Source organism: Salmo salar, chromosome ssa03 (assembly GCF_905237065.1).
Source record: "Salmo salar chromosome ssa03, Ssal_v3.1, whole genome shotgun sequence".
Taxonomy (NCBI): Eukaryota; Metazoa; Chordata; class Actinopteri; order Salmoniformes; family Salmonidae; genus Salmo; species Salmo salar.
The window spans coordinates 43,239,887-43,384,065 of record NC_059444.1 but is presented as its reverse complement, the minus strand read 5'-3'; the positions used below and the strand labels follow the sequence as shown (position 1 = coordinate 43,384,065).

The 144,179-nt window shown below is 42.3% G+C and overlaps 1 protein-coding gene across 21 annotated transcripts; it reads right to left on the bottom strand.

Annotated features, from left to right (window-relative positions):
• Positions 1 to 23,430: 23,430 nt before the first annotated feature.
• mbnl1 (muscleblind-like splicing regulator 1) lies at positions 23,431 to 116,933 on the bottom strand. 21 transcript variants are annotated; one of them, XM_014192071.2, is made up of 14 exons: positions 116,699 to 116,933; positions 116,379 to 116,529; positions 89,673 to 90,526; positions 40,433 to 40,603; positions 40,124 to 40,174; positions 39,677 to 39,889; positions 38,940 to 39,179; positions 37,644 to 37,697; positions 36,477 to 36,630; positions 35,528 to 35,563; positions 33,996 to 34,081; positions 32,122 to 32,166; positions 27,981 to 28,052; positions 23,431 to 27,322 (listed from the first exon to the last, which is right to left on the bottom strand). In XM_014192071.2, exons 3-13 carry the CDS (start codon positions 89,847 to 89,849, stop codon positions 27,996 to 27,998), a joined length of 1,284 nt encoding a protein of 427 aa, XP_014047546.1. In that variant the 5' UTR covers positions 89,850 to 90,526; positions 116,379 to 116,529; positions 116,699 to 116,933; the 3' UTR covers positions 23,431 to 27,322; positions 27,981 to 27,995. The 21 variants fall into 21 exon arrangements, with proteins under 21 accessions (XP_014047546.1, XP_014047548.1, XP_014047545.1 ...); XM_014192073.2 differs by lacking the exons at positions 116,379 to 116,529; positions 116,699 to 116,933 and adding an exon at positions 115,571 to 115,844; XM_014192070.2 differs by lacking the exons at positions 116,379 to 116,529; positions 116,699 to 116,933 and adding an exon at positions 105,976 to 106,484.
• Positions 116,934 to 144,179: the final 27,246 nt, after the last annotated feature.

The following is a 144,179-nucleotide window of genomic DNA, read 5'->3' as shown; positions in this document are numbered from 1 at the left end:
TGCCTAAACACTCCCTAGGTGCCTTCCCCTTCCCCCCTGGGAACAAATGAAACAGAATAACACAAATGTAAGTCAATAATCAAAACACTGCATCCTATTGACACACACAACCAATCAGCTCCCTCAGCAACAACGGACACAGTACATACCAAAATTCTTGGAAACAACCAACATGCTATAACCCTCAGCCATTAGCCTTGTCTCTCAGCAATCATCTCCCTTCTGAGCAACAGAACTGGGGCTTATATAGCTTCAGAAGAAGTTAGTAATTGGAGACAGCTGCGTCCTGATGAGGGGGCGGGGTCAGCTCTCCAAACAATCAATGTTGATTGCCCAATCAGCTGCTCGTTGAGAACTTCAGGAATCCATCTCCTGAAATACATACATGATAATACACAAACCACAACAGAAACTGGGGAACGTAACACGCCCAACACAAAAAATGCAAACATACAGTTTGCAATAACAAAAATCAACGCTTCCCCAGTTACTAAACCCGTGATAGAGCGTCGGCAACCACATTTGCCGAGCCCTTCACATAGGCTATCTGTACATTATATCCTTGTACAATCAGAGCCCACCGCATAAGGCGGCGGTTCTGATTGTACATTTGCTTTAAGAACACCAAAGGATTATGGTCCGTGAAGACCATTACAGGCAAGGCACTGGAACCCACATATACCTCAAAGAACTGTAATGCTAGCAATAAAGCCAGCGTTTCCTGTTCAATTGTGGAGTACCTTGACTGACACGAGTTGAACTTACGGGAGAAGAAACTGACGGGTCGATCCACTCCATCTTCATCTTCCTGCAAGAGAACCGCACCCACCCCCACTATACTAGCGTCTACCTCCAACTTAAAAGGTTTGTCAAAGTTGGGGCGGCAAGCACTGGGGCACTACAAAGTAGCGCTTTAGCGGACTCAAAAGCATAGTTACAGTCCTGGGACCACTTAAATGGTACCTTCGGACTAAGCAGAGATGAAAGGGGAGCTACTACCGTCGAGAAATTCTTACAGAAAGTACGATAGTAACCTACCATCCCCAGGAATCTGCGCAACTGGCGGCGAGTCGTGGGAGCAGGAAAAGCAACAATTGCTTCCACTTTGCCAGTTACTGGGCGCACTTGACCTCGTCCCACTTGTTTCCCTAAGTAAGTCACTGTAGCCTTCCCAAACTCACACTTGGCCAAATTGAGGGTTAAAGAAGCATTCGCCAACCGCTGAAACACACTTTTCAAGGTGGCGAAATGATCAGACCAAGTAGACGAATGTATTACCACATCGTCAAGATAAGCAGTACAATTTGGTACATCGGCAAAAACAATGTTAACTAACCGCTGAAAAGTAGCAGGTGCATTACACATTCCAAAGGGCATCACAGAATATTGTACGAAGTTATCTGGCGTAACGAAAGCCGAGATGTCAGAAGCTCGAGAGGTCAAAGGCACCTGCCAATAACCTTTTAGCAAATCTAATTTACTAACGTAAGCAGCAGAGCCAATTCTATCAATGCAGTCATCTAAGCGAGGTAGAGGAAAAGAATCAGTCTTTGTAACGGCATTTACTCGACGATAGTCCGTACATAAGCGAGACGTACCGTCAGGCTTAGGAACAAGAATACACGGGGAACTCCAGGAGCTGTTACTGGGTTTTGCCATGTCATTCTGTAATAAATAAGCTACCTCACTTTTCATTACCTCCCTTTTCTTTGCATTAACCCGGTACGGATGCTGACTTATAGGAACAGCGTCCCCCACATCCACGTCATGTTCCAAGATGGACGTGCGACTTGGAACATCCTGAAACACAGTGAGAAAACTGTTTATCAATAAGACAAGATCCTTAGTTTGGTCTTTATCCAAATGTTCCATTTGAGATGGTAACTTTTTCAGCATCTCTGAATTACATAAGCGTTCACACTGCTGTAACGTATGGCGTAACTCCAACCCATCCTCCTTATCCTCCTCTAGATACCAGCCAGGCTTCAGCACCACCGCAGCCACACTGGAAATGGCGGGCTGGACAGGCTTTCTTGAGGAGCTGTTGGGAGAATCACGCATATAATATGCTTTCAGCATGTTAACATGACACATTCGGGAAGAACGCCTCCGATCTGGGGTCTTTATCACATAATTGGTGTCACTGAGTTTCTTTTCCACAAGATATGGTCCAGAAAAACGTGCTGACAGAGATGAGCCAGGGATTGGCAACAAAACTAAAACTTGATCACCTGGTGCAAAAGAACGGCCAACAGCCTTTTTGTCATAATGCAACTTCATGCGTTTTTGAGTAGAGGAGAGAGACTTTTGGGCTAATGCACCTGCAGCGTGCAGTCTCTCCCGCATCTTACTGACATAATCCAACACATTTTTAGGGGCGCTACTGGGTGTAGGAGATAAGATATGCTCCTTCAAAACCTTTAGCGGACCCCGTGGGGTGTGTCCAAACACAAGGTCAGCAGGGCTGAACCCTAAGGACTCTTGTATTGTTTCCCTAATAGCAAATAAGACAAAGGGCACCCCCTCATCCCAATCAGTACTGGTATCCATGCAATACTTGCGTAGCATTGCCTTCAGCGTCTGATGCCAGCGTTCGAGAGCCCCTTGACTCTCTGGATGATACGGACTGGAGACCTGATGGGAAATACACAGCGTCTTTAACACACTAGAGAACAGCTTTGACATAAAGTTGGATCCCTGGTCAGTTTGGATTACTTTAGGGAGTCCAAACGTAGAGAAGAACTTCACTAATGCCTTCACCACAGTCTTAGCCGTTATTGTCCGTAGAGGAATAGCCTCTGGGTATCGAGTAGCACTACACATTATTGTTAGTAAGAACTGGTTACCTGACCTGGTTTTCGGCAATGGACCTACACAATCAATTATCACTTTTTCAAACGGTTCCCCCACCACAGGAATCGGGCAGAGCGGCGCACGTGGAACTGTTTGATTCGCTTTCCCAGTGAGTTGACATACGTGGCATGTCTTACAGAATTGGACAACGTCAGACTTCAAACCTGGCCAAAAAAATGTCGAAGGACTCGGTTATAAGTCTTCGTGATCCCTAAGTGTCCGGACCACGCCTGGTCATGGGCGAGTGACAGCACCTGCTGTCGGAATGGTGTAGGAACAACCACTTGACACACTTCACTCCAGTCACTAACGGTGTCATGAGCTGCCCATTTACGCATCAAAACTCCTGCTTCCATAAAGTAGGCAGTCTCTTTAGTTTTAGCTTCCTCAATGGAAGTTACTGAAGCAAAACACTTGCGAAGACTGATGTCTCCCTTTTGACATTCAATCACCTTCTCGGGGTGACAGTCAAAAGAATGTCATGTAATTGGGGCGCGATTTCACTTCCCCTGGGCTGTTTGTCAGAGGTGATCAGCTTCTTAGAGGTAGTACACAACCCATCCTCTTGATCAACTTCTTTAAACAAAACAGTTTTTGACAAATCTATCACGTCACCCATTTGTCTTGCCTGAGCACGAGTGACAGCACAAGCGGGGAACACATGGGGATAACTCTGTGCCAACTCATTGGAGAGAGAGTGGTCACTTTTATCCAACACTTCCAATACGGGTACTACCTTTCCTCCAGCAATATCGTTACCCATTATAAAGGTCACACCTTTTACTGGCAACTTAGGACGTACCCCTACTCTGAATATTCCACTGATTAACTCAGAGTGTACATTCACAAAGTGCAACGGCACTGGGACAAAACCCATTTCAATACCCTGAACTAACACACTGGAACCACAGTATGTATTGTCGGATAAGGGCAACACATCAACCAATATAAATGACTGCGCCGCCCCTGTATCTCTAAGGATTTTAACAGGACGCTGAGATGCTTCGTCATTCGCTATGGACACAAACCCCTCAAAAATGAACGGTTCGTAACTGCGGTCGGGTACTGAGACTTTCAAACTACATTTACTCTGAGGCACCTGTTTTGTTTCAGACCTCACAACAGTACGAATTAGCCCAACACCTGTTGGCGGCTTGGCACGAAAAGGCATCCCTTGTTTGCGTTTTAGTAGGAAGCAATCATTAATCACATGTCCCACTTTATGACAATAGAAACAGGGACGCTCATTTTTCTGGCGTGCTTGATATACTGTGGGCCGACTGGGACTAAAAGTAGGCAACTCAGTAGCTCTACTCTCAGTATGAGCCGAAAACACACTCTTGTGCGTCAACACAAACTCGTCTGCCAACACAGACGCTTCTGACAGGGAGGATACTTTCTGTTCATTTAGGTATACTACAATGCGTTCGGGTAAGCAATTTTTAAACTCTTCCAACAAAATTAACTCCCGGAGAGAGTTGAAATCAGTTACCTTACTAGCAGCATGCCATTTATCAAACAGATTTCCCTTGTCTCTAGCAAATTCCACATAAGTCTTACTAGGAGACTTTCTATGAGACCTAAATCTCTGTCGGTATGCCTCAGGCACAAGCTCATAAGCACGAAGAACGGTAGCTTTGACCACTTCATAGTTCAAACTATCTTCCAAAGGTAGCGCTGATAAAACCTCTTGGGCTTTTCCAGTTAATTTACACTGAAGTAATAAGCACCATACTTCTTCAGGCCATTTCAAGGCTACGGCTATACGTTCAAACACACAAAAATAGGAGTCAACCTCTGATTCTCTAAACAAAGGTACTAAGGCAATCTGCCTACTAATGTCAAACGTGTTGGAAACTCCAGCTGGTGAGGACGACTCACTAACAGGCACAGTAGGAACAAAGGCTAGCCTCGCTGTCTCTGCCTCCAATTCCATTTGGCGCATTTTGAAATCCATCTGCCGCTGTTCTCTTTCTTTTTCAGCCTCTATTTTACAGATTTCCAACTGCCGCTGTTCTCTTTCTTTTTCAGCCTCTATTTTACAGATTTCTAACTGGAGATTTTCTCGCCTAATTTGGGCTCTCTCTTCCGCTTCCAGTTGAAACTGTATAGAACGGACATCCCTTCTGGCATCACCAGTTGACAGTGGGGAGAGCGGATCAAAACGGGGCAATGTGGCTGGAGCTTTAGCCTCGCCTTCGGTCTCAGAAACCGACGGGCTTACAGGAGCAGCAACATCCCCTACAGGGGTAGTAGGTTCAGGCAGCGGTAACACAAGCACCTCCTCTTCTAACAATACATTTAACACTAGTTTCTTAACCTCCGCCTTAACTAAATTGTGCGAAATAGACAATGAATAATGGTCAGCCAAGGTCATTAAATCACTTTTACGACACTTATTATACACCTCCCACGACGGGTTATCCAAAAAGGATTGTACATCAAAAGTAGCCATTGTAAACTACTACACCAAACACAAGAGCCAACAAATAGCTAATGCTATGACGCTCAACACTGAACTAACCACAAACTAAACTAGTCACCCTTTACTCACAAATCACAGAAAGCTCAGTGCAGCAGGGTCCGGGGGGGTTTAATGGGATCCCGGATGAGCCCCCATTATGTTACGCACGCCTCTAGAAAGAGGGAACGCAACACCCTGCTACAACTCAACTCTCCTTGTTGTGAATAAGGTAGGGAAGTGTAGGTGTGAACAAGTATGACAAATAGGCAGAGAATACCGTTAACAGGGAATTTATTCCTTCACGTGGTAAGGTTTGGAAAAAAGGGGCTGGACGGAACCAAAGCAAAGAAAGTAAATATCAAAGCCCCCTCTCCTACCTTACCTGACTACCCACTACTTACCTATCTAGCACCACCTGGTGCACTAACCAAAATACAGGGGATGGTCCGCCCAGGTCTTTCCTAGTGTGCATAGACAGCAAACTACTACGGGTATATGTATGCCCGCGGGCCTCTTGCCTAAACACTCCCTAGGTGCCTTCCCCTTCCCCCCTGGGAACAAATGAAACAGAATAACACAAATGTAAGTCAATAATCAAAACACTGCATCCTATTGACACACACAACCAATCAGCTCCCTCAGCAACAACGGACACAGTACATACCAAAATTCTTGGAAACAACCAACATGCTATAACCCTCAGCCATTAGCCTTGTCTCTCAGCAATCATCTCCCTTCTGAGCAACAGAACTGGGGCTTATATAGCTTCAGAAGAAGTTAGTAATTGGAGACAGCTGCGTCCTGATGAGGGGGCGGGGTCAGCTCTCCAAACAATCAATGTTGATTGCCCAATCAGCTGCTCGTTGAGAACTTCAGGAATCCATCTCCTGAAATACATACATGATAATACACAAACCACAACAGAAACTGGGGAACGTAACAATCACCCTTCCGGATACGCACCAGGTTGTAAGCACTCCTGAGATCCAATTTGGTGAAGAAGTGCACCCCATGCAATGACTCAGTCACACTGGCTATAAGAGGCAGAGGGTAACTATACTTCACAGTGATCTGATTTAAACCTCAATAGTCAATGCACGGGCGCAAACCTCAATCTTTTTTCTTCACAAAAAAGAAACTCGAGGAGGCAGGTGAAATGGAAGGCCGAATGTATCCCTGTCCCAGAGATTCGGTGACATTTGTTTCCATAGCCGCCGTCTCCTCCTATGACAGAGGACACACGTGACTCCTGGGAAGTGTAGTGTCTGCCAAGAGATTTATCGCACAGTCCCCCCGTCGATGGGGTGGTAATTGAGTCGCCTTCTTTTTACAGAAGGCGAGAGCCAAATCGGCATATTCAGAGGGGATGTGCATGGTGGAGACCTGGTTTGGACTCTCCACCGTAGTTGCACCTATGGAAACACCTATACACCTCCCTGAACACTGATGTGACCATCCCTTAAGAGCCTTCTGTTGCCACGAAATAGTGGGGTCATGATAAGCCAACCAGGGAAACCCCAATACCACTGGAAACGCAGGAGAATCAATCAGGAAAATACTAATTCTCTCATGACCCCCCTGCGTTCTCATGCATAGTGGAACGGTGACCTCCCTTATAAGACCCGATCCTAAAGGACGACTATCTAAAGAATGTCCAGGGAAGGGCACATCAACAGGAACAATAGGAAGCCCTAAACTACGAGCAAACACACAATCAATGAAGTTCCCAGCTGCGCCTGAATCTACTAGTGCCTTATGCTGAGAATTTGGGGAAAACTCAGGGAACTCTATAGATATATACATGTGCGCAACAGGAAGCTCTGGGTGAGTTGGGTGCCTACTCACCTGGGATGATCCACCAGTGCCCTGCCTGCTGCCTCAATTTCCTGGGGTACCTCTCCAGCACCGACCAGCAGTGTGACCTCTGCGGCCACAGGTAGTGCAGGAAATAGCTCCCCCTCCGGCCCCCCTTAGAGCAGCACCCCCGAGCTCCATGGGTGTAGAATTGGAGGTACTGGGGGATGGAACGGACGGACCCCGATCTGGACATCCGCGGGTAGCCAACAGGTTATCCAGCCAGATGGATAAATCCACCAGCTGGTTGAGGGTAAGAGTGGTGTCCCTACACGCCAGCTCCCGACGGACGTCCTCTCGTAGACAACATTGGTAATGCTCGATCAGAGCCCTCTCATTCCATCCCGCGCTGGCAGCCAGGGTCCTAAAGTCCAGTGCGAACTCTTGAGCACTCCTCATCCCCTGTCTGAGATGGAATAACCGTTCACCCGCCGCTCTCCCCTCTGGTGGATGATCGAAGACAGCCTGAAAGCGACAAGTGAAATTCCCATAGAGGACCAACGTTGCGTCTATACTCCCCCATTCCGCGTTGGCCCACACAAGGGCTTTCCCAGACAGACAGGAGATGAGGGCAGACACGCTCTCGTATCCCGAGGGCACTGGGTGAACGGTAGCCAGGTATAGTTCCATCTGGAGCAGGAAACCCTTACACCCTGCAGCAGTTCCATCATAAGCCCCTGAAGCGAGAGCCTAATCCCATTGGGTCCAATTGACGGAGGGGTGGGCAGCGGTGGTGTTGGTTGAGGTGATGTGGATGAAGTTGTAGGAAAAAAAAACTTTTCCCAATGCTCCATGGTGAGCAGCACGCGATCCATGGCTGTGCCAAGATGTTGTAGCATTGTCGTGTGCTGCTGGACTTGTTCCTCTACTGGTACCGGAGGAACTGATGCGCCTGCTGACTCCATAATATGGTGCTGTCATGGCTGTTCGAAGGAGCAGACCAAAATGCAGCGTGTTCGTAGTTCCACATATTTATTAAACGTGAAACTTAATGCAATACACTTAAATACTTGAAAACACAAAAACAACAAACCGTGACGCAGAGAGGAAAACACACTACTCAAAAAATAATCACCCACAAAAACAGGTGGGACAAACATCAACTTAAATAGGACCTCCAATTAGAGATAACGACAACCGGCTGCCTCTAATTGGAGGTCATGCCAAACAAAAACCAACAGAAATACAAAACTAGAAACTGAACATAGAAATAGAAAAACAGACAAACACCCCCTGTCACGCCCTGACCTACTCTACCATAGAAAATAACAACTTACTATGGTCAGGACGTAACAGGTACGTTATTCTGTCAGTGTCAGTATAGTGGAGGTGAGGAATAGAGTCAAGCGCAGGACACCGAACTGAGTAAAATAACGTAATTTACTCTAGAAAGACTCATCAGTCAAAATCCACGCAGGGATAAACACTATAGACAAAACACAACTAACACGTCAACAGGAAAACAATAACGCACAAAACATCATTAGAACCAGAGGGTTTAAATAGGGAAATAATCATAACGAGATGAGAACCAGGTGTGAACAATCAAGACATAACAAATGGACAAAGAAACATGGATCGGTGGTAGCTAGAAAGCCGGTGACGATGACCACCGAACGCCGCCCAAACAAGGAGAGGCACCAACTTCGACGGAAGTCGTGACAGTGATCTACTTTTTCATTTGCCAGCCTGATGAGATCTACCAGACTCTAAATCTAAACCAACCAACAAATTGTATGAAATGCAACACACCACTGAGTATGGACCTGCCGCTATGATACCTATTTGATACCGAAATATAATGTGGACCAATAACATGTTTTCCACAAATAAGTGCAACTAATTTCATTTCCTACTTTAGTGTGACTTTTGGCATTGGATGGAGGCAAGTCGTTTTTATTAGTCAGGGTTGTTACAGCTTGTTGCAAGTCTCATGCAGGCCACAAGGTGGTCATCAGCCATAGTAGATCTGTACTTGGACTTTATTATCTTCATGTGAGAAAATGCAGACTCACAGAGGTAGGTTGATCCAAAAAGGGCTGAGAAGTTGAGAGCTTCTTATGTTGGGATACTTCTCTTCTAGCATTAGCTCCCAGAACTCGTCCTTCATCTCAGTGGTTGCCCTGGATTTCAGCTGAATATCATTTTGAAGGTTGACAATTTCAGTTTCTACTATAGTTGTGTCCAAATAAAAAAGTGATCCCATTTTGGAGGCAATGACTTCCACATTTATGTCTGTGCCAAACGGAAAGCACATATAAGTGGCAATAGGCTCAAGTGATGCAAACAACAGTCAAATTCAGATAAGATGCTCTGGACTTGCTCCACGTAACGTGCACTGTCAAGCTGTGCGGTATCCTCCATAAAAATGTACCTCAGCTCAGCCACAGCACATCCGTGTGCAGCAGCAGGTCTGTATGCTCCGCTTCAAGTCTCTTCTAAGTGAGCACGAAATAGCCTCAGCTGTAGGCTTCTTGCTCGAATAGAACACACAATCTTCAACACAACATCCATCACCTCTTTCATGTTTCACATCTTCCCACACAAAGCTTGCTGATGAATTACACAGGGATAACTAAGAAATTCTGGGGAAAATGATCTTGTTTGCACAATGCAATGAACCCACTAATGCGGCCTACCATATCGGGTGCCCCATCGGTAGTAATGGAGACAAGCTTACAAAAGGGCAGTTGGAATTTGTTAGCAAACTCTATAAAAGCTTGAAAAATATCTTCGGCCCTTGTATGTCCTTTTAGTTGCAAAATGGCATGTGGTTCCTCCTTCGTACTCATGTTGTCAAATACCATTCTGATGAAAATGCATAACTGTGCCACATCTACTGTATCTGTGGACTCGTCAAACTGGAGGGAATAACACTCTCAGTTGCCAATATCCTTCTTCAGTTGATCCTCGAGGTCCTCAGCTATTCCCTCACATCTTCTTGTCACCGTATTTCTGGACAACTGAATGTCATTGATGGCAGCCATAATTTCAGTCTTGTTCTTAAAATCCCCAAACAGCGAGTCTGCAGCCTCAGTAAATGCTTCCTTGATCATCTCCCCATCTTTGAACTACTTTTTATGCTTAGCAAGAACATGACTCACACGATAAGATGCGATGGTTGCCGCCTCCCTTTGGTCACGGGCCTTGTAAAAATTGACTGCTGTGCAGCCAGTTGATTTTTTGTTCTTGTTCGTAATTCAGTCTTTGCTGGAAAATCTCTTTCCTGGATGTCACGTTCTGACCAGTAAAGGGGTTATTTGTTATTGTAGTTTGGTCAGGACGTTGCAGTGGGGTATTTGTTTTATGTGGTTTGGGGTGTATTAGAGTATGTGTTTATGTAGAGGGGTGTTTGTTTAGGTTATTCCGGGGTTTTAGTTATGTTCTATGTTGTGTATTTCTATGTTAGATCTAGGGTGTTTAGTTCTATGTTTAGTTTATTGGGATTGGGCCTTCAATTGGAGGCAGCTGTTCCTCGTTGCCTCTGATTGAAGGTCCTATGTATAGGGGTGTGTTTGTTGTGGGAATTGTGGGAGGTTGTTTTTGCATTGTTATGTTTAGCCTGCAAGACTGTCTAGCTGTCGTTCGTTTTTCATTTTGTTGTTTTTGTGTAATGTTCGTCATAAAATAAATATGAACATTCACGTACCCGCTGCATTTTGGTCCACTTCCTACGACGGCCGTTACAGAACCTCCCACCACCAACGGACCAAGCAGCGGAGTAAGGAGCATGAAAGGAATTATTTTGAGTCGTGGACTTGGGAGGAGATATTAGCCGGAAAGGGACCATGGAGGAAGGCTGGAGAAAACCGGGACTGTTACAGGGGTACACGGTTGGCATTTAAGCCTGAGAGGCAGCCCCAATAAAAAAAATTGGGGGGGGGCACACGGGTAGTTTGGCTGGGCCAGGGTTAAGCCCCAAGCCAATTCCCCGTGCTTATCGGAAGCAGCCTGTTATTGGTCAGGTCCTGTGCTATGGAGTGATGCGCACGGCGTCGAGGCCAAGCATTCACAGGCCGGTGTGCGCGGTGACAGCGCCCCGCATTTGCCAGGGGGAAGCGGGCATCCAGCCAGTAAGGGTGGTGCCAGTACTGCGCTCGAGACCACCAGTGCGCCTTCACGGCCCAGTGTATCCTGTTCCCGCTCCTCGCACTAGCCCTGAGGTGCGTGTTTCCAGTCTGGCACATCCTAAGCCAGCACCACGCACCAGGCTTCCAGTGCGTCAGCCCAGTCCAACTCGTCCTGTTCCTGCTCCCCGCACTAGCCCTGAGGTGCGTGTCTCCAGTCTGGTACCTCCAGTACCAGCCCCACGCACCAGGCTTCCAGTGCGTCAGCCCAGTCCAACTCATCCTGTTCCTGCTCCTCGCACTAGCCTTGGGGTGCGTGTCTCCAGTCTGGTACCTCCACTACCAGCACCACGCACCAGGCTTCCAGTGCGTCAGCCCAGTCCAACTCGTCCTGTTCCTGCTCCCCGCACTAGCCCTGAGGTGCGTGTCTCCAGTCTGGTACCTCCAGTACCAGCCCCACGCACCAGGCTTCCAGTGCGTCAGCCCAGTCCAACTCGTCCTGTTCCTGCTCTTCGCACTAGCCTTGGGGTGCGTGTCTCCAGTCTGGTACCTCCACTACCAGCCCCACGCATCAGGCTTCCAGTGCGTCAGCCCAGTCCCGAGCTTCCGACAACAGTACCTCGTCCAGAGCTTCCGGCAACAGTGCCCCATCCAGAGCTTCCGGCAACAGTGCCCCGTCCAGAGCTTCCTGCAACAGTACCCCGTCCAGAGTGTCCTGCGACAGTGCCCCGTCTAGAGATGGCCCACAGTCCGGAACCGAGTGAGACGGCCTACAGTCCGGAACCAAGTGAGACGGCCTACTGTCCGGAACCCCCAGAGTTGACCTACAGTCCGGAGCTCCCAGAGTCACTCTTCTGCCCGAGGTCTACAGCGAAGCGCTTCAGCCCGAGGTCTACAGCGATGCGCTTCAGCCAGAGGCATTCAGCGGGGGTGGACAGGTTAGGTGGGGACTAAGGCCAGAGCCTGAGCCACCTCCACAGAAGGAGGATTGGGGAGGGGGGGGGGTGTAGCATGGGAACCGTTGTTGACAGTAGCCACCCTCCCTTCACTCCCTTTAGTTTGGGGGGTTTATTTTGGGGTTTATTTTTTTGTGTGAGGTGCATCTGGGGTCTGCACCTTTGGTCAGGACGTGGCAGTGGGGTATTTGTTTTATGTGGTTCGGGGTGTGTTAGAGTATGTGTTAATGTAGAGGGGTGTTTGTTTAGGTTATTCCGGGGTTTTGGTTATGTTCTATGTTGTGTATTTCTATGTTAGATCTAGGGTGTTTAGTTCTATGTTTAGTTTATTGGGATTGGGCCTTCAATTGGAGGCAGCTGTTCCTCGTTGCCTCTGATTGAAGGTCCTATGTATAGAGGTGTGTTTGTTGTGGGAATTGTGGGAGGTTGTTTTTGCATTGTTATGTTTAGCCTGCAAGACTGTCTAGCTGTCGTTCGTTTTTTCGTTTTGTTGTTTTTGTGTAATGTTCGTCATAAAATAAATATGAGCATTCACGTACCCGCTGCATTTTGGTCCACTTCCTACGACGGCCGTTACACTGGAATTGTGTGTGGATTTAAAATGTTGTTCTAAGTCTTTGGGATAGCGATGCTATTATGGCAGATGAGGCACACACATTTTGAGTTTGACATGACGAAAAAATGATCCTCCTCCCATTCCTTGTGGAAATGATACGTTTTCTGTTTTTTGTATCCTTCCCTTCACTCATTATTGCTGCTGTCGACCACACAACTTAAGAACGAATCTGGCTACACAGTTAGCTAGCTAGCTACCTACCTGGCATCACCGTGACCTGACTTGGAGTTAGCGCGGTCAGATGCCGTCCGCCAACTCGGCATATATCAGTAAGTGGGCAGGGACTGGTCATATTTTATGTAAATCACGTGACTTTTCAGACATTGCTGTGAATGGAGGACTGTCGAACATTAAAACAGAAAGAGATTATAGGCATTGATTTGTGTGGCTGAAATTTTGTAGATGTAAAATCATCTCACGATCGAATGGCAAGCACTCCGCGATCGACTGTTTGGGCACACCCGACTTATGTAAGTAAGGTAATTCTGTTTGTTAGTTTGAATAAATTGGCAAAAATGTCTCCACCTGTTTTCGCTTTGTCATTAAGGGGTATTGTGTATAGATGAGTATTCTTTTTGATTTAATTCATTTTAGAATAAGGCTGTAACTAGTGATGCACCAATATGACATGACATTTTTGGCCGATAGCGATATTTTCCTTGCCAAAAAAAAAGCGATACCGATAACCGGTATAAAAGAAAATTGCAGCCTTTTAAGCATTCTAGTACAGTTAAATAGTTAACACACACAGATGGACGCAGCGGTATAAGGCACTGCATCTCAGTGCATTTCATATGTCACAACGATTCATCGACACGTATGCTATGATGCTGGTAAAGTTTTGTCTCGTGCACCTACAGTGCTGGTCATAAAAAAAGCAAGCTAGCTCATGGATGCAAACAATGTTCTTCCCCAAAAACATAGCAAAACGACATCTGTTTCAGTAGCTAAAGCTAGCTAGCTAACTATATAGCTAGGTGTCATCAGAAATAACCCTAATTTATAAGACAGTTCTTATTTGATTAATGGTGGTCGGACCCATGTATGTGATGCTAGACACACTAAGGATTTGCCACAATAGTGGACTTTGCCGTTGGCCTTCAAAATAAAAGTATGTAATTGACAGTGATGCAAATGAATACAAATAGTAGAATTATGCCATAATTGAATAGATCATGCTAATCGAGGTCGGAATGTTGTTCTAGAAAATCAACAAAAGACAATAATTTGTTAATTTGACAAAAATCTGTTGAAATCACACTGGATGTATTATACTTTAGAATTGCATTGGGGGCATACTTATTTCACTGTACAGCCTTACCTATGGATTGTGGATCAATGACATGGGGTATTAGTCTACTCAGTGACACCCAGAGAGCATTGGCGTCATAGCTCTTATTGCGGGACTCTGAAACAACTGTGAATTGAGCCACATTTATTGTCAACCCTTGTGTATTGAACACTATTCCTGAGGAAAAACAATACTGCGTGCATGTTTTGGAGTCTGAGAACTCTGAGGAGGACGTTGGGGAAAAAATATCTTGGGTATTGAGTAGACTGATTTCATTGATCCCCAATCCTTAGGTAAATCTGTACAGTGCAATATGAATGTCAATACACACAATAAGCTGACTGGGGAGGTGATTTCACACACAGTCCCACGATAGGAGCTACAGCGCTAATATTTGCGTAAACTCTTCACAGTTGTGTTCTGTGGGTGTCACCCAGTAGACTGATACCCCATTTCATTGCTTCACATTTCAACCTTGTTTAACATTATCTAGTCTAAATATGGCATGATTACACCAATTGTAACCTTCTGCATCGCTTTCAAAGAGATACTTTCATTTTGAAGGCAAACCGCAAATTCCACTACTGTGCCTAATCCTTAATGTGGCTAGCTTCACAACACATAACCCAGTCCGGTCGAGCATCATTAGCCAGATGAAGCTAGCTGGCTGCTTATAATGTTATCTTTGGGCAACAGGGTTAAGTAGCTGGCTAGCTATTTATTTTCATGAACTGAAGTTCAATTTCAATAGGCGAACAACAAGTGGCTACCTAGCTAATACTTAATCACAAGGATTCCTAAATCATTGCTAAGAATAATGAAAATGACTGCAGTTTCTCCTGGTCATTGATTTCAGGCTTGTTGTATTGGTGCTAGCTAGGTACCAAGCTAAAGCTAGCTAGCTACCCCAGAAGTTGCGGTCGAACAAATAATGCTTTATTACCAACGCTGTATTGGAAACACATCTTTCATGGCAGGTGTTTGCTTGTTTGCACACTTGTTTGTACAGCTTTGACAGTGCTACTGATAGTAATGGTGGTGCTTGGCTTGCACGTGCAAATTCAGAACACACAACATTCTATTATAGATCTGTGTTATTTGACATGTCAAATTAAAAGCTTATTTAATGCGTCAAATAGTTTTATTTGACGTATATCTTTTTTGACACTCAAAGACCCAAACAGCATTCCATAGTATGTCGTGAAGCTAATAGTAGTGACGCTATTACGGTGTAACATCGGTAGGGCAATATGTGTACCGGTGCTCGACCAGTCGGCGAAAGCCAACATCACCCATGACAGAGAACGGTTGATTGTCAAGGGCAATGAATTCCATTATCTTGGTGTTAATGGATTTCGCCTTTAAGTTGTCTCGCTGAAATGTTCTTATTCTTTCAAATGACTGCTCGACTTGTTGACTGCTCGATCCACACAGCAGACATTGTGGGCTAGGTTAGGAATTCTGTGTTGCACGTGTAGCGCCAAATTTTACGTGGCGTCATCACATATATAGGTCAGATTTGACATCGGTTTTGCACATCATCGTTAAACTAGACATCGGGTCGATACCGATGTTGGCATTTTTAGCTAATATCGGCCGATTCTGATATGTTCACCGATATATCATGCATCCCTAGCTGTAACGCAACAAAATGTGGAAAAAGTCAAGAGGTCTGAATACTTTCCAGAATGCACTGTATGTTGCTAGTGGGCTAAGATGTAGCATTAGCAATGTCTTTCAAAAGGAGACAACTCACAAATGTGGAAATTCTGGAGATTTTTTTCAATTCTGACAATGAGTCTGAGTATGAAAATGAGGAATTGGATTCTGACAGTGACAATGATGAGCTGCTTGCCAACTTTGTGGCTATTGAGAACCCTGAATCTGAGGACCCCTTGCCCACCGACAAAGTCCCAGGTCACTCTGAAGATGCTGGTGGTGATGGTGGCAGACCAACTGTGGGTGAAGTATGAGAGGTCTGCGGTAGCTGGAAGTCTGGCAGCCATTTCACCCTTCCAGCCTATGCTGTTGGCTTTGATGAGTCCCAGTCTGGAGTGCTTCAAACGGTTTCTGACAGAGGAGCTGTTGGTAGACATAGTGAAGTGGACCAATTGCTATACTTTGGAGCTACAGGAGAAGAGAGAGCCAGGAGTGATGGAGAAGCTTGCTAAATGAGTGACAACCACAATTAGTGAAATGTATACCTTCCTGGTGATAGTCCTTCTCATGGAATAGTGAAGAAGAACTCCCTAAGGGAATACTGGAGGACAGATCCCATGTTTGCAATTCTCTTCTTTGCCACTCTCTTTTCCCAAGAACGCTTCCTAGTTCTGCTGCGATGCCTGCATTTCGTCAACAATGCTACTGCCATCCTAAATGACCCCTTACACAAAATAAGAAATGTTCTTACCAGGCTGACATCAGCATTTGGTCTGGTCTTTGTGCCATAAAAGGACCTATGCATTGACGAGTCCCTGATGTTATGGAAGGGTAGGCTGGCGTTCCGTCAATACATTCCCTCCAAAAGGCACAGGTTTGGGGTCAAGTTCTTTATTTTGTGCAACGTTTTATGTTACTCATTGTGTATTCCTTGTGTTATTATATACAGTGTGTATATATATATATATATATATATATGTATGTATGTATGTATGTATGTGTATATGTATGTATGTATGTATGTATGTGTGTGTGTGTATGTATGTATGTATGTATGTATGTATATATATGTATGATATATATATATGTATGTATATATATATGTATATATATGTATATGTGTTTTTCTCTCTGCATTGTTGTGAAGTAAGCATTTCACTGTTAGTCTACTCCTATCTTCACCGGTTGTTTATGAAGCATGTGACAAATAGAATTTGATTTGTGAAGACAGGATTTGTCCAGGACATTATAATCTGCAGAGGGTCCACCACTGACATCCAACATTATGAGGGGTTTGTTGTGTCTGGGTCCATGGTGATTACCATGCTGGCTCTTCATCTCGGGAATGGCCACACTTTGTATGTGGACAATTGGGGCAGTAGTCACACACTTTTCCAGCATCTTCTCTCCAACAGCACAGGTGCTTAGGGCACAGTCCGGTTGAACAGGAAGGGGATGCCAACATTTGGAAGATGCAGAGAGGGGAAGGTGGAGTTCAAGGAGAAAGATCAAAATCGCCTCAAGATGAATACGTGATATTCAATATCAGTAAGTTAGACTAAATATTACCGCTTTATATACTTGGGGGTAATTACATTCAATTTGGATAAGTAGACAAAACAAATCATAAGGCTAGATAAATGTATTACGAAACAAGCAACACTCAAACATGATGGAGAGTAAATGTGGAGAATCAATATCGAAAAGGAAACGCGACTCCTCCACAGATACAAACGATTTATGCATTTCACCACTGGGACTGGTAATTGTGGAAAGCGATCTGTTAAAGTTGACACATGACGAACTGGGCCTACTTGAATTAGTCAGTAAGGATATAAAGGAGTTGAAGGCGAGCCTTGAAATGAGTGACGAAAGAGCTGCAATAATGAAGAAAGAAACAAACAAGCTAAAAGGGATAGTCAATAAGATAGAAACGGACGTTAATGAACTTAAAAAGGAGAACATCTTTATGAGAGAAGCCTTACTAGACATACAGACTAGATCTATGAGAGAAAATCTAGTAGTTATGGGTATCAAAGAAAGAGAAGGAGAGGTTCCCGAAAACGTAGTGAAGGAATTCTTTCTTACAGCGCTTCAAATCCCACTCTCGTTATCGATTAAGTGTTTATTGATAACCAAATGTTCAGAGACACAAAGACTACTCCATGGCTATTCTAAATATTACAACGTTCCCATAGATTTGAATAATGGAACACCGAATACTAGCCAGGGTAGGGATTTTGTTAATTTTTTTTTTTTATTGAATCTTTATTTAACTAGGCAAGTCAGTTAAGAACAAATTCTTATTTACAATGACGGCCTTGGAACAGTGGGTTAACTGCCTTGTTCAGGGACAGAACAACAGATTTGTACCTTGTCACAGGGGCGAAAATGTGATATCAACTTTGGAGGGGACAATTACATTAAATTTTCTCAAGAGCAATTCCTGAGGGGGACACCAAAAGTAGTGCTGTAACACATAGCCTACATTGTAATATGGTAAATGTATATTGAGGAACCAAAGAAATAAGGTGTTTGCCGTACTCCTAACTACCGGTACCCAAAACTACACAACTAATCACAACAGCAATACCATTGCCTTTAACAAATCTTAGTTCAGTCACCAGTTTAAGTTGAGAGTGGGGGTATCCATGGCATTTTCCAATTATGTTCCTATTTTACAAGTAAAAAAATTGAGAACCTTTCATAATGTTGCCAAACAAAGACTCAACAAACTTAGACTCCCTGTCTCTGCCAGTCTGTCCCTGCATATCTGTCCCCAACTCTGCTGTCTGTGTGCCATCTGTTGCCTGCTCTGCCTAATGACATCATTGTGAAACATTTCCATTAGAATTTCATTTCTTTCTTATGAACATTTTATCAACTAGTCTTTGAGATATTAGGCTACTAGGGTTCCTACTTTGCGTTTTGGTGTACTGAAAAATACTCTGATGTCCGTCTTTTATTTTTCTGCCATTTTTCTACCTGGCTGGCTGGCTACACACACACATTATTTACAGTAGGAGATGGGCTTCAATCATCTTATCTTTTATCATTCTATTTGGGCTTCGATCTAAAAGGTAGCTAGCAAATGGAAACGGATTAAAATGACAAGAGTTGACAGCTGTATGAGTTCACCATTTACACAACATATGCTGCAACCTTTTGTAATTGTAATAGTTTGTTTCATATTGGCTGGCTTCCAACAATAGCTGAATTTGCAAAGCTAGCGAGCACCAATTCCGTTTCAGTGGTGTTTGCTATAATCTTTGCTACCCGGGTTAAATAAAGGTGAAATAAAATAAATGAATAAACGTTCCCTTGCGACAATTTAGCTTTTGCAACGAGACCATTAAATATATTTAAGACAATGGTAGAAGAGAGTGTAGTTCAGTTTGGTCTCCAGTTTATCGCTAACCTTATCACAGGGACTTTGAAGCACTAACTTACATCATCTGCATGCTGATCTTGGAATAAATTGACGATAGCAAAGATTCCATCTTTGACGAGGCCACATAAATGGAATAGGTACTAGCTAGCTTAATAGTTAATATTTGCGCACTAGCTCTGCATATTCAGCTAGTGTGTGTGTGCGATTGACTGGATTAACCTCACGTCAGTTACGTTCATTGAGTGCCTTTCAGACAGTGGATACGACCCCTCTGTTACATTGCCAACTAAGGAACTGGCAGTGGATCAAACTATTGTGAGGCAAAGGGTGGGGGGGGTCGCAATCTTTTGAAACTTAAGAACGCGCTATTAAGTGTCTATAATCAGCACAATTGGTTTCATTGCGTATTATTAATATTATTGAAATTACATAGTTATGTTTCAGTGATATATTGGGGGGGACAAATCATATTTTTCGCAGGATGGGGGGGTCGTGTCCCCCCCGGGATTTCCGCCCCTGCCTTGTCAGCTCGGGGATTTGATCCAACAACCTTTCGGTTACTGGCCCAACGCTCTAACCACTAGGATTGTAATAATACAAGAAAATAGATAGAATCTTCAAATATAACTAATTGGAACACAAAAGTACTATTTCAACATGGTGGAGATAGAAATACAGCAAACAGAAGACATAGAAGGCACAGTATGTGGGTATGTGGGGCTGTATTGTGATGGAAGGTGAGGTGTGTGTTTTTGGTGTTTGGAAAAGTGTGGCGTTAAGTGAGTGAGAAAGGAAATGGTTGCATATCCCAGAACCAATGTGTGCCTGTGAGCAGGGGTTGTGATGAAACGGTCCACAACCTTATACACTAGACACCCACCTGAACGACCCATACACTAAAGAGAAGTCCCTATCTGTTTTATGGGCCTGCTGTAAGCGGCCTGTATGCAGCCATAATGCGTTCAGAGACCTAGAGCAGCACCGCCCCCTCAAGATTCTGAGCCTGCTTGGCAGGGTTGGTCCTACAAAGCCAGAGCCCCCTGATGGGGGAGCATAATATACAAGGAAATTCTCAAAGCTGCTAATGAGAACCTTGACGACCTTGTACCTAGCCGGTGGGGATTCCGGTGGGGTCCTGCCACCCAGGTAGTGGCAGTGTTGGCAACACTGGCTGCAGTAACCCATGGGGAAGGGGTCACACTCGGACATTCAGAGAGGGGGCATATTACTGTGGCCCTGGTGGCACAACATAATCAAAGGTCTGACTGCACAGAGATGCTTGGGAAAATGGTCACAATGGAGGACCAGTGTGTGTATGTGTTTCAGGGGAACGGGGTGGATCTGATCTCCTTCACCTAGGACTTGACAATGGTTAATCAAATCTCCCCATTTTTGCCAATTTTTGCTCTACCTTGCATGCTTTCTCAAACAGCTGTAACTGTATATGCATTCATAAATCAGGTCCTTTCTTGAGTTGGGCTCTGGGATGTAACAACCTTTGAGCATCTGAGCTTATGGTTGCGTGTGGGGGAAAGGGGTTGAGTGTGTAAGAGTGAGTGTGTGTGTGTGTGTGTGTATGTATCCCACATCTGTTGCAAGGGGCTAAGGATGTTAGGGACAATATAGGATGAATCACAATAATTGTTTGCGAAAATAATAAATGCTTGACAAAAATGTAATGCAATGGTAATCCTGGTTATAGGTAACAATCCTTTTCACAAACTGTCAACATTATTTTGCATATTAATTTTAAATGATGGAAATTAAGATACGTAGGATATTTGAATATAGTGTTTTTTAATAGCAATATATAAAGCAAATTGAGGTGCGCTTGAATATAACTTCCAAATGGGGGCTGTGGATAAGGCAGACATGATAAACAGCTTCGTGGAATGCACTCTGAAAACCACCCAGTGGCACAAGAAAATATTTTTCCACCTGATCGACACTGCTGTCCTCAATGGCCACATAGTTCACCGCCAGGTGAGATGATTACTGAACAAGTATTTTTTTTTTGTAATTGGACATACAAATGACTACAGTTCCATTATGCAATTATATTGACAATATCTCACCCACCTCCCCACTCTCTCATCATCTTCTCCACTTCCTCATCCTGCCCACTCCCTCTCCCCCATAGGTGAGGTGATTACCTACCAAAAGTACCCAGAGAACTTCCTGAAAGTGCTGCTGGAAGAGCACCACACCACCCGGCGTCCATCCACTGGGGGCCGTCCTCCTGCAGACAATCCCTTACGCCTCACGGCACAACATTTTGCCTCCAAAGTCCCTCAAACTGCTGTTCAAGGCAGTTGCACACAGAGACACTGTAGTCTGCCTGTCCAGCACCAGGAGAAGGAAGGTTGACAAAGTACATGTGTTTAGCTTGTGACACACCCCTGCGTCTTGCACCATGCTTTGGGGAGTATCATATGCTTAAGCACTATTGAGCACATCTGCAGCAATTACTGACTGACAGCCTTGACAGGTGACCTGCCATAATACTATGCCTTTAGGGGTGGGGAGGGGGGTGCCATTTTTGTTGTTCGGTCACTACATTAATATTGAAATATGGGTTATGCATATTTATAATTAAATGACAGTCAGTTTTTTTCCTTCTAATAAAACTCGTTTTTGTTTTTGTTGTTCAAACACAACTACTACTTCAATAGAATAGACAAATATAGGCCTTTGTCTGTTATTGCTGTTTTTTTCCTCTAGTTAAACTGTAAAAGGAGTGTACGTTCATACAGTATGTTGCTAGCATACAAAAGCTGGCCTCAATCTTCGGCAAGAAAGATGTCCAGCTCCAGTTACGTTGGCAAATAATGTTCAGTACTGTTTGTGTGGTTTCTGAAAGTACAGAATAAAGAGGAATTAGTAGTAATTATACCGAACAAAAATAATTTCAAAGATTTCACTGCGTTACAGTTCATATAAGGAAATGAGTCAATTTAAATAAATTCATTAGGCTCTAATCTATGGATTTCACAGGACTGTGCAGGGGCCAGCCATAGGTGGTCCTGGGAGAGAATAGACCCACCAACTTGGGGAGCCAGGCCCAGCCAATCAGAATGAGTGTTCCCCCAGAAAAGGGCTTTATTACAGACATAAATACTTCTCAGTTTCATCAGCTGTCTGGGTGACTGGTCTCGACGATCCCATAGGTGGCTGGCGTGGTTACACGCTGTCTGTGGTTGTAAGGCCAGTTGGAAGTACTGCCAAATTCTCTAAAATGACGTTGGAGGCGGTTTATGGTAGAGAAATGAACATTGAATTCTCTGGCATCAGCTCTGGTGGACATTCCTGCAGTCAGCATGCCAATTGCACGCTCAATCAAAACTTGAGACATCAGTAGCATTATGTTGTGTGACAAAACTGCACATTTTCGATTGCCATTTATTGTCATGCTGTTTAATCAGCTTCTTGATATGCCACACCTGTCAGGTGGATGGATTATCTTGGCAAAGGAGAAGTGCTCACTAACAGGAATGTAAACAAATTTGTGCACAAAATTTGAGAGAAATATGCTTTTTGTGCATATGGAACATTTCTGGAATCTTTTATTTCAGCTAATGAAAGATGGGACCAACATTTTACAGGTTGCGTTTATATTTTGTTCGTTATAAGTTGTGGCATATGTTTATTATAAGCATATTTTCTCTATCAAATTCATGACTGTAATTTACTTTCCACAAACATGACCGTGAACGAGGGCTATACTCTAGGAAGCAAAGGAACAGAAAACTATAATCTCCTCGGAAAGGTGTCTTGTCATCTATTTAAAGGCCCAGTGCAGTCAAATACGTGATTTTCCTGTGTTTTATATATATTTCCACACTATGAGGTTGGAATAATAATAATGAAAATTATGATAATGCCCTTTTAGAGTAAGAGATGCTTCAAAAGACAGCCTGAAATGTCAGCTTGTTTTAGTGGTATGGAGTTTTGGCCGGGTGGAGTTTTGGCCTACCTGGTGAATTTGGCCTACTAGGCAGTAAATTAGTTAATAGACCAATAAGAGAGTTCCAAACCTCTCTGACAACACCAGCTAGATTTCAGTTTCCCCTCCCCACTCAGACCACTCACAGACAGTCCTAGTAAAATTATTGCTTGAGAAAATGCTCTTTTTGACCATTTTAATGGACAACAATCATAGTAAGGTACTTAATGGTTACCCAGAAATGATTTCATATTGAGATAAAAACAGCTGCATTGGACCTTTACAGTAATGTGTTATAGACAAAGTTAACATGCAAACAGGAAGACCACAGATGAGTTGCGTGAGCAAATCAGTTTTTTTTTTTATTCAATTTTTTTTTAATATATAATTCAGAACAGCAAGAGTCAATTATGGCAACAATAAAATGTGCATAAAACAAATCTGAAGACAAGAGTAGTACATTATTCTGTAGCAACTATAAGCAAAAAAATTAAGTGTTCACACATACTAAACAGTCAAGCATGTGTGCCCCCTGCAGGGAAGAAAGACCTTGGTTTAAGCTGAGAGACAGTGAAATCTGCCCACGCAGCTCTGGTTGGTTTGGAGAAAGTGACGCTTTGGTTCCATAGCACTTATACAGCGACCTCGAGTCAGAAATAGGATGACCTTGACTGAAGACGGTTACATTCATTTGAAAGAGTATTTACCTATACATTTGGTATGGTGGGGAGCCTTCACCTGCTGAGTGCACAGTTGTCTGGTAGCATTAGCTGTGCCCTGTGAGTCAATGTTGACTTGAGTGATCTTACGGTGATTAGAGAATATTTCTGGGGTGGTTTTGTGTTAACGTTACATTTTATTCTTGAGAGCTCATGTAGTTTCTTGGTAAAAAATGTATATCACAAGTGCAAGTGTTCGATTACTTGTCTAAAGTCTTATTTCCCCCTTCTCCCCAAATTTATTTTTGTAAATTGAAAATATAAACTTTCCATATCTACTCATATAGATTTACATTTGTGTTCTTTTTACATGCAATGAAATGAAACTAAAATTTGAAATGGTTTGTAATATATATTTTTGTAGTTATTGTACCGTAGGGCTAGGCATGAATGGCCTGTTCCAAGATTTGAAATATGGACAATATATGATATTTATTGTATATCATATACTACAGGGGGAGTGAGTGGGAGTGGATTACGCCCCTTGAGGATTTCCTGGCAAACTACTAGCCACTGACAAAAGCTTAAAAACACAGCTTTTTCTGAATGCATTGGCCTAGAAACTGGCACCATTTTCTTTCTTTTTGCAAGCAAATTTGTTTAGCTGGTCTATCCGTTTCGATTTTTTTTAAATTAACCTAAAAAAGTACTTATCATTATAGAATTTTTTATTCAAAATAATATCTCAATATGATAAATGTTTTTTTTTCTCTGTTCATTGACTATGTACAGAAGTGCAAAAAGTCAACCTTCGTCCCTTAGGTTAGAGTTCGTTCATCTGCAGCATTACCGACCTTCCCGATTCAGCAAAGTCCACTACCTCACCTCTACTCTCACTATTCACCAAACTCCACAGACCCATCAATCTCACTGTTCATTTTGCGCTGACATTCAGGGCAATCTTAAGAAATATTAAAACAATATATATATATATATTTTAATTAATGGATACAGTAGAAAATAACTTTTTGTTCCTTCTCTAAACATGGACGATCTAAATTTCGACACAATATACACTACCGGTCAAAAGTTTTAGAACACCTACTCATTCAAGGGTTTTTCTTTGTTTTTACTATTTTCTACATTGTAGAATAATAGTGAAGACATCAAACTATGAAATAACACATATGGAATCATGTGGTAACCAAAAAAGTGTTCAACAAATCAAAATATATTTTATATTTGAGATTCTTCAAATAGCCACCCTTTGCCTTGATGACAGCTTTGCAGACTCTTGGCATTCTCTCAACCAGCTTCACCTGGAATGCTTTTCCAACAGTCTTGAAGGAGTTCCCACATATGCTGAGCACAATGTAGAAAATAATAAAAAGAAAAACCCTTGAATGAGTAGGTGTTCTAAAACATTTGACCAATAGTGTATTTTCAAACAAGATCTCGACTTGTAGCTAGTTAAAACATTCGTTTTCAGCCAGAGTTGATGCCTCGGCAACTCACCAACTGATGCCGTTCATTGTATCAATATCAAAAGGCCTTTGATCAACATTTTTGATCAACTTCTTCAGATGTCCAGCTACAAGAATGATGTGAATACTTATTCTGACTCCACATATTATTATTAATCATTAGTATGGTTTGAAAATCCAAATCTCTAAATTTACAACGGCTATATAATAATGTTGTCAAGTAGAATATAATAAGGCAGAAATCTACAAACTAAATATTCAAATAGATTAAAATCCTTAAGTAATACATAACACATGAGTTCAATGAAATTTAAGAGTAAATTGTTACTTGAGAAAAAAACTAAACCAAAACATTATAAGGTGTATGTATGTGTACGGACTATAATATATAATTGGTGTTCATTGCCTGTATGGTGATTGAAAGTACATTTGATTGGGATGTAACCCAGTCCTGTAATCTAAGGCTTCAATAGAAGTACATTACAATCAGAAAAGAGATCTTACACCTCAGTCAAAACAACAAAACAAAATCCCACAACATAATGGCATGTGAAAACAAGGGTTTTGAAATGAAATCTCTGCTCCCCCAATTCTGTGTTCAACCTTCCTTGAATTTGGCCATAAACTCCCTTCGTGCATGAGCAGAACTGTGCTTTGGTATCCTGAATCAGATCAAATCTGATCAAAAAAGTGAGATACTTTTTCCTTCTGTTTGATAAATTCACATCAAATTAGTTATTTGTTGTATTACCTCAATTGAAGTAAAATGTGTCTATTGAGAGGTAATAGGTCTGGGGGAGCACAAAAACACTCAATCAAGTGCATATCTTCTTATGACCTAATCAAACTTATATTTTTTTAACAACACATGATTTGACAGTGCTTCTTTCTAGACACACTTTTAGAGTCCCTCCACCTATAACGAAAAAATCAACTCAAAAACTACATTTTGATATAATACCAAAAGATCGTTTTTGAGTGGATTTTTCCTTTAAGGTTGGGGACAAGAAAATGAGACCTCATGGAGAGCTAGTACGCCCCATATCACTTCAACAGGCATTAGAGTCTACTGACTTACAACTCTCCCAGTCACTATGAGCTCTGAGTCATAGATCACCCCATCTGATAAATACAACAATAAAGCAAAAACAGAAAGGCAAAACAAAAACAAATTGATAAAAGGCACCTCTATTTTTTTTTTCATTGCAAGAGAGATCAAAGGCTGGAGAGGAACCCATTCCTAATAACAACCAAAAATCAAATGGCACAATATATATATATATAAAGAAAATACACAATGGAGAAATTACGTAAAAAAAACAAAACTCGAGCCATAAAAACACATATCTTAGGTAAACAGAATAACACTGCTGAAATAACACTCTGGTTTGGGATGTATGGCCTCTATGGCACAATTTAGGTGGTTAAAGCTAGCATGGCTGTGCTTTCAAAGGTACACAGGTGTGTTTCTTACCCAGAACATTCATATGTCCCTGACCCTCATTTTATCATCTAGCTTCACTAGAAGCCTTTTAAAAAACAGAAAACTGTACATGCTAAAATGTGTTGTGCCTTTCTGATTTCAATTAAAATTCAAGGTGCACATTTGCATTTTTTTTGTAAACCATGAAAACAAATGTATTAATTTAAAAACAAAACAAATAAAAAATGCTGTCTTGGTCTACCGACGTACCAACACAGTATTCTGTACGTTAGACGCCACAACATCTCGCTCTCAGCCTCATGTGTGTGCAAAAATGTAAAAAATAAATGTGTTTGAACACACAGGTGTATTGTGAATGTACTCAGTGTCTGTCTGTCAGCATGGATAGACAGACACTCCTCTTCTCAGCTGGGTGTTGACTTGGAGGACAAGGAGGTGTGTGTGTGTATGTATGTATGTGTGTCATGGCATGGCATCGACTGGGCACACCGATGTTGGCATGTGTGACAAGAACAGCATTGCGGAGCGACTGAGAGATGATGACCGATTCTCCTCATGTCCATTGCTTGACATTCTGAACATTATATACATAAAGGCGGAACTCTTTAGGCTTGTACAGTGCCAGCACACAGTCATTTGATCTGCAAAACAACAAACAAGGAATTACATTTTTTTTGGAAGTTAGAAAAGTTATTTTCATATGTAGCTCGTCTTCCAAGATCTGGATCTTCTTTTTGCTCGCTGAAAGGTTGCTTAAATCGGCAATCTGCAGTTTAATCAATAACCTTGCGGCCACCCCGCCACTGCTTTGGTAAAAAGCTGAAAGATGGGTCTGGAGAAATATAACCAACATCTAATTCATAGACAGAGCTCTGGATGTAAGGACTGACCATTCATGATATCAAAATTGTTTATGTTATTACCATCAAGGAGCACTTTGGAAACAAGTGTTTAAATGTATACTTTTAAGTGCTATCGTCTGGAAATACAGTGTACATCTTGCTGTATAATGTTTTTACCCAAACAAATCTAAATAAATTCAATGTTTGCATTTACATTGTTTACAAATATAGGATGAAAACAAGCTTAGAATGTGGATTCTGATGGGGTTCAAGAGTTAAACTGAGCCCAGGAGGCATCTATAAGTAATATTCTTCAAGAATCAATGGGTATATATTCATTTCAATGTCCAAAAATCTATGATTGCCGATTGCCCCTTTAAATGTATAAAAATAAAACAAAAACACTAGCTGCATAGTTAAACATACTGTAACGAAACAGAGATGAATAGAAACTCACTGTTCTTGACTCGAACTACATTTGAGTCAGATACTTGTGACTACTCAGATGATCGGCAGAAATGATTGGAATCTGGGGATGGAGACAGGTCAGAGAAATCAAACACAGCAAACATCTTACGCATATCATCGGACATCCACTAGCCCCACTACCACACATCAGCAGTTTTAACCACATTTTCGAGTTCATTACCGAAAAGGAGATGAAGATAAGACAAAATGTGGTTACAATGTTGCATAGATAAAACAAAGCATTTTATAGGATCACTGAAACCTGCTAATCAACGGTCAAGCATCATTTTTGGAATGTTTGGCAAGGGGAGGGTGGAGGAAGGGGGTGGAAGGAAGAAAATAAAATGTCAGTCGCTAGTGAGGTGTCTCCTCGTGCAAACTTAAGTCCTACAGCTTGTATACCTGCACCCAGTGGTTGGAACCAAAATTATTTTCCAATCGTTTTGTATTGTTTTTCTTTCCGTTCCACTGTTCCAACCTGTAAAATAAAGTTCTGAACCGGTTCTTTTTTCCTTTTTAAACCTCTGAAATAGTTTTTTACATTAGCTCGACATTAAATGACAGGATAGAGTAGTATGGAGCAGGCAAGCTATAGTTGTTTAAATCTGCGATGGACAGACAGACAAGTGTAGGGCGCGAGAAGCGACTTCAATTTTGCGGGTGGGGGGAGAGCGAGACAGGGTGAAGGAGGAGGCTTGGCTTGAAGCTCTGGGCATATTGTTATGACATGCATTATCTCAATTAGGCCCACAGAACTATACCTACGGAAGAACGGCTTCTATGGAAAATCTTTGAATGTCTATTGAACTTCCGAGAGTTAACATTGGACCAGAGCTAGCTAGCTATCTAGCTAACAAGCTTGTGTGTGCAGAGTGGCACCATAATTAAAAACAATAGTTAATAAATCCAATGTGAAATGTAAAAGCTATAGTATTGAAAAAGTTAATACATTTTTCCCTAATTAAAAATCTCTCCCTAATTTCTGAATCACACTTGTAACGTCAGTAGGTTACAGTAGCCTAAGCTTCAGAGGGGGAGAGGCAGGTTGCCTACATGCTCACACTGGCAAATATTTTCAGCTGGCAGGCAGACACTGGAATAAGTTTCTGAGTGACAGAGGGAGGGCTTTGCATAGCTGCCTTGTAGTATTTTTTTGAGGGACTGAAAATAATTCCTGGAACCTAACATAATATTATTAACCGGTTCCCATGATTTTAAAATAACGCTTCTGAACTGGAACAGTATAGATCTCTTTCCTTCCTGGTTCTGATTCTGTCTCCCCAAAAATGTTTTTTGGGGGGTGTTTCGGTTCTGTTCCCTGGAGTGCAGTTAGTTAAGCATACATTTTTTTCCTTGGGATAATAAAGTTTCAACTAATGTCTTTAACTTTAAGGGTTGTTGCACTCCCATTACATTATACGTGAGGGAAAAAAGTATTTGATCCCCTGTTGATTTTGTACGTTTGCCCACTGACAAAGAAATGATCAGTCTATAATTTTAATGGTAGGTTTATTTGAGCAGTGAGAGACAGAATAACAACAAACAAATCCAAAAAAACGCATGTCAAAAATGTTATAAAATTATTTGCATTTTAATGAGGGAAATGAGTATTTGACCCCTCTGCAAAACATGACTTAGTACTTGTTGGCAATCACAGAGGTCAGACGTTTCTTGTAGTTGGCCACCAGTTTTGCACACATCTTAGGAGGGATTTTATCCCACTCCTCTTTGCAGATCTTCTCCAAGTCATTAAGGTTTCGAGGCTGACGTTTGGCAACTCGAACCTTCAGCTCCCTCCACAGATTTTCTATGGGATTAGGTCTGGAGACTGGCTAGGCCACTCCAGGACCTTAATGTGCTTCTTCTTGAGCCACTCCTTTGTTGCTTTGGCCATGTGATTTGGGTCATTGTCATGCTGGAATACCCATCCACGACCCATTTTCAATGCCCTGGCTGAGGGAAGGAGGTTCTCACCCAAGATTTGACGGTACATGGCCCCGTCCATCGTCCCTGTGATGCGGTGAAGTTGTCCTGTCCCCTTAGCAGAAAAACACCTCCAAAAGCATGTTTCCACCTCCATGTTTGACGGTGGGGATGGTGTTCTTGGGGTCATAGGCAGCGTTCCTCCTCCTCCAAACAAGGCGAGTTGAGTTGATGCCAAAGAGCTCCATTTTGGTCTCATCTGACCACAACACTTTCACCAGTTGTCCTCTGAATCATTTTGATGTTCATCGGCAAACTTCAGACGGGCATGTATATGTGCTTTCTTGAGCAGGGGGACCTTGCGGGCGCTGCAGGATTTCAGTCCTTCACGGCGTAGTATGTTACCAATTGTTTTCTTGGTAACTATGGTCCCAGCTGCCTTGAGATCATTGACAAGATCCTCCCATGTAGTTCTGGGCTGATTCCTCATCGTTCTCATGATCATTGCAACTCCACGAGGTGAGATCTTGCATGGAGCCCCAGGCCGAGGGAGATTGACAGTTCTTTTGTGTTTCTCCAATTTGCGAATATTCGCACCAACTGTTGTCACCTTCTCACCAAGCTGCTTGGCGATGGTCTTGTAGCCCATTCCAGCCTTGTGTAGGTCTACAATCTTGTCCCTGACATCCTTGGAGAGCTCTTTGGTCTTGGCCATGGTGGAGAGTTTGGAATCTGATTGATTGATTACTTCTGTGGACAGATGTCTTTTTTACAGGTAACAAGCTGCGGTTAGGAGCACACCCTTTAAGAGTGTGCTCCTAATCTCAGCTCGTTACCTGTATAAAAGACACCTGGGAGCCAGAAATCTTTCTGATTGAGAGGGGGTCAAATACTTATTTCCCTCATTAGAATGCAAATCAATTTATAACATTTTTGACGTGTTTTTCTGGATTTTTGTTGTTGTTATTCTGTCTCTTTTTTTGTTGTTATTCAGTTCAAAGAAACCTACCATTAAAATTATAGACTGATCATTTCTTTGTCAGTGGGCAAATGTACAAAATCAGCAGGGGATCAAATACTTTTTTTCCTCACTGTACAATATGTTAATATTTCACTATGTACATGTATTCTTTCCCTTGTCCTATTTGACCACATACAGTATGGTCTGAAATTATTGACACCCTTGAGAAAGATTAGCAAAAATTACTGTATAAAATAAATAATTGAAATACTGAGCTATATTGTATGCCAATATTTTGGGGGAAATTATATTATTTTATACTAATACAATTGCTCAGAGAATGAGATTTTGTTTAACAAGTAATACAAAAAAAATACAAAAATAGGTAGGGGTCAAAATTATTGACACCCCTGTTTTCAATACCTTTCAACACTTCCCCTTGAGAGGATAACGGCACTGAGCCTTTTTCTAAAATGTTGAAGAACACATTGGGAGGGATCTTAGACCATTCCTCAATACAGAATCCTCCCAGATCCTTGATATCCTTTGTCTGTGCTTATGGACTGCCCTCTTCAATTCAAACCACAGGTTTTCAATGGGTTTCATGTCCGGAGACTGAGATGGCCATTGCAAAATGTGGATTTTGATGTCTGCTTGGGATTATTGTCTTGCTAGAAGATCCACTTGCGGCCAAGTTTCAGCCTCCTGGCAGAGGCAACCAGGTTTTTGGCTAAAATATCCTGGTACTGGGGAAAGTGACCTTAGCAAGGGCCCCAGGACCAGAGGAAGCAAAATAGCCCCATAACATCAAAGATCTACCACTATATTTTACAGTAGGTATGGGGTTCTTTTCTGCTTATGCATTCTAATTTCGACACCAAACCCACCAGTGCTGTGCGTGGCCATTGAGCTCAATTTTCATGACAAATGTAAATGCCTGGAGTTTGCTAAACAACATTAGCACTTGGATTGGAACTGGTGCTTTGGTCAGGTGACATGTAAATAGAGCTCTTTGACATCTTTATCAAGGGTGTCAGTGATTTCTGACCCCACTGTATACTCCTCACTCAAGGGCCTAAGCAGCGGAAGAAAAAAAAAGTGGAGTCCTCAGACACTGTAATAGCTTTGACTGCATGTAGGCAGCAGCAGAAAAACATAAGCCGAGCACCAAATGGCACAGATAGCAACTGCTGCACCTACTGTGCAAAACGCTTGACAAAAATAAGGAAAACTACCTCATACATACCAATTGCATGTATTCGTTGGTAGTCAACTTTGATAAGGAAGAGTCCTCAAAATGAGAAAGGACAAAGATCAAGGTTAAAATTACATCAAACATGAATGACATAGAGTAAATGTCTCCCCAGAATGACTAGTTAATGACATATATAACTTGTTTTATAACTACATTCAAAGTTTACCATTAACATGATACATAGATGTACTGTTCTAATAACCTTTTGTTAAATGGTTATACTCAACAACCAGTGTAGGCCAACAAGAGGGAGACTGTCTCCCATCCCATCCCTAGCAGACAGAGAAGCACCTACAGAACCTCCATGTGCACTGTGCGTGAAAGGCAGATATATATACTGTATACACAGTGCCTTCGGAAAGTATTCAGACCCCTTGACTTTTTCCACATTATGTTACATTCCAGCCTTATTCTAAAATGTAAGAAATAAAACAAAAATCCTCAGCAATCTACACACAAAACCCTATAATGACGAAGCTAAAACTGGTTTTTAGACATTTCAGACCCTTTACTTAATTCTTTGTTGAAGCACCTTTTGCAGCGATTACAGCCTTGAGTAGCGATTACAGCCAAGTCCTCTTGGGTATGACGCTACAAGCTTGGCACACCTGTATTTGGGGAGTTTATCCTATTCTTCTCTGCAGATCCTATCAAGCTCTGTCAGGTTGGATGGGGCGCGTCGCTGCACAGCTATTTTCAGGTCTCTCCAGAAATGTTCGATCGGGTTCAAGTCCGGGCTCTGGCTGGGCCATTCAAGGACATTGAGAGACTTGTCCCAAAGCCACTCCTGCGTTGTCTTGGCTGTATACTTAGGATCATTGTCCTGTTGGAAGGTGAACCTTTGCCCCAGTCGGAGGTCTGGAGCAGGTTTTCATCAAGGATCCATTCATCTTTCCCTCAACCCTGACTAGTCTCCCAGTCCCTGTCGCTGAAAAACATCCCCACAGCATGATGCTGCCACCACCATGCTTCACCGTAGGGATGGTGCCAGGTTTCCTCCAGACGTGACGCTTGTTTCATCAGACCAGAGAATCGTGTTTGTCATGGTCTGAGAGTCTTTAGGTGCCTTCAGACAAACTCCAAGCAGGCTGTCATGTGCCTTTTACTGAGGAGTGGCCTCCGTCTGGCCACTCTACCATAAAGGCCGGATTGGTGGAGTGCTGCAGAGATGGTTGTCCTTCAAGAAGTTTCTCCCATCTCCACAGAGAAATCTGGAGCTCTGTGAGAGTGATCATTGGGTTCTTGGTCACCTCCCTGACCGAGGCCCTTTTCCCCGATTTCTCAGTTTAGGAAGAGTCTTGGTGGTTCCAAACTTCTTCCATTTAAGAATGATGGAGGCCACTGTGTCCTTGGGGACTTTCAATGCTGCAGACATGTTTTGGTACCCTTCTCCAGATCTGTGCCTCAACACAATCCTGTCTCGGAGCTCTACGGACAATTCCTTCGACCTCATGGCTAGGTTTTGCTCTGACATGCACTGTCAATTATCGGACCTTATAAAGACAGGTGTGTGCCTTTCCAAATCATGTCCAGTCAATTGATTTTACCACAGGTGGACTCCAATCAAGTTGTTGAAACATCTCAAGGATGGTCAATTAGAAACAGGATGCACCAGAGCTAAATTTTGAGTCTCATAGCAAAGGATCTGAATACTTGTGTAAATAAGGTATTTCTGTTTTTTAATTCTAATACATTTGCAAAAAAATCGATAAAACAGTTTTCGCTTCGTCATTATGTGGTATTGTGTGTAGATGGATGAGGGGGAAAAAAATATTTAATCCATTTTAGAATAAGGCTGTAACGTAACGAAATGGGGAAGGGGTTTCCGAATGCACTGTACATGAGAGAGAGAGAGAGGAGCAAACCTGATTGGCTGAGGCGTTTGCGAAGGGAACGCTTGTGGCAGATGTGGTGGCTGCAGACGCTTGCGTACCACCGTGCATCATGGGTACTTTTGTCAAAAGGGAAAATCAGATAAGCAAAAACCCATAGAGGAGGAGTAGAGTGTGGCCAATTGGGCACCAGGCAAACGTGAGGGACAGGTGAGGGGGGAGAGGGGGGAGAGGGGGGGAGAGGGGCAAGGGCCCGATTCTAATTCAATAACTCACTTCCTTTCTCTCTGCCCTCGCTGATGCATACTTGAAGATCTGAGAGGATTGGATACGTTTAAGCAATATGATGCAGAAAACACCTAACCTAGAAGAAGGTTGGGTTGGCAGTAACCATATTTCTTAAACACTTCCAGTCCTTTCTGATCTGAGAAGGGAAAGACACGAGGGAGAGGAGAAGGGAGTAAGTTATATGATTGGAATCTAGCTATGGGTGTTAAAGGGATAGGGATTCAGATTGGTACATCTGTGGATGGCATATTGAGGTTATACCAGACAAAAGCGGTATAGAGTCTAAGGAATATTTACAGTAACATGTTTGGTAGTACACCTGAAACAGAATAAAACGTACATTAAAACATACACTGAGTGCACAAAACATTAGGAACACCTGCTCTTGCCATGACAGACTGACCAGGCAAATCCAGGTGAAAGCTACAGTATGATCCCTTATTGATGTCACTTGTTAAATCCACTTCAATCAGTGTAGATGAAGAGGAGGAGACAGGTTAAGGTGAATGGGCAAGACAAAAGATGCTTTTGAACGGGGTATGGTAGAAGGTGCCAGGTGCACTAATTTGAGTGTGTCAAGAACTGCAATGCTTCTGGGGTTTTCCCGCTCAACAGTTTCCCGTGTGTATCAAGAATGGTCCACCACCACCCAAAGGACATGCAGCCAACTTGACACAACTGTGAGAAGCATCGGAGTCAACATGGGCCAGCATCCCTGTGGAATGCTTTCGACACCTTGTAGTTCGTGTGTCAACGAATCGAGACTGTTCTGATGGTAAAAGGGGGTGCAACTTAATATTAGGAAGGTGTTCCTAATGTTTTTCACACTCAGTGTATATCGCCAGTATTACAATTTATAGTTATGACTAAACACAGTATTATTATTTTTTAAATGACAAAGGAAATGTGCAAATGAGTAGATATTATATGCCACAACCAACCCTGTGACTCAGTCAAAGCAAAGGCAGATCCAACTACATGTGGATCTGACCATTCTGAGGATTATTAAATGGAGGGAAATTAAAACTATTAGCCTGATCCCAGATCTGTTTGTGCTGTCTTGCCAACACCTATGGTTATTGAGTGCTCCTATCTTGCTAACTCCTATGGTCACTCGTGTGACAACGACCCTAGCAGTTGACTAGACCGCACAAAAAAGTGGGAATCATGCTATAAAACTATATGGGTTCACTCAGATGTGATGGATAGATAGATTGATGTGCGAGTCACTGGCAAGGCTGAAAGCTAATTGGTGGAGAAGGAAAGCTGGAACCTACCAACACCGGCGGTGGGGGTCATGCAGAATATTGAGCCTGCCCAAATGCACATCATGCAGTGCAACAGGAAGTGTACAACAGGAAGTGGATCGGAAAAGGGGGAGAGAAATCAAACAGCCCGTCACAAGGTTCGTTAGAATGAAGGAAGAGATCAGGTTAATTAATTAACTGGACAGCATTCAGTAACACAGTAAGTAGTCATCAGTGAAAATACAGGTGTGCTGACCAGGGTTGGGGAAAATTCCATTTAAATTCCAGTTAATTCAAAATGGTAACCTAATTCCAATTCCAATTTAACACATATCTCATTGAAAACCATTGAAGAGAATTTGAATTTGAATTTCAGTGTTTCTAAATTGACTGGAATTGAAGTGGAATTGACCCCAACCCTGGTACTGACCAAACTAGGCAATAAGGAGAATCAGGTAGAGAGTCAATACAGATCAGATAAAAACATGGATATTAATGTGCAATAAACAGTGATAATAATAGTAATAGCAATCATCAATCAATGAATATAAATAGTAAAAGTCATAATAATAATCATGATAGTGACACATAGCATACACACACGCTCAAGACAGAATCGAAACAGTGTAGCAGTTGAATATGGAAGCAGGACATACATTATGTTGCCAAACAGATGCAAGGGGACAGAAAGGAAACACTTCCCAATGCAGTCTCCATCTGACCACATGCACAGCCCCCCAGCCCAAACCAAAGCACATTACCAGCGAGAGAACCTGAACACCTGCACCACTTCCAGATTTAGATGGCGGCGTGGAGCCTTTAATATTGTTATAACAATGTTTGCACTGTTCACCTTCTACGTACTCTAACTCTATTGCTGAGCTCTAACTACCTTCAATGTCCAGGCAGGTCTACTCGTTTTAGTTCTACGTATGAAAGAGACCATATGAAAGCAACGTGGGCGCCCTGGGAGCCATACCTGAGGGGAGGAAGGCAGCCTGCTGCTGAAACTGCATGTTGGCCAAGGCGTGTTGGTACTGGAGCATGCCAGTGTTGAACATGGCAGAAGCCCCATTAGGCTTCTCCAGGGCTGCCCGCTTGGGCATGGGTGGCATGACACTATGGGGGATCCCCTGCCCAGCCCCAATGGAGGGAGGGAAAGAGGGATGGGGGAGAGAGAGAGAGAGAGAGAGAGAGAGAGAGAGAGAGAGATAGGAGAGAGAAAGAGGTGTGTGAGGGAGGCGTGAGGAGATGGTGTGTTGGAGGTAAAAATGGGAAAGAAAACAAAAAAGAGAATTGTTGTTAAGTTAGAGGATAAAAGAACATCACAACAACAACGTGTAACCGTGTGTAACACCAGCAAGCAAGCAGCAGTCTACACCATTACTACACAAGCAAGAGCATGGCACTAACTGGGGCTACATAGTGACTCTATAAAGCATTCATATCCATGATACAATCAGTTACTAAGCTTAATATGGAGGATATACTGTATAAATACACCTTGCGCTGACTTAATGCAACTAAAGCAAGCATTGCTCTATTAATAAAACAATAAGGCAGCTAGAAGAGGAAGAGATAGGAAGCAGAGAGAGAGAGAGGGCTGCACTGCTAGCGCCATGATCAACTGAATTATGAGCAATCTTCTTAACTCGGGTTGGAATGGATCCCTACAATATGACTTTAGTCCTATCCCACTCAATCAGACATGCACTAGGAACAAATACATGCATATATACTGTACATACATACTACTGATTTACAACACATTGTACATAAGCTAGAGCCATGCCACCATTTACATTTACTGTTAAAAGCTAAAATGTCCTCAACCCTCTCCTACTGTTAACATAAGCTATAGGTGATTAATTGATTGTGGCCCTTTTTAGAGATTCACTTGTCGAATTGATGTTTGTTTGGGAAGCAGGTTTTTAATCGCAAACATGATGGAGATGGTCAATTCAGTCAAAGCCGGGAAGGAAGCCACAATCAGTTTATCACAGGCAATAATGACACATATAGCAACAGGAGAAAATAAAACACATTACGATAACAAACAATAATTAAAGTAGCTATATCTGGGTTAAGACATTGCACTACGACAACAAAGCCACATGCCAAGCTAAAAGGTGAAAGGTCATAGTACCAGGTCAAAGGTTGCGTCGAGGGGTCGCTTCAGTGATTTGACAGCCGACTGAGTCTTAATTAGCAGGCAGCGAGCACATGATGGCAATGGGCCAATGGGGTTCAAGCGCATTAACATAAACCAGCAAGCAGAGGTGCATCATGGGGGCAGCAGTGCAGTTCGGGTAGGTGAGAAAAAAAAACAAATAAAAAAACAAATCATTGGAATGCAGTATACAAGGGGATAACATGACTAGGGCATGCACAGTGTGTAGACACTACAGTACTACGGCTGAGCGCTACAGTACAGTACATACATGGTCATGAGTTCAATAATGGTCTAGCTAAATCAAATACTGTGAAAAGATGTAAACAAGAATAAAATGGAATGTACACTGTCATTACTTCAAAACACTGGGCATTGAGTGATATGATCACACTTTAAAATAACTATAACTTATGAAGCATTCATAAACCCTTTATAAGGTCTACATAAATGCTTCATAAATCATTTATGAACAAATGTCATACTTTATGAAGTGTAGTATAGGGTTTATACCACATCTGGTATAGCACCAGATGTAAGGACCTGTTATATAACCTTTATATAGTGTGACATTTGCTTATAAATGATTATGAAGCATCTATGCAGGCCTTATAAAGGGTTTATGAAGACTTTATTAAGCAATATGAGCTATAGAATGTTTAAAGTGTGACAAGTGGGACTATTAAACGATCAAAAAGCAATACACTCTAATCTTTTACTGTGCACATCATAGTCATTGTCTCATTACAATGATTAAACACCACAACGTTTGTTTTTTGCTCTTCATACAAAGCATGGCAAATACTAGGAACAATAGACAAGTGTTACAATGCTAGTTTAGCTGTGGATGTTCAGCTAGAGAGGAATGACCATTGTTATATTAGACTTAGGCTGCAGTCAGATAAGCACATTATTAAATGCATTGAATGCCAAGAGGAACCTATGCAGGGGAAGCACACATTGAGACAGAGGATGTAGATACAGATACGATCAGTCAGATCAGCTAAACGTCTGTTTTTTTTATCAGCTAACGCCATCAGGCAGAGAAAAAGACTGAGCCATATAATATAATAGAGACGTTACCTGTAGGCACATATCTAAGATCAGTTTCTCTGCTTACCCTCCCCAAATCCTAACCATATCCATTGCAACGTCAAAACACATAACTGACCTTAGAGCTGTGGCTACGGGCGGCTTCATCCTACTGTGTGTATTTCCTCATTCCTACAATGCGACTGTTTCCTAGATGATCCAAGATGGCGGACTACTCACCATGGCTGCGGCGGCAGTGGCCTGGTTCACCTGATGCTGTGCAGCCTTGATCTTGGCCTGCAGGTGGGCCGGAGGGTGGAAGTACTTGCACTTCTCCCTGGAGCAGCGGCCCTTGATGTAGTCCATACACACGGTGACCGTGTTGTCGTTGGTGTCAATCATGGTGCTGTCGGAGGGGTGGGAAAAGCGGCAGTCATTCTCCCCCCGGGAGCAGTTGCCCCGCTGGTACTCACGACACACCTGGCAATGGGGAGAGGGTGTGGGGGAGGGGTGAATACATGGATATACATTGATACACACTAGCTTGGTTTCCATCCAATTGGCGACAGATTTTCATGTGAATATTCTAAAATCTGCATTAAAAACATATCCACCGCCATTTATCGCATAATTCATTTTCATAATTCATATGAACGCATAATTCATTCATTTTCATTCATTTCATTATCTATCAGCATTTATAAAATTGGACCAAAACTTCCTGTTTCCATCACAACGGTCGTGATTTTTTTTTTATACGGTATGACTTTACACACATAAAAACTGTAGATGGAAACTTGGTTACAGTCATACAGACAGACATAAGCATTGAGCAAAGTCACTGTGTGTTGGACATGGCATTTGAAGTGCAGCAGAGGGCAGCACTGGCTTTTTGTTAACACAGCATGTTGTGGCCTAGAATCAGTACAGGCTGCTGGAGTGGGGGAAGGGGTTGTCCGTCAATCTGAATCTCTTACCTCCAGTCTGTCTGTCCTCATGAGTTTCTGTGCAGCTGCGGCTGCAGCATTGGGGACCTGGCCATGGTTGGGGTGGCCTGCCATGAGGACCTGCGGGTTGGGCATGATCTCTGCCTGCATCAGGCCAGGCGATACCGGGCCCAGGTATGGGTTGAAGGCTGCTGCCGCCGCGCTGGCATTGGTGGCCAGGCCTGGTGCCATAGAGAACATAGGCTGCAAACGGGAGGAGGGGGTGGGCAGATAGAGACAAGGGTCAAAGGTGAGAGGTTATATTTCCTGGTATGTTAAATGTACTGTATTCAATGTTATGTGGCTTATCTAAACTGATACTGAATTCCCTATATAGTGCACTGCTTTAGGGCTCTGCATGGTCAGAAGTAGTACACTATATAGGGAATAGAGTGCCATTTGAGACGCAACCGACTGTAAGTGTTGTCATGTAATTACTTGATGTAAACTGAACCTGTTGCTGTCTTGGACCAGGTCATAGAGACTAACCTGGATTGGCAAAGGTTGAATAAAATGAAGAGGGGTTTCAGGTCCTGGGATTCAGTCACAGTTCAGTTATATTCTTTTCCACTCACGTGTGTGTGTGTGTGTGTGTGTGTGTGTGTGTGTGTGTGTGTGTGTGTGTGTGTGTGTGTGTGTGTGTGTGTGTGTGTGTGTGTGTGTGTGTGTGCGCACATTTGTGCATGTGTGTGTTCTCTCACCATTGTGTATGTGTGTGACTTCACATCCCTACTGTATTTGTCTCACCATAGGCTGGAGCTGTGTGCCGGGCATCATGGCGTTTGCGAGTTGCATCTGCTGGGCCAGCATGGCCATGTTCTTCTGTTGGATTAGGTTGTTCCTGCCGTTGATCTCCAGCTGGGTCTTTAGGTGGCCAGGAGGGTGAAGGTACTTACAGTTCTCCCTGGAACAACGGCCCTGAGAGAGGGAGAGGGAGGTGCGATAGGGGAGTGGGGGGGGGGTTGTTGGACAGCAAGAGAGAGAAGCAATGTGTCAAAGTAAAGTAAGTTGATTCAGATTCAGACAGCCCTGCTTTAAAGATGTCCTCCAGTGATTCTTGAACTTTTACTGTTGAAAAGCGATATCCCCAAATATAAATACAGTAAAGTACACACAAAAAATTTTTGAGGAAAATTGTGTTTTTTAGAGACAACAAACTTCAAGGAGACTGCCTCGCCTGGTTCACCAACTACTTCTCTGATAGAATTCAGTGTGTCAAATCGGAGGGCCTGTTGTCTGGACCTCTGGCAGTCTCTATGGGGGTACCACAGGGTTCAATTCTCAGGCCAACTCTTTTCTCTGTATATATCAACGATGCCGCTCTTGCTGCAGGTGATTCCTTGATCCACCTCTATACAGACGACAACCATTCTAAATAATTCTGGCCCTTCTTTGGACACTGTGTTAACAAACCTCCAAACGAGCGTCAATGCCATACAACACTCATTCCGTGGCCTCCAACTGCTCTTAAATGCTAGTATAACTAAATGCATGCCCTTCAAACCATCGCTGCTTGCACCTGCCCGCCCAACTAGCATCACTACTCTGGACGGTTCTGACTTAGAATATGTGGACAACTACAAATACATAGGTGTCTGGCTAGACTGTAAACTCTCCTTCCAGACTCATATTAAGCATCTCCAATCCAAAATTAAATCTAGAATCGGCTTCCTATTTCGCAACAAAGCCTCCTTCACTCACGCTGCCAAACATACCCTCGTAAAACTGACTATCCTACCGATCCTCGAATTCGGCGATGTCATCCGTTTTGTCACCAAAGCCCCATATACCACCCACCACTGCAACCTGTATGCTCTCGTCGGCTGGCTCTCGCTACATATTCGTCGCCGAACCCACTGGCTCCAGGTCATCTATAAGTCTTTGCTAGGTAAAGCTCCGCCTTATCTCAGCTCACTGGTCACTATAGCAACACCCACCCGTAGCATGCGCTCCAGCAGGTATATCTCACTGGTCATCCCCAAAGCCAACACTTTGGCTGCCTTTCCTTCCAGTTCTCTGCTGCCAATAACTGGAACGAATTGCAAAAATCGCTGAAGTTGGAGACTTAGATCTCACTCACTAACTTTAAGCATCAGCTATCTGAGCAGCTTACCGATCGCCGGAGCTATACACAGCCAATCTGTAAATAGCCCATCCAACTACCTACCTCATCCCCATATTGTTTTTATTTACTTTTTTTTTGCTCTTTTGCACACCAGAATTTATACTTGCACATCATCATCTGGACATTATCACTCCACTGTTAATTTGCTAAATTGTAATTACTTCGCTACTACTAACTCCTTACTCCTTTTGCACACACTGTATATAGATTTTCTATTGTGTTATTGACTGTACTTTTGTTTATCCCATGTGTAACTCTGTGTTTTTTTTTTTTTTGCACTGCTTTGCTTTGGCCAGGTCGCAGTTGTAAATGATAACTTGTTCTCAACTGGTCTACCTGGTTAAATAAAGGTGAAATTAAAAAAAATAATAATCAAAGAGTTGGCCTGTTGGGAATTAGTGATGTCATCAGCCTCGTCCCTTGCTTGAGGAACAATAGAGGAGAAATAGAGAACAAAAGAGGAAAGGACCCCCCCCCCCCACACACACACTTTTGCTACATCATGACTTACCTGGACCACCTATTGAGATGTGCCTTTTGTTAAGTAATCAGGTGTTAAAAGAAGTGAAAAGGAGACTGGAGTGCCACTTTCAGCTGACGACTGTGTGCGTGTTTCTGTGTGACTGTGTGTGTGTGTGATATGCTGGGAGCTGTTTATAGCTGCACGCCCCTAACCCTGTTTCACCCTAGGTCTGGGCTATGCCAGGCACTAACTAATTGTTAAGGGATCTTTATTTCTGCTCTATCCTGTGGGACAGAAATGTCTATGTGTGTTTCTTTGTGCATATGTCAGTGCGTGTGTCTTTATGCATACTTGCACGTGTGTCTTCATACATGTGTATGTTCAGGTCAGAAGAGGGTCTCTGTGACCCTATTTTTTATTTTTTTTCAATTTTACTGTTATTTTACCAGGTAAGTTGACTGAGAACATGTTCTCATTTACAGCAACAACCTGGGGAATCGTTACAGGGGTGAGGAGGGGGATGAATTAGCCACTTGTAAGCTGGGGATGATTAGGTGACTGTGATGGTATGAGGGACAGCTTGGGAATTTAGCCAGGACACCGAGGTTAACACCCCTACTCTTATGATAAGTGCCATGGGATCTTTGATGACCTCAGAGAGTCAGGACACCCATTTAACATCCCATCCGAAAGACAGCACCCTACACAGGGAAATGTCCCCAATCACTACCCCGGGGGCATTGGGATATTTTTTTAGACCTGAGGAAAAAGTGCGTCCTACTGGCCCTCCAACACCACTTTCAGCAGCAACTGGTCTCCCATCCAGAGACTGACCAGGACCAACCCTGCTTAGCTACAGAAACAAGCCAGCAGTGGGATGCAGGGTGTTATGCTGCTGGTGCAGGGTGGTGTGCTGCTGGTGCAGGGTGGTGTGCTGCTGGTGCAGGGTGATATGCTGCTGGCTGGATGGACTGCTATCCAGACATCCAGCTAGGCTACATGTCAGACAGGAGATATAAATACATTTCACTCATATGATACATAGATATTGTATCACAGGGCAATATGAGGTCAAACTTCAAAGCGTCAGTGCCAAGAGATAATGAACTAGGAGAGATCGTTTTATGCTGTCTGCTAGGAATACACACTGCCAAGAAGGAGGGGTCTGAGTCGCAAAAATACTGGTGGACTGGGGTCAGAATAGTTCAAGTGTCACACACAGGCGTACACACACACTGGAGTCATGTTCATGTAACAGGTGGCGCACACACATCATGCACATAGCCCTGTTCTTTACAACAGATATTTATTTACTGACATTCCATGGGCACAGCTGAGCCGACCGGCCGTGGCAGCAGGGTCCTCCCACTGGGGACACACTGGTTGAATCAACGTTGTTTCCACATCATTTTTATGAAATTACATTGAACCAATGTGGAATAGGTGTTGAATTTACATCAGTGCCTAGTGGGCACACTCAATCACAAATAGAGCTGCTGCCTGGGTGCTTCTCAATAGTCTAACATATATGCCTCTCTTTGTCTCCTTTCCTCTATTCGCAATGACATGAAATACTTGGACAGGTCAAAGGAAGCAAATTCCTGGTGGGCATTCTCCATATTGCTTTCATCCTGGGTTTTCAGATCAGTGGAGAGGAAGGAAAGGAGATAAGGAGAGGAAACCACGTTGGACAATTAGGATGCACCCTCAGAAGTTTCGTTACTCAGATACAGGCAGGAAAAAGTGTTGTGCATAAGAGTGTTATTGTGTCTGCGTCACAGCACACCACGTCAGTGACAACTACAACAGGAGACGTAACGCCTCGGGACAGTGTGTGTGTGTGTGTGTGTGTGTGTGTGTTATGCCTCTCGGACAGTGTCTATCACAAAGAGAGGGACGTCTAGCCTACGCAGACATCTGACTTGTTGAGACTTGTGACTCAGAAATGTCAACAACTGGGTCAAATTTGAACTCATGATCCCTGCCTCAGCACTGCTGTGTGACTGACTGGCTGGTTTAAGCACTGTTATTAAACCATATCACTACATGTACTTAACCTAAATTGCTATAGATAATGGTGAAGGCTTAACGACTGGCATATGAAATGTAGGTTAAATGGTAAATGGTTGAAAGTAGGCTTGGGCGATATACCGTTTATACCATATATCTGGGTATTTCAAAATATGATTTTCAATATGGTATTTTTTTTAAATATACATTGTTATGGGGGGGGGGGGCTGCTACGCCACTGCTTATACCTAACTATAAGTTAAGTATAACTATAAGAAATCTAAGATGTGTCAAATAAATTATATCTAGCTCAGGACTCCAGCTATGCATTTGGTTTGCTAATTTGCTAACTAAGAGGCACGATTTCAAGATCAAGCTTCTTCGTTACAGCATAGACATTCAATCCCCTCCTGGATCAAGATCCCTGTTGTCTAAATTGTATTTATACAAATAGCGCCCCTTGTGTGCACATTCACTAATACGTATACCCAGGTATGGTACAGAAACGATATGATGGTATGAAAATCTGGATACCGCCCAACACTAGCTGAAAGAATCAACCTCTCTGTCATTCAAGTTAAATGGTGCATGCAGGCAGAAGGGCTATGTGCTCTATGTGATGGTAACACATCACCAAGTTAACAGGAGTTATGATTGTAAACATGTTCAGAGAGGTCAAAAAGGAGAGGCCAAATTGAAATATCGATACAGTTCTTAGACTGGACTGATGGACTAACTGGCTAATGTTCAAAAGCTGTGAGTCAGAAACTTGGAGAGAAATTATGCAGAGCTTGTTTTGAAAGAGGTTCTAGACCCATACAGAACTGTTCTGAAAAGATGTTCTAAATCTACAGATTACTTTCCTGAAAAGAGATTTGGTCATCCAGAGGCGGTGCTCGTAATGACCGGGGACTTTAATGCAGGGAAAATAAATCAGTTTTACCTCATTTCTACCAGCATGTTAAATATACAACCAGAGGAAAAAAAACTTTTGGCCACCTTTACTCCACACACAGAGATGCATACAAAGCTCTCCCTCGCCCTCCATTTGGCAAATCTGACCATAATTATATCCTCCTGATTCCTGCATACAAGCAAAAACTAAAGCAGGAAGTACCAGTGACTCACTCAATACGGAAGTGGTCAGATGACGCAGATGCTAAGCTACAGGACTGTTTTGCTAGTACAGACTGGAATATGTTTCGGGATTCTTCCGATGGCATTGATGAGTACATCACCTCAGTCACTGGCTTCATCAATAAGTGCATCGATGACATCGTCCCCACAGTAACCGTACGCACATACCCAATCAGAGCTGCTGATTTCAAGGAGTGGGACTTTAACCCGGACGCTTATAAGAAATCCCGCTATACCCTCAGACAAACCATCAAACAGGCAAAGCGTCAATACAGGACTAAGATGAATCGTACTACACCAATGTAAGACCTTCAAACAGGTCAATATTCACACCAGGACGAGTACTCTGAGCATGCGCTGACCAACTGGCAAGTGTCTTCACTGACATGTTCAACCTCTCCCTGACTGAGTCTGTAATAACATGTTTCAAGCAGACCACCATAGTCCCTGTGCCCAAGAACACTAAGGTAACCTGCCTAAAGGACTACCGACACGTAGCACTCACAACTGTAATCATGAAGTGCTTTGAAAGGCTGGTCATGGCTCAAATCAACACCATTATCCCAGAAACCCTAGACCCACTCCAATTTGCAGATCACCCCAACAGATCCACAGATGACACACTCCACACTGCCCTTTCCCACCTGGACAAAAGGAACACCTATGTGAGAATGCTATTCATTGTCTACAGCTCACCGTTCAACACCATAGTGCCCTCAAAGCTCATAACTAAGCTAAGAATCCTGGGACTAAACACCTCCCTCTGCAACTGGATCCTTGACTTCCTGACAAGCCACCCCCAGGTGGTAAGGGTAGGTGACAACTAGAGCTTTACCGATTCAGATTTTTCAACACCGATACCGATTATTGGAGGACCAAAAAAAAGCTGCTACCGATTAAATCGGCCGATTTTTATATATATATTTGGAATAATGACAATTACAGCAATACTGAATGAACACTTTTATTTTAACTTAATATAATACATAAATAAAAATAAATGTAGTCTCAAATAAATAATGAAACATGTTCAATTTGGTTTAAATAATGCAAAAACACAGTGTTGGAGAAGAAAGTAAAAGTGCAATATGTGCCATGTAAAAAAGCTAACGTTTAAGTTCCTTGTTCAGAACATGAGAACATATGAAAGCTGGTGGTTCCTTTTAACATGAGTCTTCAATATTCCCAGTTAAGAAGTTTTAGGTTGAAGTTATTATAGGAATTATAGGACTATTTCTTTCTACACCATTTGTATTTCATATACCTTTGACTATTGGATGTTCTTATAGTCACTATAGTATTGTCAGCCTAATCTCGGGAGTTGATAGGCTTGAAGTCATAAACAGCATTGTGCTTCAAGCATTGCGAAGAGCTGCTGGCAAACACAGGAAAGTGCTGTTTGAATGAAATACGGAACCGTTCCGTATTTTATCGAACGGGTGGCATCCATAAGTCTACATATTGCTGTTACATTGCACAACCTTCAATGTTATGTAATAATTATGTAAAATTCTGGCAAATTAATTACGGTCTTTGTTAGGAAGAAATGGTCTACACACAGTTCGCAACGAGCCAGGCAGCCCAAACTGCTGCATATACCCTGACTCTGCTTGCACAGAACGCAAGAGTAGTGACACAATTTCCCTAGTTATTATTGCCTGCTGACATGATTTTCTTTTAACTAAATATGCAGGTTTAAAAATATATACTTGTGTATTGATTTTAAGAAAGACATTGATGTTTATGGTTAGGTACATTGGTGCAACGACAGTGCTTTTTTCACGAATGTGCTTGTTAAATCATCACCCGTTTGGCGAAGTAGGATGTGATTCAATGAGAAATTAACAGGCACCCCATTGATTATTTGCAACGCAGGACAAGCTAGTTAAACTAGTAATATCATCAAACATGTGTAGTTAACTAGTGGTTATGTTAGCTCAGTTGGTAGCTCAGTTGTAGCTCAGTTGGTAGAGCATGGTGTTTGCAACACCAGGGTTGTGGGTTCGAAAAAAATATATATATATAAAAAAAATATGTATGAAATGTATGCATTCACTACTGTAAGTCGCTCTGGATAAGAGCGTCTGCTAAATGACTAAAATGTTAAAATTGATTGTTTTTTATAAGATAAGTTTAATGCTAGCTAACTTACCTTGGCTCCTTGCTGCACTCGCATAACAGGTGGTCAGCCTGCCACGCAGTCTCCTCGTGGAGTGCAATGTAACCGGCCATACCCGGCGTCCAAAAATGCCGATTACCGATTGTTATGAAAACTTGAAATCGGCCCTAATTAAATCGGCCATGCCGATTAATCGGTCGACCTCTAGTAACAACACATCTGCCACGCTGATCCTCAACACGGGGGCCCCTCAAGACTGCGTGCTTAGTCCCCTCCTGTACTCCCTGTTCACCCAGGACTGCATGGCCAGGCATGACTCCAACACCATCATTAAGTTTGCCGACGACACAACAGTGGTAGGCCTGATCACCGACAATAATGAGACAGCAAATAGGGAGGAGGTCAGAGACCTGGCTTTGTGGTGCCAGGATAACAACCTCTCCCTCAACGTGAGCAAGACAAAGGAGATGATTGTGGACTACAGAAAAAGAAGGACAGAGCACGCCCCCATTCTCCTCGACGGGGCTGTAGTGGAGCAGGTTGAGAACTTTGAGTTCCTTTGGTGTCCACAACACCAACAAACTATCATGGTCCAAACACACCAAGACAGACAAAGCCTATTCCCCCTCAGGATTTGGCATGGGTCCTCAGATCCTGAAAAGGTTTTACAGCTGCACCATCGAGAGCATCCTGACTGGTTGGCATGGTATGGCAACTGCTCGGCCTCCGACCTCAAGGTACTACAGAGGGTAGTACATCACTGGGGCCAAGCTTCCTGCCATCCAGGACCTCTATACCAGGCGGTGTCAGAGGAAGGCCCTAAAAATTGTCAAAGACTCCAGCCACCCTTGTCATAGACTGTTGTCGGCAAGCAGTACCGGAGAACCAAGTCTAGGTCCAAAAGCCTTCTTAACAGCTTCTAACCCCAAGCCATAAGACTCCTGAACAGCTAATCAAATAGCTACCCAGACTATTTGCATTGTCCCCACCCCCTCTTTTACACTGCTGCTACTCTCATTTTATTATCTATGCATAGTCACTTTAACTCTACCTACATGTACATACTAGCTCAATTACCTCGACTAACCTGTGGCCCCGCACATTGACGCTGTACAAGTACCCCCTGTATATAGCCTCACAACTGTTATTTTACTGCTGCTCTTTAAATATTAGTTATTTACATGTTTTACTTATCTATTTTTTACTTAACACTTATTTTTCTTAAAACTGCATTGTTGGTTAAGGGCTTGTAAGTAAGCATTTCACTGTAAGGTCTACTTACAGTGAAATGTTGTATTTGGCGCATGTGGTATTCGGCGCATGTGACCAATAAACATTTGATTAGAACAACGAAGAAGTGTTCTGAAAAGAGGTTCTAGCTCTAAGCAGAACTGTTCCCAAAAAGAAGATCTAAAACTGAGCAGAAGTGAGCATATTCAAAGCTACTAGTATGGGCTCAAATCTCATGAGCTGAACTGGCATTCATAAACATTCTGACACATAATGGTGAGCAGCGAGGGGGAGCTCTGAAACAGAGCTGCAGCTCTGATAGCAGTCAGCCAGAGACTGGCATGCGGGGTGGGGGGGCTAGTTAACGAGCCGTGAGGGATCACGTTGCGCTCCCCCCCACCTGACCCCATCCGTTCCACGTTGGACTTACTCTAGTGGCATTCGGCGAGGGAGGACCGTTGACCCCCGCATAGGAAACCATTAGGGCCTGACATTACTGACACGGCTGCTCTGCTGAGTCATCTCTTATGCAGAAATAAGAGCAGTGGCTAAAGAAGGCTGCCATTTTGAATAGTGAAATATGCCCCAGCAGAGGAAATGTCAGCCTGTGTACGCTGTGCAGGGGATAGACATAGTGATTCACATACGGTAGCGTAACCCTGTGTCAGTGAAATACTAGAACCTGCTGCATGAGAAGTCCTTAGTGACGGTCAGAGATAGAGAGGAATGAGGGGGAGAGAGTGCAAGAGTGATAAGGTAGAGGGAGCAAGAGACACACGCCAACAGAGATACATGTAGATGGATAGAGATAAAAAGAAAGAGATTGGCAAAGAGAGAGAATGAGAGATAAATAGAGAGACGGGGAAAGAGAGACAGTCAGACAGATGTTCGCTCTCATATGATGTTTTTTTGCTTCTGTGCTGTTATTACATCAGGGGCCTTGAGGAGCACCCACCAAGTACACGGCAACAGACCAGCCCAGTGTTCCAGTCCTAACAACAGCCAAATTCCAGCACTAACAACAGCGGAATCCCTGCTTGCTCACTGATCCCTCACAGATACATAAAGGAAACTCTGTAATGGAACGCCACAGACTTATAAAGGCATATAATCACTATTATTTCGTAAGGAGAGGAAAAGCAAGGCACACTACAACAATGAAATTGTCTTCATTATTCAAATATCCTATACATCCATATGCAACAGTTCCTTATATCTCTGTCTAATGTAAGTTATCATTAGTATACTTTCATTATAATGAGAACCACATTATGAGAAGCAGCTGGGTAATACTGTTTCATAAGAATAGTCTTATAAATATAGCCTGACAAATCTGAGGTCTCTCTTTCCTCTCTTTCCTCTGCTGGTGGAAAACAAGCCTTATTCCACTGTTCTAAAGTACCAGGGGCCTCATTTATAACCATTGTGTACATTTTATACTAAAGACCTTCGTGTGCCATTTCAGAAAAATATTTTGATTCATAAACTTGGTGTACACCATGTTTCCGTTATAAATCTGACCCATCATGAAATTGTGCGCGTGTGAATGAGCATTATACAGTGAGGGAAAAAGTATTTGATCCCCTGCTGATTTTGTACGTTTGCCCACTGACAAAGAAATTATCAGTCTATAATTTTAATGGTAGATTTATTTGAACAGTGTGGTTCAGTTGGTAGAGCATGGTGTGTGCAACGCCAGGGTTGTGGGTTTGATTCCCACGGGGGGCCAGTACAAAAACAAAAAATGCATGAAATGAAAATGAAATGTATGTATTCACTACTGTAAGTCGCTCTGGATAAGAGCGTCTGCTAAATGACTAAAATGTAATGATGTAAATGTAAAAAAATCCAGAAAAACGCATGTCAAAAATGTTATAAAATGATTTGCATTTTAATGAGGGAAATGAGTATTTGACCCCTCTGCAAAACATGACTTAGTACTTGTTGGCAATCACAGAGGTCAGACGTTTCTTGTAGTTGGCCACCAGTTTTGCACACATCTTAGGAGGGATTTTGTCCCACTCCTCTTTGCAGATTTTCTCCAAGTCATTAAGGTTTCGAGGCTGACGTTTGGCAACTCGAACCTTCAGCTCCCTCCACAGATTTTCTATGGGATTAAGGTCTGGAGACTGGCTAGGCCACTCCAGGACCTTAACCTGTTATGGCTAGGGGGCAGTATTTTTACAGCCGGATAAAAAACATACCCGATTTAATCTGATTATTACTCCTGCCCAGAAACTAGAATATGCATATAATTATTAGCTTTGGATAGAAAACACTCCAAAGTTTCTAAAACTGTTTGAATGGTGTCTGTGAGTATAACAGAACTCATTTGGCAGGCCAAAACCTGAGAAGATTCCATGCAGGAAGTGCCCTGTCTGACAATTTCTTGCCCTTCTTGATTATCTCTATCCATTACAGAGGATCTCTGCTGTTACGTGACACTTCCTACGGCTCCCATGGGCTCTCAGAAGGCGGCAAAAAGCTGAATCGTGGCTTTGCAGGCTCTGGTTGTAAAAAAGTAGCGCGTTTGGATAGTGGCTGGTTACAGTACTGTGAGACTCAGGCGCGTGCCCGCGTGGACCCCATGCTTTGTTTTCTTTCGTCTGTTTACCTAAACGCAGATTCCCAGTCAGAATATTATCGCTTTTTTACGAGAAAATGGCATAAAAATTGATTTTAAACAGCGGTTGACATGCTTCGAAGTACGGTAATGGAATATTTAGAAATCTTTTGTCACGAAATGCGCCATGCTCGTGACCCTTATTTACACTTCGGATAGTGTCTTGAACGCACGAACAAAACACCGCTGTTTGGATATAACTACGGATTATTTTGAACCAAACCAACATTTGTTATTGAAGTAGCCGTCCTGGGAGTGCATTCTGACGAAGAACATCAAAGGTAATCAAACTTTTCTAATAGTAAATCTGACTTTGGTCAGGGCTAAACTTGGTGGGTGTCTAAATAGCTAGCCGTGATGGCTGGGCTATCTACTCAGAATATTGCAAAATGTGCTTTCACCGAAAAGCTATTTCAAAATCGGACACCTCGATTGCACAAAGGAGTTCTGTATCTATAATTCTTAAAATAATTGTTATGTTTTTTGTGAACGTTTATCGTGAGTAATTTAGTAAATTCCCCGGAGGTTTGCGGGGGGTATGCTAGTTCTGAACGTCACATGCTAATGTAAAAAGCTGTTTTTTGATATAAATATGAACTTGATTGAACAAAACATGCATGTATATTATAACATAATGTCCTAGGTGTGTCATCTGATGAAGATCATCAAAGGTTAGTGCTGCATTTAGCTGTGGTTTTGTTTTTTGTGACATTATATGCTAGCTTGAAAAATGGGTGTCTGATTATTTCTGGCTGGGTACTCTGCTGACATAATCTGATGTTTTGCTTTCGCTGTAAAGCCTTTTTGAAATCGGACAGTGTGGTTAGATAAAGGCGAGTCTTGTCTTTAAAATGCTGTGAAATAGTCATATGTTTGAAAAATTGAAGTTTTTGTATTTTAGAGGAATTTGTAATTCGCGCCACGCCTATCATTGAATATTGGAGCAGGTGTTGCGCTAGCGGAACGTCTAGATGTAAGAGGTTAATGTGCTTCTTCTTGAGCCACTCCTTTGTTGCCTTGGCCGTGTGTTTTGGGTCATTGTCATGCTGGAATACCCATCCACGACCCATTTTCAATGCCCTGGCTGAGGGAAGGAGGTTCTCACCCAAGATTTGACGGTACATGGCCCCGTCCATCGTCCCTTTGATGCGGTGAAGTTGTCCTGTCCCCTTAGCAGAAAAACACCCCCAAAGCAACATGTTTCCACCTCCATGTTTGACGGTGGGGATGGTGTTCTTGGGGTCATAGGCAGCATTCCTCCTCCTCCAAACACGGCGAGTTGAGTTGATGCCAAAGTGCTCCAATTTGGTCTCATCTGACTACAACACTTTCACCCAGTTGTCCTCTGAATCATTCAGATGTTCATTGGCAAACTTCAGACAGGCATGTATATGTGCTTTCTTGAGCAGGGGGACCTTGCGGGCGCTGCAGGATTTCAGTCCTTCACGGCGTAGTGTGTTACCAATTGTTTTCTTGGTGACTATGGTCCCAGCTGCCTTGAGATCATTGACAAGATCCTCCCGTGTAGTTCTGGGCTGATTCCTCATCGTTCTCATGATCATTGCAACTCCACGAGGTGAGATCTTGCATGGAGCCCCAGGCCGAGGGAGATTGACAGTTCTTTTGTGTTTCTTCCATTTGCGAATAATCGCACCAACTGTTGTCACCTTCTCATCAAGCTGCTTGGCGATGGTCTTGTAGCCCATTCCAGCCTTGTGTAGGTCTACAATCTTGTCCTTGACATCCTTGGAGAGCTCTTTGGTCTTGGCCATGGTGGAGAGTTTGGAATTTGATTGATTGATTGCTTCTGTGGACAGGTGTCTTTTATACAGGTAACAAGCTGAGATTAGGAGCGCCGCCTTTAACCTCTTCGCTATAGGGGGCAGTATTTTCACGGCCGGATGAAAAACATACCCAAATTAAACGGCCTACTACTCGGGCCCAGAGTCAAATATTTGCATATTATTAGTATATTTGGATAGAAACCGCTCGGAAGTTTCTAAAACTGTTTGAATGATGTCTGTGAGTATAACAGAACTCATATGGCAGGCAAAAACCTTCGAAAAATCCAACCAGGATGTGGGAAGTCTGAGAATTGTAGTCTTTCAGACCATTTTCTATTGAAAAGAGTGTCTGTGGGGTCAACTTGCACTTCCTAAGGCTTCCACTAGATGTCAATAGTCTTTACAAAGTTGTTTGAGTCTTCTATGGTGAATTCTGACCGAATAACAGCCGGTTCAAGCGGTGTACTGTCTGAGGTCATGTAGTTACTTCATGCGCATTCATTTCTTGTGGAAGTGGGAGTCCTTCCGAGTGCATTCCGCCAAAGATCAGCAAAGGTAAGAAAATATTTATAACAGTATTTTAGAGTTTTGACGACTCCGTGGCTTGACGTCTAACTGTATAGCTTGCATTGATGGTTGAGCTATGTACTCAGGATATTGAACAATGTGCTTTCTCCGTAAAATTATTTTGAAATCTGACACAGCGGTTGCATTAAGAGGTAGTAAATCTATAATTCTTTAAATAATTGTTATATATTTTGTCAACGTTTATGATGAGTATTTCTGTAAATTAATGTGCACATTGTGGTCAGTTGGAGGCTAATCATTTTCTGAACATCACACGCCAATGTAAAATGCTGTTTTTGGATATAAATATGAACTTGATTGAACAAAACATACATGTATTTTGTAATATGATGTCCTTGGAGTGTCATCTGATGAAGATCGTCAAAGGTTAGTGCTTCATTTGAGCTGGATTTTGGGGTTTTGTGACACATCTCCTTGTTAGGAAAATGGCTATATGGCTTTTCTTGTTTAGGTGGTGTCCTAACATAATCTAATGTTTTGCTTTCGCTGTAAAGCCTTTTTGAAATCGGACAACGTGGTTGGATTCAGGAGAAGTGTATCTTTAAAATGGTGTAAAATAGTCATATGTTTGAGAAATTGAAATTATTAGACTTTTGATGTTTTGAATTTCGCGCCCTGCTGTTCGATTGGCTGTTGGCTAGGCGTTCCGCTGGCGGAACGGGGTTCCGTTAGCGGAACGCCTAGATGCAAGAAGTTAAGAGTGTGCTCCTAATCTCAGCTCGTTACCTGTATAAAAGACACCTGGGAGACACAAATCTTTCTGATTGAGAGGGGGTCAAATACTTATTTCCCTCATTAAAATGCAAATCAATTTATAACATTTTTTACATTTGTTTTTCTGGATTTTTTTGTTGTTATTCTGTCTCTCACTGTTTAAATAAACCTACCATTAAAATTATAGACTGATCATTTCTTTGTCAGTGGGCAAACGTACAAAATCAGCAAGGGATCAAATACTTTTTTCCCCCACTGTAATTGTCTCCTCAGATAAATTGCTGTATGCAGTGGTAGTCTACGCACTTCCATGCAAAACATCAACTGTCTGTTCAGCTGTTAAATTCTACTGTATATTATAAACCGAGCTCCCTTTCGGATGCATAGAGCAAAGACTTGACTAACAGGCACAATTAAATGAGACATGCGCATGGTTGTTGTACGGCTACTTCGGGAACTTTATATGGCCAGAAAAGGTGAGGAATTTATTCTGTAATGGTTATGATATATGCTATGTAAACTCAGCAAAAAAAGAAACATCCTCCCACTGTCAACTGCGTTTATTTTACCTATCCTCGACTTCGGCGATGTCATTTACAAAATAGCCTCCAACACTCTACTCAGCAAACTGGATATAGTCTATCACAGTGCCATCCACCTTGTCACCAAAGCCCCATATCCTACCCACCACTGCGACCTGTATGCTCTTGTTGGCTGGCCCTCGCTACATATTCGTCACCAAATCCACTGGCTCCAGGTCATCTATAAGTTTTTGCTAGGTAAAGCCCCACCTTATCCCAGCTCACTGGTCACCATAGCAACACTCACCCGTAGCACGCGCTCCAGCAGATATATTTCACTGGTCATCCTCGAAGCCAACACTTCCTTTGGCTGCCTTTCCTTCCAGTTCTCTGCTGCCAATGACTGGAACGAATTGCAAAAATCACTGAAGTTGGAGATCTACCTCTCTAAATTTAAGCATCAACTGTCAAAGCAGTTTACCGATCACTGTAGCTGTACACAGCCAATCTGTAAATAGCACACCCAACTACCTCATCCCCATATTGTTATTTATCTTCTTGCTCTTTTGCACCCCAGTATCTCTACTTGCACATCATCATCTGCACATCTATCACTCCAGTGTTAATGCTAAATTGTAATTATTTCGCCTCTATGGCCTATTTATTGCCTTACCTCCCTAATCTTCTACATTTGCACACACTGTACATAGCTTTTTCTATTGTGTTATGGACTGTATGTTTGTTTACATGTAACTCTGTGTTGTTGTTTTTGTCGCACTGCTTTGCTTTATCTTGGCCAGGTTACAGTTGTAAATGAGAACTTGTTCTCAACTGGCCTACCTGGTCAAATAAAGGTGAAATAAAAGATAAAATAGATCAAATAAAAAATGTCAGCAAACAACATGGAGGTCATGTCAGGATGAGTCTGCAGGAAGGGTACCACATGAGAGAGGAGGATGTCTTCCCTGTAACGCACAGCATTGAGGTTGCCTGCAATGACAACAAGCTCAGTCCGATGATGCTTTGACACACCGCCCCAGACCATGACGGACCGTCCACCTTCAAATTGATCCCGCTCCAGAGTACAGGCCTCGGTTTAACGCTCATTCCTTCGATGATAAATGCGAATCCGACCATCACCCTTGGTGAGACAAAACCATGACTCGTCAGTGAAGAGCACTTTTTGCCAGTCCGTCTGGTCCAGCAACGGTGGGTTTGTGCCCATGGGCGATGTTGTTGCCGGTGATGTCTAGTGAGTACCTGCCTTACAACAGGCCTACAAGCCCTCAGTCCAGCCTCTCTCAGCCTATTGCGGACAATCTGAGCACTGATGGAGGGATTGTGCGTTCCTAGTGTAACTCGGGAAGTTGTTGTTGCCATCCTGTACCTGTCCCGCAAGTGTGATGTTCGGATGTACCGATCCTGTGCAGGTGTTGTTACACGTGGTCTGCCACTGCGAGGACGATCAGCTGTCCGTCCTGCCTCCCTGTAGCGCTGTCTTAGGCGTCTCACAGTATGGACATTGCAATTTATTGCCCTGGCCACATCTGCAGTCCTCATGCCTCCTTGCAGCATGCCTAAGGCACGTTCACGCGGATGAGCAGGGACCCTGGGCATCTTTCTTTTGGTGTTTTTCAGAGTCGGTAGAAAGACCTCTTTATTGTCCTAAGTTTTCATAACTGTGACTTTAATCTTAGTCTGTAAACTGTTAGTGTCTTAACGACAGTTCCACAGGTGCATGTTCATTAATTGTTTATGGTTCATTGAACAAGCATGGGAAACAGTGTTTAAACCCTTTACAATGAAGATCTGTGAAGTTATTTGGATTTTTACAAATTATCTTTGAAAGACAGGGTCCTGAGAAAGGGACGTTTCTTTTTTTGCAGAGTTTTTTTTATCTGTATAAATTAAATATTGTCTACTCAAGAAATTTGACATGACAGTATTCAGATGTAGCCTACAAATGCGCTTCGATTGGATCGCATTGAGCAAAATAAATAGCTTTTCTATTTACTACTGTGAAGAGGGTCCAATTAAATGAGAGATGGGCGAATGGTAGCCTATCCTACCTTGTTGTAGGCCTACAGGCTATTTCGCGAGTATGAAATCAGAAAAGGTGAAGAATGCAAAGATAAAATAAAATCGAGATTCGCTTTTTTCACTAATGGAAAATGATTGCATCTTGTTATTATATTTAGCCACATGTTTTTTTGTTTTGAATAAGAGGCTACATCATACATATATTCCACATTTGCACAAAGCTACTAGGCTACTTTTGCCTTCTTGCAATGCAATACTTCAACCACTAGGTCTAAAGTTTGAAGGAGGATAAGCACTTTCTCATGTCACGTTCAGTTTTTAGAAATGCCAATTGTTGTGTGAAAACTAGCGCACGCATGTTTTGTGGCATATTTTTCACATACATGAGGCCCCAGGTGGCTTGAAGCTGACTATTCAGCTCTAAGCAAAGCTTATAATAAAATATCATATGTTAAGAGAAATAAATGGATTAAAAGGGTTTGATCTATTTGCAAGTAAAGTAGGGTATTTTCACTCGTTTTGCTGCGTCATTCATACCTAACAGATGTTTGTGAGAGACAGAGAATAGGTGAGGAGACACTATAACCTTGCTAGCTGAATAAGCTGAAACAGGTTAATTCAACTTAAAGATGTAACCTTAATCATATACTTTCTCCTTCGTTCATCTCTCCCTCCTCCCCTCAGAATCAGGGACACTGCTCTTATTTGGTGCTGAACGGAGCAAGATGGTTGGCTAGAGCAACAAGTGCAGACACACACCATACTTTGTCACCGTGTGGGATTTAAGCAAACAATGAATCAGCCTGCAAAGAATGCTGGGAGGTGCCGCACCACTTCCTGTGAAGGCAAGAGGACAGATCGGCGAGGAGCTCTGAGTGTGTATGTGTGTCTGGACAGAGGACAGAACAGCAAGGAGCTTTTAGACACCTTGGCACGCTATCACTGAGTCATCTAATCCTCACGCCCTCCAAAACACACACACACACACACCAGACACAGAACAGACACACACACTACATTTACACCCCCCCCCACACGCTTCTACCTGCAGAATCCAAACACACGACTCCTCATATGGGCTGTGTTTATGTTCTGTATATAATCACACAGGGAGGAGTAGAGAGGCTAACCACCAGGCCCCATCCTTTCACTCTGTTTGACTGTTGGGGAACAAAGCTCCATTCACAGTGTGTGTCTGAGGATAGGGGGCTTTTCATCTCTCAATACGGCTGTCCAGAAGTCACTGGGACAGAGAACAGAGGCAGAGATAAGGCTTCTCATCACTGATCACAACACAGCAGGCTACAAAAACAGAGCGACTGGGAAACTAACAAGAGGCAATAACTGTGACTATGACTCTAAAACAATATAATGCACAGAGAACACATACACACGCTAATACACACCGGAAAACACGTTTCTCTCATCTACCCCATCCTTATACACAAGGTACACTCAGGCACATACTGATCCAGTAACCCCAGTATGTACTGTACATACAATGTACACACACTGACATAGCAATCCCCCTACACCCCCCCCCCACCCACACACACACACACACACACACACACACACACACACACACACACACACACACACACACACACACACACACACACACAGCCAGCACATTATGCGAGGAGGCTTTTGCTGCTCACTGCACGGCCTGCACCACGCGTTCATCTGGGCGGTGTAATGGCTCTCTTAGGGGACACAGGTGACACTGGTAATGACTTAGGGCTCATTGGTGTGACACACACACACACTCACACACACTGGGCTTAGTGGGCAGGGACCGGCTCTGTCCAGGGGGCTTATGGTGGCATGAAGGGTCCGGAGAGCGTTAATCTATGATTAGAGCTATGACAGCCCCCAGTGACATATTAACTATGACCCTAAACTATGTGGGAGAGAGACAGACACAAACCAGACCACACAGCATGTCACAGCCACACAGAGGGGTTTACGTAATGTAGACTGACTAAGAGAGCTGGCTTTAGAAATCTGTTTTTAAGTTGGGGCTATACCAAAACATTAAGAACACCTGCTCTTTCCATGACATAGACTGACCAGGTGAATCCAGGTGAAAGCCATGATCCCTTATTGATGTCACTTATTAAATCCACTTCAATGAGTATAGATGAAGGGGAGGAGACAGGTTAAATAAGGATTTTCAAGCCTTCAGACATGGATTGTGTATGTGTGCCATTCAGAAGGGTGAACGGGCAAGACAAAAGACTTAAGTGCCTTTGAATGGGGTATGGTAGTAGGTGCCCGGCGCACTGGTTTGTGTCAAGAACTGCAACGCTGCTGGGTTTTACACACTCAACAGATTCCTGTGAATATCCCGTCCACCACCCAATGGACATCCAGCCAACTTGACATAACTCTGGGAAGCATTGGAGTCAACATGGGCCTGTATCCCTGTGGAACGCTTTCGACACCTTGTAGGGTCCATGCCCCCTCTAATTGAGAAACTCAAATTGAAGGCCAACCGGGGTACTGCAGGCTGTCATTAACAACTAAATTGTTCTTATATCTTTTTCTGTGTGTGATTTTTAAATAATCACTTCAAGGACATACATCCAGTGTATTATAATCAATTATACCATGATTGTCTTCCCAAACATATTTTTTTACATGAACATTGACCACAACGATCGACATTTTCCCATTCACTATAATGGGGGATCCTGTTTTCTGCAAGCAATGCCTGCAGTACCGCTGTCGGCCTTGAACTACCGTGGCTTAAAAATGAGAGGTGGCAGTCGTTCTCCTTTGGGTTATACGCAGAAAAATGGAGGGAACATTTTTCTTGATAACTCGGTGGCCTTGTACGTCTGTGTCGCATGTACACACAACCAGACAGACACACCCCATGTCACTGACATGCCTACTTATAGAGCTGTTCTCACTTGACGAGAGTGGTGGCTCTCAGGAATGCCCATGGTCAAGTATCAAGTATACAGTAGCACAAATGTCACCCCCTGGTTGTGTTGATTGACTAATAATTCAGATTGGCGGGTAACTGAAAAATTGCATTTTTCCACAGCCGCAGTCAGTTAAGGTCCATGTAGCCTATACTATCTGGATATTCTCCCCTCTCCAGTCCCTCTCGTTGTCTTAGCCTTCTACAAACATTGTTCAAATTGCAAGCATGGAAATGGTATCTTAGCAACCAACCTTTGAAACGTCAAAAGATGAAAAGTTGAGAGAGGTCTCCCCATTTTTGTGTACAGTATACATTTCTGTTTCTCAATATATCTCATCCCACTCTCTCTCTCTGCCTACAAAACACTAAGACATGATAAGAACACCAATAAGAAATAGCACGTTTCTGCCCCACTATAGGATAATCAGTAATTTGGCAGAGTTGTCCCGTTAATCCTGTGTTATATTATTATATACAATTACAGTAATCTGATCTCTTAACTGTAATCCTATGAATTGCATAGTCCTAATCCTGTATCAACATCAGATTATCTCATAATAATAATAATTTGTTATTACCGGCCAAGGTAACCTGCCTAAATGGCTATCGCCGCGTAGCACTCACATCTATAGCCATGAAATGCTTAGAAAGGCTGGTCATGGCTCACATCAAGACCATCATCCCAGACACTCTGGACCCACTCCAATTCGCATACTGTCCCAACAGATCCACATATTACACAATCTCTATCGCACTCCACACTGTCCTCAACCACCTGGACAAAAGGAATACCTTTGTAAAAATGCTATTCATTGACTACAGCTCAGCATTCAACATTATAGTCCCCTCCAAACTCATCACCAAGCTTAGGACCCTGGCACTGAACACCTCCATCTGCAACTGGATCCTGGACTTCCTGACGGGCCGCCCCCAGCTGGTAAGGGTAGGAAACAACACATCCGCCATGTTGACCACCAACACAAAGGCCCGTCAGGGATGCGTTCTTGGTCACCTCCTGTACTCTCTGTTCACCCACGACTCCATCACCATCATCAAGTACATCACTGGGACCGAGCTCCCTGCCATCCAGGACCTCAAACCAGGCGGTGTCAGAGGAAGGCCCTAAATATTGTCAAAGACTTCAGCCACCCAAGCGATAGATTGTTCTCTCTGCTACCCCACGGCAAGCGGTACCAGTGCACCAAGTCTGGAACCAACAGGACCGTGAACAGCTTCTACCCACAAGCCATAAGACTGCTAAACATGGCTGCTAAATAGCTAATCAAATGGCTACCCGGACTACCTGCAATAACCCTTTTTTTCCCTACTAACTTGCAACCACTCTATGCACACACACTGGACTCTACCCACACACTCACACATACTTACTCTGACAGACCAATACACACACACACACAAACATACACCCACACACACGATGCTGCTACAGCTCAGTCTATTATCTATCCTGTTGCCTAGTCACTTTACCCCTACCTATATGTACATAGCTACCTCAAGTATCTCGTACCCCTGCACATTGACTCGGTACTGCTACTCCCTGTATATAGCCATGTTATTACCTGGTACCCCTGCACATTGACTCGGTACTGGTACTCCCTGTATATAGCCCCCCCCCCAGTTGACTCAGTGAGTGATAGAGGGAATGGTGGAGAGGTAGCGATGGCATGAATAGTTGTTGATCGAGATGAGCTAAGTGAATAGCTCTGCCCCGAAACCCTTCTCTCACCTGTCTAATGGTGTGAGTGAGAGTGTGGGAGGGGGGCATTTAGCTATGTGTGTGTGTGTGTGTGTGTGCGGTGTGTGTGTGTGTGTGTGTGTGTGTATGTGTGTGAGCTAATCATTGTATGGGTGGGGATATAAAGGGAATCTGTTTAGAGAAGGGACAGGGACGGCTGACACTGAGAATAAAGACATGCTCTTGTTCCCATCACAACCTCACAATCACACACACCCTCTGATCTAACCACAGACCAACAAGAACACAATAGTGTGTGTGGAGAGAGAGAGAGAGAGAGAGAGAGAGAGAGAGAGTTGCCAGGGTCAGATTGTTCTAGATGTGAAGCACAGTTAAATTACTAGAAGGGAGAGGTGGGAGGAGGGGAGAGAGACAGGAGCAGTTAGTTAAATGGATATTATATTCTACACCAAAATGTTCCATTCAACAGAAGTCTCGGGTTAGGCAGTGGGGGGAAATAGTGAAACACTGTTACGTGTTGCTATATTTAAACATGAGCAGGTGTGTGCGTGTGCGTATCTGATTGTGTAAAGCAGATGTGTATAGTGTATAATTACAGATTAAGCTAGTTGTCAGTGTACTGCAGACAGCAGTGACTCATTATTCTAAGCATTTAATTTTACTGTGTACACCATTTGCAGTCTGTGCAAAAGACAAATACAATTGACTTGATTCCTCTCATCCATTATCCTAGGTACTGAAGCCTACTACACTGTCTCTATCTCAATCACTGTATTAGCAGTGTTTCCCCTAGGATTTATTTCAGCAGTCTTCTTTGGGGGGGTCCAGGGGCATGCCCCCCCTGGATATTTTTGTTGTTGTTGAATGACTGTGAGAATGTCTCTTCTGGGGACCTTTTTTAAAGAACATTCTACTCCAAAATTCAAGAAAATGTAATTATGTTATCTTCCTATGAAACTCATTTTATCTCTTGATCTCAATGACATCACTGGCCAATTCTGTATTAACCCCAAAATGTACTTAGCTAGCGTAACTTTACTGTATCTTAGCCATTTTTGTTTTTTTTTACATATATCTATTAATAGTGTTGGCTCAAAGAGATAGTTAGATGACGCAACATTGTATCTATCCCATTATGACGTCTGTGAGAGCATGGGCCATCACCATTTTGAAGTTGTCAATATTCTTCATCTACTACTTCTATGAGTTGGTAAAGAAACTGAAAGGGTGCATACTGCCACCTGGAGTGTGTTGTTTGAGCAGGTATAAAACCAAGGCTGGCAATTAAATGCCTGCAGTTAGGGAATGTTTGCTCACAAGTATAATTTATTGGCTGATCCCTTCTGATGACCTGGATGGAATTATGTGATCCTTACTTAACCCATAGGAAGTCCCATCCAGTTGATTACTTCAAAATGGTGAAAGTCCTCAATGGTGCTGCCCATGCTAAAATGGTATTTTGGGCACTAGAGTCCACGATCTCTCTCTATGGGTTGGCTACACTTCAAGGATTACAAGCTACCTTGCTAGTTATCTTGGAGGTTTCTCTGACAATCTGAGAATCTGAGGACGATATGTAACTTGTTGTAACTTGTCACTTTGACCTTAAAAGAGCGTTTGCAGAAATATAAAATTTTGTGGCACTGCTAAATGAATATAGGGGAAACATTGGTATTAGCCAGGATAGGCTATTATGGGGAATCTGCTCTTTCCAATGTTTTAAGTCAAGTCTCCAAGGTAATACTGTGGTAATACTGCTGTTTCGGTACGCCCTTTGATGATGTGCAGGATGGTAGTCCCAATCTCTATCTCACTCAAATCACACACACACACGCACACCCATACACTACATGACGCAAAAGTATGTGCTCGAACATCTCATTCCAAAATCATGTTCATTAATATGGAGTTGGTCACCATTTGTTGCTATAACAGCCTCCACTCTTCTAGGAAGACTTTCCACTAGATGTTGGAGCATTGCTGCGTGGGACTTGCTTCCATTCAGCCACAAGAGCATTAGTGAAGTCGGGCACTGATATTGGGCGATTAGGCCTGGCTCACAGTCTGCGTTCCAATGCATCCCAAAGGTGTTCGATGGGGTTGAGGTCAGGACTCTGTGCAGGCAAGTCAAGTTCTTCCACACCAATCTCAAACCATTTCTGTATGGACCTCGCTTTGTGCACGGGGGCATTGTCATGCTGAAACAGGAAAGTGCCTTCCCCAAACTGTTGCCACAAAATTAGAAGCACAGATCGTCTAGAATGTAATTGTATGCTGCAGCATTAAGACTTCCCTTCACTGGTAGTAAGGGGCCTAGCCTGAACCATGAAAACAGCCCCAGACCATTATTCCTCCTCCACCAAACTACACAGTTGGCACTATGCATTCGGCAGGGAATGTTCTCGTGGCGTCCGCCAAACCCAGATTTGTCCATCAGACTGCCAGATGGTGAAGCGTGATTCATCATTCCAGAGAACGCGTTTCCACTGCTCCAGAGGACAATGGCGTTGAACTTTACACCACTCTAGTGCTTGGTATTGCGCATGGTAATCTTAGGCTTGTGTGCGGCTGCTCGGCTATGTAAACTAATTTCACGAAGCTCCCGACAAACAGTTCTTGTGCTGACGTTGCTTCCAGAGGCAGTTAGGAACTCGGTGGTGAGTGGTGCAACTGAGGACAGACGATGTTTATGCACTATGCGCTTCATCATTCGGCGGTCCCGCTCTGTGAGCTTGTGTGGCCTACCACTTTGCGGCTGAGCAAAGTAGACCAGAGCCAGCTGTTCCCTCTCTCGCTTGAGCACGCCCGATATTAGGGAGGAACCATGAGCTCACGCAGGAAAGCATGCTCATGCCAGAGAGGGAACGTCCACTTAAACAAACTGGAACCTTGAATATTTTTTACAATGGTAAACATCTTGAGTCGTTCATCTTAATTTAATCCATCTTTGCCCAAAAGCTCTTGCTAGCAAATTAGCAGTTTTCAACTGTTAGCAGTCTCTTACTGGCGGTAAGGACGGAGGATTGCCATCAATTTTCGAGTTTCATCACTCAGTTATTACATTTATATTACATTTAACAAATCAAACATTGACATACCATTATGTAAAGTAAAGTTGAACTCCAAACCAGTCCATGCATCAATACCGGTATATAGTAAATTGCAGTTTACCATCCAGCCCTATTGCCCATGTCCACATACACACATACATACACACAAAAATACACTCGTTCTCCCAACAATTTAGCAACAGGCTGACCTCAGCAAAGATATACAAACAATAGAGCTGTCGTCTGATTTCAGTATAGATATGTGCATACAAGAGTGGCAGATTATACAGTAAGGAACAATAACAACACCACCAGGCTGATGTCAGCATAGAGATATGAACAGTGTAAACGGCAGACCAGATTGTAGCCTACGGTGATGTGTGTACTGTGCCCAAACACATGCATACAATGTTTGACGTATGTGTCAAATACATGTTACCCCCCTGACCTCCTAACCCCATGCACACACTTCTCTGTCCTTTACTCCCTCTCTATCACCTGCACATGGGCAGTATTAAAGGATGGGATAAATGGGAAGGGGAGGAGGGGAAGCTTGGCAGTGACAGAGTCTTGTAATTTCAGACAAAACACTGTTGAATAATAACCATGTTAATATTTACTCCACATGTCTAACTGGTGAACCTCTGTGTGTGTGTGTAGCCTGATTGTTCCATGCAACCCCTGAATGTAAACACAACATGGAACAACTGACAGGAGAGAGAGAGAAGGAAAGTGAGAAAGAGGGAGGAACAGAGAGAAAAAGAAGGAGAGGCACATAGTGAGAGAAAAATAGGGAGCAAAAGAGAGAGGGAGCAAGAGAGAGAAAGTGAAAGAGAGTGAAAGAGAAAGTGAGAAAGAGAGAGTAACAGAGAGAAAAAGAAGGAGAGGCACATAGCCAGAGAAAAAGAGGGAGCAAGAGAGAGAGAGAGAGAGAGAGAGAGAGAGAAAGAGAGAGAGAGAGAGAGTGTGTGTGTGTTACCCACCCTCAGTTAAGCAGGAATGTAAGCTTGGCTCAGATCAGGGCACACAGACAAAGAAACACACATGAACAGAAGCAGTAAAGCAAGCACACTAAAATATGTGCACACACACATGCAAACACACACGGACTCTCAGATGCAATAAATAGAGGTGTGTCAGAGAGCAGACAAGGTCTCGTCTGTGTCTGCCTGTCTGTATTTCTGTCTGTCTGCCTGCCTACCTGCAAGTCTGTTTGTCGGTCTATCTGGTCTGGCTTTCTGCAGTATTTATTAAATGTTTTATTTTCATGTTCAGTTCACTTAATATAATTAAGAAATGTGCATTACAGTGTCTGTAATATAATATACTCGTCAAAAACGAATGTAGACATTAATAAATGCATTTTTATAGCTTCTAAAAAATGTTTTACAATAGAGGAGAAATACCAAAATGGCTGCGCAGTGGATTCAAGTTAATACATATCATTGGTCCCAACCCAGTTAAACACACTTGTCCAGCCTGTCAGTGGAGAGGTACATACACTGCGTGCACAATTATTAGGCAAGTGAGTATTCTGATCTTATCATTATTTCTATTCACATTTCCAAACCATATAAACTTGAATGCTTATTGGATTTAATCATTTTCAGGTGATATGTATTTGTGTAATGAGGGAGGGTGTGGCGATAGTGAATAACACCTTATATCAAGGTGTGCATAATTATTAGGCAGCCTCATTACCTCAGGTAAAATGGGCCAAAAAATAAATTTTACTGACACTGAAAAGCCAAAAATGTAAAATGCCTTTCAGACGGATGCGACACTCTTTAAATAGCTAAACTATTGAGGTGTGACCACCGGACATTCAAACGTTTTGTTGCGAATAGTCAACTGGGGCGCAAAAAACGCATGGGGAAGAAAAGGCGCAAATTAACTGCAAAAGACTTGAGAAGAATTAAATGTCAAACTACCAGGAACCCATTATCCTCCAGTGCCACCGTATTCCAGAACTGCAACCTACCTGGAGTGTTCAGAATTACAAGGTGTCAAGTGCTCAGAGACATGGCCAAGGTCAAGAAGGCTGAAACAAGACCACCACTGAATAAGATTCACAAGTTGAAGCGTCAAGATTGGGCAAAGAAATACCTGAAGACAGATTTTTCAAAGGTTTTCTGGACAGATGAAATGAAAGTGACTCTTGATAGACCAAATGGATGTGCCCGTGGCTGGATCAGTAATGGACACAGGGCACCAATTTGAGTCAGGTGCCAGCTTGGTGAAGGAGGGGTACTGGTATGGGCTGCTATCATTGAGGATGAGGTAGTTGGACCTTTTCGGGTTGAAAATGGACTGAAACTCAACTCTTAAGCCTACTGCCAGTTTCTGGAAGATTCTTTCGTCAAACAGTGGTACAGGAAGAAGTCCTCAGCATTCTAGAAGGCCATGATCTTTATGCAGGACAATGCTCCATCACATGCATCCAAGTACTCCACTGCTTGGCTAGCCAGCAAGGGCCTCAAAGATGCCTGAATAATGACCTGGCCCCCTTCCTCACCTGACTTAAATCCTATTGAGAACTTGTGGGCCCTTCTCAAACGTGAGATTTACAGTGATGGAAGACAATACACCTTTTTGAACAGCATTTGGAAGGCTGTGGTTGCTGCTTCAGCGAAAATTGATCGTGAACAGATCAACAAACTGACAGACTCCATGGATGGAAGGCTCATGGCAGTTATTGAAAATAAGGGTGGCTATATTGGTCACTGAATATTTTTGAAAGGCCAAAAATGTTATATAATTGTCATTTTGTGTTACTTATCTGTTACACTTACTCTAAAAATTGAGAATAAACAAGTGAGTTGAGAGAAATTATTTTTGTAATTTAGTTGCCTAATAATTCTGCACACTAATAGTTGCCTAATAATTGCACACATATATATTTCCCTGAGAAAGACAAAACTCACTTTTCCTTTGTTAAACATTCAGGTTTGAGGTTCAATAACATTTTGGATTGACTGAGAGCATTGTGTTTGTTCAACAATAAAATTAATCCCGAGGAATACAATTTGCCTAATAATTGTGCACGCAGTGTATTTACACCACAGTGACTAGTATTGTGTTCGAGATCACCTAAAGTGAGACCGATTCAAGACCAAGACCGGAGCAAATCGAGTCTAATTGAAGACCAAGACTGGAGACCGGGTCAAGACCGAGACCAGAAAAATGGCAGTCCAATTCAAGACCATGATTGTAATTCTGTCAAATCAGCACCATAATAAGAGTTCTAAATGTCCAGTATTTCTGTGTTCATACTTCAGAACAGCATATGGATTCTTTAGACATTCAGAATAGTGAATAAATGCAGGCTGAGGGAAAATAGAGCCACTACAAATTATTACTAACCCATACACAGTGGGGAACAATGGACCTTCACCGCCTTCAGAGAAGGGCTAAGGATTTATACAATTGTTATTATAGTAACAATTCCCTGTTTTAGGTCAGTTAGGATCACCACTTTATTTTAAGAATGTGAAATGTCAGAAATACAGGAGACAATGATTTATTTCAGCTTTTATTTTTTCCGTCACATTCCCAGTGGGTCAGAAGTTTACATACACTCAATTAGTATTTGGTAGCATTGCCTTCAAATAGTTTAACTTAGGTCAAACGTTTCAGGTAGCCTCCCACAAGCTTCCCACAATAAGTTGGGTGAATTCCTCCTGACAGAGCTGGTGTAACTGAGTCAGGTTTGTAGGCCTAATTGCTCACACACGCTTTTTCAGTTCGTCCCAAAAAATTCCATAGGAATGAGGTATTTATTTTTTTACCTTTAACTAGGCAAGTCAGTTAAAAAAAAAATATATATTTTCAATGACAGCCAACAGATTTGTTTTACCTTGCCAGCTCGGGGATTCGATGTTGCAACCTTTCGGTTATTAGTCCAATGCTTTAACCACTAGGCTACCTGCCACCCCTGACATTTAATCCTAGTAAAGGTTCAGGTCAGGGCTTTGTGATACCCACTCCAATACCGCCAATACCTTGACTTTGTTGTCCTTAAGCCATTTTGCCACAACTTTGGAAGTATGCTTGGGGTCATTGTCTATTTGGAAGACCCATTTGCGACCAAGCTTTAACTTCCTGACTGATGTCTTGAGATGTTGCTTCAATATATCCACGTAATTTTCCTTCTCATGATGCCATCTATTTTGTGAAGTGCACCAGTCCCTCCTGCAGCAAAGCACCCCGACAACATGATGCTGCCACCCCTGTTCTTCACAGTTGGGATGGTGGTCTTCGGCTTGCAATCCTACCCCTTTTTCCACCAAACATAACGATGGTCATTATGGCCAAACACTTCTATTTTTGTTTCATCAGACCAGAGGACATTTCTCCAAAAAGTACGATCTTTGTCCCCATCTGCAGTTGCAAACCATAGTCTGGCTTTTTTATGGCCGTTTTTGAGCAGTGGCTTTTTCCGTGCTGAGATGCCTTTCAGGTTATGTCAAAAAAGGACTCATTTTGCTGTGGATATAGATACTTTGCACCTGTTTCCTCCAGCATCTTCACAAGGTCCTTTGCTGTTGTTCTGGGATTGATTTGCACTTTTCGCACCAAAGTACGTTCAGCTCTAGGAGACAGAACACGTCTCCTTCCTGAGCGATATGACGGCTGCGTGGTCCCATGGTGTTTATACTTGCGAACTATTGTTTGTACAGATGAACGTGGTACCTTCAGGCGATTGGAAATTGCTCCCAAGGATGAACCAGACTTGTGGAGGTCTACAATTGTTATATGAGGTCTTGGCTGATTTCTTTTGATTTTCCCATGATGTCAAGCAGAGAGGCACTGAGTTTGAAGGTAGGCCTTGAAATACATCCACAGGTACACCTCCAATTGACTCAAATGATGTCAATTAGCCTATCAGAAGCTTCTAAAGTCATGACATCATTTTCTGAAATTTTCCAAGCTGTTTAAAGGCACAGTCAACTTAGTGTATGTAAACTTCTGACCCACTGGATTTGTGATTCAGTGAATTATAAGTGAAATAATCTGTCTGTAAACAATTGTTGGTAAAATTACTTGTCATGCACAAAGAAGATGTCCTAACCGACTTGCCAAAACTAAAGATTGTTAACAAGAAATTTGTGGAGTGGTTGAAAAACGAGTTTTAATGACTCCAACATAAGTGTATGTAAACTTCCGACTTCAAATGTATACTAAGGCATTTGTGAAAATTCTATAGCAATATAGAGTGTGAAAGCGGCCATGCGTTTGGACAATTGATAGACACTGCAGCAAATAAGACCGAATAAAAAAAGTGAGTAGAGAGGAGCTTATCCAAAAATCCCATTTTACATTGGCGTGTACTGTCCCACCTGCGGGACACACTATTCAACAGCCAGTGAAATAGCAGGGCGACAAATTCAAAACAACAAATCTCATAATTCAAATTTCTCAAACATACAACTATTATATCCCATTTTAAAGATACACTTCTCGTTAATCCAACCACATTGTCTGATTTCAAAAAGGCTTTACGGCGAAAGCATAACATTAGATTATGTTAGGACAGCGCCTAGACAAGAAAAACCACACAGCCATTTTCCAAACAAGGAGAGGTGTCACAAAAACCAGAAATACAGATCAAATTAATCACTAACCTTTGATCTTCATCAGATGGCACTCATAGGACTTCATGTTACACAATACATGTATGTTTTGCGCGATAAAGTTCATATTTATATCCAAAAATCCCATTTTACATTGGCGTGTAATGTTCAGAAATGTTTTGCCTCCCACAACTTGCGGTGAATGTGCACATCAATTTACAGAAATACTCATCATAAACGTTGATAAAATATTAAATTGTTATTCAAAGAATTATAGATACACTTCTCCTTCATGCAACCGCTGTGTCAGATTTCAAAACAGCTTTACAGCGAAAGCACACTGCAATAATCTGAGTACAGCATTCAGACACGAAACCAAACCCGCCATTTGGTGGAGTCAACAAAACTCAGAAATAACATTATAAATATTCACTTACCTTTGATGATCTTCATCAGAATGCACTCCCAGGAATCCCAGGTCCACAAATGTTTGTTTTGTTCGATAAAGTCCATCATTTATGTCCAAATACCTCCTTTTTATTCGCGTTATGTCCACTACTCCAAATGTCGGAAGCGTGCGAAAATGTCACAACGAAAAGTCAAAAAAAGTTATATTTACGTTTCGTAGAAATATGTCAAACGATGTATAGCATCAATCTTTAAGTTGTTTTTAACATAAATCTTCAGTAATATTCCAACCGGACAATTCCAATGTCATCAGAAAAGAAAAGGAACACAGCTCACACTCATGTGAGCGCGCGCCTCTGAGCTCATGTCATTTTCTCACTCATCTACTTCCAGGCCCTCTTGTTCGCTCCATATTCACAGTAGAAGCATGAAACAATGTTCTAAAGACTGTTGACAAGCTCCCTCACGACGCCAGGACAGCGGAGTCAATCACCACCTTCCGGAGACACCTGAAACCCCACCTCTTTAAGGAACACCTAGGATAGGATAAAGTAATCCTTCTAACCCCCCCCCTTAAAATATTTAGATGCACTATTGTAAAGTGGTTGTTCCACTGGATATCATAAGGTGAATGCACCAATTTGTAAGTCGCTCTGGATAAGAGCGTCTGCTAAATGACTTAAATGTAAATGTAAATGTAAAAACATCTGTCTTGTCCAGGACCGGTATACACAGACCGGTGCGCTATAGCCAATCAGAGCTACAGTAGGCCTTTATATGGGCCTGGCATCATTCACTTTGAACTAGACTGTGTGTTTACAGGCAGTAGCACGACTTTAGATCATTAGAACGCATTCACCAAAAGCCACAAAATACAGTGCATTCGGAAAGTATTCAGACCCCTTGACTTTTTCCACATTTTGTTACGTTACAGCCATATTCTAAAATGAAAGTTTTTTTCCCTCATCAATGTACGCACAATACCCCATAATGACAAAGCAAAAACAAAAAACTGAAATGTCACATTTTCACTGCCGCTGAAAAGCATCCCCACACTATGATGCTGCCACCACCATGCTTCACAGTAGGGATGGTGTCAGGTTTCCTCCAGATGTCACGCTTAGCATTCAAGCCAAAGAGTTCAATCTTGGTTTCATCAGACCAGAGAATCTGGTTTGTCATGTTCTGAGTGTCCTTTAAGTGCCTTTTGGCGAACTCCAAGAGTGCTTTCATGTGCCTTTTACTGAGGAGTGGCTTCCGTCTGGCCGCTCTACCATAAAGGCCTGATTGGTGGAGTGCTGCAGAGATGGTTGTCCAAACATCTTCCATTTAAGAATGATGGAGACCACCGTGTTCTTTGGGACCTTCAATGGTGCAGAGATTTTTTGGTACCCTTCCCCAGATCTGTGCCTCGACACAATCCTGTCTCGGAGCTCTACGGACAATTCCTTTGACCTCATGGCTTGGTTTTTTCTCTGACATGCACTGTCAACTGTGGGACTTTATATAGACAGGTGTCTGCCTTTCCAAATCATCTCCAATCAATGGAATGTACCACAGGTGTACTCCAATCAAGTTGCAGAAACATCTCAAGGATGATCATTGGAAACAGTTTGCACCTGAGCTCAATTTCGAGTCTCATAGTAAAGGGCCTGAATACTTATGTAAATAAGGTATTTCTGTTTTTTAATACATTTGCAAAAAAATCTAAATACCATGTTTTCGCTTTGTCATTATGGGGTATTGTGTATAGATTGATAAGATTTTTATTTGTTTAATACATTTTAGAATATGGCTGTAATGTAACACATTTTGGAAAAAGTCAATACACTTTCCGAATACACTGTACACCTGAATGGATTTCTGCAAATATGTAAACACCATGGGAGTCCTCTTATATTTGGGATTACATACCATTACATACCTATTTGAAGGTTTGTGTCAAATTTGAATCGGGCTTTTAGGGCGGTGCTAAAGTGATCTTCAGAAGTAAACAATGGCTTTTGAGAGTCATGATCTGTCACGACTTCCGCCGAAGTCGGTCCCTCTCCTTGTTCGGGCGGTGTTTGGCGGTCGACGTCACCGATCTTCTAGCCATCGTCGCTCCACCTTTCATTTTCCATTTGTTTTGTCTTGTTTTCCCGCACACCTGGTTTACAGCCCCTCATTACTCTACGTGTATATTATCCTCTGTTCCCCCCATGCCTGTGTGTGGTATTGTTTGTTCGTTACGTGTGTGACGCTACAGGCTGGTTTTACGCCGGGTATTGTTGTAACCCGTGGTTTTGTTATTTGTACCTATTTGTGTAATTTGTGCGCTATCGCTTTTTTCTTTGGGCCGGAGTGTTGTGACGCAGTAGCGTCCGGCTGTTTTCCTCTGCCTGAATAAAGTGTGCCTGTTCACTCATCTCTGCTCTCATGCACCTGACTTCCTTCGACCAGTTGCGCACACTCTGACATGATCACTGGCAGTGACGACGCAAACAATGACTAGATATCCCCCTTACCCCCGTCACTGTCCATTTCTTGTTTTTAAACGATGAGAGAAGTGCTACACCTGGTGGAGAGAGATTGTAAGACAGAAATAGTTGCTTTATGAGTGCTGTACGTTACGGCATGACACGTGACGATGTAACAGAGGGTCAGTTTTTTCAACTTTTCTCCTATACTATAGAGCCGAAACGTAGTTCACACCCCAGATTTTGAAGTCAACACAGTCGCTACAGTCCCATTAGTTTTCTTTGCAGCCTTGTTTGAATGTCGCAGTTGCGCACATTTGTCCAGAATGGGGTGAGTTTACGTTAGTTGGCTGTCAAAATTGCACTGATAAACAATGGGGATTTTGTAGCCTCCTCGTCCTTCTGCAGCTTGCCTGCCAATGCATGCTTGCCCCAACCAAGCACCCAAGCTAACTGGCTAAAGTTGGCTAGCTTGCTAGCTAGCTAGCTACTTCAAGATACAGATGAGAGAACACCTCACTCTGACCATTTTACTCGCCGTAGCAGGGCTAGTTAGGCTGTTTACATGTTATCTAGAGTGTTCTTGACTAACTATAACTTTTTTTCTAAGTTTACTGACACCGGTCATATTCAGCGTGTGTTGCGCATTTGTAAATTTATCAGTTGTTCGGCGCTCTGGCACACTCTGAAAACGGAGTAGATAGCCAGAGTGAATTTGCGAACGCAAGAGATATGCTAACTGGATAACAGTCATTCTTGCTAACCAAATGACACCTGCATGCCTAGCTCTGTATAACCACTGAAAAACAATATGAGGGGAAAATGTCAGTCTCTCACCCACTCCTCCATGACATGACATCCTCCTAGCAGCTAGCTAGCTGTCTAGCTAATCTTAGGCTCTGTGTTTTTAGCTTGCTACATACTGTAAATAGATACACTAGCCTATTAGCCACATTATGACTGACTTGTGAACATTGCCCTTGCTAGTTTGATTGTATTGACATTCCCAGCCTTAGTTACATTCGTCTGATTTTGTCCAGAATATTAAGTCATTGAAACTGAAACAGTGCATCCTGAATGGAGGCAGTTAACAATGTACCAGGCCAGCTGTGATTTACAACCTGATAACAATACTTTTGGGACTACCAAGAAATGTAGTGGTGAATTATATTAATCATGCATTGAACTGCTCCCCAATGCCTTAGTGAACGTCATTGAACGTTGAGTCAAATATAACCTATTTTTAAAACCTATTATAAAGTTGGTTTTGTAGATATTTTTTACTGATATTATGATTGTCTGTTTGTTTCATATCTGCAAAGTAGTTAAAACGCTGTCAGTTCCACTTTAAATTTTAGGTCATTAGTTACTTTGTGTGCTAAACGTGAAATGTTTTCTGCAATGGGAAGTAATAGTTATTCATGTCGATTGGGAAACGCTTAATGGTTGTATTTTTGTATTCTTATGATTGGGAAGTACTGGCTTATTATGTCCAAGTTTATCGACTGCTTATCCTTTAACATCATGCTGTGTGACTGTTGTCTTTCCATCGTCCCTGTGCAGTGGTGTAGTGGTGCCTGGAGAATCGGTTAGTACCCGCAAAACACCAGTCTCAACGTCAACAGTGAAGAGGTGACTCCGGGATGCTGGCCTTCTTGGAAGAGTTCCTCTGTCCAGTGTCTGTGTTCTTTTGGCCATCTTAATCTTTCCTTTTTATTGGCCAGTCTGAGATATGTTTTTTTCTTTGCAACTCTGCCTAAAAGGCCAGCATCCCGGAGTCGCCTCTTCACTGTTGATGTTGAGACTGGTGCTTTGCGGGCACTATTTAATGAAGCTGCCAGTTGAGGTCTTGTGAGGCATCTATTTCTCAAACTAGACACTCTAATGTACTTGTCCTCTTGCTCAGTTGTGCACCGGGGCCTCCCAATCCTCTTTATTTTATGGTTAGAGACAGTTTACGCTGTTCTGTGAAGGGTGTAGCACACAGCGTTGTATGAGATCTTCAGTTTCTTGGCAATTTCTCGCATAGAATAGCCTTCATTTCTCAGACAAGAATAGACTGACGAGTTTCAGAAGAAAGGTTTTTGTTTCTGCCCATTTTGAGCCTGTAATCAAACCCACAAATGCTGATGCTCCAGATACTCAACTAGTCTAAAGAAGGCCAGATTTATTGCTTCTTTAATCAGACAACAGTTTTCAGCTACGCTAACATAATTGCAAAAGACTTTTCTAATGATTAATTAGCCTGTTAAAATGATAAACTTGGATTAGCTAACACAACGTGCCATTGGAACACAGGAGTGATGGTTGCTGATGATGGGCCTCTGTACGCCTATGTATATATTCCATAAAAAATCCAGCAGTTTCCAGCTACCATAGTAATTTACAACATTAACAATGTCTACACTGTATTTCTGATCAATTTGATGTTATTTTAATGGACAAAAAAATGTGTTATTCTTTAAAAAACAAGTACATATCTAAGTGACCCCAAACTTCTGAACGGGAGTGTATGTGTTCAACTCAACAGTGAAGGTTCCTTAACCCTATTTAATTGGCATTCCAATGTCTATTATGTTATGCCTGGACTATGTGGCTATGCTACCAGATCTGATTATACCGTCTTCCCATGAAGAATCGCAATTACACAATTTCTGCTATTTAAAGGACAGAAATGTGCACTCTTCTAATTCTCCTAGCATGGAGAGCACGAAGGATTACTGCGGCTGAGTCCCAAATGGCACCCTATTCCCTACATAGTGAACTTATTTTGACCAGAGCTGTATGGGTAGTGCACTATAGAGGGAACAGGGTGCCATTTGGGATGAAGTATGTCACATGTACACATTGATTTTGTATTGTAGATATGTGGTAGTAGAGTAGTGGCCTGAGAGCACACACAATGTGTTGTGAAAAGTGTTAAGAAATGTAATTTCATGTAATATTTGTAATTGTATATAACTGCCTTAATGTTGCTGGAACCCAGGAATGTGGATCCTTAATAAATACAAATACAAAATACAGTGTTGGGCTGTGCCTGGGAAAGGAGGACAGAGAGGGTTAGTGGTGGGAAGCTAGCTGTGTGGGTGTTAGGGAAATGACAGAGTTTGGGTGTGACCTGCTCCGCTATGTGCCGTGATCATGTGAGACTCAAGCTAATTATGGAAGAAGAATAAGGCCATTCCTCTCATGAGAAGAGCGTATATGTGTGTGTGAGTGTTTGTGTGTGTGGCTGTGCGTGCGTGCGTGCGTGCGTCTTTCATAGAACATACGTAATGTAATGTACTGTACTGTATAGGCTAAATGAGATTAGGTAGCTCTTTAGGCCATATTTGTCCTATTTGATGTTGAACAGGCTCACAGTGAAAGAGTGAATGTAGGACGAGTGGTTAGTGAGAATGTGAGTATGGGTGCGATCTATATCTGTGTTAGTCTGTGTGTATGAATGTGTGTGTTTGTGGACAGCATGTACTCATCACCCATTATTACGTATTTCCTGTCTCTATCTCTTTCTGCATTGTCGTTTTCTACGCTGAGCTTTCTGAGGCCTCTCCTCGTCTCGGTTTCTCATTACAAGTGGAAACAGTGGCCAAACGGTTAAAACAGATCAATGGCCTCCCATTCACACACAAGGCTGTGTGTGAGGAAAAACCCAAGCAAGCCCAAGCTGATAAAACTGCTCACTATCTTCAAGTTCACCCCAAAAAACATCTCTCTCTCTCTCTCCCTCCCTGCCTGCCTGCCAGACAATTTTCCAATGGCTGACCTTTCTACGCTGTGACATGGAGCACCATTTCTCTCTTCCTCTCCTCTCTGATGAAATATCCTATCCCCTTGCCATGTTCACATCTCTCCCCCTCTCCCTCCCTTTCTTCCTCCCTCCTTCCCTCAGTTACTCATCCCTCCACAGATAACAGTTCTGTCGTTCTATAGCTCTGTCGTTCTATAGCTCTGTCTAGTCACTGAGGACAGAGTTGGATCAGTGATCATTGAGGTGGGTTCTATTGGGTCACTGGCTGGAACAGAGCCCTCTGGCAGCTTGGTCTGTTAGAAGGAAAGAACACTGTACCTTTGATCTCTCTGGCCAGTGTGTGTTTGCGTTTCTGTGTGGTGTGCGTGTCTGTAAGTGCGCGTTTCTGTATGTGCACGCGCGTGTGTATGTGTGTGTATGCGTTTGCATGCACGTCTGTGTGTAGAACAGTGTTGACGGGTCCAGCACAGCCAGGCTCTGACCCATCCAGCCCTCTCTGCTGCTCTGAGGAAACTATTACATACAGCTCAGCCTAGCTCAGAGCAGCGGCACCCGGACAATGTTCCTCTGTCCATATCTGGCTGTAAACAGGCCCTCAGAATCAGCTCATACACCCTGCCCTACTCTGGCCTGAGTTGGCATGGCCAAGGACAGTGTTACAATCACTGGTGTCACAAAAACAAGGTGTGTGTTTTTACGCCCTACAGTATTTATGCTTTTGTATCACACACACCCATAAAATTCTTTCTGACCAGGTCTTGGAGCTCCTAAGGGAAGGGAGGGATGTGTGTGTGTGCATGTGTGTGTCATCTTGGACAGAGGCCAGAACCTTGAATCAGACCCAAGAGGAGAGGTCGGTCATCCCATCTCTACAGATCTCCAGAGATCCAGAGAAAATAACATTGAAAGAGAGAGAGAAAGAGAGCGAATGGAGCACTGAGCGAGAGAGAAAGAGAGGTGTTAGCCTTTCTGTCAGCACTTAAAAATAGATGGAAAATTACAGACCCCCCCCCCCCCATTGCTGCCCCTAGGCTGGAGCACAGGAAGTGTTGAGATGACTGACCATGATGCTATACCCTCCCCTACCTTCAGCTCTGCTCTCTATGCCTGAACTAGAGAGGAGAATCTCTGACCCCCCCCACACACCCTAACCACTTCCACAGCAGACTGGGAGAGAAAGAGCGAGAGGGACAGACAGACATCGACAGATAGAAACAGAGAGGGAATGGGGTTCTCAGCGGAGCTGATACTGCAATAATATATTTTCTATCCTTGATATAACACTAAAAGAGTCAGCACTTTGGAATACTTGGAAATTATGTCATTTGAGGGAATTGTGAAAATGTCATAATTTGAAAAGCTTCAAATTCATGTGATTTTAGTGCACAAAGCTCACATGCTCGATATTGTAATATTGAGAACACAATCAGAACTCTATTTTACAGTTTACATTTGATCCAGCTATTCCAGTCAGGAAATAATCTGGTGCCGGGATTTCAAAGTAGTTTTCATTTTTCAGTCAGTGATGACTTCGGTGATCGGTCGGATTTATGCTGCAGAATGAGAAGACTGTTCTCCTTCTAGATAACAATAATAAATCACTTGTGACGACACTACTGTTTACAGGGATCTTTATTTATGGACAGCTCAAAGTGGAAACAGTATTTGTGACAGAGAGAGAGAGAGATCATGGTCATGATCATGGATGTTCTTGGCTAGCTACAGTAGCTAAGCCACACTTGGGCTAGCTAACGTTTGCTAGCTAGCTATCCTTGTGTTCACAGTACAATTGTCAGAAAGTATCTAGCTAGCTATATATGGTAACATTTGATCATAAATAGCTGAATTATCTTGATGTGGTAGTTAGCCACATTTTGGTTAGCTAGTTAGCTTGCTGGTTGCAGCACCATTGGCTGTAGCAAGTGAAGATAGCTAGATACTTTACTTCTTGGGAAACAAGTTTTAATCAAAGTTTATTAGCTAGGTAACTAGCTAGCTAACATTCATTATACATCTGTTGTGTATTCATCCAACAAGTATTATCAACTACAACATTTAGTTAGCTAGCTAGTCTTAGCTGTTTGAATGGTAGCCTCATCACATTGATTGGGAATACATTGTCTGCATACACAGTACTGGTCAAAAGTTTTAGAACACCTACTCATTCAAGGGTTTTTCTTTTATTTGTACTATTTTCTACATTGTAGAATACTAGTGAAGACATCAAAACTATGAAATAACACATATGGAATCATGTAGTAACCAAAAAAGTGTTAAACAAATGTAAATATATGTTATATTTGAGATTCTTCACATAGCCACCCTTTGCCTTGATGACAGCTTTGCACATTCTTGGCATTCTTGGCACTCTCTCAAAGAGTGCAGTGTATAAAGTCAGAACATCTGCTGTCTCAGCCACTGCCTGTCACCAAGGGAGTACCCCAAGGCCCGATCCTACGCTTTTCTCAATTTATATCAACAACATAGCTTCCTACTGCCTGAGCCATCTCATCTCCAGAGATGTATAAAAGACACCTGGGAGCCAGAAATCTTTCTGATTGAGAGGGGGTCAAATACTTATTTCGCTCATTAAAATGCAAATCAATGTATAACATTTTTTACATGCGTTTTTCTGGATTTTTTGTTATTCTGTCTCTCACTGTTCAAATAAACCTACCATTAAAATTATAGACTGATCATTTCTTTGTCAGTGGGCAAATGTACAAAATCAGCAGGGATCAAATACTTTTTTCCCTCACTGTATTGTTGTCTCTACCTTCTTGCACTTTGTGCTGTTGTCTGTGCCCAATAATGTTTGTACCATGTTTTGTGCTGCTACTATGTTGTGCTGCTGCCATGTTGTGTTGCTACCATGTTTTTGTCATGTTGTGTTGCTGCCATGCTGTGTTGTTGTCTTAGGTCTTTTTTATGTAGTGTTGTGGTGTCTCTCTTGTCGTGATGTGTGTTTTGTCCTATATTTTATATATTTTTATATTTTAATCCCAGCCCCCATCCCCGCAGGAGGTCTTTTGCCTTTTGGTAGGCCGTCATTGTAAATAATAATTTGTTCTTAACTGACTTGCCTAGTTAAATAAAGGTTAAATAAAATAAATAAATAGACAAAAATGTTGTTGAGACATATTTAATGAAGCCTAAATTAGCATTATTATTAAGTGTGATGGTTTTTGTGGAGACCTTTGCCTGTCACATTTAAAGTTATATTCATACGTTGAAAACAGCAGTTTGTGGTTGATGACGGTTCAAAGCTATAAATTGGATGTCAGAGAGTTTCCTAAACTGACTGGAACAGATTTGCAATTGACTCGCTTTCAAACTCACTTCCCCCATTAACAGACAATAGCTATAACATCAAGTTATATGTGTAAATCTGGCTTCCTGAATCTGAAGTGACGCATGTTCCCCTCTTTCTCCCCTCTGCCTCACACACCCCGTCACATATTCCAATCACATGACTTGAAGTAGGAGTGGCCAGAGAGAGCACATGCAGGGGCCAGATGGTATCATGCTGTTATGACAGTTGCAGAGTGGGAAATTCAAAGTTACTTTTGTAACCCCGGTTCTCTGATAATAAAACCTTGGTGACTGGGCATAGGCGACGCGCTCCCTTCATAAAATGACACAACAGAGGATGTTTTTTCCCTACTCTGTTATTGTCAAAGCCTATAAAGCAGGCCGAGATAGCGGCTAAATAGCCCTGAACCCTTCCCTTACAATTTCCGCGGCCCAGCGGAAATCTAACTAACATAATCAAACAATCCCATCAAAATCCGTCTGTTTAAGCTAAAGATATCTGTTTTTTGCATGGGCTGCGTCTAAATCCACCACATCCGCTGATATCGCCCTTCTGCGGGGAAAGATGGCAGAGCTAGAGCGGTGTTTGTAAGACCATGAAACATAACAAAAATAGGTCTTCTCACAAAAGAAGTGTCCGAATGGTTATGACACCTCTGTGAACACCCACAAGCCTCACAAGACTGGTCCCAGGTACCAGTTAAAAAATGAATGGAAGTGTATATGGAGATAGTTTAGTGCCTAAAATAAAGGGTTAAATACATGTTAAGATATAGGACAGACACTTCAGAACAAACGTTCTTTTGATTTTGGGGGGGGGGCGGGGTGTGTTGTTCCATGTAGTGAATTAGTTATTTAATGTGTTTCTATGGGCTAATAGCAATAATGCCAAATTCAAATCATTTTGAAATTCAAATCATTCCTGGTGCAGGAGGGACTGGTGCACTTCACAAAATGAGGCAGGAAAATTATGTGGCAACATCTCAAGACATCAGTCAGGAAGTTAAAGCTTGGTTGCAAATGGGTCTTCCAAATAGACAATGACTCCAAGCATACTTCCAAAGTTGTGACAAAATGGCTTAAGGACAACAAAGTCAAGTCAAGGTATTGGAGTGGCCATCACAAAGCCCTGACCTAAATCCTATAGAAGATTTGTGGGCAGGACTGAAAAAGCGTGTGCCAGCAAGGAGGCCTACACACCTGACTCAGTTACACCAGCTCTGTCGGGAGGAATGGGCTAAAATGTACCCAACTTATTGTGGGAAGCTTGTGGAAGGCTACCCAAAACGTTTGACCCAAGTTAAACAATTTCTGACCCACTGGGAATGTGATGAAAGAAATAAAAGCTGAAATAAATCATTCTCTCTACTATTATTCTGACATTTCACATTCTTAAAATAAAGTGGTGATCCTAACTGACCTAAGACAGGGTATTTTTACGAGGATTAAATGTCAGGAACTGTGATAAACTGTGTTCAAATGTATTTGGCTAAGGTGTATGTAAACTTCCGACTTCAACTGTATGTTAGTAGAACCCCACTTCCCCTGGCTTAGACAGCGTTTAGACTCAGTGGATTATAACCTTCCCTCTGTCCAAAAGGTCCTGCAAGAAGCATAAAACCTTGTATACGGAGCATTGGTAAGGAATGATCTGTTTTAGGTCACACCAGTTGTTTCTATACAGTCAGCATATAGAAGGGGCTCTGTCTCTCTGGATTGTGGCAAGCCTGTCCCATTCAGATTCATCCTCCCATGGGCCAGTCCCAGAGGATCATGGTTTCTGGGTAAGGGTGGGAAATCTCTCAGTTCGCTTGGGTCAGAAGATCCCTGCGTGACGGAAGCTGCCAGGGCTCATTGTAAAGCAGGAGAGTGATCTCCGCTAACAGAGCCTTAGGCATAAAGTAGAGTGGGGTGTATGAGGCATAGAGTGACTAGAGTGGAGAGTATGAGGCTTAGAGGACGAAAAGTGTAGAGCAGCACCCTCAGTGTGTCAGCCTGTCTATCCGCAGTGGTTTGTTTCCTGCTAGCGCAAAGAACAGCGGGCAGTATGCGTGTTTGTGCGATGCAAAGAGATCTATGGTGGCTCGACCGTATCTGATTGACTAGAGGTCTTCACGGGTCCAAAAAGTTAGACCCGTTCCAAAATGGACATGTGGCTTTCCCACCCGGACCCAATATGCATGAATAAAAAATAAATAAAAAAATTGAGATCTGTTCCGAATGAACCTGAGGACAACCCGAGGACAGTCAGACCTGTTTCCGTAAAGACTGTAGGAACAACAGACCCAAACAGACACGTGCCCGTTCGGATCCGAGAGACCTGTTGACCTGTTCAGATCCGAGGGTAGAAAGAGAGAGCGAGAAAGAAACCTCAATAAAAATGGGATATTGGCCAAATGAAACACATTTACCTTAACGAAACACATTTGTCCTTAAAAACAGCCTAGAACAAAAACATTTCACAACTATTCCTTGTGTTTCGATGTGTAGCATTTGCAAAACTGTATAGCCTTTTTTACAACTGTCAGAGATCTGAGGACTAAATGCATCAGGGCATTGCATGCATAGGCCTATAGGCTTAGGAATCCACTGTATGACATTAATATTTAAAAGAAATTAATTTGGCCACAGAGGATTAATAGCTTCTAAAAAATAGCTGTAGATTAAGTTTTATCACAAGCACATAGGCCTACAGTTGGGAAGACTGCAATTTGGGCAGCATGTGCACCAAATATAGAACAGCTTGTTGCATTGTGGCCATAGACATATAATCCATAGAAGGGTTTTAGAAACAATTTGATTGTTAAACTCATGGGTATGCTACGCTTGGCTGCCAATCTTGACTTCAATGGGAACTACCATCTATGGATTATATTTCTATGGTTCTTTGTGGCTGTCAGTTTGCCTCTCTCGCACTCTCTCTCTTCGCTCTCACTCTCCTCAGTAGCAGATGCACGTAAAGGTAAGTGTCCGGAACCAATTCCAGATGGACCTGCCCGGCTTAAGCTATAGGTATACGTTTTATTGAGTTGCAATTGGCTGCAAACTTGGAGATGGTCTCCAATCCCCGTATACGGGATTCCCTCTGGACAAAAAGTCCGCTCCTACATACAGGTAACTGGCAAAATAAAGGAAACACTTGAGTAAATGAGGAATACAAAGTATATTGAAAGCAGGTGTTTCCACACAGGTGTGGTTCCTGAGTTAATTAAGCAATTGACATCCCATCATGTTTAAAAATTCCCAACTGCCAATTATTTTGTCTACCATGACTAGAAGATGAGATCTCAATGACTTTGAAAGAGGGGTCTCAAAGGAACATAGGGGGTTTAAAGTGTGTGTCTCTCTCAGTCACCAGATCTCAACCCAATTTAGCACTTATGACGGGACATTCTGGAGCGGTGCTTGAGACAGCATAGTAGCGGTGCTTGAGACAGCATAACGCCCTAGTAGTCCTTTCCTGCAGTCAAATGACCTAGTGGCCTCATGTATGGAATGTTATTCAAATCCGGTGTTTCTATGTCAAACAGTTTGTTATATTTCAGTCTTCTGTGATGTAAATAATGTGTAATATTAGGATGCAAACTCAAAGTTGAATACATTTCCACTCTATATCTGACATGGTACAGGTGTCTTCTTTTATGTAAACCCATAATTGTGTGTGAGGTGTATACTTTTGCTTCAAAGTGATTTGTTTAAGACTACGAAGAAACACTCTGTGTGGCCTTTATTTAGCCCACTGCAGTAAAATGAAGACACAGATTAATCTTAACAGTTAGATGCAGAGAGTCTGTATAGATGCAGACAGCAAAATGCTGTAGGGCATGGGAAGAGGATAGATAGATGGCATCCTGCTCGGTTTGTCTATTGAGACCGGAGGGAGAGTGAACATGTTGACTTCCACCCCTGGCTGGAACCTGAAAAGGCGCAGAGGGGCTGTCGAGCAACCAGGAAGTATTGGGAGTGGAAGCCGCGATGGCTCTCTGCTGCTGGTATTGCTCTGATTGCCCCTTTGCTCAATAGAGAAGAGATTTCCTGCTCTAGTATGCGAGCTAAGTCCACACTTGCTACTAAAGCAAGCATCCTGTTGAAAACGGGTGGCTTCATAGCAAACTGCAGTATGCTCCCTTTTGTAACTGTGGACGAGACCCAGGGCTGTACTGTGCATGCACGCCAGTTCCCTGCTCTTGCGGCGAGTCACCCATAAGTTAGATGATTCTCGCTCACCAATGATGTGGAGTCACTGGGATTTGGGGACAGTGCTCGGTGGAGAATTACAATTTGTCTTCCTCCCTAGGCTGCTTGAGAAAAACCTGCGGGAAGAGCTGTGGCACTGAGGACACTTAGGGGTTGAGTGAGCCCCCTCAATCTTCCCTGTGAGCGGATGCATAGGAATGAAGCTGCAAGGGGGGTAGGGTTATAGGAGCACAGATGTGCCTCTCCCTCATTGTGATGGGGTATCTGTGTTCCATCCGAGAGGGGACAGGCCAGGACACGGTGTGAACTGTTGGCGGCCCCTCTCTGCTGCTGGGGACAGACCCTTAGGTCGGTCACCACTTTTTTCCGCCAGGGGAATCACCAGGCAGGACCTCGATGCAGCCACAGCAAGGGACCGTTTCCCCTACTGTCTGCCTCTGTCCTGAGACTGTGGGTTTGCAGCATACTACGTCGCTGGTCGCTCAGTTAGCATTGGCACTAGCAAACCGCCCTCTCCCTGCTGCCAAATCTTGGCTCGTAGAGTGGCAACCTGGTCTCCCCCGGTCCCCGGGTCTGCGGGGCAGGTTGTGGCAAGGCTAGCCTTGACGGCATAGCTGACCTGGTTTTTGAGTCTCTTGTAAGTAAACACAAAAATGACTGAATGTTATGTGAACTATGCAAGATAGCTAAGCTAGCGGTGTGCTAGCTGAGGTAGGCCGCATGAGCACTTTGCCTAGCATTAGTACAGCCAGCCTTGCCGCGTTAGCTAGACTATTTTAGGCCGTCTCGTGGACCGGATCACCACATTGTGGGACTGATTCAGTTAGTAGGCACAAAGCAACTTAATGCTAGGTAAACTAAATACGAGAGCTAACCTAGCAATCGCTAGATAGTGGAGAGCTAGCTACAGTTCGCCGTGAGGGCTTGTAGCGTAGCTTAAGCTAGCACGGGCCAGTACTTGGTGAAACCTTACAAAACTTCCAGCACTCGTTCGAGAGCTGACTGAGTATGTTTGATTCCCATGGGGTACAGGGGCCCATAATAATGCCGGGAGAAAAGTATTGCTAACCGGTTTATACATGTGCTAGCACCGCATTAGCTGAAGAAAACCACATGAATAGCGTTGCTTCTTCCATCTTGAGAGTCTCTTTTGACCATAGCACGGTGAGGTAAAACCGGTCAGTTAAGCCAATGAAACGAGTGAACATTAGATGTACTAAACGAGACAGTAAGCTGGCAATTACTCCATTGATGGAAGAGCCAGTAACAACCAGCTTCCCAGCATCATCAAGCTGCCAGCACAAGAACGAGGGGGTTGAGTGCCTGCCTCAGGTGGAGTAGCAGTGGCTATAATTTGTTGAACTAGGATGTCAGGTTGTGCCACAGTCAAGCCACTGTTACCCTTCCTATGTCCCTAATTTGTGGAAAATGACCTGCTAACACAGTAGTGCCTGCCATGAATTAGCCTTGACAGGTGTGTTAGCTTATTAGATACCTTGTGTCTAATGACTAGCTGAAGTGAACACTGTGTATAAACACTATAGCCGTGGTGGGCTAGTGACGCTAGCTAGCAGCCAGCTTGAAGGCTAAGGTTGTTATAGCTAGCGCAGTGCTAGCCGAATGGAACCATGTGGGTATTCGTCTTAGGGTAGAAAATCTCCCATGACCGTAATGCTGAGGGGCTAAACCAGTCATTCTAGTCAACACAAACGAGTGAACGTAGGTTGTACTACACGAGGGAGCTGGCAATGCTACCGTCTGGGCAGGTAAGGAACTTGTTCCGGGTTAGGGAAATTGTTCTGAGTTAGCTAGCAATGCTTATGCTACCGTCTGTGCAGGTAGGGATGCTAGTGTGGTTAGCTTGCTTTCCAGTGAGATAGCGAAGTTAGATTATGCCTTGCAGCAAGAGCTAACCAAGTCTTGATAGTTAGTCATGTGACGCTAGCTACCACAGGAGACTTGAAAATATATTCTAAGTTGAAACTTTCATTTTGGTCAGTTCTTCAACACAAGGACAAAAGCTGGGGTCCTACATTTGGCAGCTTTAGTGGTTCGCCTGAGAACACTTAAGTAGGAAGACAGGGATCAAGTCGTTCTGAGGAGAGCTTCAGGAGCCTAGTGATCTTCAGCAAGGAAGAGAGGCGAGAATGACCAGAGGACGGGCGAGTGGCGCCTGATTCCTCGTTTACATTGTGACGTATATCATTATGCAGTACGTCAGTCTTGCTTCGCTACTGAATAGAAGAGTGTAGTGTTTGTAATGCAAGCTGGAGGAGAGCCTGTCTCTTGTCAGAGATCACATTTATTTTTGGGAGATTGCAAAATATGACCTTTCATTCTAGACAGGATAAATATATTGTTTCAGGTGATAATAAAATATGTTTTGTTTAGTTACTTTTTTCTCAACCAGTTTCTCTAACTTTATAGCAAGTCAAGCTAGCTTTCTAAAAGTTAGGCTAGGTTGAAGATACCATTGTAGCTAGTGACCTCCACCTAAGAATTATCATAAAAAACAAACAGCATTACCATCACAATAAACTTAAAACGGGAGGCAACAGTCATACAATATAATTGGCTAAACAGTCAATGTGTATTATTTGACATTACTATTAAAATAGTTCCACTTATGGGAATGGGTAATTGTTTACAAGTTGCTAGCTATTACATTCGACATTTTAGTCATTTAGCAGACGCTCTTATCCAGAGCGACTTACAGTAGTGAATGCATACATTTCATTTCATTTCATTTCATGCATTTATTTATTTTTGTACTGGCCCCCCGTGGGAATCGAACCCACAACCCTGGCGTTGCAAACACCATGCTCTACCAACTGAGCATAAAGCCATCATCGAAAACCATATATTTTCATTTCTTCTGTGGTTTGGTAACTTCCTGTTCTTCAACGAACTCTGGCTGGATGGAAGACGATGAAAAGTTTGAAAAATGTGAAAGTATGTGGTGTCAGTCTCGCAACGGGAGCCTTCAACTGCAAGGAGGCGTTGCGTTTCCACTTTGATGTCCCCATTGAAATGCATGACATTCTGTGCAACGTAATGCGTAATGCTAACGTGAAACAGGCTTTATAAAGAGGGAGGGGCTCACCTCATTCGCCACTTTATCTGTCTGTCTCCGACTAGGGTGACCACATGTCCCGCATTTTTGCCATTTTTCCTGCGTCCCGCAACCAAACAATCATGTCCTGCATTTTATCAATAAATTCAAACACCTCAAAAAAAAGTTGATTTGTCCCGTATTTCAATCAGACATTCCAACCTGTCTCTTGCAGTCACGTTATGCTTATGAAAATATATACACTAAGTGTACAAAACATTAGGAACACCTTTCTAATATTGAGTTGCACCCCGTTTTGCCCTCAGAACAGCCTCAATTCGCCGGGGCATGGACTACAAGGTGTCGAAAGCGTTCCACAGTGATGCTGGCCCATGTTGACACCAATGCTTGATACACACAGGAAACTGTTGAGCGTGAAAAACCCAGCAGATTTTGACACACTCAAACCGGTGCGCCTGGCACTTACTACCATACCCCGTTCAAAGGCACTTTAATATTTTGTCAAGTCCATTCACCCGCTGAATGGCACACATACACAATCCATGTCTCAATTGTTTCAAGCATTACAAATCTTTCTTTAACCTGTCTCCTCCCCTTCATATACACTGATTGAAGTGGATTTAACAATAAGGGTGTCATAGCTTTCACCTGGATTCACCTGGTCAGTCTATGTCAGGGAAAGACACATCTCAAATTGTTGTTGAGATCTGATATTCTGAGCAGCGTAAGATGATACGTAGGCCAATGTCATAGGCCCATCGTCAACCAATCACATTTCTCAGATATTTTGGGCCTAAATTCCAGCTAAACTTGGAGAGGACAGTTATGCGTAACTACTTACAAAACATGTGCTTCTGACAAAGAGCTACAAGTAAGTAAATAGCCCTATTAGACTAAAAGAAAGAAGGTAATTTCGTCAAACTTGAGGCTCTCCATGCTCATTAGCTGCTTATTCAATGTATTTGCTGCTACTTCACTCAATCTCGTTTTAAGTCTCAGTTTCTGACTGTTTTACATTCCCTGAGACCAACCAGATAAGTATCCTTGGCCAAATATTCCCATATTTTCATAAAACAACCACACGTTGTCTCCCGTTTCTGCATCACCAAATTTTTGAGCAGGGGTGCATTCCGCCACTTCTCACAATAGTGCTCTTCTCACAATGGTGCTCATCTTTTAGTAAAGTTAGATCAAAGCTGAATCAACGTCTTGGAAGATCACATAATGATTCATTTGTATTTTACATAACAGAACCAAATATAATAGCATAGTATAACATTACCGTTACATTAAAAACACCACCTTCGTAATACTGTAGTCAAAAATAAATTCTCATGCGGTCAAAACTCAACAGCGCTCGCCACTAGGCAGAATTTGCTTAGATTGAAACAAAATATTCCTACAGGAAGACTATATAGTCTGCTAACACCATCTGCTCTAATTCGCTCACAAGTAATTCAAGAAGATCTAAATGCATATTCCCATGAAACTAATTGAGATCAAATGATTGCCATGCGATGCTGACAACATGTTGTATTCATATAGGCTACACTGTCCCGTAAAAGCATCCTGTTGTCCCACATTTTGGTATTTTAAATGTGGTCACCCTATCTCTTACAGACATTGTGTGATTTGTTCTTCATGGTAGCAATCTGCTTGGAGCCAATCCCAACGTGAGACATTGAAACGAGTATTTGAATGAGAACCCCTCACTGTGGTAAAAAAATACGTATTCATGACAATACACAATGTATGTTGGAGGTTGAGAGAATGTTTCGGTTTAAATAGTGCTGTTTGAAACCACACCATAAATATGGTGTTTTCATGTGCTCATTCAGTCAAAACCTTTCCCCAGCTTCGTACTCCTGTGGGTATGAGTTAACTTTTAAAACTGTGAGTTAATGTCTCTATGTTGTTGTGTCGGTTTGCATGTGTTTCTGTATTGTGTTGTGTTCTGTGTGGACCCCAGGAAGGGTAGCTGTTTCTCATGTATGCCTTACAACTAATCAGATTGAATAAAACAATCAACTCCCCAGGACCTCTCCTTTCTCTTAACCCCTGACCCCTTGATCATTCTGTATGCCAGACAATCAAATCACCGCACCATATATGGCCGTAGCCCATAGCTCATCCTGTGTCGTATCACCTTTCTTCTTACCTTGAGGGAGTCGAAGCAGGCGATGACTCGTCCGTTCTCCACCTGGCAGCTCTTGGCCGGGTGGGCGAACTTACACTCCTGGTCGGAGCGTGAGCACGTGCCTCTCTGGAACTCCCGGCACACCTCCAGTGTCAGCCATTTTGTGTCCCGCATGTGCGCCATGTTCATGTGCGCCATGGCGACAAAGACAGTCCAGGAAAATAATAGTAATCCGTCCGAATCGGGCTAAAGCGTGATGTGTGTGTTGGTGTGTGTGTCCTTTGGTTGGACACGGATAAGTCCCCTACACCTTATTCTTCTGAAAGATCCGAGTGAATGTATCAAGGCGATAGGTGAAATGTGGTGTAAAATTGTTGTGTGTGTGTTATTATCTTCCTTAAAGCATTGAGAACACACTCAACAGACAATGATCTTGAGCAGAGAATGACTACCACTTTTTGTCTCAACTTGTATCTCACCAACAATCCAGCATGTAACCCAGAGGGAAAGTTCACTCTTCAGATCCTTCTTTCCTGACTACAACAGTGCTGTAGGCTATGACTGAACGGAGATCAATGGAGATTAGAGATACTGCGGGGTCTGAAAGTGAGAGGCTGAGCCCAGAAGGAGAGAGGGGTAGGGTGGTACGGGAGGGCAGGTGAAGGCTTAGGGCAGTAAGCCTGGTGATGATGGGGCTGGAGGCTGGAGCTGGTGCAGGTCTGGGCGTGGATTTTTTTAGGCTTGGGCCGTGACGAGGGGTGTGGTTGGTATCCTTGTGCTCCGGTTACCGTGGCAGCAAGCGAGGCGGGGGGGGGCGGAGCTTCTGCTCTAGAAGCGGATTGAAGCTGCAGCAGATGTCAGGGAAGGCACTTCCTCTGTAGAGAACGAGAGACAGGGAGAAGGAGAAAGAGAGAGAGACATTAGCTTGGTGAGATATACTTCCACAGAATCGATTTAGAGTTGATTTATGCCTCCATTCATTCCTCAATGGAAACTCCTAGAGCAGGATATAGTTATTTTCCAAGAGCACGCTACTTTCCCTTACTCATTCTCTTCACTCTCTAGAACCCACCTATGCAGCTGTGGGAACAGATAATGTGTAGAACTGTCAGCCATGCAAGGGTGTCTGCTAAAACAAATAAAACTTTCACCCTCCGCACTCCCACAAACACACACACACCACGCCATACCACAGACAAACAGCATGTACAAAGCACTCTTTCAGTCTGAAAATCTAATCAAACCCCATATCACTTACAGTTGAGCACTGCACAACCAGACGTGGCAAATCTATTTAAAAGAGAAAGTAAGAGAGAAAGAGAGCGAAAGCAGCGGGAACTGGAGGGGAGGGTGGTAATTTCCCTTTCTCAGAAGCGGTGTGTGTGCGGGGACCAATGAGAGTGGGCGGAATTGCAGCAACATTCTGGGCCGAGTGCCAGGTGAATGGGAGGGGTGGAGCCAAGGCGAGGTCGACCTGGCTGACTGACTGCCACCAGAGAGAGAGAGAGAGGGAGGAGAACATGAGAGAGGGGTGAGGAGAACATGAGAGAGGAAGAGAAAAGGGTTAGTTAAAAAGTGAGCCAGAGAGAGAGAGAGTGAAAGAAATGGAGGAATTAAAAAGTGAGAAAACGAAACCCAAAGCCAGAGAGAAAGAGATAAGCCCATGCCAAGATAATCAGTTTCGCTGCCATGACAACTATCTTATTCCTGAAAGCAGACGATGATGATGAGTTTGTTTCTCTTGCACAATTTACCAAATTTCACAACCGATCAAATAAAATCTTGCTTCCTGAGAAAGAAAACCTACTCAAGCATGTCCAGAAAGATATCAAACCTCTACAATGAAACAAAATTAGACATGCCAAAAGTAATTATCATAGCATCGCAGTGAATTACCACCAATTAATGAAGTGCTAGTTATAAGAACGTAAAAAGAGTAAATTCGCAGATTGAGATCACTGACCAAACAGTACCTATGATTACTTGTCAATTCCCTTTTCCCACTGCGTGTAGGTGTGACCATTGGTGAAAAGTAGGGCTGATCCCAATTTAGTCGACTGGTCGATTATTTGGTCGATAGGCTGTTGATCGACTGAGATTTTTTTTTCAAGGAGTAGCAAATATATACAGCATATTGACAGTTCATTTGTGTTTCTTCCATTTGCGAATAATCGCACCAAATGTTGTCACCTTCTCACCAAGCTGCTTGGCGATGGTCTTGTAGCTCATTCCAGCCTTGTGTAGGTCTACAATCTTGTCCCTGACATCCTTGGAGAGCTCTTTGGTCTTGGCCATGGTGGAGAGTTTGGAATCTGATTGATTGATTGCTTCTGTGGACAGATGTCTTTTTTTACAGGTAACAAGCTGCGGTTAGGAGCACTCCCTTTAAGAGTGTGCTCCTAATCTCAGCTCGTTACCTGTATAAAAGACACCTGGGAGCCAGAAATCTTTTTTGATTGAGAGGGGGTCAAATACTTATTTCCCTCATTAAAATGCAAATCAATTTATAACATTTCTGACATGCATTTTTCTGGATATTTTTGTTGTTATTCTGTCTCTCACTGTTCAAATAAACCTACTATTAAAATTATAGACTGATCATTTCTTTGTCAGTGGGCAAACGTACAAAATCAGCAGGGGATCAAATACTTTTTTCCCCCACTGTATCTATTTTTGAATGGCACACAAGACACCTGTCTGATTCGCACCCATCTCAGTGAACTAATCCACAATGCACGTCTCTCTCCAGAATTCGCTCTCTCCTGCCAATTTGTGCACATTCATTGCTTCATAACTTCATTGCGTGAATTGTTTGCCTTGATTGTTAGTGTCTATCAATTCTCCATTACATACATCACCAGTAGTAGCCTATATTTACCATTAATTCCTATCATTTCTAATGCACAATGTTTGTTTGGTCATGGTCATTTCTGTTAATGCATTATATTATTATTACAGTATTTTACCGTTCTCATTGTCAGAGTGGACACGTAGTTTGCAGAGCGCACAACCTATGCTACACTTGTAAGAAACGATTTTTGGTTAATTTCAATCCATTTAAGTGTTTTGTCAATTTAGTCATTGTCTTTTGTTTGGAGTAAGGACGCGCAATGTTGAGTAAGGACGCGCACCTGATAACATATATCAAATCAATTTTATTTGTCACTTGCGCCGAATACAACAGGTAGACCTTACCGTGAAATGCTTACTTACAAGCCCTTAACCAACAAGAAATAGAGTTAAGAAAATATTTACAAAATAAAGTCAAAAAATCTAATTAAAAAGTAACACAAGACAATTACATAACAATTACGAGGCTATATACAGGGGGTACCGGTACCGGGTCAATGTGCGGGGGTACAGGTTAGTCAAGGTAATTTGTAAAGTAACTATTCATAGGTAAAAAACAGTGAGTGGAAGCAGTATAAAAACAAAGGGGGGGTGAAAGAGGTAAATGTCGCGATCTGATCCAGTGGAAAGTCATAAAATAGGTATACCTGATGGGCTCTTATCTATTGCGCAAAATAGCCTACAGCTGTGTGTGTCTGTCCAGAGCTCACTGGGGTGAAAACTCTGAGGGCACAGAATATTTTATACAATGTTGCAAGTTTGCTACAGCAAGCTTTGGGCTGGACCCACAAAAGTTGATACAATGTTTCAAGTTCGTTGCAGACATGGAATAAGCCAATGTGATTTATAGGATATTAATTTTTATCAGTATATTTTCTACCCTCAGGCTGTTGGATTTATGTAGGCTATTTTTACATAGATGGCAATAGAAGTAAATTTTTAGGTTTGTATCATTTTCATTTAGATTTATATAGAATTTTGATTAACCACATGACAATGATTTTGAGATACGAAGCCGTTATTAGAAATTAAATTAAACTGTTCCACGAAAATGTGCATATGAAAACCATAACTGGCACACAGATTGGTAGAAATGGTCATATAAATTGGCATTCCACATGAGAAAGATTGCCGACTCCTCATGTAGCCTATTACCAGCAACTTCAGGAGAGTAATGGCAGAATCTGCGAAAGACAGCAGGAACGGGAGGAGGATGGTCTTCTGGTTATCTTGATCTCTTGCTCCCTCTTGAGTCATTTGTATCTTATTTCATCAAACAGCATCAGACAAGCATATAGTTGATTTTATTAAAACACATAGGGTGTGTCTATATATGGAAAAATACACCTTTTAAAATGTATTTTAGTCAGGGACAGCCCTAGTGAAAAGTGTTTGTTTATAATGAAACTATTGTGTTTGCCATGGGAATTTGATACATCCCACTGGGCTAAAACTGGTTGTTTCCATGTAATTTCAACATCAAAAATCTATGTGATGATGTTGAATCAACATGTAAAACTGATTGGATTTGCAAAAAGTGCACATTGAGCCAGAAATAAACGTAAGGGAATTATTATTTTTTTTCTCCAAACTTTTAACCCAAATCCAATGGCATGATTACAGTTTTCGTTGATTTCACGTTGAATTCACCTTAGTTTACAACTCAACCAAAAGTAAATCAAAACTAGACGTTGAACTGACATCTGTGCCCAGGGGGATTTGAGTCACAGGGGTCGTTTCCCCTCATTATCTGAGCAGGGCCAGTGCTACACCCTCTCAAGAGAATTCAATTTCCTAGAACAGGTTGTGCACGTTCAGCAATGATGTGCACGTTCAGCAACGATATGCACATTCAGCAACGCTACAAAACCACTTTGCAACATTCTGTATCACATCTCTGGAGGACACCATGGGTCACCATGACCCGGCAACATGGATGTATTTTTACAAAGAGCTGAGCATCATAGTTCCAGAGAAAGAGTGCGTGTGTGGGAGTGGGGGGGAGATAAGGGAAGAGAGAGAGAGTGAGAGACAGCGAGAGAAAGATAGAGAGCTAGATGAGGGGGTTGAGTAAACAACACCCTACTGCTTGACAAGGCTTCACCTTGGATGACTTCATGCAGGCTCAAATAAAAATGGCACATACGGTTGACAACTATGACCTTTGGAACCCAAACACACTGAATGATAACAACACAGACACTTTGGAACCGAAAGACAACACACACACACTTTAGAAGTATCACGTTTTAAGGTATGACCCAGGTGCAGACAGTGTTGAAGAAACAAAAGTTTATTCTTTAAACAGGGGCAGGCAAATGACAGGTCAAGGCAGGCAGGGGTCAATAATCCAGAGAGGGTGTAAGACACCGGAACAGCAGGTGGGCTCAGGGTCAGGCCAGGCAGAGGTCGGTAATCCAGAGTAGTGGGGCAAAGGTACAGGACAACAGGCAGGGTCAGGGCAGCTAGAACGGTCAGAACCGGGAAACTAGAAAACAGGAGCAAGGAACAGGAGCAGGGAAACAAAACGCTGGTAGGTTCTACAAACAAAACGAACTGGCAACAGACAAACAGAGAACACAGGTATAGATACACAGGGGATAATGGGAAAGATGGGTGACACATGGAGGGGGGTGGAGACAAGCACAAAGACCGGTGAAACAGATCAGGGCGTGACAGGAAGACACTGAACGGAATACACACCTTCGAAAGAGAAAAGCCCAAAACAGCAAAGAAAATATACATTCTTTTCTAATCTGACTTTGAATCTGTTTCAAAACTGCTGCACAATGTTTCATCTTAATTCCATCGAAAAAGTCTGTTTGGCCAAGTTTGATCTGTCTGTTGTTTTATTATGGAGGTGGATGTAGTTTGAGCTTCAGAGCGTGTTGATGTTAAGACGTGTTTATTTCTGAAGCTTTGCTTTCTCATAGCTAATTTTAACGCTTTTTTATTGCATACTGTTTAGTGAGGTGGATACATTTTCAAATAGGAAATGAACACAAAGTAGCTCAACCAAGTCATCCGCAGTCACCGGTACACAAACCTAAAGAAATAAATCCCTAAATTCCTTACCTTAGAAACCAAACTTCAATAAATTATATTAGCAATTTACTCTTTTCAATTTGATTACTAATCAAATTAATGAATTACTGACTATAATGTGTGTCAGATTCTCCAGTCCTTTCCATGGTTTCCGTGGGCTGTGGTAGTCAGTCAGCTCTGCAGGTAGCTATAGAAGGCCGTTCAGGTCTTTATGTGTCAAAATTAAAATAACACTATTGGACGCATCAAATAAGCTTTTAATTTCACACGTCAAATAACACAGTTATATTATAGAATGTTGTGTGCGCTGAATTTGAAGCCCATTAAAAACCTGTGGTTTGAATTGAAGAGGGCAGTCCATAAGCGCAGACTAAGGATATCAGGGATCTGGTCTAAGATCCCTCCCAATGCCCAATCACTGCTCTTTATTAAGCTTTACGTTTCCAATACTTGCTAAACAAATCAATTTTTTTAGCAATCCCATTAGCATAAAATAAAAATCTTTTTTTCAATTTTTTAAGCATACAATATATCTATTTTTTGAAATTATTATTATTTTATAGTCTTTTTCAACCACAACTGAAATACCAATAATTTCTGTATTACTTTAAACTGCTGGTCTAAGTTGGTCTAACAGTTCAGAAAGTAACCACAATATCTCTGCTTTAACTAAATTTAAATGTCATAACCCGTTTTTGTACCATTTACTACGCTTGGCGTGTCATTTGTTTGTAGAGAAAGTCAGTTCTGATGACTTTACAACTCCAAAATGAATGAAAATAAACATTATGCTGACACCATCTAAAATAGAATTATCCTTTCCATAAATGAGCCTAACAACATATTGGTCCATATCATCAGGCTGCTGTGCTATTTAGCAATACACATTAGCACCTGTAGCCCAGCATAATTGAATAAATAAATAGGCTAAAGCATGGAGTTGCCAATCTGTATTTGTGCCTAATCCTTACCTAGATCAGTGCTTCCTAAACCTTTTCAGTCATGGACCCCCTTTCATCATGGGGAACATCCTATGACCCCCCATGCCCCCTCACCTTTCCAAAATGCATGATCTGCTACTATTGTTACACAATCAATATGGTATAAGAACAACACAATTATTCAATTGTAGTTAATAATTCAAACTTTTACTCCTCAAGAACATACAAACACCAGTACCTGGTTTCCCTTCCATATTGAAATCAAGAAGAAAAAAATCATAAAGGAGAAATAAACCAGCTTACTGCTGTGCAATGTTGCAATGAAGACTAGGGTGGGCCAATTTCTGTTGTAGATTTTCAAATAGAAATACAAACTAAAGTTGGTTCAGGATGTGTTCTGATGGTGATTATTAGGTTGCATGAACATGATTAGTGCTTTCCATCCACAATGTTGGCCTTCAAATAGGATGATAAAGAAGGAGGATAGGTTGCTGCTGTTGGTCAATGGTCAGTCTGGGAAACAGGCAGGCTGCCTCTGACTGGGGAGAGAAACAGGCTTGCAGGCCTACTGCCTAAGGTTCATAGAAACAGCTCTTCTCTAATTCTAGAAACTAGATCTTTTAAGGTTTATAATACTACCAAAAAGCCAAATATAACATATTACATCTCATTTTGAGAAATAGCGCTCATAAGCAAGACGCCCACTGTCACTTCGCAACAGAAACCTTTTCCATTTGAAAAAACATAATTTTCTATATAATTCTTATTAGTGGTTATGAATTGACCATGTTAAATTTGACTGTACTATTTCATTTGTTACAAGTTAACTCGCAGATTTGAGGGTTTGTTAAAAAGATGAGAGAGGAGAGTTAAAGAGAGGAGTTATTGTGCATCTCCTTTCTCCTTACAAGCCTCCGCAAACCACAGCTTCTGAGAACTGGGCCAAACCAAAAGCATAATTACAGGTGGCGGAGGGGTGTAAATAGAGAAAGTGCGCAAATAATTTCCTATCAATCAAATTCATCATGGTATATTATGAAGGGGTCAAATTGACCAGTCTCTAAAATTGGGAGGGGTCATGACCCCCATTCCCCCCTGCAAGTTATATGTCATCAAGCATTTTGTCAACATCGATGACAGTTTGTAAACTGGAGGTAGGCTGTCTCCCTACTACGTTGACTTCGGTTGCAGTATGACAGTCACTCACAAATATCTTTGGTACAGATGTCCGGGTTAGGGGAGGGTTTGGCCATCTTGTAAAATAAGAATTTGTTCTTATTAACTGACTTGCCTAGTTAAATAAAGGTAAAAAAAAATGTTACTAGCAGCTTCTGGGGTAACTAGCTAGCTAGCTTGGTACCTAGCTAGCACCAATGCAACCAGCCTGAAAACAATGACCAGAAACTGCAGTCATTGTCAATATTCTTAGCAATGATTTAGGAATCCATGTGACTATTAGATAGCCACTTGTTCTCTTATTGAAACCAAACTTTAGTTCATGAAAATAATAGATAATGAACTAAACAAGCTAGCCAGCTAACTGTTGCCCCAAGCTATAGGAGGTAGCTAGCTTCATACTCTGGCTAGTGGGTTGACCGGACCGGGTCTGACCATCAACCAAATAAGAAAACTGCTTTATAAATTCGGGGTATTCCGATGATGACACCTTGCTAGATAGTTAGCTAACTAACTAGATAGCTACTGAAACGGATTATGGTTTTTTTCTCTGTTTTTGAGGGAGAATATTATTTGCATCCATCAGCTAGCTATAGCTTGTTTTCTGACCTGTAGACCGAGAGCTTGTGTGTCTGCCGCACAGGCACACAAGACAAAACTTTACCTGCATCATAACATACGTACCAGTGAATCACTGTTACATATGAAATTCGAGTGATAGTGTAATCACTACGTAAAATAATAATGTTAAAGTATTAAGTGACATGCAGTCATATTCAAGTCCTGATTGGACCATTAGTTTATTTGACGCATCAAATAGTGTTATTTGACACGTTAAATAACAAGATGTTGACTGACCCAAACAGCATTTGATAGGTAGCTGACTGTTCCATATACAACATTATTGAGAGACAATGAGATAAATAAGCCTCATTAAGTCACTATCATGCCTGGACAGTGCTCCTTTACGTCTATTGATATATTTATTCACAGACTTCTCGTGTCACTTACTTCATGACTCCCTGCATTTAATTATACTACTGTCTATTTCCTTCAACTGTCTCCCATCAACACACAAGGACACATCTATACGAAAAACACACGTACACACACACAGTCATTTACACTTCTCCATCTTTGTGCCCTCAATATGACTGTCTGGTCTGCTTTGTCCCAGAATCCTTAACGGTAATAGTCCCTCGCGCTCCAAGGTCTCAGAACTTGGTGCAAGGTCACATAGACTGGTGGAAGGATGGAGTAAATAGAGAGAAATAGAGATGGAGAGTAGGGCTGGGAGATATCAAAGATTGTCTGTTATATTGACAAGATAGTCAAGTGACCGCATTAACAATGGAAATACATGTCCTCAAAGATGGAAGGCAGGCGGGAAGAGGCGAGATCAGGTGGGACAATTCTAGCCAATGACAGGGCAGGCCATAGAGATAGAGGACACATCTTTGTATGATGGAAGCCCTCAATGACAATGGCCATGCCAAAACAGGTTATATCCTCTCACCCTCGCCTCTTCCTCTGTCTGTCATATGCGCACAGTGATCATGAGCATAGAGAAGAAAAATACATGTTTAGAACTGATAATTAATCGCATAGTGCAAGAATGAACTAATTGATTATTGAATGTTATGATGGACACAGCTTTGTAGAACCAAAACATACACAGCCTCAGCTCAACAAACTCGAATTCAAGAACAAATCGTTTTGGGGGCTGCTGTTCGTGAACAACATTGTACTTATCACCCCCACGGCAGTCAAGCAATGCATTCCGCCAAGAGTCGTTCACAATCTAGTCCGGTTGTGGCCATAACGAGGCCTCGTTTCAAATGTAGCAAGCAATAATAGTATTTTTATGCCTAGCAATCAACAAAGCATTTTATTACGAACAACTACATTGACGATAATAATCGGGTGATGCGGATGTTGAAAAAAGTTTAAAGTAACTGTCCAGTGTTTCCGAATTTCTATGAAATATGACATACAATATGAGTGAAATATATTTCCTTCCAAAAAATGGCAATTAAGTATATTAAAAAGCAGATTTTCTCTGTTGGAATGGTGTATGCATACCCCAACAACAGAATGGTGTTTGCATATACCGGTCATTAAAGATATTCATGCGAGTAGACCGCTGATTAGCCAGCTCATCCTCAATGAGGAAATAGCAAAAAAAAATGAAACAATCTGTTTTGGATACAAGTGGAGGTTTGACGGTTTTTTTCTTTCATGCTTTGGCCACAAAGGATATGATGGGTCAAAAACATAACAGAATATTAACCTTTAAAAGTGAGATTTTCACTGGACAGTTATTTAAAGTTTAAACTTTTTCTAATGTTTGCAAGTATGGACCCAATAGGTTTTAGTGTTAGAATATGTCTAATTAAATCAAAACAAGGTCCTTATCTATAAAATCTATAAGCTATGGAGGTGAGGTGACAACCATTGTGTAGCGTAGCCTACTATTTTGACTCAGAGGGGGACAGCCTGACAACATGGAAAGCTACAGCGTTCGAGGCTACGTTCTAATTGTGCAGGATGGCTTAGGAGTCGCCATTGTGACTAAACCACTATCACTGCCTCGCAGTCACCAAAAACCAAGGGTGTGGTTCACAGTTATGATAAGGCTTCCTGAGGAATAACTGGATACTAGCTAGATAATTAGCCTTGCCCTGCTTGACATCGTGCTACAATCACAAACTGAGCTTCTAGCTGCATACTTCCACCCTCCAAAGCATAAAAATAGAGTATACAAATTATTAAAGTGCATGTCTGAAAAAAGTATGCATAGTGCCAGCAGAGAACTGAAATATTTGAGATGTTAGCCAAACTATTAGCATGTGCTAGTAAAACGAAACTAGCATGTAATGAGGACCTTTGTTTCAGCTTTCCTGAGAGCTGCCTGTATGCACAGTTCACAGAAATAAAAAGACACAGCAGCACTATATTTCCCTCAGCCTGTTCTTTAGTAAAGAAGTGGTATTAGCACAGAGTCAGAGTCAGGGCGATGATGTGCTGAGATAGGCCTTTGGAGTTAAAGGCATTGGAGGAAACGCAATAACGCAGCCATGGCTGTTTGGTGTGCTTTAAATATCAGAAGTCAATATCGCCGTCGCTCACCCTGACACACACTCACTGACACAAACTCACTCGCATACATTCACACACACACATTCTCAGACTTACACATACACACCTAAGTTAACACACACACACACACACTTATACTCACACTGCAACTTTATCTAGGGCCGCCTCTACACCACTGTGACACACAGCCATGAGCCATATATCCCAGAGTAAGCACTGTTTCCTTGACAACGCCACTTCCCATGTTGACTGAGAGCTTTTATGACCAGAGAGATGACCGCAGGCCAAGGACAGGGCTGGGACCAAACACGGTCCTATGGGCTCACTGGGTTAGGTCAGCAATACAGCACAGGGTCTTATACTGGACAGGTCTAACACCTTCCTCATAGCCCATTTCATATTCTCCTTATCATCATCATCAGTGAGTATTATACAAAACACACACAATTACTTGATCTACTCCTAATAATCGTCATAATAACCATCCTCAGTATCAGATCCTCTTTTCTTGCCTCTTGCAGCATATGCCTGGTTTGTCATGGGGCGAAGTGGTGTGTGTGTGTGTGTGTGTGTGTGTGTGTGAGCAAGAGAGTGAGAGTTTTTGGTTAGCGTCGCACAACAAACAATGGCTATTCATTCCAATGAGAGCAAACAGAGGATCAGAAGACAATGAGATCTGTTGTGTGGCCCACATACACAGTCACTAACCACGCACACACACGCAGACACACGCACGCACACGCATGTACCCTGTTGTGTGTTTAAGCTGCCGTGAATGTCCTACTGTGTGGCCATGTGAGTGACCGTCGGAATGACTGTGTGTGTGTGTGTGTGTGTGTGTGTGTGTGTGTGTGTGTGTGTGCACGGATGTGTTAAACTCATGAACAGACACATGGAGATAATGGCTTCTCTTATGGTCTAATGAGAAGGCTATTGGCTCACGTTTACATTAGTGTCTCAGTGGCTGTTAAAGAGTCTGGGATTAAACTGCACATACTATAACAGACCTGTTATTGCTCTGCCTGTGGCCAATGCATTTACATTGAACTGTATGGTGGATATAAGATGTACTCTGATCAGTACTAGGGCCACTCACGAGAGTGGCGCGTGTATCTTGTTGTTGTCCAATTGTAGGAAAGGGAGAAAGCACACAGGTAAAGTTATGTAGTCTCAATTAGCCTAGCTAATCTTAGCTAGCTAGCTATAGCTTATCTCGGTTTGATGCAGTCAAGACAGGTAGCATGTAATCAGATGAGATGATAAATAACTAACAATAAGTTAGCCTAACAGCGTAAGTCAACTTGGTTGCTATCTCTCTACCCCTCTCTGCTCCCCTCGTCACTCAGACGCACAACGCACAGCCCCTCCCAAGCTCCCTGCTTGAACTGCTGCTCTGCTTCTCTCTCCCTCATGCATTACAGTTCCTAGTAATAAAACAATGGTCTTTTTTTCTCCTCCTACCAGGGTTAAGCTCAATTCAGACTAGGCCGTCATTGTAAATAAGAATTTGTTCTTAACTGACTTGCCTAGTTAAATAAAAAAATTAAAAAACTTCCCAAATACTGGTGTGCTAAGCTTGTATCATCATACCCAAGAAGACTTGAGGCTGTAATCGCTGCCAAAAGGTCCTTCAACAAAGTACTGAGTAAAGGGTCTGAAAACATATGTAATATTTCTGTTTTCGTTTTTTTATAAATTAGCAAAATTTTCTAAAAAACTGTTTTTGCTTTGCCATTATGGGGTATTGTGTGTAGATTGATGAGGGGGAAAAAACTATTTAAACCATTTTAGAATATGTAACAAAATGTGGAAAAAGTCAAGGGATCTGAATACTTTCCGAATGCACTGTATATTGTATGCAAAAAAATATTATTTTATACTAATACAATTGCTCAGAGAGATGTTTTTTGTCAAAAAGGTAGGAGTCAAAATGATTGGCACCCCTGTTTTCAATAACTTTCAATACATCCCCTTGCAAGGATAATGGCACTGAGCCTTTTTTCTAAAATGTTTTATGAGTTGGAGAACACATTGGAAGGGATCTTAAGACTATTCCTCCATACAGAATCCTTCCAGATCCTTGATATTCTTCATCTGCTCTTATGGACTGACAGCCTTTTTTAATTCAAACCACAGGTTTTCAATGGGTTTCAAGTCCGGAGACTGAGATGGCCATTGCAAAATATTGAATTTGTAGCCAATGAACCATTTCTTTGTGGATTTTGATGTGTGTTTGGAGTTATTGTCTTGCTGGAAGATCCACTTGCAGTCAAGTTTCAGCCTCCTGGCAGAGGCAAACAGGTTTTTGGCAAAAATATCCTGGTACTGGGCAAAGTTAATGATGCCGTTGACCTTAACAAGGGCCCCAGGACAAGTGGAAGCAAAATGGCCCCATAACATCAAAGATCCACCACCATATTTTACAGTAGGAACGGGGTCCTTTTCTATTCATGCATTCTCATTTTGACGCCAAACCCACCACTGGTGTGTGTGGCCAAAGAGCTCTATTTTCATGTCAGCAACAAATGTAAATTGGGGTTTGCTAAACTGCATTGGCACTTGGATTGGAACCTGTGCTTTGGTCAGATGACATGAACATAGAGCTCTTTGGCCACGCACACCGGTGGTGGGTTTGGCGTCAAAATGAGAATGGATAACTGAAGTAAATGTTCAGTTTAAATGTTTTTCTCTTTCAGAGATTTTTACAGATGTAAAAAAAAAAATATTTCATTCATTATTCTACTAGTAGCTTTGCAGTATAGCCTTGCAGTAACAGAGTACTACTGCTGTCATTTCTTCTACAGTATGTTTTTCATACATTCCAGACATAATACTACTAAGACAATGAAATCCGATAACCAGGCAAGCTGCAAGTAAGTATTTGACTATTCAACTTGCCAAACCCTTGAACGAACATTAAAGTTTGGACTGTGCCATATAGCAGTGATCGAATCAACCGCTACCCCGTTGCCATGACAGCATGTTATGGAGTGTGATATTAGTGTAATATGGGGCATAACGCAGTTCAAACTCAATCGTAACACGGTAGTAACATGCCTGTAGACCCAAACGCCCTACGAAGGCTTAACCTGTTAGCGGGAACCTCTCAGGCACCTCATCCTGTCCTCAGGTCAGAGCATAGATCATTGAGTGATACAGGGAGACACTCACACATGTGCAGGCACACAAACACACACATGATTGAACCTATGAAATATACACACAGGCACACAAACACATGCAAAAATGCATGGTCGCACAAATGCACACACACATCATGGAGACACACACATAAACACACAGCAATGTGTCAGCAATTGATTCCACGAGGAACTGAACATCACAATACAATACAAATATATAATCTCCACCCGGCACAGCCAGAAGAGGACTGGCCACCCCTCAGAGCCTGGTTCCTCTCTAGGTTTCTTCCTAGGTTCTAGCCTTTCTAGGGAGTTTTTCCTAGCTACCGTGCATCTACATCTGCATTGCTTGCTGTTTGGGGTTTTAGGCAGGGTTTCTGTACAGCACTTTGTGACATCGGCTGATGTAAAAAGGGCTTTATAAATACATTTGAATAAATACAGCTGTCTTGGGATGACTCTCCCTTGTCAAAGAGATGTTTAATCTCAGCATGATCTCCAGTATAAATCAAGGACATGAAAAAAAGATTAAAGGCATTCCATAAGGGAAAGGCAGAACCCACTACGTAATCAGCAGTGCATCTCTATGGGCCACTGCAAACCATCTAACTCACAACAACAAAATTCCTCATGAGTGCTTCAACCACAGACACACCACCAAGAGGAAACCAATGGGGAACTGAGTGGAGAGGAGAAGGGAGGATAAGAGAGTAGAAGACAATAGAGGCCAGGGCCCATAATCTTAAAGTATCAGACGAACAGAACAGAAGGGAGGAGAAGAGAAGAAAAGAGAGTGGAGAGGCCAGGACTGTAAAGTCTAAACCCAGAGAAGGAGGACCCAATGGTGCTAGCTAGTAGCTACCAGCAACTGTCTCCCTTCACAGCAGAACCAGTCATAATGCTATAGTACATGTCTTCTCATCATAACACGCAGACAACAGGGTTACTTTGCTCTTGAACACACACGTAAAACCCGTTAAATGACAACATTGGTGAATCTCTCTCAGCCGTTCAAAGTACGTATTCACTTACTTAGCTGCTCCAAATAAACAGTGCTGCGCGGCAAACTAAAAACCTTCCATTCAATGAGTCGCTCGCTCTCTTCCTCCTCTCTCTCTCTCGCTCTCTTTTTCTCGCACTCTCTCAGTTACTCCCTCTCTGTGAGACACATACAAAGAGACGCAGGCAAACACACACACACACACACACACACACACACACACACACACACACACACACACACACACACACACACACACACACACACACATAGCCACCCCCTCACACACTCTCTCCTCCCGCGACCCAGAATGTTTGGCAAGGCTTTACTGTACTGAAATACAGCGCTCACCATATAAGGTAGCAGCAGCTACACATGTCACACATCATTTACATGCAGCAGGCGGGGAGTTCACCTTACACAGCACACACACGCTGAGAGTGCATGCTAAAAACCACACCACCGCCAGGCTGACGCTCAGAGTTGGGAGGAGAAAGTGAAAAAAACTGAGTGAAGGAAAGTAAAGGGGAAAAAAGAGAGAGAAAAAGGAATGCTAGAGAAAATAGGCAAGCTTTTTTATGTTTAGTCGTAAACCAAGCCTCACTCTGGTTGGCCCGTTGGTTTCCAACATGTTGAGTTGTTGAGTCAGACAGAGGGAATAGAACCTGTGTATCCCAACTACTGATCCACTTTCCTGCTTCCCGGAGTAACCACAGCCTTCTACACACACACACACACATTCCTGCTTCTAGCGTTCGCCACAGAAAGAAGTTATAGAAGCTATTGTGTGACCTTCTGTATTTAGTCTGGTATGCATTTTCTGTGTGTGTGTGTGTGTGTGTGTGTGTGTGTGTGTGTGTGTGTGTGTAAGACAAGACATAACAAACAGATGTTAACCTAGTGCCCCGCAAAGCGAACACACACATAGACCTAAAGCTAACAAACCCCAGCATATCTTTCCCTTACAACAGGCTGGACCCTACTGCTATAAGTAAAGACAGTCGCCTCGTCACAGAGGGAGATAGGGAGAAAGAGAAAGAAGGAGAGTAGGGTAAAACGGAAACCCTTACCTCTCACATTGCTGTTTGGTTTGTGCTCGCGCATCCGTGTGTCTATTGAATATGTGTATGTTTGTGTGTGTTCAGACAGGCCACGACAGAAGAGCCCCAGGCACCGGCTGGACCATTCTCAGGCAGAGCAGAGTGGAACGAGGGAGAAATCTGGCGGAGGAGTGAGTGAGAGTGAGTGAACAAGCGAACGAGTGAAGGCGCTGCGCAGAACGGTGTGGTGCGAGAGGAGGAGTGCCTTCCTCTGTGTGTGTGTGTGTGTGTGTGTGTGTGTGTGTGTGTGTGTGTGTGTGTGTGTGTGTGTTGCTGGCTTGGCTCTGTGCGCTAGTGTCTCCCCTTCCCTGCTCCTGTTGGTGGCTGTGCTGTGTCTCTGGGCTCCGGGCTACTGCAGCCAGAGGAGAGCTCCACTTGCTGGACGACTGCACTGTAGCAGCAGCTGGAGAGGAGGAGTGGAGGAGGAGGAGGCAGCACTGACTGCATTCGGCAACACCAATCATACAGACTCTCTGCTGCAGCTTTCTGGCTACTCTCGCTCGCTCTCGCTCGCTCGCTCTCTCTCGCTCACTCTCTCTCTGTCTGCTCGCTCCACCCACTAGACCAACAACCAGGAACTGCTGGCTCTATTACATCAACACTGTTATTTTCAAGGGTGTGAGAGAAAGGGGGAGAGAGAGAAATAGGGAGGGGCGAGACAGAAGGTGAAAGATTGTCAGACCTGCACAGCCTTAGTTAAAGTGGTAAATGACCTCACAGCCAACACAGACGCCAAACAACTCTCTGTGCTGCATTCGACACTGTCGACCATCATGTCCTTCTGGACAGACTGGAGAGGTGGGTTGGCTTCTCCGGTCCAGTTCTATATTGGTTTAGAACCTATTTAATCAGTCAAGAGTTTGTCACCCATGTGGCATTCCACAAGGTTTGATTTTGGGTCCGTCACTGTTCAGTTTATATATTGTGCATGACAAAATGTGTAGAATTGCAAGAAATAAGCTTTTAAACCAGTATTGGGGAACATCCTGTGCGCCACATCTATTTCTATGGACACAAGCACTGTTCATGACAAAAACTGTTCACACCCCTCTTGTTGGTGGAGAGAAAAGTTTTAAAACTTATTTACTGCAATTCTACACATTTTGTAATGAGGTACAGAGAAAATGTTGCAGTTTTAAAGCAAATGTTCATCAATTCTATGGATTTTGCCATGTCTAATGTGTATGCATGTGATATTTGAGTGACTCAGACATTACAACAAAATATATGAGCTAAAAAAACTAGCTAAAAAACGTTTGCTGACATGGGCTAGTTCATCTTGATATCTCGGACAAGTTATAAATAGCTCTTTAAGGTATGCAATGACTAACATGACAAGAGGATTCTACTTGTGCATTCTACTATTACAAATTTCAAGAGTAAGTTGAAAGCCGGACTGAGTTGTTTTTTATTTTATTTTTGTATATTTTTTGAGGTGGGGATCACCGCACGCACCCCACAGTTTGGGAACCCCTGCTCTAAAGAAAAAAAGACTCCGCCTACCATCACCCATTTTTGCCTTTCCATGAATCTAAACCTAATTATAAGCCCACATAGTCCAAGGTTCCATATGCATGAGTAAAAAAGTTGAGTCCATCATGCATGACATTTTTTTTTACGAATATAGGATTGTAATGTGTAGTGTTTTGCAATGTTGTGTATCGGGGACTACCTCAGCAGTAGCAGTAGTTCACCCACAGCCACGTTGTAACCTTCAAGTCCTTGCACAATTGGTTGTTCACATACAACTTATTGACCACTAGACAAACATTCTGCTTCTCTGCTTGGAGCCTTTTGAAAGTGGGGTATTTCATGGGGAAATTGTTCTTCAGATCCCTACCCCGTTGTAGCAAGGCAACCTTCATTTTGTAGTGAGTTAGCCGAGCTACAATTGGATGGAGATTTCTCTCCCCTTTGCTGCTAAAAATCGATTGTATCTTCCTGTTCGGTTGTCATCTTGAGATGACGTTTCATGAAAACCACTTTATCCTCATTTGCCAGATAGTTTTCATTTTCATCCTCCTTTACTCCCATTATGATAATATTACTCTTCATTCTTCTGCACGTCAGATCACGTAATTCTGCTTCCATTGTGGTATTCTTTTTTCAATCATTTATTTTCAGCTCGTATTTCTTCTTAATTTTATTGCTGTAATCTATTCCTGACTTGCGGGCCTCAACCTCCTCCAATAGCCCAGGCAAAAGATCCAGCTTCTTCAGCTGTTCCTTTATGCTTTCCAGCAATGTCTTATCTTCTGCGAACATTGTTTAAAAACCTAATCTTCTATTGTTATATTCAGATGTTTAATCGGCAGATCCTTTTCTTCAGTTTTGCTTGAGGAAAAGATTGATCTTGGTGGCTTTGATGTGTATGATTGTTGTTCGAGCATACCAATGAGTTTGAGGTTCTCTATGTTATCCAGAATGTTTGTTTGGCAGTTATCAGCTAATCCTTAATTTTACGATTAATTCATTGGACAAACTGTGCCTACCACGGTGCCACTTGCCACGTCATTTCCTCTTCCATGATTAGTATATCTGTATACTCATTTATTGTTGCCCTATTATGTAGTCTGAAAGTAGTAAAAAGTTTATATTTTATTCTGTAAAATGAGAAACCAGAAGTCCCACCGCTTGCACAGTCAGCTCATTACAGCTGTGAGAGTGTTTTAAAGTATTTTGGAACGATAAAGTGTAGTGTACCAACTGAGATTTAAATCAACATGCTAATGCTTTCACTGATTACACATAAAGTAAGATAGGTCCTACATGATAGAGTACTTGCTTTGTTATCCTGTGAACCCCATTCATTGCTGCTAGTAGCTATATTTTTTCATTTTTATTAACATTGGCCCATCTCTTCGGAGCACAAAAGTAACTTGGTTTTACATTATTGTTCTTTTTTACAGCTATTTTGTTACATATACATTATTCACATTGAACTTTTATACACAGTATTACATGTCAGAAATATAGTTTGATATTACACATTACATGGTTCTCAGACATATCCGGTATATGGTGTTTCCGGTCCTAACTATAACAGATCATAAGCTTTTAATCCCACACCACCTATCTCCGTAGCCCATCCCAAATATCTCCGTAGACCACTCTCTCTTACAGTGCATTCGGAAAGTATTCAGACCCCTTGACTTTACATTTTGTTACTTTACAGCATCATTCTAAAATTGATTAAATAGATGTTTTTCTTCATAAATCTACTTACAATACCCCATAATGACAATGCAAAAACAGGTTTTTACAATTTAAAGAAAATGTATAATAAAAAAAAATGGAAATATGACATTTACATAAGTATTCAGACACTTTACTCTGTACATTGTAGAAGCACCTTTGTCAGCGATTACAGCCTTGAGACTTCTTGGGTATGATGCTACAAGCTTGGCACACCTGTATTTGGGTAGTTTCTCCAATTTTCCCAGCAGATCCTCTCATCCTCTCAAGCTCTGTCAGGTTGAATGGGGAGCGTCGCTGCACAGCTATTTTCAGGTCTCTCCAGATATGTTTGATCGGGTTCAAGTCCGGGCTCTGGGTGGACCCCTCAAGGACATTTAGAGACTTTTCCCGAAGCCACTCCTGTGTCTCTTGGCCTTGTGCTTGCTTAGGTTCGTTGTCCTGTTGGAAGGTGAACCTTTGCCGCAGTCTGAGGTCCTGAGAGCTCTGGGGCAGGTTTTCATCAAGGATCTCTCTGTACTTTGTTCCATTCATTCTTTCCCTTGATACTGACTAGTCTCCCAAGTCCCTGTCACTGAAAAACATTCCCACAGCATGATGCTGCCACCACCATGCTTCACCGAAGGGATGGTGCCAGGTTTCTTCCAGACGTGACGCTTGGCATTCAGGCCAAAGAGTTCATTTTGGTGTCATCAGACCAGAAAATCTTGTTTTTCATGGTCTGTGACTCTTTTAGGTGCCTTTTGGCAAACTCCAAGCAGGCTGTCATTTGCCTTTTACTGAGGAGTGGCTGGCCACTCTATCATAAAGGCCTGATTGGTGGAGTGCTGCAGAGATGGTTGTCCTTATGAAATCTTCTCCCACCTCCACAGAGGAACTCTGGAGCTCTGTCAGCGTGACCATCGGGTTCTTGGTCACCTCCCTGACCAACGCCCTTCTCCCCCGATTGCTCAGTTTGGCCGGGAGGCCAGCTCTAGGAAGAGACTTGGTGGTTCCAAACTTCTTCCACTTAAGAATGATGGAGGCCACTGTGTTCTTGGGGACCTTCAATGCTGCAGACATTTTTTGTATCCTTCCCCAGATCTGTGCCTCGACACAATCCTGTTTTTGATGAGGACATTTTTTTATTTAATACATTTTCAAATAAGGCTGTAACGTAACAAAATGTGGAAAAACTGAAAGGGTCGGAATACTTTCCGAACACTCTGTAAATGCCATATATTTGTAACTGTGCTGTGATGTATTACATTAATTCTGAACCTTTCTAATCTCATAATATCCATATATTGTAAATTAAAGATGAATATTTTTGCTCTTAGTATTTTTATATTGTTAATTGATTGACTATGGCTTTCCAAATTTGTTTTAATATTTGTTCTGGCTTTTCAGGAGGATGACATTGACATTGTAACCAGCTTTGTGTGGGTTGTTTTAGAAAAGGTGATACTTTGAACAAGGATTAATTTTCAATTAACTGAAAATGAGAACTTGTAATCTGGATAAAGGCAAAACGGCAATTTTGAACAAAGGGTGAGCCATTCTTTCTAATCTACTGGAGGACCGGTTCGGGTTTAAGTATAACTTTTGTATGACTGAAGCTTTTAGTGAGATGTTTAATTCTTTAATATTTAATAATACAATATTTTACCAACCAAAGAAACCAACACAGAGCACACAGATACAGTATACCAACTAGAAAGGCCACAGCCCAGGGGCACAATACAAGAGAGAGAAAGAGAGAGAGAAAGCCTGACCTGGAGAAACCATCAGCTCAAATGCATGACTTTAACAACCATGAGAAACCATCACACAGCTCCCAGCAACCAACCCAAAGCTAATGCATAGTTTACTGGTCAAGGCAGGGAGAGAGGCCAGGGAGAGAGGCCAGGGAGAGAGGAAGGGAAGCCACAGCCACAGGGTTGGGTCCAAGGCTAATTTTATGCCCATGGATGGAGAGTATGTGAGGTCAGTGGAGATGTTGCACGTGACTGGTGCAAACGGCTTCCCTTTACATAGGCTTCACTTGAACATCTATGGTGAAATGCTTAGTTCTGAAAACAGTTGAACCAAGCATCCAGTTGAACCAAGCATCCATCATTTCATCACCTACAGTATCTCAATGAAATGTCACTCATTTAAATCGCAGTGCACCTGTGCACTACAGGTTTCCCAGCACGCTATCGCTCTCTTCTCTCAGCCCCCTCTCTCGCTTTCTCTCTGTCCCCCTCCTCTGAGACTCCTGTCTCCCCTCACTCACTCTGCTCCCCATCTCTCCGTCTCTCTTTCTCTGTCCCCCTACCACTCATCCCTCGCTCTCCCTTTCTCTCCCTGGATGATGTGATAAGCTTTGTCTGTTAGCAGCAGATCGGCGCAGAGCGTTGTAGGCCAGTCTAACCAGCGCTGGTGATAAGTCACCTCTAATTTACACGGCTTGGCCTAAACCCAGGGTGACAATCTCTGACAGCCCCAGCTAGAGGACTAACTGGGTTCAACTCCGCAAACACTTCAAAGCACTATCTTGTTCTTTCTTTCTCCCTCGTTCTTGATTTCCTTCTCTTCTCTTGATCTAGCTTCCTTTTTCAATTCTCTCTCTCAACAAAGAGTGAGAGAAGGCTGTATACTAGCTCCTAGCACAGACTCTGTGCCAAAAGTTTGTAATTTCGGACTGAAATGTGAGACTTGAGAGCGTTCTCTGAGCTAGTGCTGGGTAGTTCCAACCGCACAAAGTTTTAACTTTGATGGACATCAGTTTTCCCCATTACTGCTCACACACATGGTAACCAATCACACACAACACATGGAAACAGATCCATTCACGTTTGAGTCAAAATGGCTGCTTTTAATTAGCTTTGATATGATTATCTGTTCTAGATGAGAAACTGGGGCCCCATATGGGTCCGTTGAAAGCCTACTGGTCAATGCAGGCCAGGTCACTCTGACCCAGATTGGAGGAATAGTATGCTTTGACCTGTAATGGAGGAGCAGGGTGATTGATGCATCGCGCCAGTACTTTGTACTCACTCCATTTCTCTCTCTCTCTCTATTTCACTATTTTGATTGTGGACATTTTCTCTCAGTCCTCAATCCCTTCTCTATGTCATAACCACAGAGGATATTTCTCTACATTTAAAACCCCTAGAGTCGATGTCCGCACCCCCTTGGAAATGGCATTAGCATTCCAATATAAAACTGTCTGTTTAAGCTAGAGATATGTTTTTTTTTTTGTTGCATGGGCTGCGTCTCAATCAACCACATCCGCCAATGCTAGCTAGCTAGGGTAGTTGAGGCTATTCTGCTGTGCTCTCTGTCCTTGTCTAATGTTACAACAACCCTATTCAGTTTAAACAACAGCCTGCCTGTTGGTTGCTCATTGTAGCCTTCTTCTCATTTAGCTAACGTAATTACGGAATTTTAATTCCATTTTGCATTGATTAGAGATCTCCCACTTCGCGTTGTTACACACGGAGCCTCTGACTGTAGTGCACACCACCTTTAGTGGCTGACAATAACAACAAACGACATGCATAAAACGTGTGTAGACTATGCTGCCCTACAAAGGCAAAATATAGTAACTAGACTTTTGGTCAAAATTTAGTTAAGACTGAAATCAGGCTTTGTATTATGTGTTTTATCTTGTGATGAATTGTCCTGGTTCAATTATGTTCTGAAAAAAAGCTTGAGGGTTACTACAATACAACATTCAAAACTTGAAAAAGCAAATACATAAAACAATTGACTACAGTTGGAATGTAGTTAAAACTCTCATACTGTTTCCATGAAACAGAAAAACAACAAGAAAGTTGAATAAACACATTTAGATTGTGGATAAAGCCAAGAGTGTGCAAAGCTGTCATCAAGGCAAAGGGTGGCTACTTTGAAGAATCTCAAATATAAAATATATTTTGATTTGTTTAACACTTTTTTGATTACTACATGATTCCATTTGTGTTATTTCATAGTTTGATGTCTTCACTATTATTCTACAATGTAGAAAATAGTAAAAACAAAGAAAATCCTTTGAATGAGTAGGTGTGTCCAAACTTTAACTGGTACTGTGTATAAATACAATGAATGTTTTAAAATCGACCAATACTGTAGGTGACCTTCTTTGTGAGGCATTGGAAAGCCTCCCTGGTCTTTGTGGTTGAATCTGGGTTTGAAATTCACCGCTAGACTGACGGACCTTACAGATAATTGTGTGTGTGGGGTACAGAGATGAGGTAGTCATAAAAAAATTATGTTAAACACTACTATTGCACACAGAGTGAGTCCATGCAACTTATTATGTGACTTGTTATGCAACATTGCATTACTGAACTTATTTAGGCTTGTCAAAAGAAAGGGGTTTAATACTTGTTGACAAGACATTTCAGCTTTACATTTTTTATTCATTTGTAAATAAAAAATAAATAAAAAAACATAATTCCACTTTGACATTATGGGTTATTGTGTGTAGGCCAGTTACACAAAATCTACATTTAATCTATTTTCAATTCAGGCTGTAACACAATAAAATGTGGAAAAAGTTAAGGATGAAAAAGATTGTTTATGTTTCTACATGGCATTTTCTACGCAGTTTCAACGAATACATAGTTCTTATGTTGAAATTTGATTGATGTAACAAAATGTTAATCAGGTTAAGTCAATGTATTTAACTTGAAGTTATACCCTAATTTCAATGTTTACAATGCTGTTTGAAATTAGATGAAAAAGCAGTACTGATTTATGCATTTTTCAAATCTAATGTAATTTCATCTTATCCACAACTACTCTCTGTCTCTCTGTCTCTCCCTTTCCCTCTCTTTCCCCTTTCTCTCTTTCTGTATGAGAGACAGCAGGCCAAAACATTTAATGACATCTCTCTCTCTCTCTCTCTCTCGTTCTCTTTTTCTTTATTTATTTCTCTCTCTCTTTCTTTTTTTCTTTCTCTCTCTCCCTCTCCCTCTTCCTCCTGTGGTGAAAACGTTAAGTGTCTCCCTCTCTGCTCTGCTCAGCGTCCTGCTATTTCCCAGCCTTCTGTAAATTACACTGGCTCGCTGATGTGAACTCGCTGAAATGTCCCAGACCCTTTATAAGCCCTGATGGCCCATTTATCACACACACACACACACACACACACACACACACACACACACACACACACACACACACACACACACACACACACACACACACACACACACACACACACACACCATTACAGAGCATCACCCAAAAATATATAGCATGGCACGCAGCATCGCTGACAGGCTGGAAGCTCAGAGAGCATTCAACGTCAGCCATTTCACAACATTTTGTCGTTGTGAGGTTATGAGACAGCAGAATGGAGATGAGATATAACTGCTGAGACTAAAATAGTTACTCATTCGTTCTGTGTGGTAACACCCCTTTTGAATGGAGTCTTGAGTGATTTGGCTTGCTTGTCAACAAAGTTAATCAATGGTAAATGTAAAGAGACTGATGAAGTCAAACTACAAGACAAACTTGGGAGTAAAACAATTATAATAACGCAAACTTCAATTGCTAAACTAGTGGAAACCATTTAAAAACATTCTCAAAGAATTTAAGAAACATTCTCAAATAATACATAAAAAAAGCATATCATTCATCTTACAGCAATAACTGCCTTGCTGGTGTATGAAGATAAAGTTGTCCCTCAGCGCGCCATTTTCTATGGCTCTCTCTCGACTCTGACGCAGATAGGAGAAGCAGGTGCGATTCTAACGGTCACAGACTTAGGAAACAGAGGGCATAGTGTCCCTAGCTGACTCCACACTGTGTATGCAGTAGCATATCTCTTAACTTCGGCCTTATCTAGGGAGATTATATGAAAGTGAATGGAAACACCCTGTGTAAAGAGATATTTCAGTTGGCTGTGCAGTGTGCTATTAGATTCAGGCAGGTTGCAGAGAAATAGTTGCAAACAATTTCAAAATGTCACCATCTCAACCTCAATCATTCACACTCATAAACACTCACATAAAAGGAAGAGTGGAGATGCTGACAGCTATTGCAGTAGTAAAGTTAAAACAAAAGTTTTTAAAACAAAATACATTAAAATAAAACAAGTTCTGCATGAAGTCGCAACTGAACGAGGCACTTATAAATGTTATCTTTATAAAATGTTCACAATATAATCAAAAAGTTAAAGTTAAAGTGTATCGTATTGTCTGCATGGTATGGAAGTCGCGTGTAACAGTTAATTAATTTGTCAAATATGTATTATAGTTTTACATAAAGAAAAGTATGAAAGTAAAGTCAAATCAAAGTAAATATAATAGCTTAAATCCAATATATTTCTAGGTCTATGAGGTTATCCTCATCCTAAAGAGAGGTGGCCCTTAAGTCCCCTGTGTCTGTGCCTTCTTACCTGTATGTCTGTAGAACGCTGACGTGACACTGGGGCTGAGTGACAACACTTTAACCGAGTCACAATGTACCACAATGCATTGTGGGTTAAACTCACCATCTCTCTTCTCTCTTGCTCTTTCTAACTCCATAGTTTTTTCTCTCTCTCCACTTCCTCTCTTTATGTTTCTCACCCCACCGCTCTCTCTCTCTCTCCCTCCTATCTCTCTTTCTCTCCCTCCTCCCTCTTTCTATTGCTGTCACTCCACCTCCCTCCCTCCCCCTCTGTCTCACTCTCTCACTCTCTCACTCCACCTCCCTCCCCCTCTCTCTCTTTCCCTCTCTCCCAACAGCGCCTTCTGCCTGGCGAGCGGCCGAATCACACCATGGCCGATCCGACAAGCAGGTTGCCATGGCAATCTGCCCTTATCTCATTTGCATCATTTGCTTACATTATGTGCTGCCAAACATGGTAACGCTTAATTGTTTCTCCCTGCCGTCCTCCATATTTCTCTTTTTTCTTTCACCCCCCCACCCCTCACTTCCCCCCCCTCTTCCTCTCTCCCCCCTCTCTTGCTCCCTCTCGCTCTCTCTCGCTCTCTCTGTCTCTCTCCCTCACAGCAGTCAGTGTGTGTGTGTGAAAAGAGGAAGTCACTCTGACATGTGACCAGTTTGCAGCATTACAGATAAGGAGTGAAACAATTCGAAACAGGAAGTTGGGTGTGGTAGTGGTTCTGTTTAGGGGCACAGAAACAGAAGGGGAGCTTAGGTCACCATACACCCCCCTCCCCCCTACAGTATCAGGTGCACTGGCACAAGGTTTCACTTACCCCAAGTTCCTGTTCAGAAGGATTCTGAGTGCATTTGTATATCAGACCTTCAGTGCCAAGTCCGTCAATCTGTCACAGTGGTAGAGACAGGAGACAGACTGGCCTTCTGAAGTCAATATTGAGAGGAGAGCAGCACTCAGCACATCCCCACCTGCCGCCAATGGAGAGACAGAGAGAGCGATAGAAAAAGAGAGAGAGAAAGAGATTTTTATAAAAGTGCTATAGCTACAAGATTTGTGTCAACAAACAGGACTTCTAGTTAATATTCAACCAACAAGTCAAATCAAATCTACATTCAAAATCTTATCAACCATGTTTACCTTGCTCTAGTCAGGTCTGTGAACATCCGTTATCAATCGGCATCCCAAGAAAATCCCAAAACACCCTTTCAAAAGTACAACACTCCTCTATCCAGATACAACTGACCTACACTTAGCTCCTTCACAGGGACTGAGGTTCTTCAGGGACTCTCAGAGACACAGTAGCGCAACAGGCAATAAGGGCCTCTGGTACGGCCTTCCTTCCTTAGGGCTGCCTACAGGGCTCTGGGGAGTGGAAGTCAATGAGACAGCCTAATTTAGCCTGCTGCCTGCCTGCCTGCTACTTCTTACTGCTGCCAGGAACCCAGAGTGAGACTCCTTCCCTTTTTAGGTTCCCTGGATGCTGCCGTCTGCAAGAGGCCACTGCCGCATTCCGACCAGGCTACGCCAAGAAAGAGAGGGAGAGGGGAAGAGAGGGAGAGGTAGACAGAGAGAGGGGGGATAAGAGCATCTGCTAAATGACTAAAATGTCAAATGTAAAAGTCTTATATACAGATCTCATATTACTGTATTGAACATTTTTTCCCCACGTTATCTTTATATTGATGTCACAAATGCATCATTTGTACAGTTCTTTATTAAAAATGCCATTATTTCTTACATTTCACTGTTCAAAATGACTTATTTCTCTGAGAGTGAGGCAGATATATAGCATTTTGAAATAAACATGATTATTTGTCTCTCTGAAAGGAAACCATCAGGTAATAGACTTGAAACAAATACATGTCTCATTGAACAAACCCATGCCATGATTAGACTGTGAAAAAGCATACCAATCTCTTTCATCAGTTCTTTCAACAATAAAAGCTCATTTACCATCATTTCTGAAAATGGATATAGTGTTTTGGAATGAAACTCTTCAGATGGAAAGAGCGAAAGAAAGAAAAGGCGGTGGTGAGAGAGATACTATAAATGTTGCTAAAAAGGATGTTCATTCAGGAGGAAGTCAATGCTGACATGTTGTTAATACCTGCCTATCCCCCATGAGTCAGTTGTAATAGTGCAGCAGTAAGTGCTTAATCAGTGATAACTAGGCTATATAAAAGTGTCACTATCCTGAAGTCTTTGTAATAGGTCAATACATTACTGTCACATAGACGGTAAACCCCAGAAGGATAAAACAACAATAACAACAATCTGAGTTGAATGAGTTGCGAAAAATTCTGAGAATCTCATCAATGGGAAAAGTCAAACAGTGGTAAAGAAAAGTCAACTTGAGGGTAATGTTGCAGTCGTAAGCACGATCCAATGTTTTCCCTATGAATCAGACTCTACGATGGTCAGGGCCAGTAAAAATAGCCTGTCTAATATCTCAGCACTAATTAGCTATGAGAAATAGGCTGATCTGCGATGTTATTCTTGCCATGTCATATTATCAAACTACTGTATCAGGGTTCTAGACTAATTCTTTCTCACTTTTTCAGCTGATTGCACCAGCACATATGATCTGGTCACATTTTTTATTTTACAATTTTGTTTCACCTAGCCTGTCTCCATTTATACAATCAATTAAAATACAATCACACAATCAATATGATATTGTTTTTATCCATACAACAACATAATGGTTATCATTTAGTTGAATAGTAAATCTCTGTTGATAAACTTGGTGAATAAAGATGTAGCCTAGGTCTATTCACAATACAGGTGAATGCATATTCAGTAGGAATGTGTGCATGCATTGAGTTATTAAGCTTGTTTTCAAATCAAAATCAAATCAAATTTATTGGTCACAAACGTGTTTAGCAGATGTTATTGCGGGTGTAGTGAAATGCTTGTGCTTCTAGCTCCGACAGTGCAGTAATATCTAACATTTTCACAACATATACCCAAAATACAGAGTTGCAAAGAAAAAGCCATATCTCTGTCCAGTGTCTGTGTTCTTTTGGCCATCTTAATCTTTTCTTTTTATTGGCCAGTCTGGGATATGGCTTTTTCATTGCAACTCTGCCGAGAAAGCCAGCATCCCGGAGTCACCTCTTCACTGTTGACGTTAAGACTGGTGTTTTGCAGGTCTATTTAATGAAGCTGCCAGTTGAGGACTTGTGAGGCGCTTGTTTCTCAAATTAGACACTCTAATGTACTTGTCCTCTTGCTCAGTTGTGCACGTGAGCCTCCCATTCCTCTTTCTATTCTGGTTAGAGCCTGTTTGCACTGTTCTGTGAAGGGAGCAGTACACAGCGTTGTACGAGATCTTCAGTTTCTTGGCAATTTCTCGCATGGAATAGCCTTCATTTCTCAGAACAAGAACAGACTGACGAGTTTCAGAAGAAAGGTCTTTGTTTCTGGCCATTTTGAGCCTGTAATCAAACCCACAAATGCTGATGCTCCAGATACTCATATAGTCTAAAGAAGGCCAGTTATATTGCTTCTTTAATCAGACAACAGTTTTCAGCTGTGCTAACATAATTGCAAAAGGGTTTTCTTATGATCAATTAGCCTTTTAAAATGATAAGCTTGGATTAGCTAACACAATGTGCCATTGAAACACAGGAGTGATGGTTACAGATAATGGTCCTCTGTACACATATGTAGATATTCAATTAAAGATCAGCCGTTTCCAGCTACAATAGTAATTTACAACATAAACAATGTCTACACTGTATTTCTGATCAATTTGATGTTATTTTAATGGACAACATGTTTTGCTTTTCTTTCATAAACAAGGAAATGTCTAAGTGACCCAAACTTCTGAACAGTAGTGTATATTAAGTAAGTATTTTTGTACAGATAATTATCAGACCCAAGTAACAAATACTGGTAAACACTCAAATACATTTAGTTTACATTTTTTTCACAACGGTAGTGAACTGGGTCTTTACTAGCCCTGTATTAGCAGACCAATATAAACACTTCAGCTAAAAAGACATGGCAAACAAAATCGCAGCATCCCCACCCCCAAACTACTTCTCACGGCTATGGTCTGATCTATATATTAGGCCTATGAAAAGGGGAGACACAAATACAATATGACGTCCATCTAACCTGGAGGAGGAAATTATTGTCCAAAAACAAACAAAAGTGGCACTGACCCAATGATAAAGACAGTGAAAATGCACTCACCGGGGATATGGCTGATGGAGTCTTTTCATTGTCTTCTTTACAGCAAATAGCCATTTGATTTCCAAACTATTTTTCCGCGATTGTATTTTTTAATATTGTAATTATGCCTGTCTGGGTCTCTCTACTTTTCGCTGACAGTCGCAACTCAACAATCATTTATTTGGTTATTTGCGATTTGCTGGCCTTTCTGACTGTAGGCTATGTGATTAAAAACAATTTTTATTTTTAAAGGCCCTAATGATCCTCTGTTGCCAAATCATACTTTCTGGTGTAGTAGCCTATTTTTTTCTTATTTTATTTTTTTCTGTATAGACAGGAGTAAGATAATTAGGCTATATAATTTTGGCAATTTAATTCAATTTACTTTTGGGAAACAACTGTAGGTTCCCCTAGCCTTATGGACGTGCCTTCAAATTACTTGAAATTGCACATTGGAAATTCAGTAAATAATTACGCACGCCGTTGCACCCGAGTTACTTGTTCTGTTAAGATGAATTCAAATAAATGTTTATTTGTCACATGCGCCAAATACAACAGGTGTAAACCTTACCGTGAAATGCTTACTTAAAAGCCCTTAACCAACAATGCAGTTCAAGAAATTACCATAAACTAAATGTGATTTCTGTAATTCTGAGAACCGTGGGTGGACGCCCTTATCAGGTTACGCAACCAATGCATATTCTAACGGAAACTCTGACCTCTATGTATCCTACTTAGCTTTGGAAAGAAGCAGTATTCGTTTCAGCTGAGCTATCATGTCAACATATTTAGACATTGATCAGCTTCCATACTCATTTGCGTAAACTACCAAAAATAGCATTGAATAGTTGAAATAACTTTTTTTACACAAGCTGTATGTGAAAGTAAATTAGGAGTGAGCTTGGGTTTAGGTAGGCTACATCTGGTTTACCCAACAAAGGACACCATCATTTCTAACTGTAGCTAGGTATACAATCATTCAGCCATGGTTGAATGGATCTTTGGAAGTTTAGAAATAGATACCATTAGCCCTAAAAATCGGACGCCAAACTCATGATATTAATAATAAACTTTTACCATTGTAAACTCAGCAAAAAAAGAAACGTCCCTTTTTCAGGACCCTGTCTTTCAAAGACAATTCATAAAAATCAAAATAACTTCACAGATCTTCATTGTAAATTGTTTAAACACTGTTTCCCAAGCTTGCTCAATGAACCATAAACAATTAATGAACATGCACATGTGGAACGGTCATTAAGACACTAACAGCTTACAGACGGTAGGCAATTAAGGTCACAGTTATGGACACTAAAGAGGCCTTTCCACTGACTCTGAAAAGCACCAAAAGAAAGATGCCCAGGGTCCCTGCTCATCTGCGTGAACGTGCAGATGTGGCCAGGGCAGTAAATTGCAATGTTCAAACTGTGAGAAGCCTAAGACAGCGCTACAAGGAGACAGGACGGACAGCTGATCATCCTCGCAGTGGCAGACCACGTGTAACAACACCTGCACAGGATTGGTACATCTGAACATCACACCTGTGGGACAGGTACAGGATGGCAACAACAACTGCCCAAGTTACACCAGGAATGCACAATCCCTCCGTCAGTGCTCAGACTGTCCGCAATAGGCTGAGAGAGGCTGGACTGAGGGCTTGTAGGCCTGTTGTAAGGCAGGTCTTCACCAGACATCACCGGCAACAACGCGGCCTATGGGCACAAACTCACCGTCACTGGACCAGATAGGACTGGCAAAAAGTGCTCTTCACTGACGAGTCACGGGTTTGTCTCACCAGGGGTGATGGTCGGATTTGCGTTTATCGTCCAAGGAATGAGCGTTACACAGAGGCCTATACTCTGGAGCGGGATCGATTTGGAGGTGGAGGGTCCGTCATGGTCTGGGGCGGTGTGTCACAGCATCATCGGACTGAGCTTGTTGTCATTGCAGGCAATCTCAACGCTGTGCGTTACAGGGAAGACATCTTCCTCCCTCATGTGGTACCCTTCCTGCAGGCTCATCCTGACATGACCCTCCAGCATGACAACGCCACCAGCCATACTGCTCGTTCTGTGCATGATTTCCTGCAAGACAGGAATGTCAGTGTTCTGCCATGGCCAGCGAAGAGCCCGGATCTCAATCCCATTGAGCACGTCTGGGGCCTGTTGAATCGGAGGGTGAGGGCTAGGGCCATTCCCCCCAGAAATGTCCGGGAACTTGCAGGTGCCTTGGTGGAAGAGTGGGGTAACATCTCACAGCAAGAACTGGCAAATCTGGTGCAGTCCATGAGGAGGAGATGCACTGCAGTACTTAATGCCGGTGGTGGCCACACCAGATTCTGACTGTTACTTTTGATTTTGAACCCCCCTGTGTTCAGGGACACATTATTCCATTTCTGTTAGTCACATGTCTGTGGAACTTGTTCAGTTTATGTCTCAGTTGTTGAATCTTGTTATGTTCATACAAATATTTACACATGTTAAGTTTGCTGAAAATAAACGCAGTTGACAGTGAGAGGACGTTTATTTATTTGCTGAGTTTATATTGTCTTGTATATGAGGGATGGTTGGTTGAGTTCAAATTTAATCTCGGCCAACAAGTTATTAATATGTTGGATTCACATCTCCATCTCAACCAAAAATCTAAGCTGAAGAATAGGGCTACATCAAATCACATTTATTTGAAGTGCATTTCAAGTTCGTTTTGATTTAGTCTTATTCTTTTACATCATTTTTTGAGACGTGAATACAACCTATCAATCATATTGAATTGTGAAGGCAACCAAATATCAACATTTGAAGGAGATATCTTCTGCTTTGAAAGTATATACAGTGCATTCGGAAAGTATTCAGACAACATTTTGTTACGTTACTGCCTTATTCTAAAATGTATTAAATCGTTTTATTCCCTCATCAATCTACACACAAAACCCCATAATGACAAAGCAAAAACAGGTTTTTAGATTTTTTTGCAAATTTATCAAAAATAGAAAACAGAAATAAGTATTCAGACCCTTTACTCAGTACTTTGTAGAAGCTCCTTCGGCAGCGATTACAGCCTCGAGTCTTCTTAGGTATGATGCTACAAGCTTGGCACACGTGTATTTGGGGTGTTTCTCCCATTCTTCTCTGCAGATCCTCTCAAGCTCTGTCAGGTTGGACGGGGAGCGTCGCTGCACAGCTATTTTCAGGTCTCTCCAGAGACGTTAGATCGGGTTCAAGTACGGGCTCTGGTTGGGCCGCTCAAGGACATTCAGAGACTTGTCCTGAAGCCACTCCTGCATTGTCTTGGCTGTGTGTTTAGTGTCGTTGTCCTGTTGGAAGGCGAACCTTCGCCCCAGTCTGAGGTCCTGAGCACTCTGGAGCAGGTTTTTAATCAAGGATCTCTCTGAACTTTGCTCCATTCATCTTTCCCTCTATCCTGACTAGTCTCCCAGTCCCTGCCATTGAAAAACATACCCACAGCATGATGCTGCCAGCACCATGCTTCACCATAGGGATGGTGCCTGGTTTCCTCCAGACGTGACAGTTGGCATTCAGGCCAAAGAGTTCAATCTTGGTTTCATCAGACCAGAGAATCTTGTTTCTCATGGTCTGGGAGTCTTTAGGTGCCTTTTGGCAAACTCCAAGTGGGCTGTCATGTGCCTTTACTGAGGAGTTGCTTCCGTCTGGCCACTCTACCATAAAGGCCTGATGGTGGAGTGCTGCAGAGATGGTTGTCCTTCTGGAAGCTTCTCCCATCTCCACAGAGGAACTCTGGAGCTCTGTCAGAGTGACCATCAGGTTCTTGGTCACCTCCCTGACCAAGGCCCTTCTCCCCCGAATGCTCAGTTTGGCAAGCTCTAGAAAAGAGTCTTGGTGTTTCCAAACTTCTTCCATTTAACAATGATGGAGGCCACTGTGTTCTTGGGGACCTTCAATGCTGCAGAAATGTTTTGGTACCCTTCCTCAAATCGGTGCCTCGACACAATCCTGTCTCGGAGCTCTACAGAGAATTCCTTCGACCTCATGATGGTGTCCTTTGGGCAAATCAGATGTCAATGTAGCCTACATAAATACAACATGGTATCTATTTCTAAACTTCCAAAGATCCATTCAACCATGGCTGAATGATTGTATACCTAGCTACAGTTAGCTTGTGTAAGAAAAGTTACATAAGTTACTTCAACTCTTCAATGTTATTTAGGTAGTCTACGCAAATGAGTATGGAGGCTGACCAATATCTAAATGTGTTGACATGATAGTTCCGCTGAATCAAACACAGCTTGTTTCTAAAGCTAAGCAGGGTACATACAGGTAGGTGTCTGGATGGTAGACCTATTCTCACTGAAGTGTATTACACCTCATATACCAGTAGGAGTCACTGTCCAGGCAGGAATCTGTGGCTTCACTTTTAAATATACCTCTTTATTTAGGTTGATGGCATGATGTTGAATCAAACATACCATTTTACTATCAACACTGAAACAAGTTCAAATAAAATATGTCATCAAATACGAAATTCAACATAATTTCAACCACCCACAGGATGAAAAATATGTTCTACGTTTCTACATGGGATTTTCAACACAATTTCAATGTGTACATAGTTCTGATGATTATGTTGAAATTAGATTGATGTAACAACCTGTTAGTAAGGTTAAGTCAATGTATTTAATTTGAAGTTATAACCTAATTTCAATGTTTACAATGCTGGTTGAAATGAGATGAAAACAGTACTGGTTGATGACTTTTTTCAAATCCAATGTATTTTCCACGTTGATTCCACATCACAATACATTGACAAATTACATTAAAACAACATTGATTCAACCAGTGTGTGCCCAGTGTGTAGAGACCAATAAACAATTGGTGTCGCACTGCCAGGTCAAAAGGTCACAAATGCGAGTGTTTTGGTCGCAGTCTCAAACCCTGCTGTATTTTATGACACTATGCCATGTCATATTAAATAGCCTCACAGTGTAACTAGACGCTTCATTCACATTAGTGGATAACCATCTTGTGCACAGTTCTGCCCGCAACAACAACAGGTCTTTCTCTCTATTTCCTCTGTCGCCAGCCTGCATACCTGCCTGCATATTTCTATTTAACCTTTAACTAGGCAAGTTAGTTAAGAACAAATTCTTATTTACAATGACGGCCTACACCGGCCAAACCCGGACAACGCTGGTGCAATTGTGCCCTGCCCCATGGGACTCACAATCACAGCCAGTTGTGATACAGCCTGGATTTGAACCAGGGTATCTGTAGTGACCCCCTTAGAGCACTGCACCACTCAGGAGCCCCATACCTACCTGCATGACTGTGTGTCTTACTCTATCTCCCACTCTCCACTCCCTCTCTTAAATCTAGGACAGAATTGCCCATGTCCCCGGATACGTGTTCCCATCAACCCAGATCAATATCAGACTAATGTAGCATCACAAAACTGGTCACCCCTCTTACCCCCTCATATCACAGACATGTCCCTGAGAGGGAGAGAGAAAGAGGGAAATAGGGAGAGGGAGACACACAAATTAAAAGTTGGAAGCGGAGTAGCCAGACTCAACATTTTAATGTGGGATAGCCCTGGGAAAGCTGTATTCACACCAGCCATAATCCCATTACTAAACCCCCCTTCGTCACTTCTCTAAAAGGCCCCACTACAATAGGAAGGGAACAGGAGTTTATTCATATAGAGGGCAATCTACTGCAATGTAGCTACAGTACTATGTTTCTATAATCTATAAGTCTCCAAGTTCGAGCAGCAGTTACGTAAATAATTAATTCAAACTTTTCAAAATAACTTGCCTGGAGATCGTGCTGACTATCCAGGTGTTTCAAGTATATTATAAACATAGGCTACTCTGAATCTTAAAATCCACCCTTACTTGTCTTACAATGTCATTTATACATTCATCCATCAGAAATAGGCCTGAAGAGAAGAGATCCAGTCAGCCAGTTGTGGGAGCCCATCAACTCAATACCAACAGTTATCGATCATGCAGGCCCTGCAATAACATAATAACAACCCCTAAGCGTCCTGGGGTAGGTAGGTGGTATTAGAGTTTAAAGCTCCATCGATATTAACACATTCAATTACAGTCCTATCTCCACTAATCATGTAGTGTTGGGTTTGAGAAAGCCCCTCTGGTTAAATTAGCCTAACATTTATTGATTTAATGCGTTATCCTCAATGCTGTAGACACATTGCTTAAGGCAGGTTACAGACAAGCGGATTGCCAACCAGAGCGGGTCAATCCCGGCTACGTGGTGTTGATTTATCAGAGCATGAATCAAACTGAGGGCTCCGGTCAGTATCAATCAGAATCAAGAGGGATGGGTGAGGGTGGGGATAAAGGTGATGTTGGCTAATGGATATTAGATAGGGCTGAGGGTTAGGTTAGGGATAAGGGGGAAGGGGATAAGGGGTAGCACATAAGGTTAATGGAAGAGTTTACAGGGGTGAGGGGTAAGGGTGAGGAAAAGATAAAGGGTAAGGGAAGGGTAAAGAAGATCCACTCTGCATTCAAATCTTTCCCATCATCTTGACAGGTTGGTTGAGTGATAGAGCAACCTGATACATTAGAATGCCATGTCTTTAATCTTATACAGTATAGGCATTAAAATGCTCATTTAAACACCAGAAAGTAAAACTGATTAAAAAGATAGTTCCCCCCCCCCCCAAAATCAGAGTCTGTCAAATGTTTTGGGGTGGCAGCTTGGTAGCCTAGAGATTAGATAGACAGGCCAACAACTGGAGGGTCGTCGGTTTAAATGCAGAGTCGGATGGAATATGAGCCAAACACCGGAAGCTGAATCGGAGTTGTGTCCATATTCCAAGCCCATCTGTTGTGTCAACCCTGGTAAATCCATTAGTACAAATCTGCAGGCCTCAATCCAAAATGAATGGGAAAGATTGGCGACATAAAATTCCATGGAGATGAACTATCCCTCCAATGGATCATGATGACAGCTAGCACCACAGTTAAAATACCTTGGTGGATCATGGGTGGATGGATCTATCTGGGGGCAAACCGGGGAAGGGGGACAAGGCCACAACACCTCGAGTCTTTAAAAACATTTTCAGACGACTCACCACTTTGTTGGCCTAGTAACCGGCGAACTCCACACAGCACCTACTGTATTTCCCGGACTAGCTAGCCCGCGTGCCATGCATAATTATATCCCTCTTTAGCCAATCACGTGGCCCCATTAATAACACACAACTCCCTTACTGAGCTCCAGTCTGGGCACAAAAGTCAACAAATACTTTCTCCAGTAGCCTCATTAACTCAATACTGGATTCCCCTAGCAGAGAGAAAGAGGAGAAGGAGGAGAGGAGAGAGAGGGAGGGACAAGAAAAACAGACATAGCCTATGATTACTGAGTCATAACCATGCAGGGGCGATGATAAGTGGGGCTAAGGCCTGAAAAACATTGGCAGTTGAAAGGCCATGCTAGCATAATGGCCTTATATCTCAATTTGAAACACTGGTAGACTTTTTGATCATTTGAAATGCATAAGAATGACCCAACATACGTTTTCAGGGTTTCAAAACACTCACAGGCAGTGATTAAAAAAGCTTACAAGGCCTTACAACTATGACAACACTGCTTTATAGTTACTAATGGTTTTCAACGGCCAGATCTTCTATATATCAAATATTTTAAAGACTAATTGCCTGGTGGACTATTGGCAGCTAATCCAGAGTTCTGCAAATCGGCCCTAGAACCTTTGGGAACTATCTTTAGATTTTCTGAAGAATATTGAATCCCCCCCTTTTCACCAGTTATCTACGGTGTTACTGTTGACGGGACAAGAAGTTACAGCCAAAATTATTATCACATCACAACATGGTTTGTTGGAGAGATCTTTTTCTAAAGATACTGGGTGGGTGCTGAAAGATAAGAGTTAGCGAGGTGTATATGAAGACTCTTAATAATGTGTAACGCCCTTCCAAAGATTCCAAAGCCCTGCTTATCATTTCAGGGCGTTGGCATCTCAACACTCAATCTGTTTTGGCAATGATTACTGTTTTTCCTGTGTACATTTCAGAAGTCACTCCTTTTTTAGGCTGCGGTCTAGGCCGCAGTGTTCTTCGCTACTGATCCTGGAGATCCATTGTGTGTTCAGGCTTTTGTTCCAGCCCAACACTAACATTGGTGAATCAACAAACGTTTTAACAATCAACTCCTTGATTAGTTCAATCTGTTTTATTATTGTTAGTGTAACCGATGTGAAATGGCTAGCTAGTTAGCGGTGGTGCGCGCTAATAGCGTTTCAATTGGTGACGTCACTCGCTCTGAGACCTGAAGTAGTTGTTCCGGCTTGTAGAGCAAGGGGAACAGAGAGTGCAGAGAGTCCCTGGTTCAATCCCAGGTTGGGGCGAGGAGAGGGACGGAAGCTATACTGTTACATTGATGCTGTTGACCCGGATCACTGGTTGCTGTGGAAAAGGAGGAGGTCAAAAGGGGACTGAGTGTAACCGACAGCATCAATGTAACAGTATAGCTTCCGTCCCTTTCCTCGCCCCAACCTGGGATTGAACCAGGGACTCTCTGTAGTTGTTCCGGCTTGCAGAGCAAGGGGAACAACTACTTCAGGTCTCAGAGTGAGTGACGTCACCAATTGAAACGCTATTAGCGCGCACCACCGCTAACTAGCTAGCCATTTCACATCGGTTACACTCAGCCCCCTTTTGACCTCCTCCTTTTCCGCAGCAACCAGTGATCCGGGTCAACAGCATCAATGTAACAGTATAGCTTCCGTCCCTCTCCTCAACCTGGGATTGAACCAGGGACTCTCTGCACACATCAACAACTGACACCCACGAAGCATCGTTACCCATCGCGCCACAAAAGCCGCAGCCCTTGCAGACCAAGGGGAACAACTACTTCAGGTCTCAGAGCGAGTGACGTCACCCGATTGAAACGCTATTAGCGCGCACCACCGCTAACTAGCTAGCCATTTCACATCGGTTACATTAGGCTGGAACAAAACCCTACAAACCCTTGTGGGTCTCAAGTAGGCCTACCAGGAATTCAGTTCCCTTGTCTACTACAGTCATTACATTCTTGATGCAGCCATAACATTACACCCAAGTGACAATGTCATATGATCCAGTAGTTACGGCAACCACACTGAAATATCCCCTGAGTGATCAGAAAGAGGAATGGTGACTGATGCAAGTGCACTGAGACGCCCTTTGGCAGTTATCAGATAATAAAACAGATGTGTCCTACATGTCTGCTGCCTTCCCTCTCACTTTCATTAGGCAGCTCACACTCCAAGTGGTGCCACTTTCTGAACCTCAGTGTGATGTCTCTCTGACTCTAACCATGCATTTCACTTTGTTCTGTAATGTTACTGTGACCCAACCCGTTGCTATAGAAGACATGGCAATGGATCTGCAAACACTGGGGCAACTCTGATTTCCCTCATCCAAAGTCAATGTAAACTTGAATACTCTTGTGACTGACATGGTACACCTATTCTAATGTACTAAGTAAGCTTAGCAACTCTGTTTTCTCTTGTTGTGCCTGATATGGGGTGTTTTCAACTCTATTGATGTACTAGGCCTACTGAAGTTATACGAACAATGTATGCATTCTATGCATCAACCCTTGTATATGAAAGTAAACAAAAAATGTGTATTGACTTTCACAGTACACAGTAGAATTTACAACACAGAAGCCCAGAGGTGCAGAGAGAAACTCATGGCCATTATACAGTGGACAACATGGCAATACATCTCATCCCTGTTGCCCTGAATATATCCCTTGATATTTTCTCAGTAGCCAATGTGAAGCATACACTGTTTCAAGGTCAACACCAGTAGGGGATTAAATGAGTCCTCCAATGTTGTGATGTTGGCACACAGACAAGTGACCTGACTAAAATGATGAAACAGGGATACAGTAATAAGCAGCGTTTGTTTTCCTGACCTTCCTTGATGTCAGCGCTTTTTGCATCAGTGGCTGTGCAACGTGAACGTTGGGCCATCGTAGCAGAAATCAACGGCAGCCGTTCACAGCACTTCAGCATTACTGAAGAAACTACAGGTATGACTGTTCTGCCTTCACCACAACGTGCATCTACCGTTTATCGTAAACTTTAACAAACAAACGCACAAACGTTGACATTTTTCTCGTACCTGTCTGTCCTGACTTTGAATTTCTGTCTCCTCCTCAATTAGCTAATTTACAGCATATTGCCAGGTATAGGCCCACACTTCAGCAACAACAGAAAAAAGCACACGACACGACACTGACATCAGCAGGTCGATATTGTTACTTCAGTTTAAAAACAAAAGACTACATTTTCTATAGACCTTTCTGTGTTTACAAACATTGCCGCACCGGGGCGATGCGCGCAAGTTGGTGGCAGAACAAGGGGGAGTTCATACAGGACGTCTGCAAAAATAGCCTCTATTTACATGTTGCTTATGAGTGCATTTCACACTACTTTTGGATTATACTTCGATTTTAAGGCTCGTATAAATGTCCTGGTTGATATAATGTTTGTGTCATCATAGCAAATCAGCTGCATTATTCTTTAAAAAACTTAAACGGTAAAATTGTAAGCGTATGAGAACCCCAAAAAAGTAAATCTAGGCTATGTTGAATGTGCACAGATGGCTATATCTTTCATACTGCCGACAAGAGTCACTGACATCAGTGTGACGTGTACTGGAAAAGGGTCTATAGATATACACTGAGTATACAAAACATTAAGAACACCTGCTCTTTCAACCTGGTCTCAGAGCATTTTGTATTATTATGTAAGTAAATCTGAGACACTACATTTAGTATGATATGTTACGTTTTGTATGGTATGTATTAATTTGTGGCTGTCCAAAACCCATTTCATATTATATACTGCTCAAAAAAATAAAGGGAACACTTAAACAACACATCCTAGATCTAAATTAAAGAAATAATCTTATTAAATACTTTTTTCTTTACATAGTTGAATGTGCTGACAAGAAAATCACTCAAAAATAATCAATGGAAATCCAATTTATCAACCCATGGAGGTCTGGATTTGGAGTGACACTCAAAATTAAAGTGGAAAACCACACTACAGGCTGATCCAACTTTGATGTAATGTCCTTAAAACAAGTCAAAATGAGGCTCAGCAGTGTGTGTGGCCTCCACGTGCCTGTATGACCTCCCTACAACGCCTGGGCATGCTCCTGATGAGGTGGCGGATGGTCTCCTGAGGGATCTCCTCCCAGACCTGGACTAAAGCATCCGCCAACTCCTGGACAGTCTGTGATGCAACGTGGCGTTGGTGGGTGGAGCGAGACATGATGTCCCAGATGTGCTCAATTGGATTCAGGTCTGGGGAACGGGCGGGCCAGTCCATAGCATCAATGCCTTCCTCTTGCAGGAACTGCTGACACACTCCAGCCACATGAGGTCTAGCATTGTCTTGCATTAGGAGGAACCCAGGGCCAACCGCACCAGCATATGGTCTCATAAGGGGTCTGAGGATCTCATCTCGGTACCTAATGGCAGTCAGGCTACCTCTGGCGAGCACATGGAGGGCTGTGCGGCCCCCCAAAGAAATGCCACCCCACACCATGACTGACCCACCGCCAAACCGGTCATGCTGAAGGATGTTGCAGGCAGCAGAACGTTCTCCACGGCGTCTCCAGACTCTGTCACGTCTGTCACGTGCTCAGTGTCAACCTGCTTTCATCTGTGAAGAGCACAGGGCGCCAGTGGCGAATTTGCCAATCTTGGTGTTCTCTGGCAAATGCCAAACGTCCTGCACGGTGTTGGGCTGTAAGCACAACCCCCACCTGTGGATGTCGGGCCCTCATACCACCATCATGAAGTCTGTTTCTGACCGTTTGAGCAGACACATGCACATTTGTGGCCTGCTGGAGGTCATTTTGCAGGGCTCTGGCAGTGCTTCTCCTGCTCCTCCTTGCACAAAGGCGGAGGTAGCGGTCCTGCTGCTGGGTTGTTGCCCTCCTACGGCCTCCTTCACGTCTCCTGATGTACTGGCCTGTCTCCTGGTAGCGCCTCCATGCTCTGGACACTATGCTGACAGACACAGCAAACCTTCTTGCCACAGCTTGCATTGATTTGCCATCCTGGATGAGCTGCACTACCTGAGCCACTTGTGTGGGTTGTAGACTCCGTCTCATGCTACCACTAGAGTGAAAGCACCGCCAGCATTCAAAAGTGACCTAAACATCAGCCAGGAACCATAGGAACTGAGAAGTGGTCTGTGGTCCCCACCTGCAGAACCACTCCTTTATTGGGGGTGTCTTGCTAATTGCTTATAATTTCCACCTGTTGTCTATTCCATTTGCACAATAGCATGTGAAATTTATTCTCAATCAGTGTTGCTTCCTAAGTGGACAGTTTGATTTCACAGAAGTGTGATTGACTTGGAGTTACATTGTGTTGTTTAAGTGTTCCCTTTATTTTTTTGAGCAGTGTATATTACTAATGTGCTAAACGTACAATATATGATATGCAACTATGATACAGTAAAGGTTTCTTTTCAATGTAACCAAAATTCAATTTCGCATTACCATTCATTTCCCTAAAGTACCCTAAGATCCTCATTTGCCCCATTATCTACAGATGCATTTCAGACCTCTGGGTCAACTTATGTGTTTACACAACACCATGACAGAGAGAGAGAGGAAGTCAGTCTATCTGTCAGTTGCTGTCATTATCAGCAAGCAAACAGTAGCTGAGCCACTGTTCTGTGGAATGGGAGGAACTCAGATCATGGGCTACAGTGTTGATACATGCCAATATGCACTCACAGATTGCATCCTAAATGGCACCCTATTCTCTATATAGTGTACTACTTGGTCAAAAGTATTGCACTAAATAGGGAATAGGGTGCCATTTGCGAGGCAGCCACAAACAGCACACACTCTCCTAAACAAACATGTACACACATACCTATGTGCTTATGTAGGCCAATGAACGTTGAATGACTTATTAACACATAGCTTTCAATAAAATAACATTGGTTGTTTTATTTCAAGCTGTCTCACTCACAGACAAACAAAACAAAGAACATTATAGGCCTACATACATTGTAGTATAGCAGCGGTCGGCAACAGGTGACCAAAACCAGCCGTGAGTGATTTTCTTGGGCCCCCCAAAGTTTTTAGTAGAAAGGAATTAATTTCAGAAATCTGTTCCCAAGTATTCGCACAAAATAAAAAAAAAGAGACATAATTATGTGAAACAATTTTTAAAATAATGTAATCAAGGAATAAAATTATTGTTATTTTCAAATACTATCTTTTTTTGTGCTTAGTTGTGATCAATTTGCAATTTTGCAGACTATTCTGGCTATAGACACAGTTGGGGTTAGCGCTGTAGCGCTTGGTCTACTAGACGCCTTCCAGGTAACTTTCAGCACAGTTCACATGGCTGCTGTCCTGGTCCTGGTCGCACGTGGAAAACCTCTGGATGTTGTAGTGGTGAAAGGGGTTCAGGGTTGAATTTCATTTAATTGAGTTGATCAATCGTGTTGAGTTGAATTCAGTTTAGATTGATTGTGAATTTAATTGAACTGTGAATAATTTTGAATCCAGATGTGGCATTCAACATAACACCCACAATAGAATAAGCAGAAACAATCAACCATTGTGTATTCTATTGCTGTGAAAAATACCATAATATATTACAAATGAGTCATTCATGAATCTACCATTAAAGTGAGCAGCTCTGATTTCGATGTGACCTGCCCCGCCATCTTAAAGTTGAAGACGTGGAGCGTGTATCTGTCTTACTCTGAGGGTATTTCTCAAAATAAATACTACTGTGCTCCGAGCACACAAATTGGAGCATGGGAGGGTCAGAGTATGAGTCCAAATCAAAGTATGCAAAACAGAGCACAGAGGGCACTTCTTGAATGCGTACTCCGTTTACACATATTTTGAATCTTGCATCAATTCAAGCTTCAACGGAAAGGATGCAAAGAAATATGACGCAACCACGTAAAAAATTACGCAAAATGTATTGAAATCACGGCGGCCATTAATTGAGCTGAAGCGAGAAAAAAATACACTCCGACTTTGGAATGACATGTTGCCTATTCACATCTCATATGTTGCCTGACTACAATATTTTTTCTTGATATATTAATAAATACATGCTGTGTTAATTTTGGAATGTTTACCTGCCTACATACCATAGATCACAAGCACATAATAAGCCAATAGCGCTAACTGGCTAGCTACTAGTACTGTTAGCTAGCCAGCTAGCCACGAAAAATTGTTTTAGGTCATTTTTACCTGTTAAAGTATCTGGTTATCTACATTATTACGATTCACATACAGTGCATTCGGAAAGTATTCAGACCCCTTAACTTTTTCACATTTTGTTACGTTACAGCCTTATTCTAAAATGGAGGACATTTTTTCCCTCATTAATATATACACAATACTCCATAATGACAAAGCAAAAACAGGTTTTTAGAAATGTTTGCATATAAAAAAACGAGTCTTCTTGGGTATGACGCTACAAGCTTGCCATACCTGTTGTAACGACTTCCACCGAAGTCGGTTCCTCTCCTTTTTCGGGTGTCGCTCGGCGGTCGACGTCGCCGGTTTTCTAGCCAGCCGATCCACTGTTCATTTTCCATTGGTTTTGTCTTTGTTTCCCACACACCTGGTTTTCATTTCCCAATTACTGGTCATTGAGAAGAGCAGCACCAAAAGCATAAAGCCCTGCCATACACATACACAGGTTTAACCTGTCTGGGCTAGGGGGCAATATTTTCACGGCCAGATGAAAAATGTACCCAAATTAAACTGGTTACTACTCTGGCCCAGGAACTAGAATATGCATATAATTAGTAGATTTGGATAGAAAACACTCTGAAGTTTCTAAAACTGTTTGAATGATGTCTGTGAGTATAACAGAACTCATATGGCAGGCAAAAACCTGAGACAAATACAACCAGAAAGTGGGAAATCTGATGCATGAAGTCTTTTTAAGTTATTGCCTATCTAACACACAGTGACTTAGGGTTCATTTTGCTTCCACTAGATGTCAACAGTCTTTAGAGCCTAGTTTCAGGCTTTTGCGGTGAACACAGAGCGAACAAGAGGACATGGAAGTAGGTGAAATTACATGAGATTTGTGATGCACGTTAACGTGATGGGTAGCTGTGTTCCATAACGTTTTTCAAGACATTGGAATCGTCCGGTTGGAAAATTATTGAAGTTATAATTATTCATATTAAAAAGGCCCTAAAGATTGATGCTATACAATGTTTGACATGTTTGAACGAACGTAAATATAACTTCTTTTGGACTTTTCGTCGTGACATTTTGGCCGCGCTTCCTACATTTGGGGTAGCTTACTGAACGTGCAAACAACAAGGAGGTATTTGGACATAAATTATGGACTTTATCGAACAAAACAACATTTATTGTGGACCTGGGATTCCTGGAAGTGCCTTCTGATGAAGATCATCAAAAGTAAGTGAATATTTCTAATGCTATTTATGATTTTAGATGACTCCAAAATGGCGGGTATCTGTATTGCTTGATGTCTTTTTTCTGAGCGCAGTACTCAGATTATTGCAAAGTGTGCTTTCCTCGTGAAGCTTTTTTGAAATCTGTCTCAGCGGTTGCATAAAGGAGATGTTCATCTATAATTCTTTGAATAACAGTTTAATATTTTATCAACGTTTATGATGAGTATTTTTGTAAATTGTTGTGCTTATTCACCGGGAGTATTGGAGGCAAAATATTTTCTGAACATCACACGCCAATGTAAAATGCTGTTTTTGGATATAAATATGAACTTTATCGAACAAAACATACATGTATTGTCTAACATTGAGTCCTAGGAGTGTCATCTGATGAAGATCGTCAAAGGTTAGTGCATAATTTTAGCTGAATTTCTTTCTTTTTTTGTGACCCCTCTCCTGCTTGGAAAATGGCTGTGTGGTTTTTCTTGTGTTTTCACTGTCCTAACATAATCTAACTTTATGCTTTCGCCGTAAAGCCTTTTTGAAATCGGACAACGTGGTTACATTAAGGAGAGGTTTATCTTTATAATGGTGTAAAATAGTCGTATGTTTGAGAACTTTGAATTATGACATTTTGTCGTTTTGAATTTGGCGCTCTGATTTTTCACTGGCTGTTGAATAGTGTGAACCGTGGGGGGGACGGTAGCGTCCCAGGCAGCCCTGAGATGTTAAAGTGGGTGGCAAAAAACTACTCTTGGTATACAACAGACTTGTACCAACAAGCAACATTGCATACATAGAGCATAATGTCTCAAATGAACTGCAAACTGATTTCCTGTCCATCTCTCTCCCTCTCCTTTTCTAACACACACACACACACACACACACACACACACACACACACACACACACACACACACACACACACATCTTCCCTGAGTTTTTGGAGCTATTGTGTAGCAGGACTTTAAGTGACTGCAGGACAGCAAAGAGAGCCTAAGGATGACAGCGTGGGAACTGGAAAAGATGTTTCTGACTTCTAAAGCATACATTTTGAAACTAAATGGGGAGAGAAGGGTGAGGGAGTTTGACCTAGATCTAATTTTAGAGCTTTTAAAAGGTGATAACAGAGACTTTCTAGGCCTACATGAGACATGTCTAGAAAAGTCTAAAAATGTCTATAGTCGTGGCCAAAAGATTTGAGAATGACAGATATATTCATTTCCACAAAGTTTGCTGCTTCAGTGTCTTTAAATATTTTTGTGAGATGTTATTATGCAATACTGAAGTATAATTATAAGCATTTCATAAGTGACAAAGGCTTATATTGACAATTACATGAAGTTGATGCAAAGAGTCAATATTTGCAGTGTTGACCCTTCTTTTTCAAGACCTCTGCAATCCACCCTGGCATGCTGTCAATTAACTTCTGGGCCACATCCTGACTGATGGTAGCCCATTCTTGATTGATTCTTGCATAATCAATGCTTGGAGTTTGTCAGAATTCGTGGGTTTTTCTTTGTCCACCTGCCTCTTGAGGGTTGACCACAAGTTCTCAATGGGATTAAGGTCTGGGGAGTTTCCTGGCCATGGACCCAAAATATTTATGTTTTGTTCCCCGAGCCACTTAGTTATTACTTGTGCCTTATGGCAAGGTGCGCCGTCATGCTGGAAAAGGCATTGTTCGTCACCAAACTGTTCCTGGATGGTTGGGAGAAGTTGCTCTTGGAGGATGTTTTGGTACCATTCTTTATTCATGGCTGTGTTCTTAGGCAAAATTGTGAGTGAGCCCACTCCCTTTGCTGAGAAGCAACCCCACACATGAATGGTCTCAGGTAACCAGTTTAATTTGGGTACGTTTTTCATCCGGCCGTGAAAATACTGCCCACTATCCTTAACAGGTTTTAACAAACTATAGTTTTGGCAAGTTGGTTAGGACATCTACTGTGTGGATGACACAAGTAATTTTTCCAACAATTGTTTACAGACAGATTATTTCACTTATAATTCACTGTATCACAGTTCCAGTGGGTCAGAAGTTTACATACACTAAGTTGACTGTGCCTTTAAAACTTCTTTGGGATAGGGGGCAGTATTTTCACGGCCGGATGAAAAAACGTACCCGATTTAAACTGGTTACTACTCTTGCCCAGAAACGAGAATATGCATATAATTAGTAGATTTGGATAGAAAACACTCAGAGGTTTCTAAAACTGTTTGAATGGTGTCTTTGAGTATAACAGAACTCATATGGCAAGGAAAAAACCTGAGAAGATTCCAAGCAGGAAGTGGCCTTTCTGAGAATTTGTAGTTCTTCTTTTGATTCTCTATCAAAACTACAGTATCTGTGGGGTTACGTAGCACTTTCTAAGGCTTCTGTTGGCTCTCTAAAGCCTTCAGAAAGCAGATTGAGGCGTCTCCTGTCTCTGGGCAGAGTATAGTAGCTCAGTTTCTCAGTGGTCTGCCTGGTGACAAAGAGATTGGATATGCGCGTTCACGTGAGCACACTGTTTTTTCTTTTCCTCTTTGAATGAATACACTATTGTCCGGTTGGAATATTATCGCTATTTCACGAGAGAAATACCATGAAAATTGATTTTAAACAGCGTTTGACATGCTTCTAAGTACGGCAATGGAACATTTTGATTTTTTTTGTCTCGAATTGCGCTCGCGCGTTACGCTTTGGATAGTGTCCTGAACGCACAAACAAAACGGAGGTATTTGGACATAAATATGGATTATTTGGAACAAAAACAACATTTCTTGTGGAAGTAGCAGTCCTGGGAGTGCATTCTAACGAAGATCAGCAAAGCTAATACAATTTTTCGAATACTAATTCTGAGTTTAGTGACCCCCGAACTTGGCGGGTGTCTGAATAGCTCACCGTGATTGCTGAGCTATGTACTCAGAATATTGCAGAATGTACTTTCACCGAAAAGCTATTTTAAAATCTGACATAGCGATTGCATAAAGGAGTTCTGTAACTATAATTCTTAAAATAATTATGTATTTTGTCAACGTTTATGATGAGTAATTTAGTAAATTCACCGGAAGTTTTCGGTGGGAATACATTTTCTGAACATCACACGCCAATGTAAAAAGCTGTTTTTTGATATAAATATGAACTTGATTGAACAAAACATGCATGTATTGTATAACATAATATCCTAGGAGTGTCATCTGATGAAGAGCATCAAAGGTTAGTGCTACCTTTAGCTGTGTTTTGGGTTTTTGTGACATATATGCTTGCTTGGAAAATGGCTGTGTGATTATTTTTGGCTATGTACTCTACTAACATAATCTAATGTTTTGCTTTCACTGTAAAGCCTTTTTGAAATCGGACAATGTGGTTAGATTAACGAGAGTCTTATCTTTAAAATGGTGTAAAATAGTCGTATGTTTGAAAAATTGAAATTGTTGCATTTTTGAGGTTTTTGTATTTCGCGCCACGCTCTTCCATTGGATATTGGCGAGGCGTTCCACTAGTGGAACGTCTAGATGCAACAGGTAAACAGCTTGAAAATTCCAGAAAATTATGTCATGGCTTTAGATGCTTCTGATAGGCTAATTGACATCATTTGAGTCAATTGGAGGGGTACCTGTAGATGTATTTCAAGGCCTACCTTCAAACTCAGTGCCTCTTTGCTTGACATCATGAGAAAATCAAAAGAAATCAGCCAAGACCTCAGAAAAAAATTGTTCATCCTTGGGAGTAATTTCCAAACGCCTGAAGGTACCACGTTCATCTGTACAAACAATAGTACGCAAGTATAAACACCATGGGACCACGCAGCCGTCATACCGCTCATGAAGGAGACGCGCTCTGTCTCCTAGAGATGAACATACTTTGGTGCGCAAAGTGCAAATCAATCCCAGAACAACAGCAAAGGACCTTGTGAAGATGCTGGAGGAAACAGGCACAAAAGTATCTATATCCACAGTAAAATGAGTCTTATATCGACATAACCTGAAAGGCCGGTCAGCAAGGAAGAAGCCACTGCTCCAAAACTGCCATAAAAAAGCCAGGCTACGGTTTGCAACTGCAGATGGGGACAAAGATCGTACTTTTTGGAGAAATGTCCTCTGGTCTGATGAAACAAAAATAGAACTGTTTGGCCATAATGACCATTGTTATATTTGGAGGAAAAATGCTTGCAAGCTGAAGAACACCATCCCAACCGTGAAGCAAGGGGGTGGCAGCACCATGTTGTGGGGGTGCTTTGCTGCAGGAGGGACTGATGGTATTTCTTCTGGAGGGATAAATGGCATCATGAGGATGAAAATGATGTGGATATATTGAAGCAACATCTCAAGACATCAGTCAGGAAGTTAAAGCTTGGTCACAAATGGGTCTTCCAAATGGACAATGACCCCAAGCATACTTCCAAAGTTGTGGCAAAATGGCTTTAGGACAACAAAGTCAAGATATTGGAGTGGCCATCACAAAGCCCTGACCTCAATCCTATCGAAAATTTGTGGGTTGAACTGAAAAAGCGTGTGCGAGCAAGGAGGCCAACAAAACGGATTCCTTTACACCAGCTCTGTCAGGAGGAATGGGCCAAAATTCACCCAACTTATTTTGGGAAGCTTGTGGAAGGCTACCCGAAACGTTTGACCCAAGTTAAACAATTTAAAGGCAACGCTACCAAATACTAATTGAGTGTATGTAAACTTCTGACCAACTGGGAATGTGATGAAAGAAATAAAAGCTGAAATAAATTATTCTCTTTACTATTATTCTGACATTTCACATTCTTAAAATAAAGTGGTGATCCTAACTGACGTAAGACCGGGAATTTTTACTTGGATTAAATGCCAGGAATTGTAAAAAACTGAGTTTAAATGGATTTTGCTAAGGTGTATGTAAACTTCCAATTTCAACTGTATGTATGTATGTAGGGGGAAGAAAGTTAAGGAAATCATGGTATCTATTTACCAGGTCAGGTTAGGCAAGTGGCTAGCAATTAGATATTCTATCCCAATGTCACTACTTTCCATGCTGACATACGTTTGTCGTTTCAGCAACATGGACAGTGAACAGAGGCTCACGAATGTGATCAGAGAAATGCTGTGGGAAATCAGAAAATTGGAGTTTGAGAACATGAGGCTGAGGAGTTGGAAACAAGTTACAAAAGAATGCTACCCACCCCTACATTAGTGGCTGAATACGAAAGTGACTCAATGCTTCACATTTTCCTGTTCTCGCTATTTCTTTTGTTTGTACCCTGATGTGAAGAGAACATGGCATCAACCTGAAATTGGCCCTGGCATTTCTAACACACTGACCCATTGTTTTCCTTGAGGCCCCCATGATAATTTTGTGCAACAACAAAAAAAACAAGTTAGACATGCCCACTGAGAAAAAAATTAACAAGCCCATCTGTTGGCCAGTCTGCCCCTGCATGGGACAGTTAGTGTTTGACTAACTGTCTATTGTCTTATTCAGAGAGCAGCGTCATGACTGTGAGAAGCTATTCCATCTTCCAGTCCTTTGTCCATCATCACCCAGGGCCAGGGTATTTTAATGTGACCAGGGTGCAGATAGAGAGTTGGTCTGATGCTCTGACGGAGGCACAGTGGACAGCATAATGTGAAATGTGACATTTCTTTTGTTTTCCTGTTCATCACCTGTCCCTCATCCGTATAGCCTTGGATTGATAAGAGCGCAACGTTACCCTCTTGTGAGGGTTCACAGGTATAACAACTTTAAAAGCTAAAACTCTTAAAAACAGATGTAGCCTGAGTTGGTCAAATAATACGGTCACCACATTTAAATTGTAAGAAAATAATAGGGTGTAAAATCATGTGATGGAAATGTCATACATTTCATAATTTCTGTGTTCTATTCATGTGCTGTTCTATAAACCAATTTCTGTGTTCATGCGAGTTGCTGACTAATGAATCCTCACTATCAGTAGCTGCAATTTGGCAGTACGCCCAGACCTTGTTTTGAGAACAAAAGATACCTCAGAGTCAAGGTCTCAGCTTAAGAAGGCACATCTGTTGACTGAAATGCATTCCAGGTGACTACCTCATGAAGCTGGTTGAGAGAATGCCAAGAGTGTGCAAAGCTGTCAAGGCAAAGGGTGGCAACTTTGAAGAATCAAAAATATACAATATATTTTGATTTGTTTAACTCTTTTTTTGGTTACTACATGATTCCATATGTGTTATTTCATAGTTTTGATGTCTTCACTATTATTCTACAATGTAGAAAATAGTGAAAATTAAGAAAAACCCTTGAATGAGTAGGTGTTCTAAAACTTTTGACTGGTACTGTAAAAGCAACACTTTTCAGGTGAGATCAGAATTTCTTGAAGTACATAAATGTGTACCACAGGGGTCGGTTTTGGGACCTATTCTCTTCACTATTTATATAAACACCATTGGTCAATCTGTTAAAAATTGTAAATTTAATCTATATGCGGATGATACTATTATGTATGCTATTGCCCCGACTGTTGATCTGGCTATATCAAAAGTACAGTCAGATTTTATAGCTACAGTGGGAGAAAAAAGTATTTGATCCCCTGCTGATTTTGTACGTTTGCCCACTGACAAAGAAAGGATCAGTCTATAATTTTAATGGTAGGTTTATTTGAACAGTGAGAGACAGAATAACAACAAAAAAATCCAGAAAAATGCATCCCAGAAATGTTATAAATTGATTTGCATTTTAATGAGGGAAATAAGTATTTGACCCCCTCTCAATCAGAAAGATTTCTGACTCCCAGGTGTCTTTTATACAGGTAACGAGCTGAGATTATGAGCACACTCTTAAAGGGAGTGCGCCTAACCGCAGCTTGTTACCTGTAAAAAAGACACCTGTCCACAGAAGCAATCAATCAATCAGATTCCAAACTCTCCACCATAGCCAAGACCAAAGAGCTCTCCAAGGATGTCAGGGACAAGATTGTAGACCCACACAAGGCTGGAATGGGCTACAAGACCATCTCCAAGCAGCTTGGTGAGAAGGTGACAACAGTTGGTGCGATTATTCGCAAATGGAAGAAACACAAAAGAACTGTCAATATCCCTCGGCCTGGGGCTCCATGCAAGATCTCACCTCGTGGAGTTGCAATGATCATGAGAACGGTGAGGAATCAGCCCAGAACTACACGGGAGGATCTTGTCAATGATCTCAAGGCAGCTGGGACCATAGTCACCAAAAAAAGAATTGGTAACACACTACGCCGTGAAGGACTGAAATCCTGCAGCACCCGCAAGGTCCCCCTGCTCAAGAAAGCACATATACATGCCCGTCTGAAGTTTGCCGATGAACATCAAAATGATTCAGAGGACAACTGGGTGAAAGTGTTGTGGTCAGATGAGACCAAAATGGAGCTCTTTGGCATCAACTCAACTCGCCTTGTTTGGAGGAGGAGGAACGCTGCCTATGTCCTAAGAACACCCTCCCCACCGTCAAACATGGAGGTGGAAACATGCTTTTGGGGGTGTTTTTCTGCTAAGGGGACAGGACAACTTCATCGCATCACAGGGACGATGGACGGGGCCATGTACCGTCAAATCTTGGGTGAGAACCTCCTTCCCTCAGCCAGGGCATTGAAAATGGGTCGTGGATGGGTATTCCAGCATGACAATGACCCAAAACACACGGCCAAGGCAACAAAGGAGTGGCTCAAGAAGAAGCACATTAAGGTCCTGGAGTGGCCTAGCCAGTCTCCAGACCTTAATCCCATAGAAAATCTGTGGAGGGAGCTGAAGGTTCGAGTTGCCAAACGTCAGCCTTGAAACCTTAATGACTTGGAGAAGATCTGCAAAGAGGAGTGGGACAAAATCCCTCCTGAGATGTGTGCAAACCTGGTGGCCAACTACAAGAAACGTCTGACCTCTGTGATTGCTAACAAGGGTTTTGCCACCAAGTACTAAGTCATGTTTTGCAGAGGGGTCAAATACTTATTTCCCTCTTTAAAATGCAAATCATTTTATAACATTTTTGACATGCGTTTTTCTGGATTTTTTTGTTGTTATTCTGTCTCTCACTGTTCAAATAAACCTACTATTAAAATTAAAGACTGACCATTTCTTTGTAAGTGGGCAAACGTACAAAATCAGCAGGGGATCAAATACTTTTCCCCCCCCCACTGTATGCAGGAATCCCTTGCTGATTTAAAACTTGTGCTTAATACAGGCAAAACCAAATTCTGTACATGGTGTTTTCAAACTCTCTGAAGAATATTTCAGATGAACTACATGTTCACTCATTAAATGGTTCTCCAATCAAACGTTTTCCTGCATATACATTTGTATTTATTTCATTTAACCTTTATTTAACTAGGCAAGTCAGTTAAGAACAAATTCTTATTTACAATGACGGCCTACCAAAAGGCAACAGGGCAACGGCGGGGAGGGGAGGGGGCTGGGATAAAAAAAATATATATAGGACAAAACAGCCTTCTCTGTAGCTCTGTAGCCTTCTCTGTAGCTCAGCTGGTAGAGCATGGTGTTTGCAACGCCATTGAGGGTGGGTTCGATTCCCACGGGGGGCCAGCACAGAAAAAAAAAAAAAAAGAAATGTATGCATTCACTACTGTAAGTCGCTCTGGATAAGAGCGTCTGCTAAATGACTAAAAAAGTACAAAAATAATTAAAAAAAAACACACCACAACAAGAGAGACTCCACAACACAACATAAAGAGAGACCTAAGACAACAACATAGCATGGCAGCACCACATGGAAATACAGCATGGTAGCAACACCACATGACAACAACATTTGGATTGATAAAGATTTGAAGTTTAAAAAACATATAGATGATCTGGTTAAGAAGCTAAGATTTAAAGTTGCCTTTCTCTACAGAAACAGATTGTGCCTTTCTCTTAGCAGTAGGAAGCAAATTATTCAGTGAACCTTTTATCTATTCTTGACTATGGTGATATTATTTATCAAAGTGCAGCTGCTTCTGCTCTTAAACCTTTGGATGCCATCTACCATAGTGCCCCTTTGTTTTGTTACAGGTGACAGTTGTGATAC

What these genes read in the sequence shown, in the direction of transcription:
- mbnl1 (XM_014192071.2), bottom strand. Translation starts at nt 89,849, where the DNA reads ATGGCGCACATGAACATGGCGCACATGCGGGACACAAAATGGCTGACA. An exon ending in GGCTGCCTTCCTCCCCTCAG is followed by an intron (nt 35,564 to 36,476) that starts GTATGGCTCCCA and finishes GCATTTGGGCAG; the next exon opens with GCTCAATATTCTGCATGACC. An exon ending in CCAACGAATACATGCAATTG is followed by an intron (nt 28,053 to 32,121) that starts GTATGTATGAGG and finishes CTCCATCCCCAG; the next exon opens with ATTCCAATCATTTCTGCCGA.